We start from the raw sequence: 141,875 nt of genomic DNA on the forward strand, positions 1-141,875 counted from the left end.
ACTCAGCCCTATTACAAATTACTGCTAGGTCAAGTTCCAAGCTAGTAAACTTGGAGTTCTCCTTTATTCAAGTGAGTCCATGTTGATTCCCACCCTTTAAGAGCCATTCTCAGGACAGAGGCACAGAAGGGAAAGATGATATTCAATCCATCCCACTTCTGCTATGATTCCACTCTGACTCAATGAACAGCAGCTGATTATTTGACTGGATGAACTGGTAATGCTCTTACCCATACACTGGATCTACTAACAGGGGGTTTATAGATCTTTGCCACCAAGACCAGGATGCCCAGCAGCAGAGGCATCAGAAATCCATAACTGCAGTTAAGTCAGAGCAAATGAAATATCAGGAGCCAGTGTTAATCAGTGAAATAAATATGCTCTTTCTTTCAAAAGGTTACAAATATGGTAATAGCTAAGTATCCAAAATATTATGCTTTGCTCCACTGAGTCATTGTTGTCCCTTTTGTTCCTGCATGTTTATAATTTATTGACATTTGTATATTTTTATTGGCTTATAACATTGAGTTTTGCTTGTAACATATTATATTTAGATTTCTGTATACACTACCAAATGATCATTATCAAAGGTATGGTTTCCTTCACCATACATTTGCCCATCTTTACCCACTTTGACATCCTCCATAGCCTTTCTTTGAAACTGCAATTCAAAGAAAACTATTTCAGTTGTCAAATTAGCAGCTTTGAAACTTTTCCCTTTGCCGTTAAATGTATTAATAAAGATAGCGTCCCCAGGGTAAGTTGCTCAGTCGTGTCCGACTCTGACACCCCATGAACCACAGCACGCCAGGCTTCCCTGTCCATCACCAACTCCTAGAATTTACCCAAACTCATGTCCACTGAGTCGGTGATGCCATCCAACTATCTCATCCTCAGTAGTCCCCTTCTCCTTCTGCCCTCGATCTTTCCCAGCATCAGGGTCTTTTCAAGTGAGTCAGCTCTTTGCATCAGGTGGCCAAAGTATTGGAGTTTCAGCTTCAATATCAGTCCTTCCAATGAACACCCAGGACTGATCTCCTTTAGGATGGACTAGTTGGATCTCCTTGCAGTTCAAGGGACTCTCAAGAGTCTTCTCCAACACCACAGTTCAAAAGCATCAACTCTTCTGTGCTCAGTCCCTCGTTTTTAGGAAATGAGATACCAAGTGGAAAAGCTTCCTACTCACAGATTTATCTATCATTGAATTTTGTGTGGCATAGATGAAAGGCTTGTTAAAATGTAACTTTAATTCAGAATGTGTTAAAATATGAGTTGAATTCATCACTTTTGTTTCACCTGTCTTGAGGGGTGAATCCCAATATAAGTAGCTCCAAGAGGAAAATGTAGGTGGGGACAATGGCTCTGAAATCTTCTACAAATTATCCTAACTGACGGGTCACAAAAGGATGAAGTCTGTCTTGAGAAATGATGATTCATACTTAAATAAGGGTATGGATGTTGATGGTTTCTCCCGTTTCTGGAAATAAGTCCCTATGGTTTAATATTAACTAGGAGAATAATCCTATTTTCAGAATATTCATAATAGTTAGGGAACACTTCCTCCTTAAGCAATTTTCCATGGATCATGAAAAAAGTTATAAATAATAACAAGGAAATTTCTATTCATTGGTCCTAAATTTGGGAACCAGAGTATAAAAGGTCTGGTAGAGAAGAGGTATTCAGATTCTGAGAAATTCATCTCTGCTCAGAAGCCACCCCTCCACACCTGACACCATGAGCCATTCCTGCTGCTCCCCTTGCTGTCAACCTACCTGCTGCAGGACCACCTGCTGCAAACCTACTTGTGTGACCACCTGCTGCCAGCCCACCTGCTGTGAGTCCAGCTGCTGTCGGCCCTGCTGCCCCCCAACTTGCTATCAGACTAGTGAAAACACCTGCTGTAGGACCTCCTGCCGCAAACCTACCTGTGTGACCACCTGCTGTCAGCCCAACTGTGGTGGGTCCAGCTGCTGCCAGCCTTGCTGCCTCCCTATCCGCTGTCAGACCACCTGCTGCAGGACCACCTGCCTCAAGCCTATTTGTGTGACCACCTGCTGCCAGCCCACCTGCTGTGAGTCCAGCTGCTGTCAGCCCTCCTGCCCCCAAACTTGCTGTCAAATCACTGAAACCACCTGCTGCAAGCCTACCTGTGTGACCAGCTGCTGTCAGCCCTCCTGCTGTGGGTCCATCAGCGCTGGACAAACCTGCGGTGGTTCTAACTGCTGTCAGCCTTGCTGCCAGCCAGCCTCCTGTGCACCCGTGTACTGCCATAGGACCTGCTACCACCCCACGTGCCTCTGCCTGCCTGGGTGCCAAGACCAGAGCTGTGGATCCAGCTGCTGCCAGCCTTGCAGCCGCCCTGTCTGCTGTCAGACCACCTGCTGTAGGACCACCTGCTGCAAACCTACTTGTGTGACCACCTGCTGCCAGCCTACGTGCTGTGGGTCCATCAGTTGTGGACAAACCTGCAGCAGATCCAGCTGCTGCCAGCCTTGCTGCTGCCCCGTCTACTGTAGGACCACCTGCTGCCACCCCAGCTGTGTGTCCACCTGCTGCCAGCCTTCCTGCTGCTGAAAATCTCACCAAAGAACCACCATCTCACAAATCAACCTTGCTGTTCCTAGGACAAATTCACTTCCAAATGATGCTGAAAGCCAGCAGTCTATTACCAATTTTTTTTGTTATTCATCTGCCTATATAAAAGCTTATGAATCAGCTTGATGGAAGGTAGAGGACTTCACCCTGATTCTCCCCTTCCTATCTGTGTAGGTCATGTGCCAGCTTCCTGCATCATTATAATGGAGCATCTTGGCTTTGACTTTGAAATCTAGATCTTCACCTTCTCTCTACATGTATTTTAGGGAAAAAATCCTCATGACTTTTTCTTTAGTTTCTAATACTTATTTTCATAAAAGTCTTCATAATCATGTGTCTTTTCAATATACTGATTATTTTTGTATCTTACTTTCTTCTTTTCATAATCACTTTGAGTTGTCTCTCTAGATGCAGGGAATTTTACCTGGATTTCTAAATAAATCTTGTACCACTATTCATCGCATACTGTGTTTTTTGTTATTATACAGCACACACACATTAATCATAATTATAACTATAATGACTATAGTTTGGACAATCTATTAGATCAGTCTTTTCTCTGTGCAGGAATATCTAAAAGGAAAGTCAAATAGCAACTAGAAGTTTATTTTGTGAGACCAAAGAATCAAAATAAGTATTAGGAACAACAAAATGTGGAGATTAAATAAAATGCAACCGAACAACCAATGAATCAAAGAAGAAATCAAAAGAGAAAGTTGAAAATACCTTGAGACAAATGATAATGGAATTACACCATACCAAAATTTATGGGGTGCTGAAACAGAAGTTCTAAAAGATAAGCTCATAGCAATGAATGCTTGAGAAACAAAAAAATTTCAAATCAACTACCTAAGTTTACACTCAAGGACCTAGATAAAGAAGAACAAAGGAAGTGCAAAGTGAGTAGAAGCAAGGAAATAAAGATCATAGTGGAAATAAATGAAACAGAGACTAAAAAAGGAAAAAAATAAGAGAAAAGAACAATATTGTAAAGTAATTAGCCTCCAATTAAATAAATTTATGATAAAAGAAAGATCGACAAAACTAAAAGCTGTTTTTATTTTTAAAAGGTAAGCAAATTAAAAACTTTAGGTAGACTCACTAAGAAAAAGAGAAGTCTCAAATTTAATATCATAAATGAAAAAACATTGCAAACTAGAGTGTAAACACTGTCAACTATAATACATTGGTGAAAGAAATTGAAGAAAATACAAACAAATTTTTTGCTCAGGGATTAGAATAATTAATATTGTTGAAATATCCTTACTACCTAAAATAATTTACAGATTCAGTGCAATCCCTATTAAAGATCCAATGGCATTTTCACCAAAATAAGAAAAAAAAATTGTAATCTGTGTATGGAAGCATAGAAAACTCAGATAACCAAAGCAATCTTGATAAAAAAGAACAAAGCTGGAGACATAATGCTTGCTGATAGCAAAGTGTGTTACAAAACTATAGTAAATAACACTGTATGGTTTGGCATAAAAACACACATACATCATGGAACAAAATAGAGAGCCCATACATAAACCCATACATTCTACAGCCAATTAATTTATAGCAAAGGAACCAGGAATATACAATGGTGAAAATACAGTCTTTTCAATACATGGTATTGAAAAAACTTACTGCCACTTACAAAAGAATAAAACTGAACTACTATCTTACACCATACACAAAAATTAACTCGAAATGGACTTCTGGTGGTCTAGTGGTTAACAATCCACCTGCCAGTGCAGGGGACATGGGTTTGATCCCTGGTCTGGGAAGATTCCACATGCCTCAGAGCAAATATGCTCAGTTGCCACATCTACTGAACCCCACGCACTCTCGGGTCTGTGCTCCGCAACAAGATACCACCACAGCGAGAAGCCTGCACACCTCAACTAGAGAGCAGCTCTCACTTACCACAACTAGAGAAAGTCTGCACACAGCCATGAAGACCAACACAGGCAAAAAGAAAAGAAAACTCAAAATGGATTAAAGATGAATCTGAAACCATGCAATTTCTGGAGGAAACATAGACCTTAACATTGGTCTTGGTGCTTAAAAAAAAAAAAAATAGACACTAAAAACAAAAGTAAAAAGCAAAGTGGGACTACATCAAACCAAAAAGCGGGAATTCCCTGGTGGTCCACTGAGTGTGACTCTGTGCTTTCACAGCTGGGGACCTGGGTTGAATCCCTGGTCCAGGAATTAAGATCCCACAAGCCACACGGTATGGCCAAAAGAAAAAAGCTTCCACACAGTAAAGTGAACAGTGAACAAAATGAAAAGGCAGCCTACTGATTGTGGGAAAATACTTGCAAATCATATACATGATAAGGACTGGTATTAAAATATATAAAGAACTCACTTGACCCAACAGCAAAAAACAAAGCAAAACAAAAACAATCTGATTGAAAAAATGGGCAGACGTTCAGAATAGACATTTTTTTCTTATAAGACATACAGATGGCCAACAGGTACTAGAAAGGTGCTCAACATTACTAAGCATCAGGGAAATGCCAATCAAAACCGTGATGAACCTGGACTGGCGATTTGTTTCTTATATGATATTATACATGTTTTAATGCCATTCTCCCAAATCATCCACCCCCCCCCCCTACAGAGTCCAAAAGACTATTCTATACATCTGTGTTTCATTTGATGACCCAGAGGGATGGTATGGGGAGGGAGGTGGGAGGGGGGTTCGGGATGGGGAACACGTGTTCACCCGTGGCGGATGCATGTTGATGTATGGCAAAACCAATACAATATTGTAAAGTAAAAATAAAAATAATAATAATAATAAAGACAAATCAAAAATAAAAAACAAGCAAAAAAAAAAAAAAAAAAAACCCCGTGATGAGTTACCACCTCATAGTTTTGCATGACTATAATCAGAAGGATGAGCTACATCAGGTCTTGGTGAGAATGTGGAGAAAATAAGAACATCTGCGGGCTGTTTGTGGGAGCATAAATTGGTGCAGCCACTATGAGAAATATTATGCCTGTTCCTCAAAAATTAAAAGAAGAACTACCATGGCTAAAGGTTAAAGCGTCTGCCTGCAATGTGGGAGACCTGGGTTCGATCCCTGGATCGGGAAGATCCCCTGCAGAAGGAAATGGCAACCCACTCCAGTATTCTTGCCTGGAGAATCCCATGGATGGAGGAGCCTGGTGGGCTACAGTCCATGGGGTCCCAAAGAGTCGGACACAACTTCACTTTCACTTTCACTTTTCACCATCCAGTCCAGCAATTCCACTTCTGGGTATTTATCTGAAGAAAATAAAACACTAACTGGGAACAATATAAGCACCCACATGTTCACTGCAGCATTATTTACGATAGGCAAGATATGGAAACAACCAAAGTGTCCATCAATGGATCAATGAAGAATATATGTTATGTATTATGCAATGGAATACAATTCAGCAGTAAAATATAAGCTGTTTTCCCAATTTGTGACAAAATGGACCTGGAAGACTTTATGCTAAGTGAAACAAGTCAGGCAGAGAAAGACAAATGCTATATAATCTCACTTATATTTGGAATGCAAAAGAAACCCAAAAAACAAAAACCTGAGCTCATAGATGGAGACAACACATTAATGGTAGCCAGAGTTGGAGAGGGGAGGTGGAGGATGGGCAAAATAGGTAAAGTGAGTCAAAAGTACAAGCTTCCAGTTATAAATAAACTCACGAGGAAGGTAATGTACAGCGTAGTGACTATAGTTGATAATACTCTATTGCATATTTGAAAGTTGCTAGTAGAGTAAGTATTAAAAGTTCTCATCACTCCAAAAAAATTGTAACTGTAGTTGGTGATGGAGTTGAACTAGACTTATTGTGGTGATCATTGTGCAATATATACAAATATCAAATCATTATGTTTTACACTTGAAACTAATATAATGTATTATGACAATTATACCTCAATTTATGAACACAAGAGAGACACATACCAGTAGAATTCAGAAAGCTCACAATAGACAGCAGAGCATATAACACTGCTGGGAGTGAAATGTTGAAATACTGTTTTATTCATTTTTAATATTGTTGGCTATATTCTTTCCCTCTGTGTGTGAAAGTAGCGTAGTCATGTCTGACTCTTTGCCAACCCAGAGACTATACATACAGTCCATGGAGTTCTCCAGGCCAGGATACTGGAGTGGGTAGCCTTTCCCTTCTCCAGGGAATCTTCCCAACCCAGGGATTGAACCCAGGTCTCCTGCATTGCAGGCAGATTCTTTACCAGCTGAGCCACAAGGGAAGCCTAAGAATACTGGAGTGGGTAGTCTATCCCTTCTTCAGTGAATCTTCCCAACCCAGGAATTGAACCAGGGTCTCCTGCATTGCAGGCAGATTCTTTACCAACTGAGCTATCAGGGAAGCCCATATTCTTTCCCTATGACATGACAATTACACTCCTACATTTGTAACTAGAGGAGAGAGAGGGAGAGAATTGCACGGGAAAAAATTTAAGAAATTATGTCTCACACATTCAACATCTGTTAAAATTTATAAATCGCCAAATTCAAATATACCTTGTCTATCGTTGTATTTGCCTCAATTTTTAAAAATCTATGTATAAGTTGGAGGTCTCACCTCAGATCACTGACCGAGCTACAAAATAGGGATGGAATATTAATTGGTTGATGCTGTCTGAAACCCAGTGTACTGCTTCTATGCCTGCTTCTAGTCTCCTGCCTTGGTGCTGATTTTCACATAAAAAAACATTGTGCAAACTATCCTCTACCTGAATGTCTCTGATAAAACTGGGAAACATATTGAGTAAGTTGTCCAGATATGGACTGATGTGAAAGCCTTGAACCTGAGTTTCTAGGGATCAGAGTTGGACTCAAGCAGGCTTCATTCATCACAGAATGCATCAGCATCCTGATCCTTTCGAGGCACGTCCCAATCTAAGTAGAGCCAAAGGAACAAAGCTGAGAAGGGAGAACAGTTCTAACCTTCACAGAGCCAGCAGGAAGTACCCCATGACCAGATGATGTCACATGACCAGAAATGCTGCTGGTGATGATTCCTGACCTTTTCATTTCTAGGAAAGATTCTTAAGTACTAGATCCAATTAAGAAAAAGATCAAACACTAATTTACAGAGGCCTTTCTATAAAACACTAAGAAAGCAACTTCCTCCATGGCAATTACCCTAAACTACAACAATAACATAAATAACATCCAGGAAAGTCCTGCTTATTGGTCCCAACATTGGGGGTCCAGTGTGTAAAAAGCCCCACAACAGAAGGGCTCATCAGAATCTGAGAAACTCAGCTCTGAGCCGGAGTCCACCCTCCACCACAGACACAATGACCCACTCGTGCTGCTCCCCGTGCTGTCAGCCCACCTGCTGCAGGACCACTTGCTGTGAGTCCAGCTGCTGCAAGCCCTGCTGCCCCCCAACTTGCTGTCAAACCACCTGCTGCAGGACCACCTGCTGCAGACCTACCTGTGTGACCACCTGCTGCCAGCCCAGCTGTTGCAGCAAACCCTGCTGTCAGCCCACCTGCTGTGAGTCCATCCGCTGCCAGCCCTCCTGCCCCCCAACTTGCTATCAAACTAGTGAAACCACCTGCTGTAGGACCACCTGCCGCAAGCCTACTTGTGTGACCACCTGCTGTCAGCCCACCTGCTGTGTGTCCAGCAGCTGTGGACAAACCTTCAGTGGGTCCAGCTGCGGCCAGCCTTGCTGTCAGCCAGCTTGCTGTGCACCTGTGTACTGCCGAAGAATCTGCTACCACCCCACGTGCTGCTGCCTGCCTGGGTGCCAAGACCAGAGCTGTGGATCCAGCTGCTGCCAGCCTTCCTGTTGCTGATCACTTCACCAAAGTTTCCCCATCCCCACACAACCTCATTTGTTTACTAGCTCGCTATTGTGTGGACAAAATCACTTCTTAGACATTGCCAACAACTGCCATGTTCTACCAGAATTTCTGTTACTCATCTGCTGTTTAAAAGCTTGTGAGTCACCTGAATGGAGTGAAGAGGGCTTCCCCCATCTCTTCCTTCCCTGTATGGGGATAATGTATCAACTTCATGCATCCTTGATATGGAGTTTTTCTAGGTATTAACACTGATGTCAGGATCTACTTCCTAGTCATTCTAAATAATTCATGAAAACAAATCCTCATAACATTTTCATAGGTTTCTGCAACTGACCGTAATCTTCATAAACATATTTTCTCTATCGGTGTACTCATGGATCCTGTAACTTGCTTTCTTCCTTAAGACCATTTTGTGTTGTCTTCCTAGATGCAGGAGTCTTACATACGTGTTTCTTAATAAATTCTATTCCACAATTCACTCCATATTGCGTTTGATATATTGTACAGCACTGCTGATATATGAACATGTATCCATATTGCATACCATATGAGCCATACAACCTGAGGTGCAAACATCCTGCCATTAACTATTTCATACATTTTTAGATGAGAAATTTCACTGTGAAATATTATGTAACTAATAATGGACAAGCTGAGATCCCAGGCAACTTCTGTTTTTGCTTAAGGACACCTATATTTACATGAAAATGTAAGAAGAAATGATGTCCAGTACTGAGGTCTATTATGTTATGAAACTGAATTGCTACTTTAACAATGGAAGGAATGATAAATCCCTCACATTTAATAGCTGGGGCTTCCTAGGTGGCTCAGTGATAAAGAATTCACCTGCCAAAGCAGGAGATGTAGGAGATGCAGGTTCAATCCCTGGGACAAGTAGATCCTCTGCAAAGGAAATGGCAACCCACTCCAGTATTCTTGCCTAGAGAATCCCATGAATAGAGGATCATGGCAGGATCATATAGTCCATGGAGTTACAAAGAGTCGGACACAGCTGAGGGACTGAGAATGCACGCATACATGCATATATAATAGATAATGCCTGTTTACAAAGTCATTCCTATATTGGTTTCCTACAATGCAGCAGCAGCAGTTACATGTTAGGGCAGTAGGGAATGCATTTAGAGCTCTGGTGAAAGCGTGGAGCCTTTCCTGTCTCGGGGGCAATTCAACCACTAATGCAATTCAACTGAATCAAATATTTTTAGAATCTGTTGTGTCATCACAAGACAAAGTCCATATAAAGGGACTTCTTTCTTAATATCACACAAGTCAAATTCTGAATTGTCTCCTTCTCCTGAATTTCTACTGAAAGAGCAAGGAATTAAATAATTACCTGGAAAAAAAAAAAAGTGCTCTTTCAGTAGAAATTCAGGAGAAGGAGACAATTCATGCAATGTCATTGATGCTATCCAACCATCTCATCCTCTGTTGTCCCCTTCTCCTCCTGCCCTCAGTCTTTCCCAGCATCCGTGTCTTTTCCAATGAGTCAGTTCTTCACATCAAGTGGCCAAAGTATTGGGGTTTCAGCTTCAGCATCAGTCCTCCAAAGAATATTCAGGACTGATTTCCTTTAGGATTGATTGGTTGGATCTCCTTATAGTCCAAGGGACTCTCAAGAGTTTCCTCCAACACCACAGTTCAAAAGCATCAATTCTTTAGGGCTCAGCTCTTTTTATAGTCCAACTCTCATATCCATACATGACTACTGGAAAAATCATAGCTTTGACTAGACAGAGCTTTGTTGGCAAAGTAATGTCTCTGTTTTTTAATATGCTGTCTAGGTTGGTCATATCTTTTTTTCCAAGGAGCCAGCATCTTTTAATTTCATGGCTGCAGTCACCATCTGCAGTGATTTTGGAGCCCCCAAAATAAAGAGGTTAGACTGGTACAAAATGACTGATATCAAAATTGTGAGAAAACCAACACCTTGCATTTTTAAAGTCTTTGATGGAGCACTAAACTCTGCTGTTCTCCATGGATGTAGTATTTTTCTGGTTAATACTTTGGTCCAGAGGAGAGTGCTTAGGGACTCACACTGGACCTTTCTTTCTATCATGGTTCTCACTTTGCATGTCTGTAGATGCTTTTCTGCTGCAAGGGCTGCAGGCAACTGACAGCCTCCAACTGTTAGTGAGTTTAAGATCTGCATCAGATTTAGAGTTAAAGCCATGGTCTTCCTATCAACCCCTAGCTAACAGCTGGACATCATGGGGGAACTAAAGTTTGAACCTTTCTTCTTTAGTTTTATTCACTCATTTATTTTTGGCTGTGCTGGGTCTTGGTTGCTGTGCACAGCCTTTCTCTAGTTGCTGCAAGCAGGGGCTGCTCTCTAGTTGCCGTGTGTGGACTTCTCATTATGATGGCTTCTCTGGTGGTGTGTGGGCTTTAGGGTACGAGGCCTTCAGTAGTTGTGGCATTTGGGCTCTAGAGAACACACTCAGTAGTTGTGGCTCTCGGGCTTAGCTGCTCTGCAGCATGTGGCATCTTCCTTGGCCAGGGATCAAACCTATATGCCCGCCATTGGCAGGCAGATTCTTTACCCCTGGCTCACTAGGGAAGTCCAAAGCCTTGAACTTTTCTTACCAACATAGGACTTTTTAATCATAATCTTTGCTTTGATTATTTCCATTTGAATGACCACAGTGTTGTTCAATCTGCATGGCAAGTCTTATATCCTCCTTGTTTAATGCTGCCTCTTCACACTTTTCTTTGAAAGATGTTATATTTACTTTGCAATGTGTAGCCCTCAAATTGTGATATTTCTGTTATGTTAGTGTAAACTTCCTTTTGGCTCATTTCTGCAATAATATTTAAGAGCTAGTTGCATTCCAAGTCATAGAAATCTAAGTATATTTTACTTATTTATTGAGGAATAGTTACTTTACAACATCATGTTAGTCTCTGCTTTACAAAGAAGTGAATCAGCTATGTGTATACATATACTCCCTCTCTCTTGGACCTCCATTCCTCCCCACCCCCATCCCACACATTCTAGGTCACCACAGAGCACTGAGCTGAGCTCCCTGCGCTATATAACTGGCTCTCACTATCCAATCTTTTACTACACATGGCACTTTACATATGTCAATCCCAATCTCTCAATTCACCCCGCCCCCTCTTCCCTCCCAGTGTCCACATGTCTGTTCTCTGTCTGTGTCTCTATTCCTGCCCTGCAAAAAGGTCATCTCTACTGTATTTCTAGGTTGTGTGTGTGTGTGTGTGCGCATGCATGCACGCCCGTGCATACACATTAATATACAATATTTCTTTTTCTTTTTCTGACTCAACTTCACTCTCTATGAAGACTCTAGGTCCATCCATATCTCTGAAAATGACCAATTTCATTCTTTTTATGCCTGAGTAATAGTCTATTGTATATATGTACCACATCTTCTTTATTCATTCATCTGTTGATAGACATTTAGTTTGCTTCCATGTCCTGGCTATTGTAAATAATGCCACAATAAACACTGGAATGCATGCATCTTTTTGAATTATCATTTTCTCAGGGTATATGCTCAGTAGCAGAATTACTAGGTCATACGGCAGGTATATTTTAATTTTTTAGGAAATCTCATACTGTTCTCCATGGTGGCTGTATCAATTTACATTCTATTAATAGTACAAAAGGGTTCCCTCTTCCCCACACCTTCTCCAATATTTATAATTTGTAGATTTTTCAAATTATATTTTTAGTTGATAACACAGTCTCCAATCTTTTTCAAAATGCAAATGTAAAACTCAGTGGAATAGATTTGTCTTACAAAGTTGTCTGGGTTTTCACATTTGCATGACTATTGATCAGATGAAAACATTGAATTGTTTTCATAGTTACAAGGTTGGTTTAGCATTTGAACGTTAATTGATGTTTGAAAATAACACTAATTGAAAAACTACAGGAGAATAATCATAAGGGTATCTCAACAAGTAAAGAAAAAGCATTTTAGAAATTTCAACACATTTCCAGTATAGAATACCTTAGCAAGGAATAGGAAAACTCTAGTTACTCTGATGGAAACAACCTACCAAAAAAACCAGAAAGCTTCCTGTTGAATTACGAAATATTGAGAGTTGTCCCTTCTAAAGAGAATACACAAAGATATCTTCTTCACCATTCTGCTCAACTGTACCAGCGGACTAGGATAAGAAAAAATTTTATAAGATAAAAAGGCTGCTGACTTTAGACTATACTACAAAGCTACAGTCATCAACACAGTACAGTACTGACACAAAGACAGAAATATAGAGCAATGGAACAAAATAGAAAGCCCAGAGATAAATCCACACACCTATGGACACCTTATCTTTGACAAAGGAGGCAAGAATATACAATGGAGAAAAGATGATCTCTTTAACAAGTGGTGCTGGGAAAACTGGTCAACCACCTGTAAAAGAATGAAACTAGAACACTTTCTAACACCATACACAAAAATAAACTCAAAATGGATTAAACGTATACATGTAAGACCAGAAACTATAAAACTTCTCGAGGAAAACATAGGCAAAACACTCTCTGACATAAATCACAGCAGGATCCTCTATGACGCACATCCCAGAGTAATGGAAATAAAAGCAAAAATAAACAAATGGGACCTAATTAAACTTAAAAGCTTTTGCACAAACAAGGAAACTGTAAGCAAGGTGAAAAGACAACTTTCAGAATGGGAGAAAATAATAGCAAACAAAGCAACTGACAAAGAACTAATCTCAAAAATATACAAGCAGCTCATGCAGCTCAATACCAGATAATCAATAAACAATAATACCAGATAAACAATAAACAATCCAATCAAAAAATGGGCCAAAGAACTAAACAGACATTTCTCCAAAGAAGACATTGATGGCTAACAAACACATGAAAAGATGCTCAACATCACTCATTATCAGAGAAATGCAAAACCACCATGAAGTACCATCTCATGCCAGTCAGAATGGCTGCTATCAAAAAGTCTACAAACAATAAATGCTGGAGAGGGTATGGTGGGAATGCAAACTAGTACAGCCACTATGGAGAACAGTGTGGAGATTACTTAAAAAACTGAAAATAGAACTGCTATACAACCTAGCAATCCCACTGCTGGACATACACACCAAGGAAACCAGAATTGAAAGAGACACATGTACCCCACTGTTCATCACAGCACTGTTTACAATAGCTAGGACATGGAAGCAAGCTAGATGTCCATTGGCAGATGAATGGATAAGAAAGCTGTGGTATATATAAACAATGGAATATTACCTGACTATTAAAAAGAATACATTTGAATCAGTTCTAATGAGTTGGATGAAAAAGTAAGTCAGAAAGGAAAAAATACAGTATATTAATGCATATATATGGAATTTAGAAAGATTATAACAATGGCCCTATATTCAAGACAGCAAAAGAGAAACAGATATAAAGAACAGACTTTTAGACTCTGTGGGAGAAGGCGAGGGTGGGATGATTTGAAAGAATAGCATTGAAACATGTATATTACCATATATGATGAAACAGATCACCAGTACAAGTTCGATGCATGAAACAGGGCACTCAAAGTTGGTGCACTGGGACAACCCAGAGGGATGGGATGGGGAGGGAGGTGGGAGAGGGGTTCAGGATGGAGGATACATGTACACCCATGGCTAATTCATGTCAATGTATGGCAAAAACCCCTACAATCTTGTAAAGTAATTAACCTGCAATTAAAGTAAAGAAATTAATTTTTTAAAGATAAAAAGGCTGCTAACCTCATCATTCATCATTGTTCAGTTGCTCAGTCATGTCCAACTCTTTGTGACCCCATGAATGACAGCATGCCAGGCTTCCCTGTCCTTCACCATCTCCCAGATCTTGCTCAAACTCATCTCTATTGAGTCGGTGATGCCATCCAACCATCTTGTCCTCTGTTGTACCCTTCTTCTCCTGCCTCCATTCTTTTCCAGCATCAGAGTCTTTTCTAATGAGTTGGCTCATGACACTATTTAAATAGCTAACACATGGAAGCAACCTAGGTATCCATCAATAGATGAATGGTTAAAGAAGATATGGGGAGTGTGTGTGTGTGTGTGTGTGTGTGTGTATACACACCAAAGGAATATTACTCAACCATAAAAATGAATGAAATACTGCCATTTGTAGCAATGTGAATGGACCTAGGTAATGTCATACTAAGTGAATTAAGTCAGAGGAACAAAGATAAATATCATATGATATCACTTATGTTGTTCAGTCACTCAGTCATGCCTGGCTGTGACCCCATGGACTGCAATACTTATGTGTAGAATGAATCTATATAGAAAACAGAGACTCACAGATATAGAAAGCAAACTCATAGTTACCAAGGGAGAAAGATAAGGGGAGAGGAACAAATTAGAAGTATAGGATTAACAGGTACACACTACCACATATATATTGAATAAAATAGATAAGTAATAAGGATTTACTGCATAACACAGGATACAGTGGTCAATATCTTTTAATAACCTACAAGGGAAAATAATCTGAAATATATATATATATATACATATAACTGAATCACTTTACTGTACACCTGAAACTAACACAATATGTAAACCAACTATTCTTTAATTTTAAAATGGCTGCTATGCTATTTACTATAGCTAGAACATGGAAGCAACCTAGATGTCCATCAACAGATGAATGGATAAAGAAGTTGTGGTACATATACACAATGGAATATCAGCCAGAAAAAGGAATGCATTTGAGTCAGTTCTAATGAGGTGGATGAACCTAGAATCTACAGAGTGAAGTGAAAACACAGAGTGAAGTAAGTCAGAAAGAGAAAGGTAAATACCATATTCTAAAGCATATATACAGAATCTAGAAAAATGGTACTGAAGAATTTATTTACAGGGCAATAGTGGAGAAACAGACATAGAGAATAGACTTATGGACATGGGGAGAGGGGAGGAGAGGGTGAGATGTATGGAAAGAGCAACAAAGAAACTTATATTACCATATGTAAAATAGATAGCCAATGGGAATTTGCTGTATGGGTCAGGAAACTCAAACAGGGGCTCTGGATCAACCTAGAGGGGTGGGATGGGAAGGGAGATGGGAGAGAGGTTCAAAAGGGAGGGGATATATGTATACCTATGGCTGATTCATTTTGAGGTTTGACAGAAAACAGCAAAAATCTGTAAAGCAATTACCCTTCAATAAAAAATAAATTAATTAAAAAAAAATTTTAAAGGTTGCTATGAAATGGATAAAGCTATCATCATCTGTAGATGATATGATTGTGCAAGTAAAATTTCCCAAAAAATCTATTGCTAGATATTAAAAATAATAAGAGAGTTTAGTTACAACATCAACATATATGAATACATTTTTATATGTCAGAAGCAGTTGAAAAAATTCAATTGTAAAATAAAATTAGCATAAAAATTAGAATATCTAGGAATAAATCAAACGAAAGATGGGCAAGAATAGGATAAACATTTGACCAAGCAATTATATGAGCCATCTACTCCTAGGTTTACATCCAAAGAAATGTGTTTACCAAACAACTGGTACAAAAACATTTATAGAAGGACTCTTTTCAATACTAAACTTAAAAAAAAATGTATATCAGGAGGACCATCAACAAATAAATTGTGTCATATTCACACACAATCCAAGATTATACAGCAATGACAATAGATAAACTACAAATAATAACTTTGTTGAATCTCAGAGTCATAATGTAAAGGGAAGTCAATTCTATATTCTTTTATTACATAAAGGTTAAAAAAAAAAAGTTAAAACTGACCTACAGGATTGTAAGTCATCAATAGATTATTTAGCAACATTTGGGGATTAGTGAAGAGGGTATAATTGGAAAGCACCACTTTTAATTTCTATTTCTTAACCTGGTAATATTGACATGGGTTTGTTCATTGCATAATAATATATAAAGCTGGGAATTAATTATTTGCATTTACCATTCACTTTTTATCTTAAAAAGTTTAAAACCTAAAGATAAATTAGGAATTAACTAATTCAATTCTATCATTAAAATAAAGAAAGGAAGTAAAAGAGATAGGGGAAGAAAGGAGGAAAGATTGAAAGAAGAGAAGGAAGAAAGAAATAGAATAAGGAAAAGAAAGATTACAACGATAAACATGTTATCAGTAAGATGAGGTCATCGACTCCGCTGATACACAAGGATAGAAACAGAGTCACCAGCTCTTCCTGGTTTGCCTGGAATTGCCCCAGTTATTCAGCAGGTCACTGAATGACCCACGTCCAGGGCAACTCCACACTCCTGGCCAAATTAGGACTATTGGTCACCCAGAAGTAAATTGACTGAAGCTTTCTCAGTCCCAGCTTCTTCTCTTCACCTGCTTTGGTTCTGCTTTGCCATATGAAAGAGATTATGCCAAACAGCATCTTACCAAGAGCCATTGATAGAAGTGGGATAGAAGGCAGCGAGTGAGGGTAGGTTGCTACAGAGGAATGCCAGTAGTGGTCCTGAACCAGGCTTTTGTGGGTAAACAGATTTGGACTCGGGCATGGATTCAATTTGTCATTGTGAAAACATCAGCATCAGCCCCTCACCACAAGGGAACTTGCCAATTTCCATAGAGCAGAAGGACCAAAGCTAGGGAGATACAACTGCTGTGACCCTCCTCAGGCCAGTGAAAACTGTATCCCATGATCATATTATGACTGAAGCAGGGACGATGTTGATGATGTGATCGCCTTTCTTTTACCTGAAAAATGTTTCTATGAATTCTCAATCGGGAAACAGATTCAATCCTTATTTACCAAAGATTCATAACCCTTAGGGAACAACTTCCGCCTCTAAAATTCCATCAGTGACTGTGAAAACAATGTAAAGAACAGTAAGGAAAATCCTGTTTATTGGTTCACGTATTGAGAGCCCAGTGTATAAAAGTACTGGAATTGAAGAAGTGATCAGAATCTGAGAACTCACCTCTGTGTAGGAACCCACACACCACCCTGACACCATGACTCACTCCTGCTGCTCCCCTTGCTGCCAGCCTACCTGCGGTAGGATCACCTGCTGTAGGACCACATGCTTCCAGCCCACCTGTAGTGGATCCAGCTCTTGTGGGTCCAGCTGCTGCCAGGCCTGCTGCCCCTCAACTTGCTGGCAAATCACTTGCTGCAAACCTACCTGTGTGACCACTGGCTGTCAGCCCGCCTGCTGTGGATCCAGCAGCTGTGGACAAAACTGTGGTGGGTCTAACTGCTGTCAGCCTTGCTGCCAGCCAGCTTCCTGTGCACCCGTGTACTGACATAGAACCTGCTACCACCCCACCTATTGCTGCCTGCCTGGGTGCCAAGATCAGAGCTGTGGACCCAGCTGCTGCCAGCCTTGCTGCCGCCCTGTCTCCTGTCTGACCACCTGTTGTAGGACCACCTCCTGCCACCCCAGCTGTGTGTCCAGCTGCTGCCAGCCTTCCTGCTGCTGATCACTTTGCTAAAGAATCACTGTCTCTCAAACCAATCTTCTCATCACCTGATTTGGCATTCCAGAACAAGTTTTACTTCCAAAAGTTGCTAAAGCCAATGTCCTATCACCAAATTTTTGTTATTAATCTCCCGTTTAAAACGTTGAGAATCAGCTTGATAGAGTGTGGAGGACTTCCCCTTGATTCTCTTCTTCCTGTGTATATGAGTCATGTTCCACATTCCTGCATCCTTGATATGGAGTGTGGGTCTCTACTTTGACTCAGAAATCAGGATCTTCATCTTCTCTCTACATGTAACTTATGAAGACACATACTCATGACTTTCTTCAGTTTCTGCTACTATCTTCATAATAATCTTCATAATCATGTTTCTTTTCAATGTACTCATGATTCTTATGTCCTGCTTTCTTCTTTTTATAATCACTTCTAGTGTCTCCCAGAAGCAGGGAATCTTACCTGAATTTCTAAATAAATCTTGTGCCACTGTTCATTTCATATTGTGCTTTGTGTTATTATGCAATATTCAGGATGTGAGCATTTATACACATATGCATATACTGTGAATTGTTCATTCTGAGCTCATACAATGCTCCACATTTATTATTTCTATTTCACATGAGAAAATGACCAACTTGGTAGATTACCTCCAAGTGAACACACTCCTGTCACTCTTACCAGCTTAAGAAATAGAATTTGCTATCTTCAAATTCTCTCTCTCATTCCCAAACGTAGGCAAGTTCACGATTTTTCTAAACTTTATATAAATGAGATACTATATAGTTGGCCACTTGTTCTTTATATTAGGATTGTGACACTGATCCATGTAATTATCTGAAGTTCATTTATTCTCCTTACTGTATCATCTTTCACTGAATGAATATGACACCTTTCATTTGTTTACTACTGATATATGTGTGGACTGTTTGCAGTCTGGGGCTAATAAAATCATGCTGCTTTAAATGTTTTAGAACAGGTTCTTTGGTACATGTGTACAAACATTTCTATTGGATAAATATCTACAAGTAGAATTGCTTGGTAAAAGTATTTATACTGATCTCTGTAGAGGTTTTCCCCATTTTTATTAGGTTTATTTCTAGGTGTTTCATAATTTATGCTATTTTAGGGTACAATTTAAAATTCTAATTTTTAGTGTTTCTGACACGTGTGTGCATATGTGTGTTTTCATACATATGTGTGAAATGTGTGTATGTGTGTTTTCATAAATATGTGTATGTGTATTTTCATATGTAAGGGTATGTGTGTCTCACTCTTTGTGACCCCATAGACTGTAACCTACCAAGGTCTTCTGTCCATGAAATTCTCCAGGCACAAACACTGGGGTGGATTGCCATCTTCTCCAGGGGATCTTCCTGATCCAGGGATCGATCCCAGGTCTCCTACATTGCAGGCAGATTCTTTACCATCTGAGCTACTGGGAAAGTCCTGTTTCTAACATATAAAATAGCAATTAGTTCTTGTATGTTGATATTATAACCAAACTTCCTCATTATTTCTAATAGTTTATCAATAGATGGGTTTTCTTTTTAATTTTGCATGCATCAGATCAGATCAGATCAGTCACTCAGTCGTGTCCGACTCTTTGCAACCCCATGAATCGCAGCACGCCAGGCCTCCCTGTCCATCACCAACTCCCAGAGTTCACTCAGACTCATGTCCATCGAGTCAGTGATGCCATCCAGCCATCTCATCCTCTGTCATCCCCTTCTCCTCCTGCCCCCAATCCCTCCCAGCATCAGGGTCTTTTCCAATGAGTCAGCTCTTCGTACTGGAGTTTCAGCTTTAGCATCATTCCTTCCAAAGAAATCCCAGGGCTGATCTCCTTCAGAATGGACTGGTTGGATCTCCTTGCAGTCCAAGGGACTCTCAAGAGTCTTCTCCAACACCACAGTTCAAAAGCATCAATTCTTCGATGCTCAGCCTTCTTCACAGTCCAACTCTCACATCCATACATGACCACAGGAAAAACCATAGCCTTGACTAGACAGACCTTTGTTGGCAAAGTAATGTCTCTGCTTTTGAATATGCTATCTAGGTTGGTCATAACTTTCCTTCCAAGGAGTAAGCGTCTTTTAATTTCATGGCTGCAGTCACCATCTGTAGTGATTTTGGAGCCCAGAAAAATAAAGTCTGACACTGTTTCCACTGTTTCCCCATCTATTTCCCATGAAGTGGTGGGACCGGATGCCATGATCTTCATTTTCTGAATGTTGAGCTTTAAGCCAACTTTTTCACTCTCCACTTTCACTTTCATCAAGAGGCTTTTGAGTTCCTCTTCACTTTCTGCCATAAGGGTGGTGTCATCTGCATATCTGAGGTTATTGATATTTCTTCCGGCAATCTTGATTCCAGCTTATGTTTTTTCCATCCAGCGTTTCTCATGATGTACTCTGCATATAAGTTAAATAAGCAGGGTGACAATATACAGCCTTGACGAACTCCTTTTCCTATTTGGAACCAGTGTGTTGTTCCATGTCCAGTTCTAACTGTTGCTTCCTGACCTGCATACAAATTTCTCAAGAGGCAGATCAGGTGGTCTGGTTATTATAATTGTGATCAATAAATTTGCATATTGATAATGGGATAGATAAATTGTTATGCCTCAGGAGAGGAGTTCAACCTTTGTATGTAAATAAGAACAGATGTCTGAGTCTACAAGAATAATTTTGGACCCTGTGTATTTGTCAAAATAATAGCAATCAACTTGAAAGCACTTGGGGAGAGAGCTACATTTTGCCCAGGTGAATGAATGTCATAATTTCATGGCACCATGTAATATTTTAATGTTATGCCTTTGAGTGCTTGTGGATTTCAGAGAAGGACAGCAACGCCAGCAATCAATGTCAGTTACAGCGTTTGAATAAGACGGAGAATGTAGAGACTTCACAGAGACTCAGTAATGGAAGAAACCCTTATAGTTTCTTGCTAGAATTAACTCACAGAAGCTGCAAATCAAAGACACAATATTCCTACTGCCAACTATTTGTTTACTTGAGATATCTTGCCTCCATAATAGCCCATTCCTTTTTCAGACATCTCCTATCAAGAGTGATTATGTTATTTTTTTTTTCTTCCAATTTTATTTTATTTTTAAACTTTACATAATTGTATTAGTTTTGTCAAATATCAAAATGAATCCGCCACAGGTATACATGCGCTCCCCATCCCGAACCCTCCTCCCTCCTCCCTCCCCATACCATCCCTCTGGGCCGTCCCAGTGCACCAGCCCCAAGCATCCAGCATCATGCATCGAACCTGGACTGGCAACTCGTTTCCTACATGATATTTTATATGTTTCATTGCCATTCTCCCAAATCTTCCCACCCTCTCCCTCTCCCACAGAGTCCATAAGACTGTTCTATACATCAGTGTCTCTTTAGCTGTCTCGTACACCAGGTTATTGTTACCATCTTTCTAAATTCCATATATATGCGTTAGTATACTGTATTTATGTTTTTCCTTCTGGCTTACTTCACTCTGTACAATAGGCCCCAGTTTCATCCACCTCATTAGAACTGATTCAAATGTATTCTTTTTAATGGCTGAGTAATACTCCATTGTGTATATGTACCACAGCTTTCCTATCCATTCATCCGCTGATGGACATCTAGGTTGCTTCCATGTCTTGGCTATTATAAACAGTGCTGCAATGAACATTGGGGTACACGTGTCTCTTTCCCTTCTGGTTTCCTCAGTGTGTATGCCCAGCAGTGGGATTGCTGGATCATAAGGCAGTTCTATTTCCAGTTTTTTAAGGAATCTCCACACTGTTCTCCATAGTGGCTGTACTAGTTTGCATTCCCACCAACAGTGTAAGAGGGTTCCCTTTTCTCCACACCCTCTCCAGCATTTATTATTTGTAGACTTTTGGATCGCAGCCATTCTGACTGGTGTGAAATGGTACCTCATAGTGGTTTTGATTTGCATTTCTCTGATAATGAGTGATGTTGAGCATCTTTTCATGTGTTTGTTAGCCATCTGTATGTCTTTTTTGGAGAAATGTCTATTTAGTTCTTTGGCCCATTTTTTGATTGGGTCGTTTATTTTTCTGGAGTTGAGCTGTAGGAGTTGCTTGTATATTTTTGAGATTAGTTGTTTGTCGGTTGCTTCATTTGCTATTATTTTCTCCCATTCTGAAGGCTGTCTTTTCACCTTGCTAATAGTTTCCTTTGATGTGCAGAAGCTTTTAAGGTTAATTAGGTCCCATTTGTTTATTTTTGCTTTTATTTCCAATATTCTGGGAGGTGGGTCATAGAGGATCCTGCTGTGATGTATGTCGGAGAGTGTTTTGCCTATGTTCTCCTCTAGGAGTTTTATAGTTTCTGGTCTTATGTTGAGATCTTTAATCCATTTTGAGTTTATTTTTGTGTATGGTGTTAGAAAGTGGTCCAGTTTCATTCTTTTACAAGTGGTTGACCAGATTTCCCAGCACCACTTGTTAAAGAGGTTGTCTTTAATCCATTGTATATTCTTGCCTCCTTTGTCGAAGATAAGGTGTCCATATGTGCGTGGATTTATCTCTGGGCTTTCTATTTTATTCCATTGATCAATATTTCTGTCTTTGTGCCAGTACCATACTGTCTTGATAACTGTGGCTTTGTAGTAGAGCCTGAAGTCAGGTAGGTTGATTCCTCCAGTTCCATTCTTCTTTCTCAAGATCGCTTTGGCTATTCGAGGTTTTTTGTATTTCCATACAAATTGTGAAATTATTTGTTCTAGCTCTGTGAAGAATACTGTTGGTAGCTTGATAGGGATTGCGTTGAATCTATAAATTGCTTTGGGTAGTATACTCATTTTCACTATATTGATTCTTCCAATCCATGAACGTGGTATATTTCTCCATCTATTAGTGTCCTCTTTGATTTCTTTCACCAGTGTTTTATAGTTTTCTATATATAGGTCTTTAGTTTCTTTAGGTAGATATATTCCTAAGTATTTTATTCTTTCCGTTGCAATGGTGAATGGAATTGTTTCCTTAATTTCTCTTTCTGTTTTCTCATTATTAGTGTATAGGAATGCAAGGGATTTCTGTGTGTTGATTTTATATCCTGCAACTTTACTGTAGTCATTGATTATTTCTAGTAATTTTCTGGTGGACTCTTTAGGGTTTTCTATGTAGAGGATCATGTCATCTGCAAATAGTGAAAGTTTTACTTCTTCTTTTCCAATTTGGATTCCTTTTATTTCTTTTTCTGCTCTGATTGCTGTGGCCAAAACTTCCAAAACTATGTTGAATAGTAATGGTGAAAGTGGGCACCCTTGTCTTGTTCCTGACTTTAGAGGAAATGCTTTCAACTTTTCACCATTGAGAATAATGTTTGCTGTGGGTTTGTCATATATAGCTTTTATTATGTTGAGGTATGTTCCTTCTATTCCTGCTTTCTGGAGAGTTTTTATCATAAATGGATGTTGAATTTTGTCAAAGGCTTTCTCTGCATCTATTGAGATAATCATATGGTTTTTATTTTTCAATTTGTTAATGTGGTGTATTACATTGATTGATTTGCGGATATTGAAGAATCCTTGCATCCCTGGGATAAAGCCCACTTGATCATGGTGTATGATCTTTTTAATGTGTTGTTGGATTCTGATTGCTAGAATTTTGTTAAGGATTTTTGCATCTATGTTCATCAGTGATATTGGCCTGTAGTTTTCTTTTTTTGTGGCATCTTTGTCAGGTTTTGGTATTAGGGTGATGGTGGCCTCATAGAATGAGTTTGGAAGTTTACCTTCCTCTGCAATTTTCTGGAAGAGTTTGAGCAGGATAGGTGTTAACTCTTCTCTAAATTTTTGGTAGAATTCAGCTGTGAAGCCGTCTGGACCGGGGCTTTTGTTTGCTGGAAGATTTTTGATTACAGTTTCAATTTCCATGCTTGTGATGGGTCTGTTAAGATTTTCTATTTCTTCCTGGTCCAGTTTTGGAAAGTTGTACTTTTCTAAGAATTTGTCCATTTCTTCCACGTTGTCCATTTTATTGGCATATAATTGTTGATAGTAGTCTCTTATGATCCTTTGTATTTCTGTGTTGTCTGTTGTGATCTCTCCATTTTCGTTTCTAATTTTGTTGATTTGATTTTTCTCCCTTTGTTTCTTGATGAGTCTGGCTAATGGTTTGTCAATTTTATTTATTCTTTCAAAGAACCAGCTTTTGGTTTTGTTGATTTTTGCTATGGTCTCTTTTGTTTCTTTTGCATTTATTTCTGCTCTAATTTTTAAGATTTCTTTCCTTCTACTAACCCTGGGGTTCTTCATTTCTTCCTTTTCTAGTTGCTTTAGGTGTAGAGTTAGGTTATTTATTTGACTTTTTTCTTGCTTCTTGAGGTATGCCTGTATTGCTATGAACTTTCCCCTTAGGACTGCTTTTACCGTGTCCCACAGGTTTTGGGTTGTTGTGTTTTCATTTTCATTCGTTTCTATGCAAATTTTGATTTCTTTTTTGATTTCTTCTGTGATTTGTTGGTTATTCAGCAGCGTGTTGTTCAGCCTCCATATGTTGGCATTTTTAATAGTTTTTCTCCTGTAATTGAGATCTAATCTTACTGCATTGTGGTCAGAAAAAATGCTTGGAATGATTTCTATTTTTTTGAATTTACCAAGGCTAGCTTTATGGCCCAGGATGTGATCTATCCTGGAGAAGGTTCCATGTGCGCTTGAGAAAAAGGTGAAATTCATTGTTTTGGGATGAAATGACCTATAGATATCAATTAGGTCTAACTGGTCTATTGTATCGTTTAAAGTTTGTGTTTCCTTGTTAATTTTCTGTTTAGTTGATCTATCCATAGGTGTAAGTGGGGTATTAAAGTCTCCCACTATTATTGTGTTATTGTTAATTTCTCCTTTCATACTTGTTAGCATTTGTCTTACGTACTGTGGTGCTCCCGTGTTGGGTGCATATATATTTATAATTGTTATATCTTCTTCTTGGATTGATCCTTTGATCATTATGTAGTGACCTTCTTTGTCTCTTTTCACAGCCTTTGTTTTAAAGTCTATTTTATCTGATATGAGTATTGCTACTCCTGCTTTCTTTTGGTCCCTATTTGCATGGAAAATCTTTTTCCAGCCCTTCACTTTTAGTCTGTATGTGTCCCCTGTTTTGAGGTGGGTCTCTTGTAGACAACATATGTAGGGGTCTTGTTTTTGTATCCATTCAGCCAGTCTTTGTCTTTTGGTTGGGGCATTCAACCCATTTACATTTAAGGTAATTACTGATAAGTATGTTCCCGTTGCCATTTACTTTATTGTTTTGGGTTCAAGTTTATACACCGTTTTTGTGTTTCCTGTCTAGAGAATATCCTTAGTATTTGTTGGAGAGCTGGTTTGGTGGTGCAGAATTCTCTCAGCCTTTGCTTGTCTGAAAAGCTTTTGATTTCTCCTTCATACTTGAATGAGATCCTTGCTGGGTACAATAATCTGGGCTGTAGGTTATTTTCTTTCATCATTTTAAGTATGTCTTGCCATTCCCTCCTGGCTTGAAGAGTTTCTATTGAAAGATCAGCTGTTATCCTTATGGGAATTCCCTTGTGTGTTATTTGTTGTTTTTCCGTTGCTGCTTTTAATATTTGTTCTTTGTGTTTGATCTTTGTTAATTTGATTAATATGTGTCTTGGGGTGTTTCTCCTTGGGTTTATCCTGTTTGGTACTCTCTGGGTTTCTTGGACTTGGGTGATTATTTCCTTCCCCATTTTAGGGAAGTTTTCCACTATTATCTCCTCAAGTATTTTCTCATGGTCCTTCTTTTTGTCTTCTTCTTCTGGAACCCCTATGATTCGAATGTTGTAGCGTTTAATATTGTCCTGGAGGTCTCTGAGATTGTCCTCATTTCTTTTAATTCGTTTTTCTTTTATCCTCTCTGATTCATTTATTTCTATCATTCTATCTTCTAATTCACTAATCCTGTCTTCTGCCTCTGTTATTCTACTATTTGTTGCCTCCAGAGTGTTTTTAATTTCACTTATTGCATTATTCATTATATATTGACTCTTTTTTATTTCTTCTAGGTCCTTGTTAAACCTTTCTTGCATCTTCTCAATCCTTGTCTCCAGGCTATTTATCTGTGATTCCATTTTAGTTTCAAGATTTTGGATCAATTTCACTATCATTATTCGGAATTCTTTATCAGGTAGATTCCCTATCTCTTCCTCTTTTGTTTGGTTTGGTGGGCATTTATCCTGTTCCTTTATCTGCTGAGTATTCCTCTGTCTCTTCATCTTGTTTAAATTGCTGAGTTTGGGGTGTCCTTTCTGTATTCTGGCAGTTTGTGGAGTTCTCTTTATTATGGCGTTTCCTCACTGTGTGTGGGTTTGTACAGGTGGCTTGTCAAGGTTTCCTGGTTAGGGAAGCTTGTGTCGGTGTTCTGGTGGGTGGAGCTGTATTTCTTCTCTCTGGAGTGCAATGAAATGTCCAGTAATGAGTTATGAGATGTCTATAGTTTTGGGGTGACTTTGGGCAGCCTGTATCTTGAAGCTCAGGGCTGTGTTCCTTTGTTGCTGGAGAATTTGCTTGGTATGTCTTGCCCTGGAACTTATTGGCCCTTGTGTGGTGCTTGGTTTCAGTGTCGGTATGGAGGCAATTGATGAGCTCCTGTCAATGAATGTTCCTTGGAGTCAGGAGTTCCCTGGAGTCAGGGTTTGGACTTAAGTCTCCTGCTTCCGATTATCGGTCTTATTTTTACAGTAGTTTCAAAACTTCTCCTTCTATACAGCACCACTGATAAAACATCTACATTAAAGATGATAAGTTTCTCTACAGTGAGGGTCACTCAGAGAGGTTCACAGGGTTACATGGAGAAGAGAAGAAGGAGGAGGGAGTTAGAGGTGACCCAAATGAGATGAGGTGAATCAATAGTGGAGAGAGTGGGCTAGCCAGTAGTCACTTCCTTATGTGCACTCCACAACTGGACCACTCAGAGATGTTCACGGGGTTATACAGAGAAGAGAAGAAGGAGGAAGGTAACAGAGGTGGCCAGAAGGATAAAAGGGGGGAATGAAAAGGAGGGAGACAGATCCAGCCAGTAATCAGTTCCCTAAGTGTTCTCCACCGTCTGGAACACACAGAAATTCACAGAGTTGGGTAGAGTAGAGAGGGGTTAGGGAGGAGACACAGGCGACCTGGTGGAGAAAAAGGAGGGTCCAAAGGGAGAGAGAGCAGTCAAGCCAGTAATCTCACTCCCTAGTGAAAAATGGGTCCTGAAGATTGGGTCCTTAAAGGTACAAAATTGGTAACAAATACATAAAAGCAAAAATTAAAAATCTAGAGTAGAGTTTGGAATTTCAAAAATACGATGTTAAAGAAAAGAAGAAGGAAAAGAAAGAGAGAAAGAACGAACAAACAAAAACAAACAAGGTCGTGAAAATTATAAAGAAAGTACAGGTACAAAATTGATAACTAATACCAGAAAGCAAAAATTAAAAATCTAGAGTAGAGTTTGGAATTTCAAAAATACAATGTTAAAAAAAAAAAAAAAAAAAAACGAAGAAGAAAAATAAAGAGAGAAAACAAACAAACAAATACGAACAATGTCACAAAAATTATAAAGAAAATACAGGTACAAAATTGATATCAAATACCAAAAAGCATAAATTAAAAATCTAGAGTAAAGTTTGGAATTTCAGATATACAATGTTATATAAAAGAAGAAGAGAAAGAAACAGAGAAGAAGAAAAAAAAAAAAAAGTCACAGAAATTATATAAAAAAAAAACTATAGGTACAAAATTGATAACATATACCAAAAAGCGAAAATTAAAAATCTAGAGTAGAGTTTGGAATTTCAAAAATACAGTGTTAAAGAAAAGAAGAAAAAAACAAACAAACAGAAAAAAAAAAAACAAGGTCAAAAAATTATAAAATATATATATATGAAGTTTGCTGAAGAAGAAAAAAATAGGGTCTTTTTTTTTTTTTTTTTTTTGCAAAGTAATAGGTTTTAAAAGTGAAAATTAAAGGAACAATAGAGGACTTAAAATTTTTTTTTTTTTAATTAAAAAAAAAAAAGAAAGAATGATCGTAAAAATAATAAAAATATATCTAGGGCTTTTTTGGTTTTTTTTTTGTTTTTTTTGTTTTTTTTTTTTTGTGGGTGTTGTGGGTTCAGTTCATTTTTGGCTAGTTCCTTGGTCAGATTTATATTTCTCAAGATCTATAGGCCCCTTCCTATGTAGTCCGTAGTAACCACAGGGTTTTGATCTATTGCCTGTAGCTTCCAAGGCGTTTCCCTCTGTTATATCTTCTTCTGTTTGCTAGTCTCTTCAGTATCTGGTTTCCGCCCTGACTCAAAAGGCACGGTGGAGGACACTTTTTTTTTTTTTTTAGGCTTACTTGTTCAGTCGCGCTGTGGGGAGGGAGGGAGGGATGCTGCAAACAAATAACACTGGCGTGGGCTCGCAGTGCCTCAGCCACCCTGGGTCTGCCCCTGCTCACGGCGCGTGTAGCCTCCCTGTCCACACTGCTCGGACTCTAGGTTGTTCCGCCGGGAACAATCCGAGGCTGGCCCTGGGCTGCATGCACCTCCCAGGTCCAAGCCGCTCAGGTTCAGGCACTCGGGTAGTCCTCAGAGGCGCAGACTCAGTTGGGCCTGCGTTTTGTGCTCTTCCCAGGTCCGAGCGCCAATTTGCTCTTCCCAGGCGAGCGCCAATGCTGCGACTTATCGCCTCCCCGCCACTCGGATATCTGGATGTAAAACCGGCGCACCTTCTCAGGCAGATGTTGACCGTCCAGACCCCCAAGAAGTTTTAGTTAGCAAAGAAGCCTGCTTACAGTTTTATAGATAATGTCTCTCTGGGGCTGCGATTGCCCCCTTCCGGCTCTGGCTGCCTGTCTCCAGAGGGGGAAGGTCTGCAGCCGGCTATCTCTGTTCAGTCCTTTGTTCCGTGCGCGGGCCTGGCGGTCTTAGGTTAGGGCTGGCTTTTCGCGTGGTAGGTATCCCACAGTCTGGTTTGCTAGCCCAAATTATTTCGCTCAGATAGCGCTCAGGGTATTCAGGCCAGATTCTTACTCTCAGCGATGCAGCCCGCGCCGCGCCTCCCTGCCCAGCCCCGGCTTGCTAATGGCGGATGCAGGCGTCTGCGCTGCTTCTCTGCTGGGGGAGTTACCGTAGGGCTCGCAATCTGCGAGTTTTAAATTGTTTATTTATTTTTTCTCCCTGTTATATTGCCCTCTGTGCTTCCAAAGCTCGGCGCAGATTCGGCAGTGAGAAGGTTTCCTGATGTTTGGAAACTTCTCTCTTTTTAAGATTCCCTTCCCGGGACGGAACTCCGTCCCTCCCTCTTTTGTCTCTTTTTTTTTGTTTTTAATATTTTTTCCTACCTCCTTTCGAAGAGTTGGGTTGCTTTTCTGGGTGCCTGATGTCCTCTGCCGGCATTCAGAAGTTGTTTTGTGGAATTTACTCGACGTTTAAATGCTCTTTTGATGAATTTGTGGGGGAGAAAGTGTTCTCCCCGTCCTACTCCTCCGCCATCTTGGCTCCTCCCTTCAAGAGTGATTATGTTAACATCCATCCCCCCTCCCCCTCCCAGCCTGGTCTCCTGAATCTTTTGTTCATTGGGATCACTTGTTAGACAGTCAGAATGGCATTACTGCGCAGTTACTGAGCAGTACTCTCCCCAGCAGAAGATATGCACACTGAAAAATCACATTTGTTTCACATTAACCCCTGGCATGTACTTTCCCACCTCCCAGGGTGCCTTTTGGACAAGGCTCAGCATTTCCCTACTGACTGCAGATGTTCATTTTTCCCTGAGGCCCCAGTCACTGACCTTTCCAACTAGATCTATAGTGTTAAGATTAAGTCTAAATATTTTCTCTAAATATTCTAAATGTACTGGATTATGGTTTAGTGGAATGAAATACCGTTGAAATGCATGAACATATGTTATCATTCGTATGATTGTGTCTGTGCCTTTTTAAGATGTTTCTAATTTACAATATCTTCTTTCTGTACTGGACTTCCCAGGTGGCTCTAGTGATAAAGAACCTGCCTGCCAATGCAGGAGACATAAGAGATCCCTGGGGAGGGAAAATTCCCTTGAAAAAGGCATAAAAACCCACTCCAGTATTCCTGCCTGGAGAATCCCATGAACAGAGGCATCTGCCAGGCTACAGTACATGGGATCGCAAAGAGTCAGACACGACTGAAGCGACTTAACATGCATGCACGCACTTTCTTTACTAAACTCACTCTTAGACTGTGCTTTTATTTACTTCTGATTTTACCTTCAACCATAAAATCTCTATAAAGGAAGGAAAGACCACAGCTCTTAGTATTCTTGCCTGGAGAATTCCATGGACAGAGTAGCCTAACAGGCTACAGTCCATGGGGTCGCAAAGAGTTGGACATGACTGAGGAACTATCACTCACTTAGTTACAGGAATTAAAATCATATGGGAGAGTACTCAAATTCTTGTTCCGCCACTCACTAGTCTTATTGGGAGAATGTACAGAACATACTTTTCATATATATTATGTTATCATTTGTTATTTTTAACTTATTTTTATTTAATTATAGTTGATTTACAATGTTATGTTAATTTTCCACCACTTTCTGTCATATTATGTCCACTTATGTATTAGTCTACAAGTGTTTTCTTTCCCCCTTCTGTTATGGGTCAACCAGTCTATAAGCAGATGCCTTCGAAAAACCACAATTGTTATATTTTCAAGAATATCACAGAAAAACAAATCTATTCATCACTAGAGAATTGGTTTTTCCCTTACTTGTTCCATGATAATCTAAGCTTTTGTCTCTTTTGTTTAACACTGTATGCTTGCATGGGTGCATGCTAAGTTGCTTCAGTCATGTCCAACTCTTTGCAAACTTATGGACTATAGCCTAACAGGTTCCTCTGTAAATAGGATTCTCCAGGCAAGAATACTGGAGAGGGTTGCCATGCCTCCTCCAGGGGATCTTCCCAATCCAGGGATGAAACCTATGTCTCTTAAGTCTCCTGCATTGGCAGGTGGATTCTTTACCACTATCGCACCCTGGGAAGTACCTGTATGCCTGACTTTTTTTTTTTTTTTTTTGCTGTAACTACTGAATTCATTTTTTTAATATAAATTTATTTATTTTAATTGGAGGCTAATTGGTTTTGCCTGACTGAACACAGATTAGCTTCAAATTTGCTAATTATAAACTTCCAAGTCTTCAAGAGATAGGAATACCAGACCACCTTATCTGTCTCCTGAGCAACCTGTATGCAGGTCAAGAAGCAACAATTAGAATTGAACATGGAACAACAGACTGGTTCAAAATTGATAAAGGAGTGCATCAAGGCTGTATATTGTCACCATGTTTATTTAACTTATATGCAGAGTACATCATGTGAAATACCAGGCTGGATGAAGCACAAGCTGGAATCAAGATTACCAGGAGACATATCAATAACCTCAGATATGTAGATGACACCACCCTTGTGGCAGAAAGCAAAGAGGAACTAACGAGCTTCTTGATGAAGGTGAAAGAAGAGAGTGAAAATATGGCTTAAAACTCAACATTCAAAAAACTAAGATCATTGCATCCAGTCCCACCGCTAACGGCATACAGATGGGGAAACAATGAAAACAGTGACCGATTTTATTTTCTTGGGCTCCAAAATCACTGCACATGGTGACTGCAGCCATAAAATTAAAAGATGCTTGCTTCTTGGAAGAAAAGCTATGACCAACCTAGATAGCATATTAAGAACCAGAGACATTACCTTGCTTACAAAGCTCCCTATAGTCAAAGCTATGGTTTTTCCCATAGTCATGTATCAATGTGAGAGTTGGACCATAAAGAAGGCTGAGTGCCAAAGAATCGATGCTTTCAAACTGTGGTGTTGAGAATCCCTTGGACTGCAAGGAGATAAAGCCAGTCAATCCTAAAGAAAATTAACCCTGAATTTTCATTGGAAGAACTGATGCTGAAGCTGAAGCTCCAATATTTTTGCTACCTGATGCAAAGACCTGACTCATTAGAAAATACCCTGATGCTGGGAAAGATAGAAGGCAGGCGTGGGAGGGGATGACAGAGGATGAGATGGTTGGATGGCATCACCAGCTCAATGGACATGAGTTTGAGGAAGCTCCAGGATATGGTGAAGGACAGGGAAGCCTCATGTGCTGCAGTCCATAGGGTTGCAAAGAATTGGATACAGCAGAGAGACTGAACAGCAACAAAGTCAAGGTATTGGAAGGTATGAGAACTTGTACCACATCCAAGGAGAACAGTAGAGTTTTGCACTGTCCTCAATGACTAAAGAATACACAGATAATAATTGCATTTGATTCTTGAAAAATCCAATTGATCATAATACATAAACATGCAATACCTCAAGTTTCACCAGTCCATAGCCCCACAGAAGTTTTTATGCCAGGTGGAGAATTTTGAGTACCACAGATAACACTTTTGCTCTTCAAAGGCAATGGAAAGAGAAAATATTTACAGTAAACAATCAACAGTACACATGGGCATGACATATTTATTTTGAGGAAAAATAGCCTCACAATGATGTTTGTTGGCTGTTTGCAAGTGGTGAAAGGCCTGACTGGACTGAACTTGGGAGAAGCAAGACTGGAACATAAGGAGATTTGGAGAATAATTATTTACATAAAGATGGCTTGAGGACAGAAAGTGTTTCCCACTTGTGTCCCACATCAATGATCTTCAGAGTGTTCATGATAGAGAAGGCACTGCTGCTGCTGCTGCTGCTGCTGCTAAGTCACTTCAGTCGTGTCCAACTCTGTGCGACCCCAGAGATGGCAGCCCACCAGGCTCCCCCGTCCCTGGGATTCTCCAGGCAAGAACACTGGAGTGGGTTGCCATTTCCTTCTCCAATGCATGAAAGTGAAAAGTGAAAGTGAAGTCTCTCAGTCGTATCCACCTCCTAGCGACCCCCATGGACTGCAGCCTACCAGGCTCCTCTGTCCATGGGATTTTCCAGGGAAGAGTACTGGAGTGGGGTGCCATCGCCTTCTCCGAGAGAAGGCACTAGACAACTACAAATTTGGAATAACTCATCCCATCTCTGTCTTTGGGTGCATCAATATTTACCCAAGATAGCATGAACAAAGCATCCATGGTGGCAGTGATAGAGGATTTGTGTGAACCCAATAGCATAGGCTCCCTCTCACCATGGCTACCCCTGCTGTATGTGCTGCTAGTCAGAAGCAGAGAATGTTGTTGAGCACCGATGGGGTAGCATCATAACTTATTAACCATGCCGCACAAAGGCAAGTTATCCTCTCAGACTAGTAGGAAAAGAGAGAGGTTCTTCTTTCTAGGATTGCATATTCTAAACATGGATTTGTCATCCCTATCAGCTGTACTGTTGGCTTAGAGTATTATTGTCATAGGATTCTGAATAGCATCAATTTGGACCAAGAGACCCACTTTTTGAAGAACAAGATCAACAACAGCTACACAAACATGAGAGCTACTTGCTCTACCATATATCACATGACAGAGATGACTGGCCCCATGGAAAATTGGAACGGTCTTGCAAATGTGGAGCAAAGAACCAACTTAGAGGTGACAACACATGGTTTTGATATAGTGTCTTCTGGATGTGGTGTATATCTTGATCCAAAGACCATTACCTGGTTCCTATGTAGGTAGTACCAAATATATCCACAGAGGTAGTACACATGGTTTCAGAAATTGATGTAGGAGTGAATCCTCCCAGCTTAACTCAAGGTAACGTTCTTGGGAATCTGTGCTTCCCATCCTGGGTTGAAGTCTTTAACACTGTGAAAGTCACATCTCTTTGAAGGAATATCAGTTCAGTTCAGTTCAGTCACTCAGTCGTGTTCATCATCTGATCAGTTTGCATTCTTCATGTAGGTAGACCAGTGGGGAGCTCTTTGAACTCCATCAGGCTGATTCACAATTTTTTTTTTAAGAGAGATTTGTAACAAATTCTGGTGGAGCATACCAGTTGTCAGCAAAGTCTAAGAAGTTATTTTTTTGTCCTCAGTAGCAAGTCAGTTAACATAAGGTGTTGTGTGGGGACAGGCGTTCTTTTACAGTTACTAATTGCTGAGGGATGGTTATCAAGAAGAGGTAGAGAGTAGGGAGAAATAGTCTGAACATAATTTCTTTGGCATATCTTATGGTGTGTCCATGCCCAGCAATAGTACATAAACAAAGACAACAACTACAGCTTAGTCACTGAGGTTCAAGCATCTATTTCCTTGGGATGTAAAGGGAAATATCTGTGAGCAGGAACAGAAGACTCTATCCTTGATGAGTGTGTTCATTATTAGCTAAAGCATACTACACAATTTACTTAATGAGCTAATAATTGATTTTGAGAGCTAACATGATACTCATAATGGATAATGCATATAGTATGTAGTATGTACTTAAATCTCTATATCAGGAATGCCATGTAAAAATCAAACACAATATAGGAAGATTATGGCAAAGAATTTATTGAGAAACACACGGGCAAGACAACTGCATCTAGGAAGACAATTCAAAGGTATCATAAAAGGAAAATGCAGGGTACAAGAGTCATGCGGATATTGATAGAGAAACATAGGATTATATTAATTATGATAAGCTGCAGAAACCTATAGAAACATTATGAGGATTTGTTTTCCTATGTTACTTAGAAGTACAACATGGTCAGTCCTATTTTCAGAGTCAAAACCAAGACATAATTCCTTATCAAAGATGCCTGGCACATGATCCTCCTACACCAGAGAAAGGCAACTGGGGGAAACCCTCTGCACTCTATCAAGCTGATTTATAAGCTTTTAAAGAGGCAGATGGGTAACAAATTCTGGTAGAGCATACCAGTTGTCAGCAAAGTCTAAGAAGTAATTTTTTGTCCCCAAGAAGCAACTCAGTTGCTATAAAGTGTTGCTAGGAGACGGGTTCTTTGGTGAAGTGATCAGCAACAAGAAGGCGGACAGCAGCTGGACACACAGCTAGGGCGGCAGCAGGTGGTCCTGCAGCAGGTGGTCTGACAGCAGACAGGGCGGCTGCAAGGCTGGCAGCAGCTGGATCCACAGCTCTGGTCTTGGCACCCAGGCAGGCAGCAGCACGTGGGGTGGTAGCAGATTCTATGGCAGTACACAGGTGCACAGCAAGCTGGCTGACAGCAAGACTGGCCACAGCTAGACCCACTGAAGGTTTGTCCACAGCTGCTGGGCACACAGCAGGTGGGCTGACAGCAGGTGGTCACACAAGTAGGCTTGCGGCAGGTGGTCCTACAGCAGGTGGTTTCACTAGTTTGATAGCAAGTTGGGGGGCAGGAGGGCTGGCAGCAGATGGACTCACAGCAGGTGGGCTGACAGCAGGGTTTGCTGCAACAGCTGGGCTGGCAGCAGGTGGTCACACAGGTAGGTCTGCAGCAGGTGGTCCTGCAGCAGGTGGTTTGACAGCAAGTTGGGGGGCAGCAGGGCTTGCAGCAGCTGGACTCACAGCAAGTGGTCCTGCAGCAGGTGGGCTGACAGCACGGGGAGCAGCACGAGTGGGTCATTGTGTCTGTGATGGAGGGTGGACTCCGGCTCAGAGCTGAGTTTCTCAGATTCTGAGGACTCCTCCTGTTCTGGGGCTTTATATCCTGGACCCCCAATGTTGGGACCAATAAGCAGGACTTTCCTGGATGTTATTTATGTTATTGTTGTAGTTTAGGGTAATTGCCACGGAGGAAGTTGCTTTCTTAGTGTTTTATAGAGAGACCTCTGTAAATTAGTGTTTGATCTTTTCCTTAATCGGATCTAGTACTTAAGAATCTTTCCTAGAAATGAAAAGGTCAGGAATCATCACCAGCAGCATTTCTGGTCATGTGACATCATCTGGTCATGGGGTACTTCCTGCTGGCTCTATGAAAGTCAGAATAGTTCTCCTTTCTCAGCTTTGTTCCTTTGGCTCTACTTAGATTGAGACATGCCTCGAAAGGGTCGGGATGTTGATGCATTCTGTGATGAATGAAGCCTGCTTGAGTTCAAGCCTGATCTCTGACAAAGTCAAAGTTAAGGCTTCCACATGTATCTATATATATATCTTTATTTGGCAACTAGTTTGAAATGTTTCCCAGTTTTATCAGGGTCATCTGAGTAGAGGAGGGTTGCCACGTTGTTTTTCAAATGAAAATCAGCACCAAAACTGGAAGAGAGCCAAAGCTGAATCCTATTTTCAAACAGCATCCCTTCCTTACTGCTTCATTGCTATTTTCTAGTTAGGTTAATGACCTCTGGTGAGACATCCCAACTTGCATATACTTTCTTCTACAATTTGTGACAAGCAGGTTAGATAGGAGAATAACTAAGGTATGTTTCAATCTGTAAATTTACATATTCTGACAAATGTGGAATCTCAACCACAATTTCTTAAAGTTTTAGGCCTCATTTTCTCTCTTTTAGATACATAAGTTAGAGTATAATTGCCATGTAATGGGAAAACATATAGTCAACAGCAGTAGAAAGGATAAAATGATCATGTAGAAAGGATAAAATGATAATGTAATTCGAATGGCAGAAAAAAGGAAAAAAATTAAAATTTGTATGGAACCACAAAATAGCCAATGCAATATTGATAAAGAAGAACAAAGCTGGAAGCATCATTTTCCTTGATTCCAAACAGTAGTACAAAGCTATATTAGACAACACAGTATGGACTGGAAAAAACCAGCACCTAGATCAATGGAATAGAATAAAGAGGCCAGAAATGAGTCCACACATTATATGGCCTACTAATTTATTACAAAGGAGCCAAGAATATATTGATGCAATAAGGAGATTGCAATCTTTTAAATAAATGGTGGCGGGAAAACTGGGCAGCCATGTGCAAAACAATGAAACTGGACTCCTCAAACTCAAAATGATATTCCTGAGGGATATCTTCCCATTTATGACAATGTGAATGGACCTTGAGGACATTAAGCTAAATGAAAAAAGTTAGAGAGAGACAAATACCAGGTGATCTCACTTATATATGCAATCTTAAAAAATTTTTTTCTAAAACTGAGCTCATAGACAGAACAGATCAATGGTAGCCAGAGGTGGGAGGTGGGGTGGGTGAAATAGGTAAACGGGATCACAAGGTAGAGGCTTCCAGTTATAAAATAAATGCCTGGGGAATGTAATGTACAGCATAATGACCATAGTTAATAATACTGAAACCTTTGAAAGTGGCTAGAAAAGTAGATGTTAAAAGCTCTCATGCAAGAAAAAAGACTTTATAACTATCAGTTGTGACAGATGTTAACATTAACTAGACTTACTGCAGTGATAACTTTGCAACATCTACAAATATCAAATTATTGTGTTGAACACCTATAAACAATATAACGTCGTGTCAACTAAAGCTCAATTTACAACACACAAACAAGGATAGATACATACCAGTAGAGTTCAGAAGTCTCATATCAGGAGAGTACATGACACTACTGCAGTGAAATATTGAAACACTTTCATTGTTTCTACCGCTGTTGATGATATGCTTTCCCTATGACATGGCAATTACACTCTTACATATGAACCTAAAAGAGAGGGCAGAAAAACTCTAAGAAATTATGGCTGACACATTTCACATTTATGGAAATATATAAATCTATAACTGTATCATCCTATCTACCTATTTGTCACAAATTATAAAAGAAAGTATGTGCAAGTTGTGATGTCTCACCAGAGGTGATTGATCCAGCTAAAAGTAGTTATGGGACATTAATGAATTGAGGTTGTCTGAAAACAGGGTACAGCATTTGCCTCTATTCCAGCTTTGATGTCGAATTGCTAGTGAAGAACAATGTGCCAACATCTTCTACCTAAATGTACCTAATAAAGCTGGGAAATATTTTAGGTCAGTCACTACTGATTTGAAAGACATGTACACAGATACACGTGATCGTCTTGAATCTCAGACTTTGTCCGAGATCAGACTTGGACTTTAGCAGGCTTCATTCATCACAGAATGCATCAGCATCCAGCAAGTCTCAACCTAAGCATAGTCAAAGGAACACAGAAAAGGTGACTGTTCTGACCCTGGCCAAGGCAGGAAGAACTATCCCATGACCTGATGATGTCACATGACCAGAGATGCTGCTGGGATGATTCCTTATTCTTTTTCACTTCTGGAAAAGGTTCTTAAGTACTAGTCCTAATTAAAGAGAAGATCAAACACTAATTTATAGAGGCCTCAAAACACTAAAGAAATCATTTCCTCTTGGATAATTTCCCATTGACTACAAAAACAACACACATAACAAGGAAAGTCTTGCTTATTGGTCCCAACTTTGGGGGTCCAGTGTATAAAAAGCCCCAGAACAGAAGTAGTCATCAGAATCTGAGAAATTCACTTCTGAACAAGAGTCCACACTCCACCACTGACAAAATGACTCACTCTTGCTGCTCCCCGTGCTGCCAGCCCACCTGCTGTGAGCCCAGCTGCTGCCAGCCTTGCTGCCCTCCTGTCTGCTGTCAGACCACCTGCTGCAGGACCACCTGCCTCAAGCCTACTTGTGTGAGCAGCTGCTGCCAGCCCACCTGCTGTGAGTCCAGCTGCTGTCGGCCTTGCTGTCCCCCAACTTGCTATCAGTCTAGTGAAAACACCTGCTGTAGGACCACCTGCTGCAAACCTACCTGTGTGACCACCTGCTGTCAGCCCGCCTGTGGTGGGTCCAGCAGCTGCCAGCCTTGCTGCCCTCCTGCCTGCTGTCAGACCACCTGCTGCAGGACCACCTGCCTCAAGCCTACTTGTGTGACCACCTGCTGCCAGCCCACCTGCTGTGAGTCCAGCTGCTGTCGGCCCTGCTGCCCCCCAACTTGCTATCATTCTAGTGAAAACACTTGCTGTAGGACCTCCTGCTGCAAACCTACCTGTGTGACCACCTGCTGTCAGCCCGCCTGTGGTGGGTCCAGCTGCTGCCAGCCTTGCTGCCTCCCTATCCGCTGTCAGACCACCTGCTGCAGGACCACCTGCCTCAAGCCTATTTGTGTGACCACCTGCTGCCAGCCCACCTGCTGTGAGTCCAGCTGCTGTCAGCCCTCCTGCCCCCAAACTTGCTGTCAAATCACTGAAACCACCTGCTGCAAGCCTACCTGTGTGACCAGCTGCTGTCAGCCCTCCTGCTGTGCATCCAGCAGCGGTGGACAAACCTGCGGTGGTTCTAACTGCTGTCAGCCTTGCTGCCAGCCAGCCTCCTGTGCACCCGTGTACTGCCATAGGACCTGCTACCACCCCACGTGCCTCTGCCTGCCTGGGTGCCAAGACCAGAGCTGTGGATCCAGCTGCTGCCAGCCTTGCAGCCGCCCTGTTTGCTGTCAGACCACCTGCTGTAGGACCACCTGCTGCCGCCCCAGCTGTGTGTCCAGCTGCTGCCAGCCTTCCTGCTGCTGATCACCTTGCCAAGGATCCACTGTCCCTATACAACACCTTCTATTAATTGACTTGCTACCTGGGGACAAAACAAAATCACTTCCTAGACTTTGCTGACGACTGACATGCTCTACCAGAATTTCAGTTACTCATCTCCTTGCTTAAGAGCTTGTGAATTAGCTTGACAGAGTGCAGGGGGCTTCCTCCAATTGTCTTCCTCTGGTGTAGGAGGACCATGTGCCAATTCCTGCATCTGTGATAAGGAAGTATGTCTTGGTTTTGACTCTGAAAAAAGGATTGACCATCTAGTTCTTCTGAGTAACTTAACAAAACAAGCCCTCAGAATGTTTCTATAGGTTTTTACAGCCTATCATAATCTTTATAATCATATTTTCTCTTTTGCTATCCTCATAGTTCTTGTATCATGCTTTCTCCTTTTACGATCACTTTGAGTTTTACCTGTATGTTTCTCAATAAATGGTGTACCACAAGTCTTCTGTATGTGTTTGATTTATTGCACCACATTCCTCATATAGAAACTTATATATTATATGCCTTATCCAATATGAGCATCATATTAGCCCCCTTCCTAATTATTATCTCATTATTAAAAACCCATTTCATTGTGTAGTGTGATTTACCTAATAATAAACAGACTCATCCAGGATGAAGTCTTCTGTTCCTGCTCAAGGGCACTTACATTGACATCCCAAGGAAGTATTAATAGATGTCTGAACCTCAGTGACTATGTCCTTGGCAAGCTATACTTGCTGTCATTGTTCATGTGGTTATCTATTGCTGGGCCTGGACACACCATGAGATACTCCAAGGAAATTTTGTTCTCACTATTTCTCGCTGCCCTCAATCTTTTCATGATAATTATCCCTCAGCAACTAGTAACTCCTCTCTCTGCCCACTGTTCTTTCTAGATGAGGAGTCCAAAATGACCAGGTGACAATTTAAACATAGACTATATTCCCTAAAAAATATGACTTTTATACTATTAAAGCCTTCAATCCAGGAGAGTGTAGATCCATGGGTAGGGGAAGAACAGATTCCCATATATGTCACCCTGAGTTAAAGTGAGAGGGTTCACTGCTACTTCCCTTTCTGAAACCATGTATACTACCTTTGTGGATACACATGGTACTACCTATATGGGATCCACAGAGTGGCCATTAGGTCAAAGTATGTGCCATATTCAGAAACAACATATCAATCTTGAGTGGTGTCATCTCTAAGTTTGTTCTTTACTGCACATCTACAAGACCATTTTAATTTTCCATGGGTCAGCCATCTCTTGAGGAAACTAAAAGAGGCTTAATACTCTTGGCTTAAAACTCAACATTCAGAAAGCTAAGATCAATGCATCTGGTCCCATCACTTCATGGCAAATAGATGGGGAAACAATGGAAACATTGAGAGACTATTTTGGGGGGGCTCCAAAATCACTGCAGATGGTGACTACAGCCATGAAATTAAAAGACGCTTGCTCCTTGAACGAAAAGTTATGATCACCCTAGACAGCCTATTAAAAAGCAGAGAATTACTTTGCCTACAAAGGTCCATCTAGTCAAATCTATGGTTTTTCCAGTAGTCATGGATGGATATGAGAGTTGGACTATAAAGAAAGCTGGGCACCAAAGAATTGATGCTTTTGAACTGTGGTGTTGGAGAAGACTCTTGAGAGTCCCTTGGACTGCAAGGAGATCCAACCAATCCATCCTAAAGGAAATCAGTCCTGACTATTCATTGAAAGGACTGATGCTGAAGCTGAAACTCCAATACTTTGGCCACCTGATGTGAAGAACTGACTCATTTGAAAAGACCCTGAAGCTGGGAAAGATTGAAGGCAGGAGAAGGGGACGACAGAAGATTTGATCATTGGATGGCATCACCGACTCAATGGACATGAGTTTGAGTAAGCTCCAGGAGTTGGTGATGGGCAGGGAAGCCTGGTGTTCTGCAGTCCATGGGGTCGCAAAGAGTCGGACATGACTGAGTGATGGAACTGAACTGAACAAGATGATTCTAGTTTTCCATGGATCAGCCATCTCTGTCATGTGATGTATGGTAGAACAAGTAGATCCCATGTTCATTTGCCTCCTGTTGATCTTGTTCATCAAAAAGTGGGTTTGTGGGTCCAAAGTTTTACTATTCAGAATCCTATGACAATATTACTATAAGCTGGTGGATAGTACTGCTGATAAGGACAACAAATCCATGTTTACAACATGGAATCATAGTAAAGAAGAATTGCTGTCTTTTCTTTGCACATGTAATCTAAGAGGAAAACTAGCTCACCTTCAAGTTAGATGGCTAGGTTTCCTGAGGGATATTATTCTCTGCTTCTGACTAACAGCATATAGAGCAGGGCCAGCCACGGTCAGAGTGAGCTTGCGCTGTTGGTCTACACAAATCTTCCATCCCTGCCACCATGGATCTCCATTCATGCTCCCTTGTATAAGTATCGATGCACCTAAAGATAGAGATGGGATAAGATATCCCAAACTTGTAGCCGTCCAGTGTCTCCTTTGTGGTAAACACTCTGGAGGTCATTGATGTGGGACACAAGTGAGAAACACTTTCTGCCCTCACACCTACCTCCATCTAAATAATTCTCCAAATCCCTTTACTTTCCACTCTTGCTCCTCCCTTGGCTCAATCCAAACAGTCAGTCCTTTTACCTCATGCAAATAGGGAAAGAACATCATTTCGTCAGGGCACTTTTTCTCCAAAACAAAAACAAACAAAAAAAAAAAAAATATATATATGTAATGGACATGTGTACTGACTCACTGTTCACTGTGAGTATTTTCTCTGTCCACTGCCCTTGCACAGCAGAAGTGTTATCTGTCATAATCAAAATTCTCCATTTGGCTTCAAAGCTTCTACTGAAGTTAACAGTTGATGAAATTTAAGATATTGAATGCTTATATATTATGATCAGTTTGATTTTGTAGGAATCAAATGGAATTGGGTTGGTAATTATTTTCAATATTATTTTAAATTAGAGAATAGTTACAATATTGCAATGGTTTCCACCATACATCAACATGAATCAGCCATAGGTATATATATGAAGGAGGAAACAGACAGAACAGGCTCCATCTTGAAAGCAGGACTCCATCTTGGTCCGGACTCTGGACTTTGAGCTGTATGCCCAGTATCTATAGAAACGACATACCAAGTGGAAAACCAGACCCCCTGGATGGAAGAGCCCCAGGGCTCATACCTAGACTCTCCATCACCTAAAAGAATACCCTAATCATCTGTGTAACCGAATAGAATCATAAATTCTATTATGCTTATTGGAGTATGACCACAGGTCTGTTGATAATTGTCCACTGCTAACTACCTAGGCTTAAGGCATATGAATCACAAGTTAACTTTGATTGTGTCTTTCTTTTCCTTTGTTCAGACTAGTTTCAGAGAATTTCGGGAGGTTGGTTTGGGCAAGAACACTTAGGGTATGTACAGTTTTCACAAAAACTGGTCGGGGTCCTTGGCTAAGAGGAGACTCTACTTGGGCCCGCTGGTGTAATAAACTGCACTCCACTACCTGCATTGTCCTTCTGACTGAGTATGTTTCCCGGAACGCGTGGCTACAACACATACATCCCTTCCTCCTAAACCACCTTCCCACCTCCTTCTCCATCTCACCCTCTAGGTCAGCACAGAGCACCAGCTTTGGGTTCTGCATCACACTACCAATCTCCACTGGCTATCCACTTCGGGGCTTCCCTGGTGGCTCAGATGGTAAAGAATCTGCCTGCAATGCAGGAGACCTGGGTTCAAACCCAGGGTAGGAAGATTCCCCTGAAAAGGGAATGGCTCCAGTGTTCTTGCCTGGAGAATTCCATGATCAGAAGAGCCTGGCGGGCTACAGTTCATGGAGTCTCAAAGAGTCAGACATGGCCAAGTGACGAACACACACATACACACACATATACACACGTTCACTTCATATATGGTAATGTATATGTTTCGATGCTACTTTCTCAAGTCATGCTACCCTCTCCCTCCTGCACAGTGACCATACATCTGGTCTTTATGTCTGTATCTCCTTTGCTGCCCTGCAAATAGGATCATCAGTACCATCTTTCTAGATTCTATAGATATGCGTTAATTTGTGAATTTGTCTTTCTCTTTCTGACTTTCTTCATTCGTATAATAGGCTCTAAGTTCATCCACTGCATTAGGATTGATTCAAATGTGTTCCTTTCTATAGCTGAGTAATATTTCATTGTGTATGGAATGTACACAATTATCTACCACAATGTCTTTATCCATTCATCTGTTGATAGACAGCTAGGTTGCTTCCATGTCCTTGCAATTGTAAATTAGTGCTGCAATGAACACTGGGGCAGATGTGTTTTTTTCAATTAAAGTTTCCTGAGGGCATATGCCCAAGCAGCTCAATACCAAAAAACCAAACAACCCAATCAAAAAGTGGCCAGAAGAACTAAATAAGTGAAAGGTTGTTGCTAAACCATGAAAGACGACAGGATTCTTGACCTCTGGAGAAGAATTCAATCCAGGGCTAGTGACGAGCTTCTGAGCTTTGATTGCTCAGACCCTTTGTGTAATAAAGTTTTGTTAACGTATAAACGATATAGAGAAAGCTTCTGACATAGACATCAGAAAGGGGCGGAGAGAATGCCCCACTGCTAGTCTTTAGCCGGATGTTATATAGCTACTAAGCTAAGCTAAGTCGCTTCAGTCGTGTCCGACTCTGTGCGACCCCAGAGATGGCAGCCCACCAAGCTCCCCCGTCCCTGGGATTCTCCAGGCAAGAACACTGGAGTGGGTTGCCATTTCCTCCTCCAATGCATGAAAGTGAAAAGTGAAAGTGAAGTCACTCAGTCATGTCCGACTCTTCACGACCCCATGGACTGCAGCCCACCAGGCTCCTCCGTCCATGGGATTTTCCAGGCAAGAGTACTGGAGTGGGGTGCCATTGCCTTCTCCGTATATAGCTACTAGCAGTCTGCTAATCAGAGAAAGGAAATTTCTCAAAACTCAGAGAATGGCACCAGGCCCCTCACCCACAACATGCATTTTGAGATAACATTGGCAGCAGCTGAGTCATCCCAGGCCATAAAACGATTGACATGAATCTTGAAGAAAAGGCAGTTTACCAAGCAAATATATGATTTCATTAACATAGATTAGGAGAACACTGTATAAGTAAAACACACTCGTTTGTCAAGTGGGTTCTGAGTCTTGGTGGAACCGACTTGAAGACAGTCTAGGGTCCATACATAGCACATTAACACAGCTTAAGACAAACATTTCCATAGAAAACGCACTGATTAGCTCAAGGTCTGAGAACAGTTACGTTCAGGTGGAATCAGGGGCCTTCATGGCAACACAGGATTTTAAGAGAAACCTCTTTTTACATTTGTATAGAGAAGGGGAAAAAACTCTTAACACTTGTCATTTGTTTCCTCCTGCCACTTAAGAGAGAGAGAAAAAATGTCTGACACTTGCAGCTTACTTCCTCCATTTGGAGACCCCTGGCCTTCCTGCCTGTTACCCTCTCACAAGCATTTCGCCAAAGAAGACATAAAGATGGCTAATAAACACATGAAAAGATGCTCACCATCATTCTTTATTAGAGAAATGCAAATTAAAACTACAATGAGGTATCATCTCACACCAACCAAAATGGCCATCATCAAAAAGTCTACAAACCACAATGGGCTGGCAGTTATTACTCATGTATTCTTTAATCATTGAGGGTAGCACTAAACTCTGCTGTTCTCTACAGATGTGCTACAGGTTCTTATTAATTCTATGACTTGGAAGTTAAATAATTTATAAATTTGAGAATGGTTTATGTTAAGTCAGGCATACAGACTTAAATAAAGTAGATAAAATCTTACATTATCATGGAACAAGTAAGAGAAACAATGATTCTCTACTAATAATGGTGATGAATCAATTTGTTTTGAGATATCCCTGAAAATATAAGAATTGTTGGTTTTGCAAAAGGTGTCTATTTGCAGGCTGACTGAGCCAGTAAGAGACAGAAAGAGAAAGAAAATACTTCTAATCTATGGGTAGACATACTACATAGAAAGAGAGTAGTAGGAAGATAGATATAAACAATTCTTGAGGTGACTTATGTATATATTCCCCTAATCAAGTGTTAATGAGTAGCAGAACAGAAATTTGAACTCTCTTCTATCTGATATTAATTCCCATAACAGAGCTAATGTCTTTTTCCACCATGGAGAATTTATGGTTGAAGATAAGATAAACAGAAGCACAAATCTATGAGGGAACTTAGTACAGAAAGTGGATAGTGTACACTAGAAGCATCTTACAAAGGCACAAATAAAAGTCAAAAGAATGATCATGTACATCTATTTGTTTCAATGATATTTCATTTGACTAAACTAGAATCTGGAAACGTCTAGAATATTTACAGAAACTACTCTGACTTAACCTTAACACTACATATCTGATTGAAAAGGTCAGTGATAGAGGTCTTGGGGAAAAATGAGAATCTTCAGGTTCTGTAGTCAGTAGGCAAATACTGGGCATGCAGAAAAGCACATCCCAAGAGGTGGGAGAGTGAGCACATGCCGGGGATAAGGGAGAAATCACTGTGATTTTGCAGTACAGGCATCTTCTCCTGGGAAGAGTAACAGCTCAGCAACACCATTCTGTCTAACAAGTGATCCCAGTGAGCAAAAGATTCAGGAGACTGGATTGGGGGAAGGAGAAATTCTAAAGCAATCAATTTCTATTTATAAGAGATGCTTAAAAATGGAATGGGTTACCACGGCAGTAGGAAGTCACACCACTGGAGGTATGGAAGTGTTCAACTAAACACTCAAACAGTTGGAATATTGTATCTTTGTTTGTAGCCTCTGTGAGTGAATTCTATCAGGGGACTGCAAGTTCAGTTCAGTTCAGTCGCTCAGCCGTGTCTGACTCTTTGCGACCCCATGAATCGCAGCATGCCATACCTCCCTGTCCATCATCAACACCCGGAGTTCACTCGAACTCATGTCTGTTGAGTCGGTGATGCCATCCAACCATCTCATCCTCTGGCGTCCCCTTCTCCTCCTGCCCCCAATCCCTCCCAGCATCAGAGTCTTTTCCAATGAGACAACTCTTCCCATGAGGTGGCCAAAGTACTGGAGTTTCAGCTTTAGCATCATTCCTTCCAAAGAACACCCAGGCTGATTTCCCTTAGAATGGACTGGTTGGATCTCCTTGCAGTCCAGGGGACTCTCAAGAGTCTTCTCCAACACCACAGTTCAAAGCATCAATTCTTTGGCACTCAGCTTTCTTCACAGTCCAACTCTGACATCCATACATGACCACAGGAAAAACCATATCCTTGACTAGACGGACCTTTGTTGGCAAAGTCATGTCTTTGCTTTTCAATATGGTATCTAGGTTGGTCATAACTTTCCTTCCAAGGAGTAAGCATCTTTTAATTTCATGGCTGTAATCACCATCTGCAGTGATTTTGGAGCCCCCCAAAATAAATTCTGACACTGTTTCCACAGTTTCCCCATCTACTTGCCATGAAGTGATGGAACCAGATGCCATGATCTTTATTTTCTGAATGTTGAGCTTGAAGCCAACTTTTTCACTCTCCTCTTTCACTTTCATCAAGAGGCTCTTTAGTTCCTCTTCACTTTCTGCCATAAGGGTGGTGTCATCTGCATATCTGAGGTTATTGATATTTCTCCTGGGAATCTTGATTCCAGCTTGTGCTTCTTCCAGCCCAGTATTTCTCATGATGTACTCTGCATATAAGTTAAATAAGCAGGGTGACAATATACAGCCTTGACGAACTCCTTTTCCTATTTGAAACCAGTGTGTTGTTCCATGTCCAGTTCTAACTGTTGCTTCCTGACCTGCATATAGGTTTCTCAAGAGGCAGATCAGGAGGTCTGGTATTCCCATCTCTTGAAGAATTTTCCACAGTTTATTGTGATCCACACAGTCAAAGGCTTTGGCATAGTCAATAAAGCAGAAATAGATGTTTTTCTGGAACTCTCTTGCTTTTTCAATGATCCAGCAGATGCTGGCAATTTGAACTCTGGTTCCTCTGCCTTTTCTAAAACCAGCTTGAACATCTGGAAGTTCGCGGTTCACGTATTGCTGAAGTCTGGCCTGGAGAATTTTGAGCATTACTTTACTAGCTTGTGAGATGAGTGCAATTTGTGGTAGTTTGAGCATTCTTTGGCATTGTCTTTCTTTGGGATTGGAATGAAAACTGACCTTTTCCTGTCCTGTGGCCACTGCTGAGTTTTCCAAATTTGCTGGCATATTGAGTGCAGCACTTTCACAGCATCATCTTTCAGGATTTGGAATAGCTCAACTGGAATTCCATCACCTCCACTAGCTTTGTTCGTAGGGATGCTTTCTAAGGCCCACTTGACTTCACATTCCAGGATGTCTGGCTCTAGGTCAGTGATCACACCATCGTGATTATCTGGGTCATGAAGATCTTTTTTGTACAGTTCTTCTGTGTATTCTTGCCACCTGTTCTTAATATCTTCTGCTTCTGTTAGGTCCATACAATTTCTGTCCTTATCGAGCCAATCTTTGCATGAAATGTTCCCTTGGCATCTCTAATTTTCTTGAAGAGATCTCTAGTCTTTCCCATTCTGTTGTTTTCCTCTATTTCTTTGCACTGATCGCTGAGGAAGGCTTTCTTATCTCTTCTTGCTATTCTTTGGAACTCTGCATTCAGATGCTTATATCTTTCCTTTTCTCCTTTGCTTTTCACTTCTCTTCTTTTCACAGCTATTTGCAAGGCTTCCTCAGACAGCCATTTTGCTTTTTTGCATTTCTTTTCCATGGGGATGGTCTTGATCCCTGTCTCCTGTACAGTGTCACGACCTCCGTCCCTAGTTCATCAGGCACTCTATCTATCAGGTCTAGACCCTTAAAATTATTTCTCACTTCCACTGTATGATAATAAGGGATTTGATTTAGGTCATACCTGAATGGTCTAGTGGTTTTCCCTAATAGATCTGTGGTCATACCCCAATAAGCATAATAGAATTATGATTCTACTCAGTTACACAGATGATTAGGGTATTCTTTTAGGTGACGGAGGGTCTAGGTACAAGCAGTGGGGCTCTTCCATCTAGGGGGTCTGGTTTTCCAGTTGATATGTCATTTCTATAGATACTGGGCATATAGCTCAAAATCCACAGTCTGGCCCAAAGATGGAGTCCTGCTTTCAACATGGAGCCTGTACTGTCTGTTTCCGCCTTCATACATATACTTATGGCTGATTCATGTTGATGTATGGTGGAAACAATTGCAATATTGTAATTATCCTCTAATTAAAAATAATATTGAAAATAATTACCAACCCAATTCCATTTGATTCCTACAAAATCAAACTGATCTTAATATATGAGCATTCAATATCTTAAATTTCATCAATGTTAACTTCAGTAGAAGCTTTGAAGCCAAATGGAGAATTTTGATTACGACAGATAACACTTCTGCTGTGCAAGGGCAGTGGAAAGAGAAAATATTCACAGTGAACAGTGAGTCTGTACACATGTCCATTATATATATATATATATATATATATATATATATATATTTTTTTTTTTTTTTTTGGAGAAAATGTATGGATTGAGCCAAGGGAGGAGCAAGAGTGGAAAGTAAAGGGATTTGGAGAATTATTTAGATGGAGGTAGGTGTGAGGGCAGAAAGTGTTTCCCGCTTGTGTCTCACATCAATGACCTCCAGAGTGTTTACCACAAAGGAGACACTGGATGGCTACAAGTTTGGGATATCTTATCCCATCTCTATCTTTAGGTGCATCGATACTTACACAAGGGAGCATGAACGGAGTAGCCATGGTGGCAGGGATGGAAGATTTGTGTGGACCAACAGCGCAAGCTCACTCTGACCGTGGCTGGCCCTGCTGTATATGCTGTTAGTCAGAAGCAGAGAATAATATCGCTCAGGAAACCTAGCCATCTAACTTCAAGGCAAGCTAGTTTTCCTCTTAGATTACATGTGCAAAGAAAAGACAGCAATTCTTCTTTACTATGATTCCATGTTGTAAACATGGATTTGTTGTCCTTATCAGCAGTGCTATCCACCAGCTTATAGTAATATTGTCATAGGATTCTGAAGAGTAAAACTTTGGACCCACTTTTTGATGAACAAGATCAATAAGAGGCAAATGAACATGGGATCTACTTGTTCTACCATACATCACATGACAGAAATGGCTGACCCATGGAAAATTAGAATCGTCTGGTTCAGTTCAGTTCTGTCACTCAGTCATGTTTGCCTATTTGCGACCCCATGGACTGCAGCACACCAGGCTTCCCTGCCCATCACCAATTCCTGGAGCTTACTCAAACTCATGTCCATTGAGTCGGTGATGCCATCCAATGATCAAATCTTCTGTCATCCCCTTCTCCTGCCTTCAATCTTTCCCAGCTTCAGGGTCTTTTCAAATGAGTCAGTTCTTCACATCAGGTGGCCAAAGCATTGGAGTTTCAGCTTCAGCATCAGTCCTTTCAATGAATAGTCAGGACTGATTTCCTTTAGGACGGATTGGTTGGATCACTTTGTAGTCCAAGGGACTCTCAAGGGTCTTCTCCAACACCACAGTTCAAAAGCATCCATTCTTCGGTGCTCAGCTTTCTTTATAGTCCAACTCTCACCTTCATCCATAACTACTGGAAAAACCATAGCTTTGACTAGATGGACCTTTGTAGGCAAAGTAATTCTCTGCTTTTTAATAGGCTGTCTAGGTTGGTCATAACTTTTCTTTCAAGAGCAAGCATCTTTTAATTTCATGGCTGCTGTCACCATCTGCAGTGATTTTGGAGCCCCTCAAAATAGTCTCTGTGTTTCCATGGTTTCCCCATCTATTTGCCATGAAGGGATGGGACCAGATGCCATGATCTTAGTTTTCTGAATGTTGAGTTTTAAGCCAAGAGTATTAAGCCTCTTTCAGTTTCATCCAGAGATGGCCGACCCATGGAAAATTTGAATGGTCTTGTAGATGTGCAGTAAAGAACCAAAAAAGAGATGACAGCACTCGAGATTGATATGTTGTTTCTGAATATGGCACATGCTTTGACCTAATGGCCACCCTGTGGTTCCCATATAGGTAGTACCATGTATATCCACAAAGGTGGTATACATGGTTTCAGAAAGGGAAGTAGCAGTGAACCCTCTCACTTTAACTCAGGGTGACATATATGGGAATCTGTTCTTCCCCTCCCCATGGATCTACACTGTCCTGGATTGAAGGTTTAAATACTATAAAAGTCACATATTTTAGGAAATATAATCTATGTATAAACTATCACCTGGTCATTTTGGACTCCTCATCTCGATAGACCAGTGGGCAGACAGGAGTTACTAATTGCTGACGGATGAAAATATATCATGAAAAGATATCATGCAAAGATAGAGGGCAGGGAGAAATAGTCTGAACATAATTTCCCTGGAGTATCTCATGGTGTGTCCAGGCCCAGCAATAGATAACCACATGAACAATGACAGCAAGTATAGATTGCCAAGGACATAGTCACTGAGGTTCAGACATCTATTAATACTTCCTTAGGATGTAAATGTAAGTGCCCTTGAGCAGGAACAGAAGACTTCATCCTGGATGAGTCTGTTTATTATTAGGTAAATCACACTACACAATGAAATGGGTTTTTAATAATGAGATAATAATTAGGAAGGGGGTAATATGATGCTCATATTGGATAAGACATATAATATATAAATTTCTATATGAGGAATGTGATGAAATAAATCAAACACATGCAGAAGAATTTTGATACACCATTTATTGAGAAACATACAGGTAAAACTCAAAGTGAGCATAAAAGGAGAAAGCATGATACAAGAACTATGAGGATAGCAAAAGAGAACATATGATTATAAAGGTTATGATAGGCTGCAGAGGCCTATAGAAACATTCTGAGAGCTTGTTTTCTTAAGTTACTCAGAAGAACTAGATGGTCAATCCTATTTTCAGAGTCAAAACCAAGACATACTTCCTTATCACAGATGCAGAGTGTTGGCACATGGTCCTCTACACCAGAGGAAGACAATTGGAGGAAGCCCCCTGCACTCTGTCAAGCTAATTCACAAGCTCTTAAGCAAGGAGATGAGTAACTGAAATTCTGGTAGATCATGTCAGTTGTCAGCAAAGTCTAGGAAGTGATTTTGTTTTGTCCCCAGGTAGCAAGGCAATTAATAGAAGGTGTTGTATAGGGACAGTGGATCCTTGGCAAGGTGATCAGCAGCAGGAAGGCTGGCAGCAGCTGGACACACAGCTAGGGCGGCAGCAGGTGGTCCTACAGCAGGTGGTCTGACAGCAGACAGGGCGGCTGCAAGGCTGGCAGCAGCTGGATCCACAGCTCTGGTCTTGGCACCCAGGCAGGCAGCAGCACGTGGGGTGGTAGCAGATTCTATGGCAGTACACAGGTGCACAGCAAGCTGGCTGACAGCAAGACTGGCTGCAGCTGGACCCACTGAAGGTTTGTCCACAGTTGCTGGGCACACAGCAGGTGGGCTGACAGCAGGTGGTCACACAAGTAGGCTTGCGGCAGGTGGTCCTACAGCAGGTGGTTTCACTAGCTTGATAGCAAGTTGGAGGGCAGGAGGGCTGGCAGCAGATGGACTCACAGCAGGTGGGCTGACAGCAGGGTTTGCTGCAACAGCTGGGCTGGCAGCAGGTGGTCACACAAGTAGGTTTGCAGCAGGTGGTCCTGCAGCAGGTGGTTTGACAGCAAGTTGGGGGGCAGCAGGGCTTGCAGCAGCTGGACTCACAGCAAGTGGTCCTGCAGCAGGTGGGCTGACAGCACGGGGAGCAGCACGAGTGGGTCATTGTGTCTGTGGTGGAGGGTAGACTCTGGCTCAGAGCTGAGTTTCTCAGATTCTGAGGACTCCTCCTGTTCTGGGACTTTTATACCCTGGACCCCCAATGTTGGGACCAATAAGCAGGACTTTCCTGGATGTTATTTATGTTCCTGTTGTAGTTTTGGATAATTGTCATGGAGGAAGTTGCTTTCTTAGTGTTTTATCAGAGGCCTCTGTAAATTAGTGTTTGATCTTTTCCTTAATTGGGTTGGTACTTAAGAATCTTTCCTAGAAATGTAAATGTCAGGAATCATCACCAGCAGCATTTCTGGTCATGTGACATCATCTGGTCATGGGGTACTTCCTGCTGGCTCTGTGAAAGTCAGAATAGTTCTCCTTTCTGAGCTTTGTTCCTTTGGCTCTACTTAGATTGAGATGTGCCTCCAAAGGGTCGGGATGCTGATGCATTCTGTGATGAATGAAGCCTGCTTGAGTTCAAGCCTGATCTCTGACAAAGTCAGAGTTAAGACTTCCACATGTATCTATATATATCTTTATTTGGCAACTAGTTTGAAATGTTTCCCAGTTTTATCAGGGTCATCTGAGTAGAGGATGGTTGCCACATTATTTTTCAAATGAAAATCAGCACCAAAACTGGAAGAGAGCCAAAGCTGAATCCTATTTTCAAACAGCATCCCTTCCTTACTGCTTCATTGCTATTTTCTAGTTAGGTTAATGACCTCTGGTGAGACATCCCAACTTGCATATACTTTCTTCTACAATTTGTGACAAGCAGGTTAGATAGGAGAATAACTAAGGTATGTTTCAATCTGTAAATTTACATATTCTGACAAGTGTGGAATCTCAGCCACAATTTCTTAAAGATTTTAGGCCTCATTTTCTCTCTTTCAGATATATATGTTAGAGTATAATTGCCATGTAATGGGAAAACATATAGTCAACAGCAGTAGAAAGGATAAAATGATCATGTAGAAAGGATAAAATGATAATGTAATTCCAATGGCAGAAAAAAGGAAAAAAATTAAAATTTGTATGGAACCACAAAATAGCCAATGCAATATTGATAAAGAAGAACAAAGCTGGAAGCATCATTTTCCTTGATTCCAAACAGTAGTACAAAGCTATATTAAACAAAACAGTATGGACTGGAAAAAACCGGCACCTAAATCAATGGAATAGAATAAAGAGGCCAGAAATGAGTCCACACATTATATGGCCTACTAATTTATTACAAAGGGGCCAAGAATATATTGATGCAATAAGGAGATTGCAATCTTTTAAATAAATGGTGGCGGGAAAACTGGGCAGCCATGTGGAAAACAATGAAACTGGACTCCTCAAACTCAAAATGATATTCCTGAGGGGTATCTTCCCATTTATGACAATATAAGAACATTAAGCTAAATGAAAAAAGTTAGAGAGAGACAAATACCATGTGATTTCACTTATATATGGAATCTTAAAAATTTTTTTTCTAAAACTGAGCTCATAGACAGAACAGATCAATGGTAGCCAGAGGTGGGAGGTGGGGTGGGTGAAACAGGTAAACGGGATCACAAGGTAGAGGCTTCCAGTTATAAAATAAATGCCTGGGGAATGTAATGCACAGCATAATGACCATAGTTAATAATACTGAAACCTTTGAGGTGGCTAGAAAAGTGGATTTTAAAAGCTCTCATGCAAGAAAAAAGACTTTGTAACTATCAATTGTGACAGATGATAACATTAACTAGACTTACTGCAGTGATAACTTTGCAACATCTACGAATATCAAATTATTATGTTGAACACCTATAAACAATATAACGTCGTGTCAACTAAAGCTCAATTTAAAACACACAAACAAGGATAGATACATACCAGTAGAGTTCAGAAGTCGCATATCAGGAGAGTACATGACACTACTGCAGTGAAATATTGAAACATTTTCATTGTTTCTACCGCTGTTGATGATATGCTTTCCCTATGACATGGCAATTACACTCTTACATATGTACCTAAAAGAGAGGGCAGAAAAACTCTAAGAAATTATGGCTGACACATTTATCATTTATGGAAATATATAAATCTATAACTGTATCATCCTATCTACCTATTTGTCACAAATTATAAAAGAAAGTATGTGAAAGTTGCGATGTCTCACCAGAGGTGATTGATCCAGCTAAAAGTAGTTATGGGACATTAATGAATTGAGGTTGTCTGAAAACAGGGTACAGCATTTGCCTCTATTCCAGCTTTGATGCCGAATTGCTAGTGAAGAACAATGTGCCAACATCTTCTACCTAAATGTACCTAATAAAGCTGGGAAATATTTTAGGTCAGTCACTACTGATTTGAAAGACATGTACACAGATACACATGATCGTCTTGAATCTCAGACTTTGTCCGAGATCAGACTTAGACTTTAGCAGGCTTCATTCATCACAGAATGCATCAGCATCCAGCAAGTCTCAACCTAAGCATAGTCAAAGGAACACAGAAAAGGTGACTGTTCTGACCCTGGCCAAGGCAGGAAGAACTATCCCATGACCTGATGATGTCACATGACCAGAGATGCTGCTGGGATGATTCCTTATTCTTTTTCACTTCTGGAAAAGGTTCTTAAGTACTAGTCCTAATTAGAGAGAAGATCAAACACTAATTTACAGAGGCCTCAAAACACTAAAGAAATTATTTCCTCTTGGATAATTTCCCACTGACTACAAATACAACATACACAACAAGGAAAGTCTTGCTTATTGGTCCCAAGATCGGAGGTCCAGTGTATTAAAAGCCCCAGAGCAGAAGTAGTCTTCAGAATCTGAGAAACTCACTTCTGAACAGGAGTCCATACTCGACCACTGACAAAATGACTCACTCCTGCTGCTCCCCGTGCTGCCAGCCCACCTGCTGTGAGTCCAGCTGCTGTCGGCCTTGCTGCCCCCCAACTTGCTACCAGACTAGTGAAAACACCTGCTGTAGGACCACCTGCTGCAAACCTACCTGTGTGACCACCTGCTGTCAGCCCAACTGTGGTAGGTCCAGCTGCTGCCAGCCTTGCTGCCTCCCTATCCGCTGTCAGACCACCTGCTGCAGGACCACCTGCCTCAAGCCTACTTGTGTGAGCAGCTGCTGCCAGCCCACCTGCTGTGAGTCCAGCTGCTGTCGGCCCTGCTGCCCCCCAACTTGCTACCAGACTAGTGAAAACACCTGCTGTAGGACCACCTGCTGCAAACCTACCTGTGTGACCACCTGCTGTCAGCCCAACTGTGGTGGGTCCAGCTGCTGCCAGCCTTGCTGCCTCCCTATCCGCTGTCAGACCACCTGCTGCAGGACCACCTGCCTCAAGCCTACTTGTGTGACCACCTGCTGCCAGCCCACCTGCTGTGAGTCCAGCTGCTGTCAGCCCTCCTGCCCCCAAACTTGCTGTCAAATCACTGAAACCACCTGCTGCAAACCTACCTGTGTGACCAGCTGCTGTCAGCCCACCTGCTGTGGGTCCATCAGCCCTGGACAAACCTGCGGTGGTTCTAACTGCTGTCAGCCTTGCTGCCAGCCAGCCTCCTGTGCACCTGTGTACTGCCACAGAACCTGCTACCACCCCACGTGCCTCTGCCTGCCTGGGTGCCGAGAACAGAGCTGTGGATCCAGCTGCTGCCAGCCTTGCAGCCGCCCTGTCTGCTGTCAGACCACCTGCTGTAGGACCACCTGCTGCCGCCCCAGCTGTGTGTCCAGCTGCTGCCAGCCTTCCTGCTGCTGATCACCTTGCCAAGGATCCACTGTCCCTATACAACACCTTCTATTAATTGCCTTGCTACCTGGGGACAAAACAAAGTCACTTCCTAGACTTTGCTGACAACTGACATGATCTACCAGAATTTCAGTTACTCATCTCCTTGCTTAAGAGCTTGTGAATTAGGTTGATGGAGTGTACGGGCTTCCTCCAATTGTCTTCCTGGTGTAGGAGAACCATGTGCCAACATCCTGCATCTGTGATAAGGAAGTATGTCTTGGTATTGACTCTGAAAATAGGATTGACCATCTAGTTCTTCTGAGTAACTTAAGAAAACAAGCTCTCAGAATGTTTCTATAGGTTTTTACAGCCTGTCATAATCTTTATAATCATGTTTTCTCTTTTGCTATCCTCATAGTTCTTGTATCATGCTTTCTCCTTTTACGATCACTTTGAGTTTTACCTGTATGTTTCTCAATAAATGGTGTATCACAATTCTTCTGTATGTGTTTGATTTATTTCATCACATTCCTCATATAGAAATTTATATATTATATGTCTTATCCAATATGAGCATCATATTACCCCCTTCCTAATTATTATCTCATTACTAAAAACCCATTTCATTGTGTAGTGTGATTTACCTAATAATAAACAGACACATCCAGGATGAAGTTTTCTGTTCCTGCTCAAGGGCACTTACATATACCTCCCAAGGAAGTATTAATAGATGTCTGAACCTCAGTGACTATGTCCTTGGCAAGCTATACTTGCTGTCATTGTTCATGTGGTTATCTATTGCTGGGCCTGGACACACCATGAGATACTCCAAGGAAATTTTGTTCTCACTATTTCTCGCTGCCCTCAATCTTTTCATGATAATTATCCCTCAGCAACTAGTAACTCCTCTCTCTGCCCACTGGTCTATCTAGATGAGGAGTCCAAAATAACCAGGTGACAATTTAAACATAGACTATATTCCCTAAAAAATGTGACTTTTATACTATTAAAACCTTCAATCCAGGAGAGTGTAGATCCATTGGGAGGGGAAGAACAGATTCCCATATATGTCACCCTGAGTTAAAGTAAGAGGGTTCACTGCTACTTCCCTTTCTGAAACCATGTATACTACCTTTGTGGATACACATGGTACTACCGATATGGGATCCACAGAGTGGCCATTAGGTCAAAGTATGTGCCATATTCAGAAACAACATATCAATCTTGTGTGGTGTCGTCTCTAAGTTGGTTCTTACTGCACATCTACAAGACCATTTTAATTTTCCATGGGTCAGCCATCTCTTGATGAAACTGAAAGAGGCTTAATACTCTTGGCTTAAAACTCAACATCCAGAAAACTAAGATAATGGCATCTGGTCCCATCACTTCATGCAAATAGATGGGGAAACCATGGAAACATTGAGACTATTTTTGGGGGGGGGGGGGCTCCAAAATCACCACAGATGGTGACAGCAGCCATGAAATTAAAAGATGCTTGCTCTTGAAAGGAAAGTTATGACCAACCTAGACAGCCTATTAAAAAGCAGAGAAATACTTTGCCTACAAAGGTCCATCTAGTCAAAGCTATGGTTTTTCCAGTAGTCATGGATAGATGTGAAAGTCGGACTATAAAGAAAGCTGAGCACCGAAGAATGGATGCTTTTGAACTGTGGTGTTGGAGAAGACTCCTGAGAGTCCCTTGGACTGCAAGGAGATCCAACCAATCCATCCTAAAGGAAATCAGTCCTGACTATTCATTGAAAGGACTGATGCTGAAGCTGAAACTCCAATGCTTTGGCCACCTGATGTGAAGAACTGACTCATTTGAAAAGACCCTGAAGCTGGGAAAGATTGAAGGCAGGAGAAGGGGATGACAGAAGATTTGATCATTGGATGGCATCACCGACTCAATGGACATGAGTTTGAGTAAGCTCCAGGAGTTGGTGATGGACAGGGAAGCCTGGTGTGCTGCAGTCCATGGGGTCACAAAGAGTTGAACATGACTGAGTGACGGAACTGAACTGAACAAGACGATTCTAGTTTTCCATGGGTCAGCCATTTCTGTCATGTGATGTATGGTAGAACAAGTAGATCCCATTTTCATTTGCCTCTTGTTGATCTTGTTCATCAAAAAGTGGGTTTGAGGCTCCAAAGTTTTACAATTCAGAATCCTATAACAATATTACTATAAGCTGATAGATAGCACTGCTGATAAGGACAACAAATCCATGTTTACAACATGGAATCGTAGTAAAGAAGAATTGCTGTCTTTTCCACACACATGTAATCTAAGAGGAAAACTAGCTTGCCTTGAAGTTAGATGGCTAGGTTTCCTGAGGGATATTATTCTCTGCTTCTGACTAACAGCATATACAGCAGGGCCAGCCACGGTCAGAGTGAGCTTGCGCTGTTGGTCCACACAAATCTTCCATCCCTGCCACCATGGCTACTCCGTTCATGCTCCCTTGTATAAGTATCGATGCACCTAAAGATAGAGATGGGATAAGAGAGCCAAACTTGTAGCCGTCCAGTGTCTCCTTTGTGGTAAACACTCTGGAGGTCATTGATGTGAGACACAAGCGGGAAACACTTTCTGCCCTCACACCTACCTCCATCTAAATAATTCTCCAAATCCCTTTACTTTCCACTCTTGCTCCTCCCTTGGCTCAATCCATATAGTCAGTCCTTTTACCTCATGCAAATAGGGAAAGAACTTCATTTCCTCAGGGCATAATTTCTCAAAAAAAAAAAAAAATATATATATATATACATATATAATGGACATGTGTACAGACTCACTGTTCACTGTGAGTATTTTCTCTGTCCACTGCTCTTGCACAGCAGAAGTGTTATCTGTCATAATCAAAATTCTCCATTTGGCTTCAAAGCTTCTACTGAAGTTAACAGTTGATGAAATTTAAGATATTGAATGCTTATATATTATGATCAGTTTGATTTTGTAGGAATCAAATGGAATTCGGTTGGTAATTATTTTCAATATTATTTTTAATTGGAGGATAGTTACAATATTGCAATGGTTTCCACCATACATCAACATGAATCAGCCATAGGTATATATATGAAGGAGGAAACAGACAGAACAGGCTCCATCTTGAAAGCAGGACTCCATCTTGGTCCGGACTCTGGACTTTGAGCTGTATGCCCAGTATCTATAGAAACGACATACCAAGTGGAAAACCAGACCCCCTGGATGGAAGAGCCCCAGGGCTCGTACCTAGACTCTCCATCACCTAAAAGAATACCCTAATTGTCTGTGGAACCAAATAGAATCATAAATTCTATTATGTGTATTCAGGTATGACCACAGGTCTGTTGATAATTGTCCACTGCTAACTACCTGGGCTTAAGGCATATGAATCACAACTTAACTTTTATTGTCTCTTTCTTTTCCTTTGTTCAGACTAGTTTCAGAGAATTTCGGGAGGTTGGTTTGGGCAAGAACACTTAGGGTATGTATGGTTTTCACAAAAACTGGTCAGGGTCCTTGGCTAAGAGGAGACTCTACTTGGGCCCGCTGGTGTAATAAACTGCACTCCACTACCTGCATTGTCCTTCTGACTGAGTATGTTTCCCGGAACGCGTGGCTACAACACATACATCCCTTCCTCCTAAACCACCTTCCCACCTCCTTCTCCATCTCACCCTCTAGGTCAGCACAGAGCACCAGCTTTGGGTTCTGCATCACACTACAAACCTACACTGGCTATCCACTTATGGCCTCCCTGGTGGCTCCGATGGTAAAGAATCTGCCTGCGATGCAGGAGACCTGGGTTCAAACCCTGGGTAGGAAGATTCCCCTGAAAAGGGAATGGCTCCAGTGTTCTTTCCTGGAGAATTCCATGAACAGAAGAGCCTGGAGGGCTACAGTTCATGGGGTCTCAAAGAGTCAGACATGGCCGAGTGACGAACACACACATACACACACATATACACATGTCCACGTCATATATGGTAATGTATATGTTTCGATGCTACTTTCTCAAGTCATGCCACCCTCTCCCTCCTGCACTGTGACCATACATCTGGTCTTTATGTCTGTATCTCCTTTGCTGCCCTGCAAATAGGATCATCAGTACCATCTTTCTAGATTCTATAGATATGCATTAATTTGTGAATTTGTCTTTCTCTTTCTGACTTACTTCATTCGTATAATAGGCTCTATTATATCCACTGCATTAGGATTGATTCAAATGTGTTCCTTTCTATAGCTGAGTAATATTTCATTGTGTATGGAATGTACACAATTATCTACCACAATGTCTTTATCCATTCATCTGTTGATAGACAGCTAGGTTGCTTCCATGTCCTTGCAATTGTAAATTAGTGCTGCAATGAACATTGGGGCAGATGTGTTTTTTTCAATTAAAGTTTCCTGAGGGCATATGCCCAAGCAGCTCAATACCAAAAAAACAAACAACCCAATCAAAAAGTGGCCAGAAGAACTAAATAAGTGAAAGGTTGTTGCTAAACCATGAAAGACGACAGGATTCTTGGCCTCTGGAGAAGAATTCAATCCAGGGCTAGTAACGAGCTTCTGAGATTTGATTGCTCAGAGCTTTCGTGTAATAAAGTTTTGTTAACATATAAACGAGATAGAGAAAGCTTCTGACATAGACATCAGAAAGGGGCAGAGAGAATGCCCCACTGCTAGTCTTTAGCCGGATGTTATATAGCTACTAAGCTAAGCTAAGTCGCTTCAGTCGTGTCCGACTCTGTGCGACCCCAGAGATGGCAGCCCACCAAGCTCCCCCGTCCCTGGGATTCTCCAGGCAAGAACACTGGAGTGGGTTGCCATTTCCTCCTCCAATGCATGAAAGTGAAAAGTAAAAGTGAAGTCACTCAGTCATGTCCGACTCTTCACGACCCCATGGACTGCAGCCCACCAGGCTCCTCCGTCCATGGGATTTTCCAGGCAAGAGTACTGGAGTGGGGTGCCATTGCCTTCTCCGTATATAGCTACTAGCAGTCTGCTAATCAGAGAAAGGAAATTTCTCAAAATTCAGAGAATGGCACCAGGCCCCTCACCCACAACATGCATTTTGAGATAACATTGGCAGCAGCTGAGTCATCCCAGGCCATAAAACGATTGACATGAATCTTGAAGAAAAGGCAGTTTACCAAGCAAATATATGATTTCATTAACGTAGATTAGGAGAACACTGTATAAGTAAAACACACTCGTTTGTCAAGTGTGTTCTGAGTCTTGGTGGAACCGACTTGAAGACAGTCTAGGGTCCATACATAGCACATTAACACAGCTTAAGACAAACATTTCCATAGAAAATGCACTGATTAGCTCAAGGTCTGAGAACAGTTACGTTCAGGTGGAATCAGGTGCCTTCATGGCAACACAGGATTTTAAGAGAAACCTCTTTTTACATTTGTATAGAGAAGGGGAAAAAACTCTTAACACTTGTCATTTGTTTCCTCCTGCCACTTAAGAGAGAGAGAAAAAATGTCTGACACTTGCAGCTTACTTCCTCCATTTGGAGACCCCTGGCCTTCCTGCCTGTTACCCTCTCACAAGCATTTCGCCAAAGAAGACATAAAGATGGCTAATAAACACATGAAAAGATGCTCACCATCATTCTTTATTAGAGAAATGCAAATTAAAACTACAATGAGGTATCATCTCACACCAACCAAAATGGCCATCATCAAAAAGTCTACAAACCACAAATGGGCTGGCAGTCATTACTCATGTATTCTTTAATCATTGAGGGTAGCACTAAACTCTGCTGTTCTCTACAGATGTGCTACAGGTTCTTATTAATTCTATGACTTGGAAGTTAAATAATTTATAAATTTGAGAATGGTTTATGTTAAGTCAGGCATACAGACTTAAATAAAGTAGATAAAATCTTACATTATCATGGAACAAGTAAGAGAAACAATGATTCTCTACTAATAATGGTGATGAATCAATTTGTTTTGAGATATCCCTGAAAATATAAGAATTATTGTTTTTGCAAAAGGTGTCTACTTGCAGACTGACTGACCCAGTGAGAGACAGAAAGAGAAAGAAAATACTTCTAATCTATGGGTAGACATACTACATAGAAAGAGAGTAGTAGGAAAATAGATATAAACAATTCTTGAGGTGACTTATGTATATATTCCCCTAATCAAGTGTTAATGAGTAGCAGAACAGAAATTTGAACTCTCTTCCATATGATATTAATTCCCATAACAGAGCTATTTTCTTTTTCCACCATGGAGAATTTATGGTTGAAGATAAGATAAATAGAAGCACAAATCTATGAGGGAATTTAGTACAGAAAGTGGATAGTGTACACTAGAAGCATCTTACAAAGGCACAAAATAAAAGTCAAAAGAATGATCATGTACATCTATTTGTTTCAATGATATTTCATTCGACTAAACTAGAATCTGGTAACGTCTAGACTATTTACGGAAACTACCCTGACTTAACCTTAACACTACATATCTGATTGAAAATGTCAGTGATAGAGGTCTTGGGGAAAAATGAGAATCTTAAGGTTCTGTAGTCAGTAGGCAAATACTGGGCATACAGAAAAGCACATCCCAAGAAGTGGGAGAGCGAGCACATGCCAGGGATAAGGGAGAAATCACTGTGATTTTGCAGTACAGGTATCTTCTCCTGGGAAGAGTAACAGCTCAGCAACGCCATTCTGTCTAACAAGTGATCCCAGTGAGCAAAAGATTCAGGAGACTGGATTGGGGGAAGGAGAAATGCTAAAGTAATCAATTTCTTTTTATGAGAGATGCTTGAAAATGGAATGGGTTACCACGGCAGTAGGAAGTCACACCACTGGAAGTATGGAAGCATCAACTAAACACCCAAACAGTTGGAATATTGTATCTTTGTTTGTAGCCTCTGTGAGTGAATTCTATCAGGGGACTGCAAGTTCAGTTCAGTTCAGTCGCTCAGTTGTGTCCGACTCTTTGCGACCCCATGAATCGGAGCACGCCATACCTCCCTGTCCATCACCAACTCCCAGAGTTCACTGAGACTCACGTCCATTGAGTCAGTGATGCCATCCAGCCATCTCATCCTCTGGCGTCCCCTTCTCCTCCTGCCCCCAATCCCTCCCAGCATCAGAGTCTTTTACAATGAGTCAACTCTTCGCATGAGGTGGCCAAAGTACTAGAGTTTCAGCTTTAGCATCATTCCTTCCAAAGAAATCCCAGGGCTGATCTCCTTCAGAATGGACTGGTTGGATCTCCTTGCAGTCCAAGGGACTCTCAAGAGTCTTCTCCAACACCACAGTTCAAAAGCATCAATTCTTCGGTCCTCAGCCTTCTTCACAGTCCAACTCTCACATCCATACATGACCACTGGAAAAACCATAGCCTTGACTAGACGGACTTTTGTTGGCAAAGGAATGTCTGTGCTTTTGAATATGCTATCTAGGTTGGTCATAACTTTCCTTCCAAGGAGTAAGCGTCTTTTAATTTCATGGCTGCAGTCACCATCTGTAGTGATTTTGGAGCCCAGAAAAATAAAGTCTGACACTGTTTCCACTGTTTCCTCATCTATTTCCCATGAAATAATGGGCCTGGATGCCATGATCTTCATTTTCTGAATGTTGAGCTTTAAGCCAACTTTTTCACTCTCCTCTTTCACTTTCATCAAGAGGCTTTTGAGTTCCTCTTCACTTTCTGCCATAAGGGTGGTGTCATCTGCATATCTGAGGTTATTGATATTTCTCCCGGCAATCTTGATTCCAGTTTGTGTTTCTTCCAGTCCAGCATTTCTCATGATGTACTCTGCATATAAGTTAAATAAACAGGGTGACAATATACAGCCTTGATGAACTCCTTTTCCTATTTGGAACCCGTCTGTTGTTCCATGTCCAGTTCTAACTGTTGCTTCCTGACCTGCATACAGATTTCTCAAGAGGCAGGTCAGGTGGTCTAGTATTCCCATCTCTTTCAGAATTTTCCACAGTTTATTGTGATCCACACAGTAAAAAGCTTTGGCATAGTCAATAAAGCAGAAAGATATGTTTTTCTGGAACTCTCTTGCTTTTTCCATGATCCAGCAGATGTTGGCAATTTGATCTCTGGTTCCTCTGCCTTTTCTAAAACCACCTTGAACATCAGGAAGTTCACCGTTCACATATTGTTGAAGCCTGGCTTGGAGAATTTTGAGCATTACTTTACTAGCATGTGAGATGAGTGCAATCGTGCGGTAGTTTGAGCGTTCTTTGACATTGCCTTTTTTGGGGATTGGAATGAAAACTGACCTTTTCCAGTCCTGTGGCCACTGCTGAGTTTTCCAAATTTGCTGGCATATTGAGTGCAGCACTTTCACAGCATCGTCTTTCAGGATTTGGAATAGCTCAACTGGAATTCCATCACCTCCACTAGCTTTGTTCATAGTGATGCTTTCTAAGGCCCACTTGACTTCACATTCCAGGATGTTTGGCTCTAGGTCAGTGGTCACACCATCGTGATTATCTGGGTCATGAAGATCTTTTTTGTACAGTTCTTCTGTGTATTCTTGCCATCTCTTCTTAGTATCTTCTGCTTCTGTTAGGTCCCTACCATTTCTGTCCTTTATCGAGCCCATCTTTGCATGAAATGTTCCTTTGGTATCTCTGATTTTCTTGAAGAGATTCCTAGTCTTTCCCATTCTGTTGTTTTCCTCTATTTCTTTGCATTGATCGCTGAAGAAGGCTTTCTTATCTCTCCTTGCTATTCTTTGGAACTCTGCATTCAGATGTTTATATTTTTCCGTTTCTCCTTTGTTTTCGCTTCTCTTCTTTTCACAGCTATTTGTAAGGTCTCCCCAGACAGCCATTTTGCTTTTTTGCATTTCTTTTCCATGGGGATGGTCTTGATCCCTGTCTCCTGTACAATATCATGAACCTCATTCCATAGTTCATCAGGCACTCTATCAGATCTAGGCCCTTAAATCTATTTCTCACTTCCACTGTATAATCATAAGGGATTTGATTTAGGTCATACCTGAATGGTCTAGTGGTTTTCCCTACTTTCTTCAATTTAAGTCTGAATTTGGCAATAAGGAGTTCATGGTCTGAGCCACAGTCAGCTCCTGCTCTTGTTTTTGCTGACTGTATAGAGCTTCTCCATCTTTGACTGCAAAGAACATAATCAATCTGATTTCGGTGTTGACCATCTGGTGATGTCATGTATAGAGTCTTCTCTTGTGTTGTTGGAAGAGGGTGTTTGCTATGACCAGTGCATTTTCTTGGCAAAACTCTATTAGTCTTTGCCCTGCTTCATTCCGTATTCCAAGGCCAAATTTGCCTGTTACTCCAGGTGTTTCTTGACTTCCTACTTTTGCATTCCAGTCCCCTATAATGAAAAGGACATCTTTTTTGGGTGTTAGTTCTAAAAGGTCTTGTAGGTCTTCATAGAACCATTCAACTTCAGCTTCTTCAGCGTTACTGGTTGGGGCATAGACTTGGATTACTGTGATATTGAATGTTTGCCTTGGAAACGAACAGATTCAGACATCTATTAATAGTTCCTTGGGATGTAAATGTACCTGCCCTTGAGCAGGAACAGAAGACTTCATCCTGGATGAGTCTGTTTATTATTAGGTAAATCACACTACACAATGAAATGGGTTTTTAATAATGAGATAATAATTAGGAAGGGGGCTAATATGATGCTCATAATGGGTAAGACATATAATATATAAATTTCTATATGAGGAATGTGGTGCAATAAATCAAACACATACTGAAGAATTGTGGTACACCATTTATTGAGAAACATACAGAAAAACTCAAAGTGAGCGTAAAAGGAGAAAGCATGATACAAGAACTATGAGGATAGCAAAAGAGAACATATGATTATAAAGATTATGATAGGCTATAGAAACCCACAGAAACATTCTGAGAGCTTGTTTTCTTAAGTTACTCAGAAGAACTAGATGGTCAATCCTATTTTCAGAGTTAAAACCAAGACATACTTCCTTATCACAGATGCAGAAAGTTGGCACATGGTCCTCCTACACCAGAGGAAGACAATTGGAGGAAGCCCCCTGCACTCCGTCAACCTAATTCACAAGCTCTTAAGCAAGGAGATGAGTAACTGAAATTCTGGTAGAGCATGTCAGTCGTCAGCAAAGTCTAGGAAGTGACTTTGTTTTGTCCCCAGGTAGCAAGTCAATTAATAGAAGGTGTTGTATAGGGACAGTGGATCCTTGGCAAGGTGATCAGCAGCAGGAAGGCTGGCAGCAGCTGGACACACAGCTGGGGCGGCAGCAGGTGGTCCTACAGCAGGTGGTCTGACAGCAGACAGGGCGGCTGCAAGGCTGGCAGCAGCTGGATCCACAGCTCTGTTCTCGGCACCCAGGCAGGCAGAGGCACGTGGGGTGGTAGCAGGTTCTGTGGCAGTACACAGGTGCACAGGAGGCTGGCTGGCAGCAAGGCTGACAGCAGTTAGAACCACCGCAGGTTTGTCCAGCGCTGATGGACCCACAGCAGGTGGGCTGACAGCAGCTGGTCACACAGGTAGGCTTGCAGCAGGTGGTTTCAGTGATTTGACAGCAAGTTTGGGGGCAGGAGGGCTGACAGCAGCTGGACTCACAGCAGGTGGGCTGGCAGCAGCTGCTCACACAAGTAGGCTTGAGGCAGGTGGTCCTGCAGCAGGTGGTCTGACAGCGGACAGGGCGGCAGCAAGGCTGGCAGCAGCTGGACCCACCACAGTTGTGCTGACAGCAGGTGGTCACACAGGTAGGTTTGTAGCAGGTGGTCCTACAGCAGATGTTTTCACTAGTCTGGTAGCAAGTTGGGGGGCAGCAAGGCCGACAGCAGCTGGACTCACAGCAGGTGGGCTGGCAGCACAGGGAGCAGCAGGAGTGAGTCATTTTGTCAGTGGTGGAGTGTGGACTCCTGTTCAGAAGTGAGTTTCTCAGATTCTGAAGACTACTTCTGCTCTGGGGCTTTTTATACACTGGATCCCCAAAGTTGGGACCAATAAGCAAGACTTTCTTGTTGTGTATGTTGTTTTTATAGTCAGTGGGAAATTATCCAAGAGGAAATGATTTCTTTAGTGTTTTGAGGCCTCTGTAAATTAGTGTTTGATCTTCTTTTTAATTAGGACTAGTACTTAGGAACCTTTTCCAGAAGTGAAACAGAATAAGGAATCATCCCAGCAGCATCTCTGGTCATGTGACATCATCAGGTCATGGGATAGTTCTTCCTGCCTTGGCCAGGGTCAGAACAGTCACCTTTTCTGTGTTCCTTTGACTATGCTTAGGTTGAGACTTGCTGGATGCTGATGCATTCTGTGATGAATGAAGCCTGCTAAAGTCTAAGTCTGATCTCCGACAAAGTCTGAGATTCAAGACGATCACGTGTATCTATACACATGTCTTTCAAATCAGTAGTGACTGACCTAAAATATTTCCCAGCTTTATTAGGTACATTTAGGTAGAAGATGTTGGCACATTGTTCTTCACTAGCAATTCGGCACCAAAGCTGGAATAGAGGCAAAAGCTGTACCCTGTTTTCAGACAACCTCAATTCATTAATGTCGCATAACTACTTTTAGCTGGATCAATCACCTCTGGTGAGACATCACAACTTTCACATACTTTCTTTTATAATTTGTGACAAATAGGTAGATAGGATGATACAGTTATAGATTTATATATTTCCATAAATGTGAAATGTGTCAGCCATAATTTCTTAGAATTTTTCTGCCCTCTCTTTTAGGTTCATATGTAAGAGTGTAATTGCCATGTCATAGGGAAAGCATATCATCAACAGCGGTAGAAACAATGAAAGTGTTTCAATATTTCACTGCAGTAGTGTCATGTACTCTCCTGATATGCGACTTCTGAATTCTATTGGTATGTATCTATCCTTGTTTGTTTGTTTTAAATTGAGCTTTAGTTGACACAGCATTATATTATTTATACGTGTTCAACACAGTAATTTGATATTCGTAGATGTTGCAAGGTTATCACTGCAGTCAGTCTAGTTAACGTTAACATCTGTCACAACTGATAGTTACAAAGTCTTTTTTCTTGCATGAGAGCTTTTAAAATCTACTTTTCTAGCCACTTTCAAAGGTTTCAGTATTATTAACTATGGTCATTATGCTGTACGTTACATTCCCCAGGCATTTATTTTATAACTGGAAGCCTCTACCTTGTGATCCCGTTTACCTACTTCACCCACCCCACCTCCCACCTCTGGCTACCATTGATCTGTTCTGTCTATGAGCTCAGTTTTAGAAAAAATTTTTAAGATTCCATATATGAGTGAGATCACATGGTATTTGTCTCTCTAACTTTTTTCATTTAGCTTAATGTCCTCAAGGTCCATTCACATTGTCATAAATGGGAAGATACCCCTCAGGAATATCATTTTGAGTTTGAGGAGTCCAGTTTCATTGTTTTCCACATGGCTGCCCAGTTTTCCCGCCACCATTTATTTAAAAGATTGCAATCTCCTTATTGCATCAATATATTCTTGGCTCCTTTGTAATAAATTAGTAGGCCATATAATGTGTGGACTCATTTCTGGCCTCTTTATTCTATTCCATTGATTTAGGTGCCGGTTTTTTCCAGTCCATACTGTTTTGTTTAATATAGCTTTGTACTACTGTTTGGAATCAAGGAAAATGATGCTTCCAGCTTTGTTCTTCTTTAGCAATATTGCATTGGCTATTTTGTGGTTCCATACAAATTTTAATTTTTTTCCTTTTTTCTGCCATTGGAATTACATTATCATTTTATCCTTTCTACATGATCATTTATCCTTTCTACTGCTGTTGACTATATGTTCTCCCATTACATGGCAATTATACTCTAACATATATATCTAAAAGAGAGAAAATGAGGCCTAAAATCTTTAAGAAATTGTGGCTGAGATTCCACACTTGTCAGAATATGTAAATTTACAGATTGAAACATATCTTAGTTATTCTCCTATCTAACCTGCTTGTCACAAATTGTAGAAGAAAGTATATGCAAGTTGGGATGTCTCACCAGAGGTCATTAACCTAACTAGAAAATAGCAATGAAGCAGTAAGGAAGGGATGCTGTTTGAAAATAGGATTCAGCTTTGCCTCTCTTCCAGTTTTGGTGCTGATTTTCATTTGAAAAATAATGTGGCAACCATCCTCTATTCAGATGACCCTGATAAAACTGGGAAACATTTCAAACTAGTTGCCAAATAAAGATATATATAGATACATGTGGAAGTCTTAACTCTGACTTTGTCAGAGATCAGGCTTGAACTCAAGCAGGCTTCATTCATCACAGAATGTATCAGCATCCCGACCCTTTGGAGGCACGTCTCAATCTAAGTAGAGCCAAAGGAACAAAGCTGAGGAAGGAGAACTATTCTGACTTTCATAGAGCCAGCAGGAAGTACCTCATGACCAGATGATGTCACATGACCAGAAATGCTGCTGGTGATGATTCCTGACCTTTTCATTCCTAGGAAAGATTCTTAAGTACCAGACCCAATTAAGGAAAAGATCAAACACTAATTTACAGAGGTCTCTCTGTAAAACACTAAGAAAGCAACTTCCTCCATGACAATTATCCAAAACTACAACAGGAACATAAATAACATCCAGGAAAGTCCTGCTTATTGGTCCCAACATTGGGGGTCTAGGGTATAAAAGCCCCAGAACAGGAGGAGTCCTCAGAATCTGAGAAACTCAGCTCTGAGCCGGAGTCCACCCTCCATCACAGACACAATGACCCACTCGTGCTGCTCCCCGTGCTGTCAGCCCACCTGCTGCAGGAACACTTGCTGTGAGTCCAGCTGCTGCAAGCCCTGCTGCCCCCCAACTTGCTGTCAAACCACCTGCTGCAGGACCACCTGCTGCAGACCTACCTGTGTGACCACCTGCTGCCAGCCCAGCTGTTGCAGCAAACCCTGCTGTCAGCCCACCTGCTGTGAGTCCATCTGCTGCCAGCCCTCCTGCCCTCCGACTTGCTATCAAGCTAGTGAAACCACCTGCTGTAGGACCACCTGCCGCAAGCCTACTTGTGTGACCACCTGCTGTCAGCCCACCTGCTGTGGGTCCAGCAGCTGTGGACAAACCTTCAGTGGGTCCAGCTGCAGCCAGCCTTGCTGCCAGCCGGTTTGCTGTGCACCTGTGTACTGCCACAGAATCTGCTACCACCCCACGTGCTGCTGCCTGCCTGGGTGCCAAGACCAGAGCTGTGGATCCAGCTGCTGCCAGCCTTGCAGCGGCCCTGTGTGCTGTCAGACCACCTGCTGCAGGACCACCTGCTGCCGCCCCAGCTGTGTGTCCAGCTGCTGCCCTTCCTCCTGCTGATCCTCCCGTCATGGAATCATGTGAGACACATCAATCTTCTGACAGCTAACCTATGAGTTCTCCAGTTACTGCCACAAGCCCCACTGCCAGGCTTCACTAGCATCCAGCGTGCAGCCACCATCTTTCTATGAGTCATATTCCTGATTAAGAGGCTCTGTGAGGTGGTATGGTAGCGTGCAGTTGACTGCAGTCTGCCTTTCTTCATCTTCCTTTTCTATTAAACTCTGTGATACCTACAAGTTTTAGGTCTCCTTGCCTTGCAGTCATTGTGTCAGCCTTGCAAAAATGATCACCACTTTTCTTAAGTAACCTAAAGCACAAATCATTGTGCTGGGTTTCTTAGGTTTCTTTCATGTTTACTACTTTAGCATTTTTTTGTCTGATGGACTCATTAAGAGAAAATGATTCATTCTATTTTACTTCCTCCTCCTTAGGATTACCCTGTGTTGTCTTCTCAACTGTGAGAAAGCTTGTCTGATTCCTTCTGCATAAAGTCTTTGCTGTCTTCTAGCCTATATTCCGATTTGACTTTTTATACAGCATTTTCTTTTAAGTCCTCTCATTAATACTGTATTTCTGAGCCTGACAATGACCCCTAAACTGGCAGTACCAAGATGATTGCCTCCCTCTTATGGATGAATAAAAGCCACTCAACTATTCATAGGTAGAATTTGATTGAGATCTAGGGTCTCTGGTTTGTGCTCCAGGGTCTTACAATAAGATCTTACTACAAGCACAAAGTGATCTGAGCACTGGGAATATGTGTGCTTTGGATTGCCTGTGTACCACTGAATATAAACCTTTCCCTGTGCAGATAATTTTCCTGTCTACAAATGTATTCTCTCAGCTATTTCCCAAACTTCAGTGACCATTTGCCCACATAAGGCCAATAGGCTGGTTTTAAAAGCCAACTACTAGGTTTAAGAATCTTTGTATTCCTGGCACTCTGCTGGCACATTCAACCCAGAAGCTCGTCTAAAAACACCTGCTTTTTTATGTCAGAATGTGTCATTCTGGGATGGTCTGGTTAGATAAATCTGGGGTTTCTGAAGGCCACACATAGTATGGAATATTAACAAGAAATCTGGTGAAGCATATACACTCAGCCATATTTCCTAGACTTCTAAATTCTAAGTTCATTTTTTCTCCAAATTAAAATATTATCAAGACAATTATGTATGTATGCAGAACTGGGAAACGAGCTAACCACACCATGGAAATTTTACCTTAGAGCTATCCACAGTCTCTACAAAACATCCTGAGGTTTATGACATGAAACTGAAACATGAATCAAATCCAGACGTGTCTGGGATTCTCTGAAGACACTGCTTAGTTTATAATAGGGGAAGGAGATAAGGTGGGGTAATAATATGCTAATTATATTTAGATAGTAGTCTAAATTAGCGTTCTGCAACTTAGAACTGTTAATATTTGGATTGGTGGACTGGGGACAATGTTGTGAACATGGAGAAAGGTTAACAGCATCCTGCCTCTACCCACTAAATGCCACCAGCATCCCGTTCTAGCTTGTGTCACACAGAGCTAAGACGGAGGGAGAAGGTGGATGAAGGGTAAAAACGCAAGTGTGCAATCTACAGAGGAACTGCATAGATATATAAAATTGGATAATAATAAAATGTGACATCAAAACTCATAGGATGTTACAATAGCAATCTTTTAAGGGTAATTTATATGTTTCAATCTTCATATTAGAAGAGAAGAAGACCTCAAAATTAAGGTGTTAGATGTCTCATCTTAAGAAATTAAGGGAAAACGACACCACTGCCCACAAACCACATAAAAGAAAACAAATACTCAGAAGAGTGGAGATGAGTAAAACAGAAAATAAAGGAAAAATAGTGAAGCTTGACAAAGCCAAAATTTGGTCTTTTAAAAAAGTGAACAAAATAGAAAAAAACTCTGGGAAGATTGAGCGGCTAAAAAGAAACAAGACAAAATTAATATTATAAAAGAAAAATTAGGCATAAAATATAGATTAAACAGAGACTTAAAATAGCAAACATGATTTTAATTATCTGTTGCTGTGTAACTATTGATTACTAAAGAACAGCTGTTTACTATGTCTCATGATCTCTTTGGCCGACTAAGCTCGGTTCTTTTGTACCACACAGCATTGACTTAGAGAAGATGCTCACAGTACATACAAGGGGCAAAGGATTGGCCTCAAGAACATACAAACTCCTGAAGATGAGTGAGCATAAACCACCGAATGGAAAATTGGGTAAAAGATGTGGATAGTAATGCTACCTTAGACAATGATCATGTGAAAAAATACTCAAAATCCTAAGTGTATTGAGAAAATAAAACTTCAACTAGATTGTAGTTTACACCACTGTATTGGAAAACTATTTTGAAATCTGAAAGATCATTTAAAAGTTTGACAATTAGAGAAGACGTAAATCCACAGAATCCCTTACATCTTGGAGTTGGGTGGAGGGGGGTACATAAATTTGCACAGCCACTTTAGGAAACAAACCGGAAACAAGATCTCCTAAATGACAGGCCCGTCAATCAAACTTGCCAGTAAACTCCACTTCCCCAACTTTGTTGACAGTCAAACATTCTGCTAATTATCTTGTTAATTTGTGAGGCTTCTCAGTAGAGTGGAACCTGCTTTGATTTTTGTCTTCTTGATTTCCTGTAGATCATTGTGCCAGCTCCTTGTGGTCTCTTTCATTTGTCCTCAACACAAAATCATGATCTCAGTCTTAGAAAAACGTTTATATCCTTTCTCTTTAAGAGGGAGGGGATATATGTATACATATAGCAGAATTACTTCATTGTACAGCAGAAACTAACACAACATTATAAAGCAGGTATACTCAAATTTTTTAAAAGTTTAAAAAAAATAGACAAACAATAAGAATATATACCACAAGGAATTACATTATCTTGTAATAATAATCATTATCTTGTAATAATCTACAATGGAGTATAATCTGCAAACATCCTGAATCACTCTGCTGTATACCTGAAACTAGCACAATATTGTAAATCAACTTAAAAAAACAAACAAAATAAGTATATCAGAGAATATGTGCAGGTTAAAAAAGAATCTTAGAAAGCAAATTCTTAGGCTTATTCCCTTAAGGATCTGCAAATGATCAGTATATGTGCAAATGATCAGTATCAACCACATTATATCAATGTGCTCATTACCCCCGTGTCCTGCTCCTCACTTTTATGAGCACTTAGAATTACCTTCCAAAAGAAAAAGAAAGTGAAATTAGCTCAGTCGTGTCCAACTCTTTGCAACCCCATGGACAGTCCACTGAATTCTCTAGCCAGAATACTGGAGTGGGTAGCCTTTCCCTTCTCCAGGGGATCTTCCCAACCCAGGGATCGAACCCAGGTCTCCCGCATTGCAGCAGATTCTTTGCCAGCTGAGCCACAAGGGAAGTGAACCATACACTGGGATTTTGTTTTGCATGGCTATTCCTTTCAAAGTCCTTACACATTTATTGCATCTCATTTATCTCTTCTAGTCTCATAGGGAGTCTCATAGGAACCCCACAAATCAAACAGAGCAAGGATGATCATTTCCACAAATGAAAAAGTCACTTGCCTCATGTGAAACAGTTAATAACTGATAGAATTGAGTCTGATAGCCCAAACCAGATGGTCTGACTCCTGATCCAGGGCTTTTTCATTTAGATTTTACTGTAAATGAAAATAATTCTGGTAACTGAGTTTGGAGAAGTTTTGCAATTTGAGTTGCTTGTCTGCCAGTGGGAGTAATAATACCTTGCACATGCAGGTCACTTCTCTACCTAAAATGGCAGTTTCCAACTCCATTTCCCACATATCTACAAAAAATAGCAACTGGTTTTGATGACTCAAGAAAGTGAAAAGAGACTCTCATTGCCTGAGGGCTCTGGTCTGCAGCTGAGTAGTTCATTCCACTGTGTTTCCTGACTATCAGAGGGCATTGAAAAGGAAACTCACCTACAGTACTTTTTCCTCCATAGCATGGAAATGGAAGTCTTGCTAGGTCTCATTCATCTGGTGTCAGACACTATTTCCCCCACCCTCTTCCACACCCCCTCCCCCGTCCCCGCAAAAAAAATGGCCACAGCAGTAGGTATAGTCCTGTTTACTCTCCAGAGACTTGCTAAATTGTTTCAGTCATGTCCGACTCTTTGCAACCCCATGGACTGTAGCCCGCCAGGCTTCTCTGTCCATGAGATTCTCCAGGCAAGAATACTGGAGTGGGTTGCCATGCCTTTCACCAGAGGATCTTCCCAACCCAGGGACTGAACTCAAGTCTGTTCCATCTCCAGCATTAGCAGGCATATTCTTTACCACTAGCACCACCTGGGAAACCCTAGAGTCCTAGGGATAGGAGTAATTGAGCAATGATATGTAACCCTCTGATCCAACCAGTCTAGGTTTTGTAAGGCAAAAATGGAGCTTAAAAGATTCAATATCAAAGTGCTAGCTGAATATGGAAGGATTCAATAAAGAAAAGAAACCGGGTACTCCTAGAAGCCATGGCGGTGTAGTCCTGCAAGGTGGGAGACGTATTTTCTGAAGAAGAACTGAACAATAAAGACCTCCAGATATTTACTAGAAAAAAGACCTGATGTTGGCTCTGGAAGGAAAAGAATATTTTGTGACCAGAGCTGTCTTCTTGTGTTAGATCCCAGAAGATCTTACAGGGACGGGGATTCTGTGAAGAGACTGCCAGGCTTTCTTCATAATGCGGAGGGTAAGCTGAGGGACTGTCATTTACTGAGTTAATACAAGTATTAAGCTCGATATTTTCTCATCATTTGTAATTCATAATCTTGCCATACTAAAAGGTTTTATTTTCCCCATTTTACAGAGGAGGAGATATAGGCTAAGGGACTTGCTTCAGGTTGCACCATTAGCCAACAGTTTACTTGGCTTCAAGCACCAGGCTGTTTGCATCATACTCGTTGGGTGCCCTGTGCTCCCTGCTCCCAGCAGGCTGGGGAGAGAACTTGGTCTATGAAGCCTTGAACATGAAGGCAAATTACTTGGTGCTTTCACACATTTTCATCTCACGTTCTTATCAGTAGTTATGCGTTTGCAAGAGAGAATAAAAACTAAGAGTTACATCTGGAAGTGAAAGTGGTTGTTTTTTTTTTTTATTTCAACAAGCTTTACTTTTTTAATTTATTTATTTTTAATTGGAGGATAATTGCTTTGCAATGTTCTGTTGGTTTCTGCCATATATCAACATAAATCACCTGTAGATATACATATGTCCCCTCCCTCCTGAACCTCCCTCCTACCTCCTACTTCATCCTTTCCCTCTAGGTTGTCACAGAGTACCACATTGAGCTCCCTGTGTTATACAGCAACTTCCCATTAGCCATCTATTTTATATATGGTAATGTATATATTTCAATGCTACTTTCTCGAGTTGTCCCACCCTTTCCTTCCCCTGCTGTGCCCATAAGTCCTCAACAAGCTTCACTGAGTACTTAGCTGTGTGTTAAATACCATGCCAGGTGATTGGCACTATAGAAATAAACACGAAATTCAAATTCCCAATCCTCACTGTACTTAGTGGAATACAAAGAAATAAAATTTATACACCAGAAGTAGGAATTATGAGTATATATCACTAATGATATGGAAAAAGTGGTTTGAGAGGACTATATGTAAGCAGGATTGTATATGGCTGACCCAAACAGAGGGAAAGAAAGAAAGGGGGGTAGGAAGGAGATGGAGAGAAGGATGAAGGGAAAGAGTGAGAGAAGGGAGGAGGAAGAAAGGAAGAAGGAAAATTCATATTGATTCCATGAATCAACTTACCACATGAAAAATATTAAAGGGTGATAGATATTTTTTTTTTAATGGGTGCAGAAGTTCCCCAACAATTTATATGCAGAAACAGTGAACACTGACTGGTTGGAATATATAGAGTAATTCTTTCCAAAGCCTGCAGTTAGTAGGTAACAGAACATGCATGATGTAGATACTCATCTCTCTGATTTCAATCTCCATGGCCCCACCTCTCCTGTCTTCTTCTGCGATTGAAAACACATGGATGAGCATAGGAGTAATGCATAAATGACCTCTCATTAAGTGGGCATGATCTATAGCCTTCCTGACCAGATGCAGAGAATTGATGATGCATTGAAAATACAAACCAAAAATGGGCACGTATGAATGGAAAAGTGATGAAGGGACATCCAAATCTCTGGGTATTGCATGTAAGACCTCAGGCTAAAGCAGAGTAGAAAGTTCTTTTCTTTAATTAATCTTTATTGAAGTATAGTTGCCTTACAAGGTTGTGATAGTTTCTCAGTTCAGTTCGGTTCAGTCGCTCAGTCATGTCCAACTCTTTGCAACCCCATAGACTGCAGTACACCAGGCTTCCCTGTCCATCACCAACTCCTTGAGCTTGCTCAAACTCATGTACATCGAGTCGGTGGTGCCATCCAGCCATCTTATCCTCTATTGGCCCCTTCTCCTCCCGCCTTCAATCTTTCCCAGCATCGGGGTCTTTTCCAATGAGTCAGTTCTTTGCATCAGGTGACCAAAGTGTTGGAGCTTCAGCTTCAGCATCAGTCCTTCCAATGAATATTCAGGGTTAATTTCCTTTAGGATTGATTGGTTTTATTTCCTTGAGGCCAAGGGACTCTCAAGAGTCTTATCCAACACCACAGTTTGAAAGTATTAGTTCTTCGGCACTCAGTTTTCTTTATGGTCCAACTGTCACATCCATCAGTTCAGTCAGTTCAGTTCAATCGCTGAGTCGTGTCCGACTCTTTGCGACCTCATGAATCGCAGCACGCCAGGCCTCCCTGTCCATCACCAACTCCCGGAGTTCACTCAGACTCACGTCCATTGAGTCAGTGATGCCATCCAGCCATCTCATCCTCTGTCGTCCCCTTCTCCTCCTGCCCCCAATCCCTCCCAGCATCAGAGTCTTTTCCAATGGTGGCCAAAGTACTGGAGTTTCAGCTTCAGCATCATTCCTTCCAAAGAAATCCCAGGGCTGATCTCCTTCAGAATGGACTGGTTGGATCTCCTTGCAGTCCAAGGGACTCTCAAGAGTCTCCTCCAACACCACAGTTCAAAAGCATCAATTCTTCAGCGCTCAGCTTTCTTCACAGTCCAACTCTCACATCCATACATGACCACAGGAAAAACCATAGCCTTGACTAGACGGACCTTTGTTGGCAAAGTAATGTCTTTGCTTTTCAATATGCTATCTAGGTTGGTCATAACTTTCCTTCCAAAAAGTAAGCATCTTTTAATTTCATGGCTGCAATCACCATCTGCAGTGATTTTGGAGCCCAGAAAAATAAAGTCTGACACTGTTTCCACTGTTTCCCCATCTACTTGCCATGAAGTGATGGGACCGGATGCCATGATCTTTGTTTTCTGAATGTTGAGCTTGAAGCCAACTTTTTCACTCTCCACTTTCACTTTCATCAAGAGGCTTTTGAGTTCCTCTTCACTTTCTGCCATAAGGGTGGTGTCATCTGCATATCTGAGGTTATTGATATTTCTCCTGGGAATCTTGATTCCAACTTGTGTTTCTTCCAGTCCAGCATTTCTTATGATGTACTCTGCAATAAGTTAAGTAAGCAGGTTGACAATATACAACCTTGACATACTCCTTTTCCTATTTGGAATCAGTCTGTTGTTCCATGTTCAGTTCTAACTGTTGCTTCCTGACCTGCATACAGATTCCTCAAGAGGCAGATCACGTGGTCTGGTATTCCCATCTCTTGAAGAATTTTCCACAGTTTATTGTGATCCACACAATCAAAGGCTTTGGCATAGTCAATAAAGCAGAAATAGATGTTTTTCTGGAACTCTCTTGCCTTTTCCATGATCCAGCGGATGTTGGCAATTTGATCTCTAGTTCTTCTGCCTTTTCTAAAACCAGCTTGAACATCAGGAAGTTCACGGTTCACGTATTGCTGAAGCCTGGCTTGGAGAATTTTGAGCATTACTTTACTAGCATGTGAGATGAGTGCAATCGTGCAGGAGTTTGAGCATTCTTTGGCATTGCCTTTCTTTGGGATTGGAATGAAAACTGACCTTTTCCAGTCCTGTGGCCACTGCTGAGTTTTCCAAATTTGCTGGCATATTGAGTGCAGCACTTTCACAGCATTGTCTTTCAGGATTTGAAATAGCTCAACTGGAATTCCATCACCTCCACTAGCTTTGTTGGTAGGGATGCTTTCTAAGGCCCACCTGACTTCACATTCCAGGATGTCTGGCTCTATGTCAGTGATCACACCATGGTGATTATCTGGGTCGTGAAGATCTTTTCTGTACAGTTCTTCTGTGTATTCTTGCCACCTGTTCTTAATATCTTCTGCTTCTGTTAGGTCCATACCATTCCTGTCCTTTATCGAGCCCATCTTTGCATGAAATGTTCCTTTGGTATCCCTGATTTTCTTGAAGAGATTCCTAGTCTTTCCCATTCTGTTGTTTTCTTCTATTTCTTTGCATTGATCACTGAGGAAGGCTTTCTTAGCTCTTCTTGCTATTCTTTGGAACTCTGCATTCAGATGTTTATATCTTTCCTTTTCTCCTTTGCTTTTCACTTCTCTTATTTTCACAGCTATTTGTAAGGCCTCCACAGACAGCCATTTTGCTTTTTTGCATTTCTTTTCCATGGGGATGGTCTTGATCCCTGTCTCCTGTACAATGTCACGAACCTCATTCCATAGTTCATCAGGCACTCTATCTATCAGATCTAGGCCCTTAAATCTATTTCTCACTTCCACTGTATAATCATAAGGGATTTGATTTAGGTCATACCTGAATGGTCTAGTGGTTTTCCCTACTTTCTTCAATTTAAGTCTGAATTTGGCAATAAGGAGTTCATGGTCTGAGCCACAATCAGCTCCTGGTCTTGTTTTTGCTGACTGTATAGAGCTTCTCCATCTTTGGCTGCAAAGAACATAATCAATCTGATTTCGGTGTTGACCATCTGGTGATGTCCATGTGTAGAGTCTTCTCTTGTGTTGTTGGAAGAGGGTGTTTGCTATGACCAGTGCATTTTCTTGGCAAAACTCTATTAGTCTTTGCCCTGCTTCATTCCATAGTCCAAGGCCAAATTTGCCTGTTACTCCAGGTGTTTCTTGACTTCCTACTTTTGCATTCCAGTCCCCTGTAATGAAAAGGACATCTTTTTGGGATGTTAGTTCTAAAAGGTCTTGTGGGTCTTCATAGAACCATTCAACTTCAGCTTCTTCAGCTTTACTGGTTGGGGCATAGACTTGGATTACTGTGATTTTGAATGGTTTGCCTTGGAAACAAACAGAGATCATTCTGTCATTTTTGAGATTGTATCCAAGTACTGCATTTCAGACTCTTTTGTTGACCATGATGGCTACTCCATTTCTTATGAGGGATTCCTGCCCATAGTAGTAGGTATAATAGTCATCTGAGTTAAATTCACCCATTCCAGTCCATTTTAGTTAGCTGATTCCTAGAATGTCGACTTTCACTCTTGCCATCTCTTGTTTGACCACTTCCAATTTGCCTTGATTCATGGACCTGACATTCCAGGTACCTATGTAATATTGCTCTTTACAGCATCGGACCTTGCTTCTATCACCAATCACATCCACAGCTGGGTATTGTTTTTGCTTTGGCTCCATCCCTTCATTCTTTCTGGAGTTATTTCTCCACTGATCTCCAGTAGCATATTGGGCACCTACTGACCTGGGGAGTTCCTCTTTCAGTATCCTATCATTTTGCCTTTTAATACTGTTCGTGGGGTTCTGAAGGCAAGAATACTGAAGTGGTTTGCCATTCCCTTCTCCAGTGGACCACATTCTGTCAGATCTCTCCACCGTGACCCACCCATCTCACATCCATACATACTGGAAAAACCATAACTTTGGCTAGATGGACCTTTGTTGGCAAATTAATGTCTTTGCTTTTTAGTACATTGTCTAGGTTTGTCATAGCTTTTCTTCCAAGGAGCAAGTGTCTTTTAATTTAGTGGCTGCAGTCACCATCTGCGCTGATTTTGGAGCCCAAGAAAATAAAGTCTCTCACTGTTTTCATTGTTTCCCCATCTATTTGCCATAAAGTGATGGGACCAGATACCATTATCTTTGTTTTTTGAATACTGAGTTTTAAGCCAGCTTTTTCACTCTCCTCTTTCACTTTCATCAAGAGGCTCTTAGTTCCTTCCTCTCTGTCTGCCATGAGGGTGATATCATCTGCATATCTGAGATTATTGATATTTCTCCTGGCAATCTTGATTCCAGCTTGTGCTTCATCCAGCCCGGCCTTGACAACATACAGCTTTGATGTACTCCTTTCCCAATTTGGAACCAGTCCATTGTTCCATGTCTGTTTCTAACTGTTGCTTCTTGACCTGCATACAGATTTCTCAGGAAGCAGGTCGTGGTCTGGTATTCCTATTTCTTTAAGAATTTTCCAGTTTGTTGTGATCCACACAGTCAAAGGCTTTGGCATAGCCAATAAAGCAGAAATAAATGTTTTTCTGAAATTCTCTTGCTTTTTCCATGATCTAACAAATTGGCAATTTGATCTCTGGTTCTTCTGCCTTTTCTAAATCCAGCTTGAACATCTGGAAGTTGTTGATTCATGTACTGTTGAAGCCTTGCTTGGAGAACTTTAAGCATTTCTTTGCTAGCATGTGAGATGAGTGCAACTGCGCAGTAGTTTGAACATTCTTTGTTATTACCTTTCTTTGGGATTAATTTCTACTAGTGTTAGTTTCTACTGTACAGCAAAGTGAATCAGCTGTATGTATATACACATATATCCCCTCTGTCTTTGGCTTTCCTTCCCATTTAGGTCACCACAGAAAGCTCTAAACATTCAGGTAAACCACATTAAACTTGATATTAACAATGAGAAGGCCTTGCTAAGTAAAGTTAATGAGGGTAATTTTACTACAGACAGACTATCTTAAAGTTTTTGATAATCAGTCAAGAAAATTGCTTGCTTGACTGGAACTGAGCAGAAAGATAATTGCCACATTTTTAGGAAAAGGAATGTGATTTCCTGGCAAAGAGTGCAGAAATAAAAGGCAGAGCTAATAATGCTAGGGAAATGCTCAGAAATGCCATTCTGATTGTACATCACAGATGCTTCCAATAGACAAAATGTCCATGAGCTTTGGTGAGTGTAACCTGAAAGATGGAGAAACGCTTTAAAAGAGCTTCTTAAGGATGGAACAGACCAACATAGGAGAAAATAGCTGAGCCAGGTTTTATGTGTTCATGTCTCTCGTCAATTGCAGATTTTAATCAGAACTCTTCTTTCATTCCTATTTAGTAGCTCTCCACCCACCCACTCCATTAGATTTGGGCAATATTGGGGGGCTTATGGTAAGAAGGTTTTTGGTTCTTTCTGTCATGGAGCTGAGCACCCAGTAATTCATTTATAAGAAGGGACTACATTAAGTGTCATTTAAAAGACTGATTTATTACTCTGACACAGTTGCAAACATGGGCATGTTTTATAGCACATATCATGGTTTAAACAAAAGTCTTTTGCCTTTGATCTTCACATTCCTTGAACATTTGGTATTTGTGCCATCAGTTCACTCCTCTCCCTCTTCTTGGACATTTAGTACCTTGGATCCCCAACCTCTTATCTGAGCTTCCCAAGGCTTCAGTGCTCTTTAACTTCTGCCAGTTCTGCCAGACTCATCAGTCAAACCCACGATTCAGGTCACTCTCATCTTTTTTCTTCCAGCTACTCCATTACCTTGCATAAATGGAAAGATCTAAAGAGCATGTTTTTAAATGTCTATTTACAACTGTTAATGGAAGCAGGGCCCTGACACATCCTGCCCAGTCTCAAAATTGACACAACAAACTCTTCCCAGCCTCTCCTGACACCACAAAAACATCTCAGTTAGAGGCCTTCATAGGAGGAGTAGAATCCTGTGTTATCTCTTCCCAGGCCTTCTTGTTTTAAGACTCTTGATTTACAACACAAACATGGACCTTTATCAGACTCTTCCTCCATGCCCAAATCATAAATCAGAAGTCTGGTTTGTGTAAACTTGATAAGGAAAGTATGACTGCTTCACCTCTCCTTTATGATGATTGTGTTCATAACTGTCTCTGGCCAGAAAGCCATTGACCATCCTTCTAAACAAAAGAATTCCTTACCTAAGATAAGGGTATAATGAAAAACCAAGCTCTTGAGCCTCATTCAGATTCTTGCTTGAAACAATGATTAAGACAGAAAGGGACACATTTCAAATGATCTTCTACTTCTTAAGATTGGGATCTATTAATAGCAAAGTTAACCCAGTTTTCCCTGAGCATTCCCTTTTACCTGCTGACAGTAGCAAATATAGCAAAGCATAAATATACTTAATATATAAAACAAACAACTAAGACCCCTTCCCCAGCAAAGAGTTTTTCACCACACAAAAAGGTGATTTTAAGAAGGGATAAATTTTCATTTAAGATCCACTGGTAGAATTATGACTATAACTTAAGAAAAGAGGACTTCTCAATATTGCTTATATATTAATATATAAAGGAAAATACTTGAACATGAGTGTAGAAAGAAAATTAGAAAGAGGAATCCATAGCTCCATGTGGGTGTAAACAGTTTGGAGAAAATTTGGTTTCTCTAAATGAGTTCTAGTTTGCTATCCTTAGATAAATTATTCCTCAAATACTAAGATACTTTCTAAGTTAGAACACTTGTTGTTGAAACTTTGAAAACTCATGGATAATGTAAGGCAAAAAAAGACTAGATGGATATCTGCATCAGATAATTTTCATACCATCTGAGTTAACTATAACAAGAAACAGACTCTCTCAGAAGTAGTGAGTGTCCCAGAGTTTACAATGTACCAGGATTTGCATTATATGAGCTGTTTTTGCTTGCTGACCCTTAATATCCTACAATGTCCATGAAGACTTTAAACAATCTCTGTCTCTCATCAAGTGGGTAGCCATTCTCTTCTCCAGGGGATCTTCCAGTCCCAGGGACAGAACCTGGGGTCTCCACATTGCAGGCAGATTCTTTACCATCTGAGCCACCAGGGAAGCCCATTTCCCAAATACCTACTATATAATAAGAAGTTTGTCATTACTATTGTCGCTCTTTTGTAATAGCATCTATAGCATTTTCTGTGTTTCAGATTATTAGTGCCTGAATTGCTGCTTTCTCCTGTTTCTCTTTGCTCTAAATATTAACTTGCTTTGTCCAGATCTGTCCTATGAAATGTGCACCAGGTACAGCCGTGCCAGCTCAACCTGCTTGCACTGAGGACATACTCTTTTTTCCCCTCCTTTCCTGATAGTTTAGTTCAGTGGTATCAGCTGCTTTTCTGATGCTCTGAGATACATGTAAAACAGGCTACTTGCATTTATTCAAGTAGCCTGAAATAATACATTATCAGGGAAATAACTTGATTTAATATAATAAAACATGTCTTATTCTTCATCGCCCTTCTTCGAGGGTTGGGCTTTATGGCCACAAGTAATAATTTGGGTTTAACTAATGAGTGTTATTAGGAATCAGATAGGAATAAGATCTCCCACCTACTTTATCCATCCCAGCCGATGGTCTTAATAGTTGGTTAATTTTTCCATCTCTAAAATGTCTTTCTTTTACATTTCTTCGTTGTGCTTATAATTTGTTTTTCTAACCTCTACTGTCATCTGAATTTTCTTTGCAACTAAGGCATTTCCTGATTTATCACCCAATAAACGCTACTCATTTGCATGTCCTTTAATGACCTAGATTATGTGTACAGTGTGTCTTTCATAAGCCCTTATTTAGAGGATATGTTGTGTTTATACAAAATTCTTCTACTCTACTCCTTCACAAACAAGCAAGGGGCCAAATTCAAAGACGTTTGGCTAGGATTATGGATGCCACTCTGAGCTGGCTTGGAGTATAAGTCAGAAGACTATCTGAGGGGCACCTATATGATTTTGTTTGTAACAACTCTTTACTGTGTATCATAAAGTCACTATCATCAAATATTTATCCGGTTCCAGCTAAGTTCTGGGCATTGCCCGGAAGTTTCTGAGAAAGTGGATTATAAGAGGAAATTTACTTCCTGATATCATCAGACTATTGTTATAAGATGAAGCCATTTATATGAGCAAACTGATGAGACCAACGAAAATAACACCCAGCACCATACATCACATAGACGGGGAAATTATCCATGTTGTGTTTGGGACTCATCTTTTAGGCTTCTTACATGTATCTTTGGGGCCATTTGTGTGTCTCAGACATTGTTTTCCATTCTATTTTCTTTATTCATAGTCACTGGGATGACTCCCTGTGGATCTTTGGTTTCAAAATTGACCTTTATGAAGTTGCCTCAGTCATCACACAGATTCTTTTGCCCCCTGTCTTTATCAAAGTCCATTATGGCAGTCCACATTTGGGATTATGAAGATAAGATAAATGTTTTTGTTCAGTTGTGTCTGACTCTTTGCGACCCCACGGAATGCAGCACACCAGGCTTCTCTGTCCTTCACTATCTCCCAGAGTTTGCTCAAAATTATGTCCATTGAGTACATGGTGTCATCCAACCATCTCATCCTTTGTCTTCCCCTTCTCCTCCTGCTCTTAATCCAATGAGTCAGCTCTTCACATGAGGTGGCTAAAGCATTGGAGGTTTAGCTTCAGCATCAGTCCTTCCAATAAATAGTCAGAGTTGATTTCCTTTAGGATTGACTGATTTGATCACCTTGCTGTCCAAGGGACTCTCAAGAGTCTTCTCTAGCACCACAGTTCAAAAGCATCAATTCTTCAGTGCTCAGCATTCTTTGTGGTCGAGCTCTCCATCTATACATGACTGCTGGAAAAACCATAATTTTGACTATATGGACCTTTGTTGGCAAAGTGATGTCTCTGCTTTTTAATATGGTGTCTAGGTTTTTCATAGCTCTCCTTCCAAGGAACATCTTTTATTTTCATAGCTACAATCATAAGATAAATAATAAATAGTTTTTGCTCTTCAAGAATGGAATTTCTCAGGACAAGTCTGATGTTCACCCTTTTTATTAAATAGATACCAAAAGAATCAGAAAAATGACAGGCAAAATTTTGCTCTAAAGGACACTGGTAGAATGAATGGATTAAGTTGTCTTAATTCTTTGAAAAATGTTTTCCTTAGTGTGATTATTGTCCTAGCACCTTCTAAAATACTTTTCAGTATACAAAGATATCAGAGAGAGTTATAAGTAGCTGTATACAAGGACTTGACTGAAAAAGCCAAGTAAAGAATATGTTGGCTTGAACCATACAAAATTTTCATTTTTGTTGGTCAAAAATAATTGATAATCTGCAGTTAAATAACTCAGGAGTGACAGAAGTGGCTCCTATAGAAGAACAGATGCCATCACATTCAAATCCCATCAAATTTCCTGGTGGGAGCTAACTTAAAGCATAGCAATTTAATTCAACAAAAGGTTCATGAACTAGGCATTAAATAGGGATGGTACACACCGATGGGGCTTCTCTGGTGGCTCAGTGGTGAAGAAGCGACCTACCAAGCAGGAGACACAGGTTTGATCCTTGGATCAGAAAGATCCCCTGGAGAAGGAAATGGCAACCCACTCCAGTATTCTTGCCTGGGAAATCCAATGGACAGCAGAGCCTATTGGGCTACGGTCCATAGGGTTGCAAGAGTCAGACATGACTTAGCAACTAAACACACACACACACACACACACACACACACAAGAAAAATGAATGAAGCTTCAGATGCTCACAAAGGGAAAAAAAAAGAAAACACATCAAAATATGTTTTTTATTAAGTGAATATAAATACATTAAGGATGCCCTTAAGCAAGACGAAAATCTGTTACTTTGTGTAGTAATCTGGTGTTTGTGCTTGAGATATAGAAATCAACGCTCCTTTTTTGTTTTTCTTCCATCTTTCAAATAGAGAAGATAACCAGCCATCTGTAAAATATTAGGGCATAATAAGAATCCCACGGTCTGAGGAGCTTGGTGGGCTACAGTCCATGGAGTCGCAAAGTCAGACACGACCGAAGTGACTAAGCATACAAAATGGAAACCAATAGTTTGTCCCAGGGCAGCAGGATTTTCAGGGGGTTTTGGTGAGCCAAGGCGTTCCATTTTCTGTTCATACATTTTTTCCTACCTCAAGCGTGAGTCTATCTGTTTGTTTGCTTGCCTCTGCCATGCCATGCCACTTGTGGGATCTCAGTTCTCTGACCAGGGATTGAATCCAGTGCAGAGCAGTGGGTTCAGTCCTAACCACTGAATCCTAACCACTAGGCAACCAGGGAACTCTTAAGCTATTTTTACAGTAAAATAAAAATGAAGATTGTAAAATATCCTTCTGAACTAAATGGGGAAATTTGTAACAGTGAGAGGGAGAAAGAAGAGAAAAAGAGAGTTTAACTTTTTTTGATTTAAATAATGGAATCAAATTTTATTTCAAAATACTTTAAGACTCTTAATATGAAGTAAACTTCTCAGTGTGATCCTGAAAAAAAATGTTTTACATGCTGCATCCACTCTCACCCCTCACTCAACTCATGATCCATGAGCTGTCAAACATGTCAGCATCTGGCAGTGAAAACCCAGGCTTGTAAAAGGTGTCTGTTCTCCTTAGCTCATGCTGAGACCTGCAATGAGATAAGATCTGAGATCTCCCCATGGAATGTAGCACAAAGAACGTGAAACTTATGCTAGACAGGCTCTTACTTGGTGTCAGTCTATTTAGACAGTGGGGAATAATCAAATTGGAAAAATAAATATTTACAAAGGCAAATAAATTTTACAAATGCCGAGATTCTCAAAATAAATTCATGTCATTGTATGTCCTAGAGCACTCAGAGATTTGAAGTAAACCATACACTGATTTTTTTTTTTTAAGCAGGAGAAGGAAGAATGTATTATTTGCAGCAAATAAGGAAAATACAGGGACTCTTTCCCCAAACAGTCTTCGCAAACATTGATTTTGAGGAATCTTAGAGAGCAAGAGACACTAAAGGTGTTGAGATAAGCAAATGCCATTCCATTTTCAAGTCTCTACAAATCACAGAATGAGTTGTTTAGAAGACCCTTTGTGGACCTCTAGAAAAAGAACATGGGACCATTTAGGCCAAATCTTGTCAAATAATTTAACTTATTTTTGCCTTATTAGTTGATCAATGAAATTCAGTAGAAAATGAACCTGAATTTCATCAGGACAATTAAAAAGGACTGTCATAATAGCTTATGAAGAGAATGCAGAAATATAGACAGAATTCAGTAACTGCCAAGACATGTCTCATTTCCAATGATAGCATCTCACATCATTCAATAATAATAAACACTTGATCCCATCTCAAGCTGAGACTCTGGATAAACAATATACTAGAAAGGCAGTTAGACAGCTTGGAGCGGACTCACTGGGGTAGTCTTTTCTGCTGATACTCAAAGCACCTGGAGTTTGCTAAGAAGGAGGCACTATGGCTAAATTGGACTCAAACTAAAGAGTGATATGTCTGAAGCTGATGTTAAATCTGAACCTGAAGAAACTCCCTCTTCCAAATGATGACAATAAGGATATTAGTATGACTGGAGTGGGATTATGAACTTAATATTAGGCATGCAAAGACAGGAACAGAGAATATCAACACAAGGACCAGGAAACCATCTGAGAAGTGATGGAAATGACCCCTTCAGGAAGTCACATGCCACTTCACTAAACAGGGATTTAGCCATTCAGATCCCAGCATATTTCCTAATGGAGTTGAGATGACTAACTTAAAGAATAGTACCTAATTATATCATCAGGCAGACATGACCTAGGGGAAAATATGGGCTATACTCAAAAAAGGATAACTGTTTTACATCCTGGGCTGTTAAAGAGCAGCTAGATCTTGAATTAGGCTCTGATGATGTACCTTCTAAAAGAATATTGAGTAATTGGAAAGTGCTTTGAGGAGAGAAGATATCCTAGGGATGGTAGCAAAATTCAAATCACATGATGAAGAATGTCAATTCTGAGTGGTGAATTCAGTTCCAGACCAGCACAATAAAGCAAATATTGCAATAAAGTGAGCCACACAAACTTTGGTTTCCCAGTGCACATAAAAGTTATGCTAATACCATACTGTAGTCTATTAAGTATACAATAGCATTATGTATAAAAATGCAAATATCTTAATTTTAAAATATTTTATTACTAAGAAATGTTAACCATCATCTAAGCCTTCAGCTAAGAGTTGTAATCTTTTTGCTAGTGTAGGGTCTTTCCTTGATACCGATGGCTGCTGACTTATCAGCATGGTGATTGTTCAGAGCTTGGGGTAGCTGCAGTAATTTCTCAAAATAAGACAACAATGATGTTTGCCATGGGCTTCCCAGGTGGCGCTAATGGTAAAGAACCCTCCTGCCAATGTAGGAGACATAGGAGACCTGGGTTCGATCCTTTGGTTGGGAAGATCCTCTGGAGGAGGGCCTGGCAACCCACTCCAGTACTCTTGCCTGGAGAATCCCATGGACAGAGGAGCCTGGTTGGCTACAGTCCATAGGGTCACGAAGAATCAGACACAACTGAAGTGACTTAGCACGCGTGCACCCACAATGTTTGCCGTATCAATTGACTCTTCCTTTCGTGAACGATTTCTCTACAGCAGTCAATGCTATTTACAGCATTTTACCCACCAAGAACTTCTTTCAAAATTGGAGTCAATCCTCTCAAAACTGCTGCTGCTTTATCAACTAAGTTTATGTAATGTTTTAAATCCTTTGTTGTCATGTCAACAGTCTTCACAGCATCTTCATTAGGAACAGTTTCCATCTCAAGAAACCACTTTCTTTCCTCATCAATAAGAAGCAACTCCACATCTATTGAAGTTTTATCATGAGATTGCACCAGTTCAGTCCAATCTTTAGGCTCCACTTCTAATTTTGGTACTCTTGCTATTTCCACCACATCTGCAGTTATTTCTTATAATGAAGTCTTGAACCCCTCAGTCATCCATGAACATTGGAATCAACTTCTTCCAAAGTCCTGCCGATGTCGATAATTTGACCTCATACAACGAATCACAAATGTTCTTAATGGCATCCAGAATGAGAAATCCTTTCCAGACGGTTTTCTGTTTACTTTGCCCAGGTCCATCAGAGGAATCGCTATCTATGACAACCATAGCCTTACAAAATATATTTCTTAAATTATCAGACTTGAAAGTCAAAATTAGCCCTTTATTCATGGGCTGCAGAATGAATGTTATGTTAGCAGGCATGAAAACATCATTAATCTTAGATACCTCCATCAGAGCTTTGGGGTGACCAGGTGCATTGCCAATGAGCAATAACATTTTGAAAGGAATCTTTTTTATTCTGAGCAGCAAGTCTCAACAGTGGGCTTGAGTTTCATCCACCTCATTAGAACTGATTCAAATGTATTCTTTTTAATGGCTGAGTAATACTCCATTGTGTATATGTACCACAGCTTTCTTATCCATTCATCTGCTGATGGACATCTAGGTTGCTTCCATGTCCTGGCTATTATAAACAGTGCTGCGATGAACATTGGGGTACACGTATCTCTTTCCCTTCTGGTTTCCTCAGTGTGTATGCCCAGCAGTGGGATTGCTGGATCATAAGGCAGTTCTATTTCCAGTTTTTTAAGGAATCTCCACACTGTTCTCCATAGTGGCTGTACTAGTTTGCATTCCCACCAACAGTGTAAGAGGGTTCCCTTTTCTCCACACCCTCTCCAGCATTTATTTCTTGTAGACTTTTGGATCGCAGCCATTCTGACTGGCGTGAAATGGTACCTCATAGTGGTTTTGATTTGCATTTCTCTGATAATGAGTGATGTTGAGCATCTTTTCATGTGTTTGTTAGCCATCTGTATGGAGCCTATTATACAAAGTGAAGTAAGCCAGAAAGAAAAACACCAATACAGTATACTAATGCATATATATGGAATTTAGAAAGTTGGTAACAATAACCCTGTGTATGAGACAGCAAAAGAGACACTGATGTATAGAACAGTCTTATGGACTCTGTTGGAGAGGGAGAGGGTGGGAAGATTTGGGAGAATGGCATTGAAACATGTATAATATCATGTATGAAACGAGTTGCCAGTCCAGGTTCAATGCAGGATACTGGATGCTTGGGGCTGGTGCACTGGAACGACCCAGAGAGATGGTATGGGGAGGAAGGAGGGAGGAGGGTTCAGGATGGGGAACACATGTATACCTGTGGCGGATTCATTTCAATATTTGGCAAAACTAATACAATATTGTAAAGTTTAAAAATAAAATAAAATTTTTAAAAAAAACATTAAAAAAAAAAAACAGTGGGCTTGAGATATTCAGTTAAACCATGTTGTAAACAGAGATGCTGTACTCCAGACTTTGTTGTTCCATTTATACATAGCAAACAGAGTAGATTTAGCATAGTTTTTAAGGGCTCTAGGATTCTCAGAATAGTCAATGAGCACTGACTCCAATTTGGAGTCACCAGCTGAAGTGAAGTCGCTCAGTCATGTCCGACTCTTTGCAACCCCATGGACTGTAGCCTACCAGGCTCCTCCGTCCATGGAATTTTCCAGGCAAGAACACTGGAGTGGGTTGCCATGTCCTTCTCCAGGGGATCTTCCCAACCAAGAAATCGAACTCAGGTCTCCTGCGTTATAGGTAGACGCTTTTACCATCTGAGCCACCAGGGAATCACTAACTCCAATTTAAAGTCACCAGCTGAAGTATCCCCTAAAAAGAGAGTCATCCTGTCCTCTGAAGCTTTAAAGTCAGCCTTGATTTTTCTCTAGTTATGTAAGTCCCAGGTGGAATCGTCTTCCAATAGAAGGCTGCTTCATCTACATTTAAAATCTGATGTTTAGTGTGGCCAGCTTTGTTAATTACCTTAGCTAGATCTTCTGGATAACTTGCTATAGGTCCTACATCAGCGCTTTCTGCTTTACCTCATACTCTCATGTTACGGAAATTGCTTCTTTCCTAAACTTCACGAACAGACTTCTGCTGGCTTCAAACTTTCCTCTGTAGTTTCCTCACCTCTCTCAGCCTTTGCAGAATTGAAGAGATTTAGGGCCTTGCTCTCAATTAGGCTTTGGCATCAGGGAATATTGTCGCTGGTTTAATCTTCTTTCCAGACCAGTAAAACTCTCTCCATATCACCAACAAGGCTGTTTCACCTTCTTATCATTCATGTGTTCACTGGAGTGGCATTTTTCATTTTTTTCAAGAACTTTCCTTCACATCCACAACTTAGCTAACTTTTTGGTGCAAGAGGCCTAGTATTTGACCTCTTAGCTTTTGACATGCCTTCCTCATTAAGCTTAATCATTTCTAGCTTTTGACTTAAAGTGAGAAACTTAGAGAATCTCCATTTCACTTGAGCACTTATACTGTACGGTTATTATTTGGCCTAATATCAATATTGAGGCTTCCTAGGTAGCGCTAGTGATAAAGAACCCGCCTACCAATTGCAGGATACATAAGAGAGGTGGGTTTGATCTCTGGGTCAAGGAGATCCCCTAGAGGAGGGCATGGCAACCCACTCCAGTATTCTCCATGGAGAATCCCATGGACAGAGGAGCCTTGCAGGCTGCACTCCATGGGGTCTCAAAGAGTCAGACACAACTGAAGCAACTAGCGATGGGTTAGAGAATAGGGAAGTCTATGAAGAAGGAGAGAGATGGGGGAATGACTGGTTGGTGGCAGTCAAAACAACCACATTTTTTTAATTGAAGTATAGCTGATTTAACAATATTGTGTTAGTTATTGGCATACAGCAAAGTGACATATATATATTTCATATTCTTTTTCATTATAATTTATTATAAGATATTGAATATAGCTCCCTGTGCTTTACAGTAGGACCTTGTTGTTTACGTATTTTTTTTAACTTTCATTTCTTTTATTTATTTATTTTACTTTACAATATTGTATTGGTTTTGCCATACATTGACGTGAATTCGCCATGGGTGTACATGTGTTCCCCATCCTGAACCTCCCTCCCACCTCCCTCCCCATCCCATCCCTCTGGGTCATCCCAGTATACCAGCCCCAAGCACCCTTCATCATGCATTGAACCTGGACTGGCGATTCGTTTCACATATGATAATATACATGTTTCAATGCCATTCTTCCACATCATCCCACCATCACCCTCTCTCACAGAGTCCAGAAGACTGTTTCATACATCTGTGTCTCTTTTGCTGTCTCCCATACAGGGTTATCATTACCATCTTTCTAAATTCCATATATATGCATTAGTATACTGTATTGATGTTTTTCTTTCTGGATTACTTCACTCTGTATAATAGGCTCCAGTTTCATCCACCTCATTAGAACTGATTCAAATGTATTCTTTTTAATGGCTGAGTAAGATTCCATTGTGTATATGTACCACAGCTTTCTTATCCATTCGTCTGCTGATGGACATCTAGGTTGCTTCCATGTCCTGGCTATTATAAACAGTGCTGCGATGAACATTGGGGTACATGTGTCTCTTTCAATTCTGGTTTCCTTGGTGTGTATGCCCAGCAGTGGGATTGCTGGGTCATATGGCAGTTCTATTTTCAGTTTTTTAAGGAATCTCTACACTGTTCTCCATAGTGGCTGTACTAGTTTGCATTCCCACCAACAGTGTAAGAGGGTTCCCTTTTCTCCACACCCTCTCCAGCATCTATCGCTTGTAGACTTTTGGATAGCGGCCATTCTGACTGGAGTGAAATGGTACCTCATTGTGGTTTTGATTTGCATTTCTCTGATAATGAGTGATGTTGAGCATCTCTTCGTGTTTGTTAGCCATCTGTATATCTTCTTTGGAGAAATGGCTGTTTAGTTCTTTGGCCCATTTTTTGATTGGGTCATTTATTTTCCTGGAATTGAGCTGTAGGAGTTGCTTGTATATTTTTGAGATTAATTCTTTGTCCATTGCTTCATTTGCTATTATTTTCTCCCATTCTGAAGGCTGTCTTTTCACCTTTCTTATAGTTTCCTTTGTTGTGCAGAAGCATTTAATTTTAATTAGGTCCCATTTGTTTATTTTTGCTTTTATTTCCATTACTCTAGGAGGTGGGTCACAGAGGATCGTGCTGTGATTTATGTCAGAGAGTGTTTTGCCTATGTTTTCCTCTAGGAGTTTTGTAGTTTCTGGTCTTAGGTTTAGATCTTTAACCCATTTTGAGTTTATTTTTGTGTATGGTGTTAGAAGGCAATGGCACCCCACTCCAGTGCTCTTGCCTGGAAAATCCCATGGACGGAGGAGCCTGGTGGGCTGCAGTCCATGGGGTCGCTAAGAGTCGGGCACGACTAAGCGACTTCACTTTCACTTTTCACTTTCATGCATTGGAGAAGGAAATGGCAACCCACTCCAGTGTTCTTGCCTGGAGAATCTCAGGGACGGCGGAGCCTGGTGGGCTGCCGTCTATGGGGTCACACAGAGTCGGACACGACTGAAGCAACTTAGCAGCAGCAGCAGCATGGTGTTAGAAAGTGTTCTAGTTTCATTCTGTTATAAGTGGTTGACCAGTTTTCCCGGCACCACTTGTTAAAAAGATTGTCTTTTCTCCATTTTATATTCTTGCCTCCTTTGTCAAAGATAAAGTGTCCATAGATGCGTGGATTTATCTCTGGGCTTTCTATTCTGTTCCATTGATCTATATTTCTGTCTTTGTGCCAGTACCATACTGTCTTGATGACTGTGGCTTTGTAGTAGAGCCTGAAGTCAGGCAGGTTGATTCCTCCAGGTCCATTCTTCTTTCTCAAGACTGCTTTGGCTATTCGAGGTTTTTTGTATTTCCATACAAATTGTGAAATTATTTGTTCTAGGTCTCTGAAAAATACCATTGGTATCTTGATAGGTATGTATTTTATAATTAGTACTTTGTATCTGCTAATCCAAAACTCCTAATTTATCCCCGCCCTCTCTTTCTCCTTTGGGAACCACATATTTGTTTTCTATGCCCATGAGTCTGTGTCTGTTTTGTAAGTTCATTTGTGTCGTATTCTAGATCCCATATATAAGATATATCACAAGATATTTATCTTTCTCTTCCTGACTTATTTCACTTAGTATGACAATCTCTAGATCTATCTATGTTGCTACGAAAGTCATTGTTTCATTTCTTTTTATGATTGAGTATGTATATATACCACATCTTCTTTATCCATTCATTAGAACACACACATCTTAAGTTCACCATCTTATATGGGAGAGGTTGATGGTGCACTGAAACAATTACAATAGTATCAAAAATCACTGATCACAGATCACCACAACAAATACAACATTAATGAACAAGTTTGAAATATTGCAAGAATTACAGAATGTGACACAGAGACACAAAGTGAGCAAATGCTGTTGGCAAAATGGCACCTTTTTGACTTGCTCGACACAGGGTTGCCACAAACCTTCAGCTTTTACAAAAAATATATTTGCAAAGCACAATAAAAAAACAAGGTATGCCTGTCTTTCTCAAAACGTCCCTATATTTTTAAAACTGCTCTCCTACCCAGGACATAAATGTAAATAAAGATTTAGTTGTAAGCATGGCTCAGCAGGCTCAGTAGAGCAATATTTATAATTGGAGGTTTGTATGTTTAAGGAACAAGTTCCAGCAAACCTAAAAGGAGCTAATAAATGCCTTGATATTTAAACTGTTGCCAGCCATAGGAGATACAAGGCTTCCCAACACACCTTTTACCCTTGACATGTTTAAAACACGCAGTTTTGTATGTTGGCAAGTGGCCAGCGAAAAACACTTACTTGTACAACAGAAATTCATAACAGGAAAGTCTTAGAATAAGATAGACTTAGATGGGTCAGAAAACCATTGCAAGATAAAATTTGAAATTTTGGATATGTCAAGGATTCTGGTATTAATACTCAAATTATTTAAGGAGATGTGATTCCTTAAACTTACAGTGTAAGAAACATTGTTGAAAACTCTGTTCAGGACTGAGCTAAGATGCATTCCACTTACCTCATCCCTCCTCCAGCATGACCGAGGAATTTACATGGACGATGTGGGAGAGAGGCTTTAGATAGAGCATCCATCAATATTTCATTTCTAAAAGACATTCCATCCATGGTAATTATTTTGCTCTATCAAGGTCCCTCTCGCCCGTTTTTTCTTCTTTTTTAATTTTCTGTTTGAATTTCAGTTGCAAATAATTGAATTATTTGTATTCCTTATGAGGCATATTATCACTTTTGTCCTTGCAAGTTCCTTCTTAATTTTTTCTCTATATACTTATATATCAGTTAATTTAATTCCTGCTTTCCTTATGCCTCATTCTCTTCCAATAGATAGCTATCTTATTCTGTTTAATGCATATTCCCCAGCAGACAGCCTTCAGACTTCATCTTCACCATGAGCTCTCCTTGATCTCTGCCTGTCAGTCCACATTTCAGGCTCACACTACAGATTTGGGCTTGCCCTCCTCCTTAATTGTATGAGTTAATCCCTTTTAATAAGTATATGTATGTGTGTGTGTGTGTGTGTATGTGTATATATATATCTTCTACTGGGTCTGTTTTTCTGGAGAACCAGCCTAACACAATACTGCATGGAAGGAATCACCACATGTTGCCTACCCACTCTTTGTTCTCCTTTAAAATTTATGTCATCACAGAAATGCCACAGTGAACATTCTCCTATATGTCCCTTTATGATTCTGTGTAAGAGTTTGGGGGGGTTGGTTCTTAAAATGCTTTGCACACCCAGAGCCACTTGTTTAAAGGGGAGGTCAGATCCTCTTCAGGAAGGACTCTGTTCCACTGCTACAAGTATGCACTGTGAATCTTCCTCTAAACTTTCCCCCAAAGAAAACCAACCCAAAGAACGAGTATTTGAATTCAGTAATTACATGCTAGAAATAACAAAACTCAGTCAAAATTTCCCTTAGACTAATTGTCTTTAAAACTGTCTCTTAAAATGTCAAAAACATAGCAAATATCTGCTAAAATTTTCTAAGCAGTTTTAAATTTCATTTAAATTTGCCATTAGGTGTACTAATGGCTAAAACCAGTTTTAAGTGACTTAACCCTTAATTATTTTCCATAGCTGAAACCTCATATTTATTTTAATCTATGGCTTCCTTGGACCATTTCTGTCTTTGCCTTCCCCAATCTATTCACTGTGGGGAAACTGAGGTGACCCAACTCAGAAGAGCTCTTGGTGGTGTCAAGGTTGTATATCCTTGCTCCTTTCCAGCTTGAGCATCTATAATCCTAGACACAAACAACCCTTGCAGACCAAGGCAGACACAGTGATTTGGGGGGCCCAAAGTCATTGTGTTCAAATGGGACCTGAAGGAAATCTACATATAATATATTGAAAGGAATAAAAGCATATGAGAGTCTTACTCGTTATGCTTAACCAGACACATTTTTATTAGCAGTTGTCAGCAAAAGAGTCTCCTTAAAGACTTGGCAGCATCCAAAGCGGGGGAAAAGAACTGGGAGGAAAGGCTTTGCTGAAGTGAAATGAAATGATAACACCAGGAAAGGCAAGCTACAGCATGGGCCATGCTGGCTGAAAGGTTATCCTCTATGAGAAAGGACCTCAGGATAAATTTCCTCACCAATACCTGGAGGAAATGTGGGACTGGACTCAGAAAAGTTAGCAAGCCAGCAGTGTTTGTGCTCAGCCAGAGTCAGGCACCACGGCTATGCATTTGTAGAAAGCAGCAGACTTTAGAGGAGGTGCTCCCTCAATGAAATGTTGCCTTGCAGAAGCTGGACTCATAACTGGGTTGGAAGGAAGTCGGCAAGTAGGTGCCAGCTTTGCAGACACTTGGGGTATTTGGTCGGAAGCAACTGGAGCCACCACTGGCTGATTTGCTGAAACCCGTCACACAGCAAGCTGGCTGGCAGGAAGGGGATTGGCAGCCACTTTGATTGCAGAAAGTGAGTTCACCACCAGTTGGTTGGCCAGAAAGCACGGTGCCACAGCAATCTGGTTCACAAGAGTTGTTTACAGAACAAGGAGGCTGTCTGTTAGCAGCTGGCTGGCAGATGAAGGATGTGCATAGTGCAGATTGGTAGTGAAGTGTCTGGCAAGGGAAGGTCACACAGCATGCAGGACTGCAAGAGCGGAACACACAAGTAGATAGCTGGCAGGGAACCGGTATACAGGGAACCGTTTGGCAAGGCTTCAAAATGTAGCAGATCGGTTGGTAACAAAATGATTTGCAGGGCTGATCTTCACCATGAATGGGCTGACATGAACCCCCATGGCAGCAAGTTGGCTGGCACAGATTAGCGGCACAGACAGTTGGTAGGCAAGAAGTTTCAGGACAGGAAGTGACTTCAGGGGAGGCTGGCTGACAGGACCCAGCATCACAGCAGACTGATTGGTCACAAGCTGCCTGGCACGACTCAGATGTGTAGACACATTCCTGGCAGGAGCTTTGTTGGCAGGGGCCGGGTTCACAGCACTTTACCGAACTGCCGGTGGATTCCAAACAGGAGGGCTGGCATGAGCTAACTGGACCAGGAGACTGACCAGTGCCAGTTTCATAGCAGGCTGTGTAGGAGCAAATGGGTTGGCAAACAAAACCCACACAAGAAGTTGCTGGAAGGCAGGTAGGTTGGCAAGAAGCAGGTTCACAGCCACTTGGGGCACTGCCATATGGCTGACAGTTTTCTTGGCATGTAACCAGCTGCCATGTTCTGCTCCGACAGGAACTAGGCAAATGGATACCATGTTGGAAACTGCCACGACTGGAGCATACGGAGGTGGCAGGCACAGCTGGGATGGCAGTGGCGTCTCCAAGGCAACAGCTGTCCCCCATGGTGCCAGTGCTAACCTTCTCAGGAGGCTGCAACCTCAGTATACCTGAGTTTGAAAAACATCTAATACATAAGGGCTTTTATAGTCCTTTGCTAGGGGTGTTGGCACAGCAGAGCATCTTTCCTTGTTATTGTTTCCACCCATTTGCATATAAACATCTGATTAGCAGGCTTCAGGAGCCTGGGAGACATCGTTCCCAGTTTAAGAATTCATCTGTTCAGAGAAAAAACCCATAATTCAAAAAGAAACATGCACCCCAGTGTTCATTGCAGCACTATTTACAATAGCCAGGTCATGGAAGCAGTCTAAATGTCCATCAGTAGAGGAATGGATAGAGAAGATGTACATATATACAGTGGAATACTGCTCAGCCATAAAAGGAATGAAATTGTGCCACTTGCAGAGATGTAGATGGACTTAGAGACTGTCATTATAGAGTGAAGTAAGTCAGAAAGAGAAAAATATTGTATATTAACACATATATGTTGAATCTAGAAAATGATATGTACTTAGTCGTTCAGTCATGTCTGACTCTGTGACTCCATGGACTGTAGCCCGCCAGGCTCCTCTGACCATAGAGACTCTCCAGGCAAGAATACTGGAGTGGGTTGCCGTGCCCTCCTCCAGGGGATCTTCCCAACCCAGGGATCAAACCCAGGTCTCCCGCATTGCAGGCAGCTTCTTTACCACCTGAGCCACGAGGGAAGGCCAGAAAATGGTATAGGTGAATTTATTTGCAAAGCAGAAATAGAGACACAGACGTAGAAAATAAACATATGGATACCAAAGGGAAAGGAGTAGGTGGGATGCATTGAGAGACTGGGATTGATATATATGCAGTACTACATATAAAATGAGCTTCTCTAGTGGCTCAGAGGGTAAAGCGTCTGCCTGCAGTGCAGGTAGACCTGGGTTTGATCCCCGGGTCAGGAAGACCCTCTGGAGAAGGAAACGGCAACCCACTCCAGTACCTTTGTCCAGAAAATCCTGTGGATGGAGAAGCCCGGTAGGCTACATACAGTCCATGGGGTCGCAAAGAGTCGGACATTACTGAGAGATTTCACTTCACTTCACATTTAAATAGATAACTAATGAGAACCTAACTATATAGCACTGGGAACTGTACTCAATGCTCTGTGGTGACCAAATGGGAAGGAAATCCAAGGAAGAGGGGCTACATATATATATACCTGTGGCTGATTTACTTTGCTGTACAGCAGAAACTAACACAACATTGTAAAGCAACTATACTATAATTAAAAAAAAAAAAACTCATCTGTTGAGTTGGGGGGTTTTCACAGCCGAGTTTGGGTTCCTTGCCACTGTGTCTGCTGCTCTGAGCTAAGCTGTCTCTTTTATAGCTTGTTCTCCAGCCTCTCTGAAGCAGAACTCTTCCCGGGTTAACCTCTCATCAAGAGGCCACAGCCCACTCTTCCACCAGCAATGCAGTTCCACACCATTTAGACGATCAGGAAGTGAAGCCCTGACCCAGTTGAGGGATGATAGTAGAGATGGCAAACAGAAAATCAAGGGGTGCCTCCCAAGCGATACTTCAGTGTCTCCACCTCTTTCTAGAATCTTCCTGTTTGGTTTCCTGAAACTCGGCTTTACTGGTACCACTAATAATCAGAACACTAGTGCTGGCTTCCATTTATAGTGTTGACCGAAAAAATAAACGCACAACCTAAAAGTTAAGAGTCATGTTTTATTTGGTGAGCATTCTGAAGACTTCACACCTGGGACACGGCATCTCAGACAACACTGAACAACTGTTCCGAAGAGGCGAGGGAGGAGTCGAGATACATAGCAGCTTTTGCAACAAAAGGCCAGATAGTCAGAACGTGAGATCGTTATTGTTAATTAAAAAAAAAAAACAGACATATCAGATTAATGAAATTAGAGCTTTTCTATATATGGGAAGACGCAAAGTCTGGACTTACTGAAATCATTCCTTTGAAATGCACCCCAGCTATCTGGGGCCGGTACCCTGTGTTTTCCTTAGCCTGTGTCTCCTCAGGATGCACTGTTAAGGCTGGCGGCAGCATATCAGGGCAGCTGTAATGTGGTGGTCTGATGGCTGCAACATCCTTTGTTTATTGACATGGCAGGCAATATTTTTTATTCATAATAGCATACTTACTATGTACCAAGCTCTTGGCTGCATTTTTCATTGAATCTTTGCAGTGATCCTACTTAGCAGATACGATTGTCACCATTATGTTAGAGGTAGCAAAACTAACTCAGAGAGTTTAAATCATGTTCCCAAACTTATGCCAGTAATAAGCGGCAGAAACCCCTAGATTCAAACCTAGGTTGGGCTGATCCCCAAACCTTTTATCTTAACCACCTGTTTAGACCTCCCAACTTTGGAGGTGGCGAGGAAGACTCTAAAACAATGACTGAAGGCTGACCAGCTGCGCTGGTTCAAGCACAGGTGGTCTAGGTCCCATGCTGGGGATCCTCTGCCCACTCCAGTGACTGTAACCATCAGCTAGATCAAACGGGTATCAATATGCCCAAAGACAATCTTTTAATCTGTAAATTTAAAACTACAAAATGTTTCATTAAGAAAGATTAAACTCATACTATGGAGTCGACAGCATGTCAATTCTATAAATATGAAACACAATAACTAGAAGTTATATAAGGACATCTCTGCAAAGAGGCTTTTGTGTTAAATCGACCTTATCCAAAAGAGATTCATGAGTGACTTTCCCCTTCTCCTTTGGGCTGGTCCAGGCTCTGCATCACTGACCAACTTCAGCATCCCACACTCATCCAAGTCCTGCCCTGGTTCACACTGAAGATACAAGATGGGATAGAGATCGTGGGTTTGGGGTGCAGATTGGGCTTGTCTTGATTTCTGGCTCTGCTGCAAACTCAGTCTGCTGGACATGTTAGCTCATTACCCATGAGTTCAAAGTACTGAGAGTTAATCAACTGCATGGCTACTGCTCAGGTTATTTTTATTATTATAGTCTGCCTCACAATTTTCAAAGTACCCATTACAAAATGGCTTCTCTTCATTCTTGCTTTAAAACAATGAGAAATTTTTCTGATCACTATGCCTGAAAAATCCTCACCCTTGTCGTAAAAATGTGTTTCTTCAACAATTGCTTTTCATGCTATGGCATCAGTCACTTCTTTTGCCCTCCATCTCATTTCTACTCATTTTAGCATCTTGCAGACTTCAGAGATCACTGCCCTATGTTTTATTTCTGAAAGTCTACATCCCAAAACTCTCATCTGTCAAGGAGAACTACTTTTGGTCTTACCAAACAGGTCAATCAAAATGAGAACATGAACATATTTGAGAAAGCATGAAAATTTCAATCTGAAAAACTGTAATACCCTATACCCATATATACCACGTTTACTGTTTCAAAGTAATCCATTTTTACATCAATTTTTCTCTGATTCTGCTCTTACCTCCCTTCTTGGTAAAGAAACATCTCAATAGGTTCAAAAAAGGGCACAAACTTTCAGCTCTAAAATGAATAAAGTCTGAAGATCTAATGGAAAGCATGGAGACTATAGTTGATAACTCTGCATCATATAATAGAAATTTGCCAAAAGAACTTAAGTGTTCTCACCAAAAAAAAAAAGGTAAATATGTGAGGTGATGAATGTGTTAGCTAGATGGGAGGAATCCTTCCACAATATATATGTATATCAGATCACCACAGTGTACACTTTAAATTATCTCAAAATTTTGTCAGTTCTTTGTGAATAAACTGAAGGGAAAAAAAAAAGCTCTCAATAGAAACAACTTTGGTTTTGCTATGGTTCAAGGCACTAAAGACATCTATAACAAAGGACTGTTGTGGTCACATCAAGAAATATGCTGATGCATTAAAAACACAAGCTTGGACAGAACTGGATTTTAATCATTTATGTTACTTACCAGCTGTGAATATTCTGAATTTTGTGTTTGTCATTTCCTTGTGAATAGATAGATTGAGATAAAATTGTATATATAGATATGTAATATATTTTATAATATATATTTTTGTAAATATATGTATATACATGTGTATATACATATATGTATTTGTCAGTATATTGTTATTGAACTTTAAATATACATATGGCCTCTGCAGGGGCTTCCCAAGTAGCTCAGGTGGTAAAGAATCCACCTGCAATGCAGAAGATCCTGGTTTGATTCCTGGGTTGGGAAGTTCCCCTGGAGAAGGGATAGGCTACCCACCCTAGTATTCTTAGGGTTCACTGGTGGCTCAGACAGTAAAGGGTCTGCCTGTGATGTGGGAGACCTGGGTTTGATCCCTGGGTTGGGAAGATCCCTTGGAAGAGGGAATGGCAACCCACTCCAGTATTCTTTCCTGGAGAAACCCCATGGACAGAGAAGCCTGGTGAGCTACAGTCTATGGGGTCGCAAAGAGTTGGACATGACTGAGTGACTAAGCACAGCACACAGCATGGCCTCTGGAGCTTTTTCTATCAGTCAACATTGCAGTGCTAAGGTTCACTCATTTTGTGGCACGTAGCCTTTGTCCAGCTGTTCTCACTACAGCATGATATTCTATTGTGTGAATGAATATACCACAATTTTCTTATCTGTGTTAACAGGCATTTGGATTGCTTGTCCTTCATATTCTTCACCTGTAAAATAGGGGAAAAGAAATCTTACCTCACAGAATTTCTATGATTTACATGAAACACTGGGTCTATGTTAGGCAGAGAGATTTAAAAATCTGGACAACTCATCTCTTGACTCTGGAAGGAGATAAAGATAGATCCCAATGGCTGAATGAGACAGTAACTTGAATCCCAAAGTGCAGGACAAGTTTCACTTTTGAGTTTCTCCCTCTGTCCTTGTCTAACCCAATGGCTCTCAAACAGGGATGATTTTTGCCCCTCCCCTCTGGAGGTGGGCAGTTTTTGCCAATGTCTGGAGCCATTTTCAGTCACCACACTCAGAGGATGTTACTAGCATCTTGTTGGTGAAGCCAGGGATACCACTTAATATCTTACGATACAAAGAACAGTCTCCACAACAAAGAATTATCCAGCCCCAAATGTAAATGGTACCAAAGTTGAGAAGCCCTGAGCTATTTCCTCTTGTAATTAGGATAGCCAAAGCTGCACCTTGAGGACAAGGGATAGACCTTTGACCCATGCACTAAGTACAAGGGGTTTAAAGAGACTACTTTAAATAGACTCTGTCCCTGCAGATTGAAAGAAACATATGGAGTCTACATAAAGAGTGTGTCCTATAGAGACTGAGATAACATATCAAAGCTCTTGTATAAGAAATCTAGGTTCCTTTCTTTATTGTAAGTATGACCTCCCCACTTGTTTTCATCCTATTGTGGACCCCAAAGCCCTTGGTTTCCCCCTCGTTTTCCCTATATCCAAGTCCATGTTTCACCATTCGGGTCTCCACACCGAGGCCAGAGGGACATTCCAAAACCCAGTAGTCTTCATGTCACTGCCCTGCATATGATCCCTCAATACCTTCTCATCAGCCCTGCACCAAACTCAGATGACTCTGTCTAGCACACAAGGCTGATGAGGGCAGGCCACTGTTTACTTATCTGACCTCAGAGTTCACTGCTCTTCTAAGCACACCTCTGCCCACACTTTGCTTAATGAGTAGTGTGCTTACAAGCTCCATCCAGTTGTATATGTTTCCTCTGCCTAGGAAGCTCTTCCTTCCTAGGTTCTAACTGGTTAATTCCTACTTGTGCTAAAAGATTCAGCTTCATTCAGTATTATCTCTCCCAAGAGTAATTCCCTGTTTCTCTCCATGCCCTGCCGAGTTCACAGTACCGTATGCTTGCCTCTACCCCAGGACTTAGCACAGTGGACGAAGTAATTGCCTCTCTGCCTATCTCCCCATCAGAGAACAAGCTTCCTGAGAGTGGACTGAAGTGTCTATCTTTTCATTCCCAGAACTCATCTCAGTCCCTGGCACCTAACAGCTATCTAGCAAAGCTTCTTGGATGGAGGGAGTGGGGGATGGATGGATGGATGGATGGACAGACGGATGAATAGATGAATAAAGCTGCTCTCAAAAATGAAGCAAGTCAGCTGATGAGAATATGACATGAACAAGACATAAATGAGAAGTGTCTGTTACTTCAACTTTAACCATGTTTATTGGACAGTTAAATATCTTTACATCATGGAAAATGTCTCCAAGGAAGAGGAGCCCACACAGCAAGGGAGCACATGCATGAGGACAGAAAAATATTTATTCCAGGAAAGAGACTTGAGATGAAACAGCAAAGAAGACTTTCTCAGCTCAATGGCAGTAGCAGAAAGGGACCCAGAATGTCCCCATCTCGTGCGCAGGAATCGCCATTTGGGCCATTAGGAGACTGACATTTCTGATGAGTTCTTTGAAGCATAAGCAAATGGCAAGTGATGGTGCAGAAAGAAAAAGATTTTAAGTTAGAATGAGCTTTGGGGAAAGCAGACAAATTTTCTATCTAGCCGGAGGCATGCGTTGCAGGAACTGGTTGGCCAGGGCTGGTTCAGCAGTTGGTAGGCTTGGTGGCAGCAGGCTGGCTGACTGCAGCCTCGTGGGTGGTGGGGCTGGTGGGCTTGGCCTCAGTGGGCTGGCAGGGACTGGCCTCTGAGACCTCCGTCTTGCAGGGAGTTGAGTCAGCACAATCCGGTTGGCTGGAAGTGGACTTTTTGCAATCCCGTTTGCAGGAGTCAGCATAAGGCAAGTGGGAGCAGACCGAGCGGTAAGGGACAGAAGTGATGCAGGCTGGACGGCGCAGGATGGAGCAATATGGGCGGTAGCAGGCCGGGCGGTAGGAGATGGATGTCAAATATGGCTGCCTATAGGTGATGGGTCCAGAGCAGATTGGGCGGCAAATCGGGCGGTAGGAGATTGAAGTAGTACAGGGTTGTTTGCAAGAGCTGGGTATGTAGAAAGTTCGCGAGCAAGTTGGCTGGCAGACGGCAGATGCAGAAGACCCCGGGCGGCAGGAGAGAGGTCGGCAGGACGGAGGCTCACAGGAGATGGACCGACTGCGCTTGACTACGTAGCAGGTAGGTTGACATGGCCTGGGCACACAGACACTTGGTAAGCAGGGGCTGGGCTCAGAGCAGATGGGTTGGCAGATGCTGGAGACACAGCAAGAGGGCTCTTGGCAAGTGCTGGAGACACAAGGTGGCTCACAAGGGCTTGAAACACAGCAGACCGGACGGACACAGATGGGCTCACAGACCAGAGACACACGTGTGGCTGACTGGCAGATGCTGGGCTCTGAGCAAGATGGTTCACAAGGACTGGAGTCACAGCAGGCAGACTGGCAGCTATTGGCCACAGAGCAGATAGATGGACAGCATCTGACACCAGAGGACACAGGCTGATAGCAACTGGGCTCACAGACCACTGGCTGGCAGCAGCTGGGTTTGCAGAGGATGGGCTGGCAGGAAGTGGGTATGCAGAAGACTCGTTGGCCAGGAGGGACCTCACAGCACACAGGCTGGGCACAGCTGCTCACAGAGCAAGAGGGCTCACAGATGGTGGCTTCACAGCTCACAGGCTGGGTACACCTGCTCACAGGACAGGCAGGCTCACAGATGGTGGCCTCACAGCTCACGGGGTTGGCACAGCTGCTCACGGGACAGGCAGGCTCACAAATGGTGGCCTTGTAGTACACAGGCTGGGCACAGCTGCTCACAGAGCAAGAGGGCTCACAGATGGTGGCTTCACAGCTCACAGGCTGGGCACAGCTGCTCACAGGACAGGCAGGCTCACAGATGGTGGCCTCACAGCTCACGGGCTTGGCACAGCTGCTCACGGGACAGGCAGGTTCACAGATGGTGGCCTTGTAGTACACAGGCTGGGCACAGCTGCTCACAGAGCAAGAGGGCTCACAGATGGTGGCTTCACAGCTCACAGGCTGGGTACACCTGCTCACAGGACAGGCAGGCTCACAGATGGTGGCCTCACAGCTCACGGGCTTGGCACAGCTGCTCACGGGACAGGCAGGTTCACAGATGGTGGCCTTGTAGTACACAGGCTGGGCACAGCTGCTCACAGAGCAAGAGGGCTCACAGATGGTGGCCTCACAGCACACAGGCTGGGCACAGCTGCTCACAGGACAGGCAGGCTCACAGATGGTGGCCTCACAGCTCACGGGGTTGGCACAGCTGCTCACGGGGCAAGAGGGCTCGCAGATGGTGGCCTTGTAGCACACAGGCTGGGCACAGCTGATTACGGGACAGGCAGGCTCACAGATGGTGGCCTCACAGTACACAGGCTGGGCACAGCTGCTTACCGGACAGGCAGGCTCACAGATGGTGGTCTCATAGCACACAGGCTGGGCACAGCCGATTACGGGACAGACAGGCTCACAGATGGTGGCCTCACAGCTCACAGGCTGGGCACAGCTGACTACGGGACAGGCAGGCTCACAGATGGTGGCTTCACAGCTCACAGGCTGGGCACAGCTGCTCGCAGAACAGGAGGGCTGACAGCATTGTGGGTCACAGCTGGATGATCCGCAGCTATCTTGACAAGTCACCAGTTGCCACGTCTGGCTCCGGCAGGAACTGGGCAAGCAAACAGGCCCTCTGTAGCTCACCTCAGTGGAGCAAAGGGAGATGGCTGGCACCGAGGGGCATTTCCTAGAGCAGCAGTTTCCAGACATGGTGGAGTTGCCTCTGCTCCCTTGCCAGTGCTGAGAGGTTGCTGCCTGACTGGGGCAGCTCTCCAGAGCCCTCACTTTTATACCCCCAACCCTGGCACGTGCTGTTTTGAGCCCCCACATCTTTTCCTCGTTGCTGTTTGGGCCAGTTTTCAGAGAAACATCTTATTATGCCACGGTTTGTTGATCTGGAAGCTGTTTACCTACCCATAAAGAAGCTATTTGTTTATTGACTTGCTAACTTTGGAATCCTTGGAGCTACGGGTCATCTTGAAATAAGCATCATCGCCTCCAAGCTGAATGATGTGCATTTCTGAGCATCATGAACAAAGGAAGAAGAAAGGAACTTATAATTTAACCATCTTCTAGTCCTTTGCACAGGCCCTGGGCAGAACACAGAGGGTGTCCACATGAATAAGACCTACTCACCCACTGTCATGGATCTCACTGTCTGATGGGCAAGCATACAAGTAAACTCACTACAATGCAACAATAAACTCACCAATAGACATAAAGGGATTAGCAGAGAAGAGCAGCGGTGAGCTCTGTGGGAGAGGGAATATCTGAGCTGCACTTTTAAATGCTGCACTTCACAACGAAGATCTCATTTAAAATCATCAGAAATCCCATGAGGCAAGGATTCACCTCCATCCTCATCCCCCTGATTATAGGTGAAGGAAAAGAAAGGGAGTTAGAATCAGAAGGTTTGTCATTTGCTAAAGATCACACACAGTTTGCCCACTAATCTAGGGCTACTCTTCTTCCCCTTCACCATCCTGTCTGGACAGACCTTTCTCAGGAGCCTCAGCCCACGACGCTGTCCTCCATCCTGTTTTTTGAGCAGCTCTCTCCTAGAACACTGGCTCGCCCTACCCTTGGAAAGCAGTTGACCTAGCCTCTCTGCTTCTCCTCCCTCCTTTCCTTCCACCCGCCCCCACCTCAAGCATTCGGTAGACCTCCAGAATCTTCTTGCCTTTGGTGATTTTAGCAGCTACTAAAACAACTCCTCTAAGATGTAAAGAGGAAAGGCAAGAGGTCTTTTGAGAAGACATTGTGAACAAAAACAAAGAACACAAATGCTTTCTCAAAGCATTTTGTCAGTGCTACCACTTGAGACGGACACCAGGTAAAAAATGAAGCCTAGGCTTCTAAACACCAAGGCCTGACACCCTTGCTGAATGAAGGACCTGCATTGTTCCCACCACATGCTTTCAATATCAGTGTAAGGCAGGCTCTCCTTTGGAAAAGTTGGACTATTATGGCAACTATTCATCATCCCTTCCTTCATTCATTAATTAATGTAGCCATTCAGACTGCAAATTTCTCTTTTATTCATCCATTCAACTCAGTCATCACTGGGTTCTGTATGAGGCATACAAAAAAAAATGACTTTCAATTCCTCCACAAGGAGTCCAAGTTTAGAAGAAAGACAGATACATACATAAGTAATTATGGGACAATACATGTATAAGTGCGACAGTACATGGATGCACTAAGAGTTACAGGGGGCACCCAGGAGAAATACAAACATGCTTTTGGGGAGAAGTTAGGGAAGATTTCTCAAGTAATAGGATGACCAAATTGAATCCTCAAGGAATAAGGCTAAAAAAGGGATGGGAAAGGTAGAGAAAGAATCTGCTCTGGAAAACAAAGGCAAGAGCATGATACATTTGGGAGCAACAAATGGTTCTATAGCCAGGATGAAAAGTACACGGAGACAGAATAGGACAGCGACCAGACTAGAGTGGTTACTAGGCATTCATGAGAGACCTTGTGGACCATAATCAGAACTTGGGTTTTATACTGACACTTGGGAATTTGAAGCAACAGAGTAACTTGACCAGGTTTGACCTTCAGAAGGTCTCTCTGCCCCTGGAGAAAGGATTGGTGAAGGAAGGCAAGTCTGAAGGTAAGGAGATCATTATGGATGGGTCTGGAGTGTTTTAGTCGCTAAGTCGTGTCCAACTCTTGCAACCCCATGGACTGTAGCCCATCAGGCTCCTCTGTCCATGGGATTTTCCAGGCAAGAATGGAAGTGGGTTTCCATTTCCTTCTCTAGGGCATCATCCCAACCCAGAGATCAAACCCAGGTCTCCTGCACTGAAGGCAGGTTCTTTACCAACCAAGCTACTAGGGAATTCCGTGGATCTGGGGCAATTACCCTAAAGTTTCATGTTATCAACCTGAACTGAACAGTGCCTTGGGACTACAGTAATAAGAGGAAGAATCTACAGAACTTAGTGGTTGAAAATGGAAGAGTAGAAATATGAACTGCCATCCTTTGAGATGTGGCTCTCAGGCAGTAAGGAAAGAAGACTTTGGGACAGCTTTGCAGAAGGTAAGGCAGAAGAGACATTCCCAAGATCCTGGTCCCCACCTTTCTAGTTCTCTCCATGCACATTCTCCTCAGCTAAGTCAGCAATGAAAATCCAAATGGAAATGGCCCTGCTCCCAACAAATCCTTTATAGACTCTCTTAGCAGAGAAACATATAGCATCATCTGTTTGGCCAGAATATCATCTCTCTAAGGAATTTTTGCCTTGGAAATGAACAGAGATCATTCTGTCATTTTTGAGATTGCATCCAGGTACTACATTTCAGACTCTTTTGTTGACCATGATGGCTATTCCGTTTCTTCTGAGGGATTCCTGCCCACAGTAGTAGATATAATAGTCATCTGAGTTAAATTCACCCATTCCAGTCTATTTTCAGAGAAGGCAATGGCACCCCACTCCAGAATTTTGCCTAGAAAATCCCATGGATGGAGGAGCCTGGTAGGCTGCAGTCCATGGGGTTGTGAAGAGTTGGACATGACTGAGCAACTTCACTTTCACTTTTCACTTTCATGCATTGGAGAAGAAAATAGCAACCCCCTCCAGTGTTCTTGCCTGGAGAATCCCAGGGACCAGGTTAGTTCGCTGATTCTTAAAATGTTGACGTTCACTCTTGCCATCTCCTGTTTGACCACTTCCAATTTGCCTTGATTCATGGACCTGATATTCCAGGTTCCTATGCAATATTGCTCTTTACAGCATCGGACCTTGCTTCTATCACCAGTCACATCCACAACTGGGTATTGTTTTTGCTTTGGCTCCATCCCTTCATTCTTCCTGGAGTTATTTCTCCACTGATCTCCAGTAGCATATTGGGCACCTACCGACTTGGGGAGTTCCTCTTTCAGTATCCTACCGTTTTGCCTTTTCATATTGTCCATGGGGTTCTCATGGAGAAGGCAATGGCACCCCACTCCAGTACTCTTGCCTGGAAAATACCATGGATGGAGGAGCCTGGTAGGCTGCAGTCCATGGGATCTCGAAGAGTCGGACACAACTGAGGGACTTCACTTTCACTTTTCACTTTCATGCATTGGAGAAGGAAATGGCAACCCACTCCAGTGTTCTTGCCTGGAGAATCCCAGGGACAGGGAAGCCTGGTGGGCTGCCATCTATGGGGTCACACAGAGTCGGACACGACTGAAGCGACTTAGCAGCAGCAGCAGCAGCATGGGGTTCTCAAGGCAAGAATACTGAAGTGGTTTGCCATTCCCTTCTCCAGTGGACCACATTCTGTCAGACCTCTCCACCATGACCCACCCGTCTTGGGTGGCCCCACATGGCATGGCTTAGTTTCATCGAGTTAGACAAGGCTGTGGTCCATGTGATTAGATTGACTAGTGTTCTGTGATTATGGTTTCAGTGTGTCTGCCCTCTGATGCCCTCTCGCAACACCTACTGTCTTACTTAGGTTTCTCTTACCTTGGATGTGGGGTATCTCTTCACGGCTGCTCCAGCAAAGTGCAGCCACTGCTCCTTACCTTGGATGAGGGGTATCTCCTCACTGCCGCCCCTCCTGACCTTGAACATGGAGTAGCTCCTCTCGGCCCGGCGCCTCATGTGAAGAGTTGACTCATTGGAAAAGACTCTGATGCTGGGAGGGATTGGGGGCAGGAGAAGAAGGGGATGATAAAGGATGAGATGGCTGGATGGCATCACTGACTTGATGGACGTGAGTTTGAGTGAACTCCGGGAATTGGTGATGGACAGGGAGGCCTGGCGTGCTGCAATTCATGAGGTCACAAAGAGTCGGACACGACTGGGTGACTGAACTGAACTGAACTGAAGGAATTTTTCCCTGCTAAATGATATAAACCACTCTTTTAACTATCTAGCACATTTCTACTTTGTCATTTTTAATAGCTCTTTTCCCCTTTGATGTTATCCAAGCACGAAAATGTCAATGATTTTGTTTATTTGCTAATATATATCCAGCACCTGGGCTTCCCAGGTGGCTCAGTGGGTAAAGAATCCACTTGCAAAGAAAGAGATGCAGGCAGACACAGGTTCAATCCCTGGGTCGGGAAGATCCCCTGAAGGAGGGCATGGAAACCCATTCCAGTATTCTTGCCTGGATAATCCCATAGACAGAGGAGGCTGGTGGGCTACAGTCATAGGGTTGCAAAGAGTCGGACATGACTGAAGCAACCAAGCACACATGCATCCAGCACCCAGAGCAGTGTTTGATACATAGGAGGGTCACAATTAATATTTATTGAATGAATGAATGAAGACCTCTGTGAACAGCTATAAAGGGCAATTATCAGTAACTCAAAGAAATTACTACCCTCTACTCACCCATCTGGGAGACCATGGCCATGAACAAGGGAACAATCAGCCACTCAACACTCAGCGCAGACTCAGTGAACTCTTGGCAACTTGGTCCCATTAACCCACTCCTCTGGCTGTGACTCTGTTTTGGAGGTTAAAGAGCCAGTTTTTAGGTTGCTGATTCCAGCCAGATCCAAAATGACCTGAATAATAAAGCCTGAAACTCAACTAGAGAAGAGCCAAATCTCAAATTCTCTCCAAATGCAAGATGCTACTAATCCAGCTGGGTTTTTGAGTGAAACTTTAAAGGGAAGAAACATAATGAGTTTCCACCATACACTTGCTACAATGGTTAAAAACAATTTTTTTAATGACAATATCAAATTTTAGCGAAGACATAAAGCAACTGGATCTTCTAGACATTGTTGATGGGAATACAAAATGGTATAGCCACTTTGCAAAAATAGTTAGGCAGTTTCTTAAAATGTTAAACATTTTCTTAGTGTTTATTCAGCAGTCCAGCTCCCTGGTATTTATGCAAAATAAATGAAAATGTATGTTCACATCAAAATGTGTACATGAATGTTCCCTGAAGTTTTATTCATAATAGCAAAAAAAAAAAAAAAAACAGGTAACAACTCAAATGCCCATCAGTAGATGAATATTTTTAATTTAGTTTGAGCTTCCCTGGTGGCTCAGTGGTAAAAAAAAAAAAAATCCGCCTGCAATGCAGGAGCCATGGGTTCAATCCCTGGGTCAGGAAGATCTCCTGGAAAAGGAAATGGCAACCCACTCCAGTATTCTTTCCTGGGAAATCCCATGGACAGAGGAGCCTGGTGGGCTACAGTCCATGAGGTCACAAAGATTTGGATATAACTGAGCAACAAGTAGACACACATAGAAATACAAAGCTTATAGTGCTATAAAGCAGACTGATGGTTGCCTAAGGCTGAGGTGGGTAGTGAGGAGTATTCCCTGCAAAGGGGCACTATGAAATTTGAGGGTTGATGGAAAGTTCTGTATCTTGAATCCTGTGGTGGTTATTTAAGTATACATAACTGTCAAATCTCACTGAACAGTACATTGAAAAAGGGAGTCCTTTATTATATTAATATGTATATTATACATCAATAAAGTTGGCTTATAAATATGAAAGAAAAAAATTTTAAGTAAAAACAGCATAATCCAAGTTTTATTTTTAAACATGCTTAGAAGGAGTCTGGAAAGATACATGCTGCTGCTGCTGCTAAGTCACTTCAGTTGTGTCCAACTCTGTGTGACCCCATAGATGGCAGCCCACCAGGCTCCCCTGTCCCTGGGATTCTCCAGGCAAGAACACTGGAATGGGTTGCCATTTCCTTCTCCAATGCATGAAAGTGAAAAGTGAAAGGGAAGTCGCTCAGTCATGTCTGAGTCTTCACGACCCCATGGACTGCAGCCTACCAGGCTTCTCCATCCATGGGATTTTCCAGGCAAGAGTACTGGAGTGGGATGCCATCGCCTTCTCCGGGAAAGATACATATCAGTAATAAACTCTAAATGGTGATAATTCAGGTAGCTATTATCCTTTCTTCATATTTTTCTGCATTTTTTCATATTTTTAGGGATCATCGCTTTGCATATATTCAGAAAATTGTTTGTTGAATGAAACTGCCTTGTGGGATTGAAAATAAATGTTCTCCCAGGGCAAGAGCTGAATTAGTTTTATTCTGCATGCAGTTTAAGATCATGTTCAGCAGAAAAGAGTTGAATTAACTATCCTCTGAATTTTAATCTTCCAAATGGACTCTCACACACCTGAGTCTGGCTCTACCTAGCAGATGTACGCTCACCCTTCTATCCCTGGGACTGGAGCAGAAGAATTACAGCACTATCCTGGGCGTGAAAAACTAACCCAGAAAAGGGAGACTTCGCCAAATCATGAGGCTGGAGGAAGAAACTGGACTTCCCAGAACATCCTTAGAAACTGTGCTCATAAGGTTTTGCCACAGGAATCCCTTCCACTCAGAACCAAGCTTGTTTTACCAAGCCTCCTCTCCCGACTTTGCAAGAAAGTTCTAACCAATCCAGAAGCCTACCTGCAGAACTATATTGCAGAAGGAAGACGTGCCCTCCCTCAAGATTAAACTTGACCAGTATCAGCAGTTACCTGCGAGCTTTTAAAATGCAGGTCCCAGGGCCCCCACTCTAGAGCTAAAGGATCAAATGTCTGGCCCAAATTTTTAAATCCTTCCCAGGTGAATCTCACGCAGTACCAAGAAGCTTTAATATATATCTGGGGTTTTGTTAAAAACAGATTGCAAGACGACACCCCTGTGGATTCTAATCCTGCTTGTCTCAAAGAGCTCCAGAATCTCCATTTTTAACTAGCCCCCAGGTGATTCTGATGCAGGTGGTCTAGAAGCCACATTTCAAAACACTGATTGTGGATGCCAGAGTAAATTTTCCTGGCCCAGTGCCCAAGAGGGAGCCAAGGAAGAGGCGGGAGAACTACTTTGGTTATGCCAGCGCTCTTGAATTTATTAAGTTAACTGAAGAGAAGTTTTCGCACCTCACAGCAGCAGAAAAGCCAGCCGAGGAGGAGGGGTCAGTCCCAAAGCCACCTTGAATAAGATGCTCTTTCAACTTCATGAAAAAAAAAGTCATAGATAGGGCTTCACCCTCTGAGCTTCGGGTACCACTGTGGGTGGGACCCGGGTTTCACTTCTCATCAGCATGTGGCTCTTGTTCTCAGCGCCTTGAAAAGCCAGGGCAGGCTTTGGAGAACAAGCCTTCAGCTACAGGTTAACAGGAGAGGCAGGACACCGTTTCGGTGGGTGGGAAGGTCCTGGACACAAGGGGGTCTCCACCTGGAGCAGGTGGAGGTTCTCCACTGCGCTGCCTCAGTGGCGGGAGGAAAGGTCTTCATTTGGTCTCGCAGACAGGCGTGGGCTGGCAGCACACGGGGCCGCAGCACCCAGAGGAGCCGCAGCAACCGGATCCACAGCAGCTCCCGCAGCAGCTCCCGCAACTTCCGCAGCCCCCGCAGCCCCCGCAGCCCCCGCCGCCCCCGCAGCCAGATCCGCAGCAGGAGGACCCGCAGCAGCTGCCCCCGCAGCCTCCGCAACCCGAGCCACAGCCACAGCAGGAACCGCAGCAGGAACCGCAGCAGCCGCAGCAGGAGGGCTGGCAGCAACACACTTCACAGCAGTCTTGCTCTTCACCACAGCAGCCGAAGCAGTCCCCTGGGCAGCACCCCATGGTCCCCGCCGGTCAGGTCGCAGGTCAGGAACGCGACCAGAGTTCCCCAAGTATGATGGTCACCACCCCGAGAGCAGCTTTTATATCCCCTCCTGGAGGGTGTTGGCAGGAGGGACAGGATGTTGTCTTTGTTATTATTTATGCCAGTTCTCATAAGAACGTCTCATTAGCTGCCTGTTTATTTTCCAGCCCCGAGTGCCTCAACTCATAAAATAGCCCCACTCGTCCCAACTGCTGTTTGTCCAAAGGGTAAAAATACATCTTGGAAAAGACCTGTGATCATGCCAAAGCAGGGGCCAGCTGTCATTAGCCCAGGTTGGAGAGAGGAGGGGAAGCCTGCTCCAGACTCTCGTTCTGGAACGCGTGCTACCCTTCCACATTGGCTCTAGAGGCAAGTTGGCAGTGAACCTTCTTGTCATGGATGCCGGTCCTGGAAAACCAGAACTAAAAGTTCTATGTCCTCTGCCTTCTGCTGTAGGCAGAGGCTGATAGGGTGGTCTGTCATGTGGCTCCTCGCAGGTACAAAGGGCATCCTCATCCTGGTCCCTGTGACCAAGGCAAATATTTGTGTCTGCGTGTGGTATGTGGCATGTGCCACAGATTTGTTTGGGCTTGGTGAGTGAGCATCAATCACCAGTCATGACTTCCCTATCAAACGGAGAGACACTCATGATAAAACTGTAAAAGGTTGGGAGCCACATTCTCTCTGAACCGAACATTCACACTTCTCTCTAAATGGGCTGGAAGAGCAGTGATCAGAGCCTGCAGCCCTCCTGCTCCAGCCCTTTCCTTGATAGAAGCAGGTGGTGGTGGTGAAGATGGAGGAGGAGGAAGAGGTGGGGAGAAAGAGGAAGGGAGGAAGGAAGGAAAGGAAGGAGGGAGGGAGGCAGGGAAAGAGGAAGGAGGGGAAAAGGAAGCAGCTCATTGAATATCCAAAACATTCCATTAAAATTCAAGTGTTGCACACTTAAGAGCACCAACTTTATCAACCATCTGGCAGAATGAGGGATTAGCACACAAAACATCAAGAGTATCATCCCAGGCAATAAAATTCCTTTAGAAAGCAACTAGAATCCACAGAGGATTCTGGTCCATGTGTTAAATTCTGAGATGAGTCGAAATTCCTGTCTTGGGCTTTGGTTCCTTGTCATCCTCTGGGAATGATAAAGACAGTCTGGTGCCTGAAGATTCTGTGTGGCAACTGGTTCACGGTGGGCATCCTCAGAAAGGCACGTGGTCCTCTCTTATTCTCAGCCACAATCCTCCCTCTGATGGCACAGCTGAAATATTTGAGTTCTCCCTGTTCTGCATGAATTCTGCACCCACCACCCCTTTCAGGAGGCCCAAGATCTTCTCTGTCTGAAGACCACCCAATTTACTCCACCTCCAAAAGTCTATCTTGAATTGCATAGGCTAAGCATTGACTTGAGTCATTCTCTCTGCCTTCGCACAGTAAGAACCCTGCTCCACTAATGCCCAAGTGAAGAGGAACGAGCAGTGTTGAAAGAAATTGCAGAAGAAAGATAAGACCAGTGAATACCTCAAGGTTTCCTCCTAACACATATTTTTTTAAAATTGAACTCATACTGTGTAAATTGATTTTTATACTAAATATTGTGCTTAACCTGTGAAAATGCTCATGAATATGTAAATTATTAAGTATTATGAAAATTTGAAAATTTACATCTTCAGGTTGATGTAAACCTTCCCTATTGTTGAATATCTAAACTATTTACAACTTTCCAATGTTAAAAGCAGAACACTGAGGTGAATTTCTTTAAATGTGAGTCTTTATGCATTTTCCTATTATCTTTCTATAGTAAATTACTAGAAATAAAATTACTAAATCTTCAGCATGTTAATAATATGAAGGCTATTAATATATATTAAAAATTATTTATTTTCTGAAAAATTATCTCCATTTGCACCCATTTCACAGTGCATTCACCAATGCCAGCTATTTTTTTAGTCTCTGACAATTTGATAGACCAATCATGACATCTCATTGCTATATTTTTGTACTTATTGTCACTGAGTTTATTTAATAGATCACTTTTTCTTCTTTAAGAAATTATTTGCTCATGCCAATTTTCCGATTAAGCTATAATCTTTCCTAACAAACTTATAAGAGCTTGTTTTATGCTAAGTATACAATTTTCCTTTCTGTCACTCACACATGTTGTAAAATTAGACCAAGGCCATCATTTCCTTTTAATTCTATGGTTCTTTTATGCACCAGATTTTCTTTTTACATAGGCACACTGTCAATCTTTTCTACTGCTTTTATGGCTTTGAAAGTTCTTCCTTATCTCCAAAGTATACAATTATTAACTTTATTTTCTCCTAGTTTTCATAGTTTTTTTTTTAATGTGTGTATATGTTATCCACTCAGTTGTGTCTGACTCTGCAACCCCGTGGACTACAGCATGCCAGGTTTCCCTGTCCTTCACTATCTCCCTGAGTTTGCTCAAATTCATGTCCGTTGGGTCAGTGATGCTATCTAACCATCCCATCCTCTGCCACCCCCTTCTCCTTTTGCCTTCAATCTTTCCTGGCATCAGGGTCTTTTCCAGTGAGTTGGCTCTTCACACCAGGTGGCCTAAGTGTGGAGTTTCAGCTTCAGCATCAGTCCTCCCAATGAATGGGCCTTTCCTTTTCTTTGGTATGGTTTTGGTCGCTGCCTCCTGTACAATGTTACGAATCTCTGTCCATAGTTCTTCAGGCACTCTGTCTACCAGATCTAATCCCTTGAATCTATTCATCACCTCCACTGTATAATCATAAGAGATTTTATTTAGGTCATACCTGAATGGCCTAGTGGTTTTCTCTACTTTCTTCAGTTTGAGCCTGAATTTTGCAATAAGGAGCTCATGATCTGAGCCACAGTCAGTTTCTTGTTTTTGCTGACTGTATAGAACTTCTCCATCTTTGGCTGCAAAGAACATAATCGATCTGATTTTGGTACTAACCAACCATCACATTGGTGATGTCTGTGTGTAGAGTCGTCTCTTGGGTTGTTGGAAAAGCATGCTTGCTATGACCAGCATGTTCTCTTGACAAAACGCTTTGCCCTTCTTCATTTTATACTCCAAGGCCAAACCTGCTTCTTATTCTGGGTATCTCTTGACTTCCTACTTTTGCGTTTCAATACTCTATGATGAAAAGGATGTTTTTTTGGTGTTAGTTCTAGAAGGTGTTATAGGTCTTCATAGAACCAGTCGACTTCAACTTCTTAGGCATCAGTGGCTGGGGCATATACTTGGTTTACTATGATGTTGAATGGTTTGCCTTGGAAATAAACTGAGATCATTCTATTGCTTTTGAGATTGCACCCAAGTACTGCATTTCAGACTCTTTTGTTGACTATGAGAGCTACTCCATTTCTTCTGAGGGATTCTTGCCCACATTAGTAGATATAATGGTCATCTGAATTAAATTCATCCATTTTAGTTTACTGATTCCCAAGACGTTGATGTTCATCTTGCCATCTCTTGCTTGACCATGTCCAATTTACCTTGATTCATGGACCTAACGTTCCAGGTTCCTATGCAACATTGTTCTTTGTAGCACTGGGCTTTACTTTCACCACTAGACACGTCCACAACTGAGCATCATTTCCACTTTGGCGGAGCTGCTTCATTTTTTTCTGGAGGTGTTAGGAATTACCCTCCACCCTTCCCCAGTAGCATATCGGACACCTTCCAACCTGGGGGTCTCATCTTCCAGTGTCCTATCTTTTTGCCTTTTCATGCTGTCCATGGGGTTCTCCGGGCAAGAATACTGGAATGGGTTGCCATTTCCTCTTCCAATGGGCCACATTTTGTCAGAACTCTTCGTTATGACCTGCCCATCTTGGGTGGCCCTGCACAGCATGGCTCATAGCTTCACTGAGTTATGCAAGCCCCTTGCGTAATCACCACAAGGCTGTGATCCAGGAAGGGAGAGTTGCAGCAGGAGTTATTAAAAACCTGTGCATGGTGTCTCTTCTGCTGGCCTCTAGTGTTTGCCAAGTGACATTACACATGCAGCTTCTGGTGTTTCTTTTACAGACAAACACAAGCTATGCTCCAATTCTGACCTCACCAGTAGCAACTCAACAGAAACATGGTTTGATGTAGAAGCTGATTACTGCTACTGCTAAGTCACTTCAGTCATGTCCGACTCTGTGTGACCCCACAGACGGCAGCCTATCAGGCTCCTCTGTCCCTGGGATTCTCCAGGCAAGAACACTGGAGTGGGTTGCCATTTCCTTCTCCAATGCATGAAAGTGAAAAGTGAAAGTGAAGTCATTCAGTCGTGTCCGACTCTTAGCGACCCCATGGACTGCAGCCTACCAGGCTCCTCCATCCATGGGATTTTTCAGGCAAGAGAACTGGAGTGGGGTGCTGATTACATAGCACTTATTTAAATCATGTGTCCAATTAGCCATCACTGGCACATTATCAGCCCTTCCCCTATGTGCCATGTACTGCACTATACACTTTATATGTGTTTTCTTGGTTAATTCAAGATGTGTGCTTAGTCACTTCAGTCATGTCCAACTCTTTGTGACCCCATGGACTGTAGCCCACCAGGCTCCTCTGCCCATGGGACTTTCCTGACAAGAATACTGCAGTGGGTTGCCATGCCCTCCTCCAGGAAATCTTCCTAACAGGGGGATCAAACTGCATCTCCTGCGTCTCTTGCATTGCAAGCAATTCTTTACTGACTGAGCCACGGGAGATGCCCCTTAACTCAAGATAACCATATACAATAAGTAGTATTATCTTTATTTTGTACATGAGGAAACTGAGGCTTGTGAAAGTCAAAAACTTTCACTGGAAGATGCAGGGCTTGAATTTGAACCCAGATCTGTCTGCTTCTGAAGTCCATCCCCTCTTCTATGTCAGGCTTTCTTATAGATACCACAGAAAATTGCCTCTTTGTCTTAAGGTAAGTCTCAAGTAAGAATATCTTAAAGTAACTGTAAGCTGCACAACCACAGAGATTATAGCTTTATGCACCAGTTTACATCCAGTGGCTACTCTATGGTGAGCGTGTACAATATTCCTTAAAGAATTAAATGAGATCATAAATGAATGTGAGATCACTCCCTGCAGTGCGATACAATCAAAGCATTCAACTAGAAGAGAATGAGGTCTCTGTCACCTTTCTTCACTCATCTTTTCTTTAACTGAAGTATAGTTGCTTATAATATCGTATTAGTTTCTAGTGTACAATGTGATTCAATATTTTATACATTATACATTATACAAAATTATTATAAAACATTGACTATGTCCCTTGTTTAGTTCAGTTGCTCAGTCGTGTCCAACTCTTTGCGACCCCACATATACCAGGCCTGTGTGTTATATACCTGTGACTTATTTATTTTATAACTGCTAGTTTGTACCTCTTAATCTCCTTCATCTATTTTGCTCCTCTCCCAACCCTCTCTGCTGTTGTAAGCACTAGTTTGTTCTTTGTATCTGTGAATCTGTTTCTGTTTATTCATTTCCTTTTTTTTTTTTTTTTAAGATTCCACATATAAGTGAAATATGCACACTATTTGCCTTTGTCTGACTTAGTTCATTGAGCTTACCCTCCAGGTCCATTCGTGTTGCTGCAATAGGCAAAAGTTCATTCTCCTTTAAGTAAGACTGATATTCTATCGTGTTTGTGTATAGATAGATATACTACATTTTCTTTATGTATTAATTCATCTGTTGATGGACACAGGTTACTTCCATATCTTGGCTATTGTAATTAATGCTGCAATGAATTTTGGGGGTGCATATATCTTTTGAATTCATGTTTTTATTTTCTTTGGATAAATGCCCAGGAGTGGAATGGCTGGATTATAAAGCAGTTCTATGTTTTATTTTTTGAGGAACCTCCATTCTATTTTCCATAGGGGCTGCATAAATTTGTTTCCACCAAGAGTATACTAGGGTTCCATTTCCTCCACATCTCACCAACACTTGCTGTTTGTTATCTTTTTGATGATAGCCATTCTGACAGTTGTGAGGTGATATCACATTGTGGTTTTTGACTTGCTTTTCCCTGATGATTAGTGGTGTAGAGTGTCTTTCCACCTGCTTCTTGCATGTGGCCACCTGCATGTCTTTTTTGGGAAAATGCCTATTTAGGTCCTCTACCTGTTTTGAAATCTGGCCTTTTTTTTTTTTTTGAGTTGTATACATTCCTTGTATGTTTTGGATATTAACTTCTTTTTGGGCATTCTGTTTGCAAATATCTTCTCCCATTCAGTGGGTTGTCTGCCTTTTGTCTCATTGGTTTCCTTCACTGTGCAAAAACTTCCTAGCCACAGCAATCAGACAAATAAAAGACTTGTAAAAGGCCAAATTGGAAGGGAAGAAGTAAAATTCTCACTATTTGCAGGTGCTATGACACTACATATAGAAAAGCTTAAAGACTCCACCAAACAGCTCTTAGAACTAATGAATGAATTCAGGTGCAGAATACAGAATTATATACATAAATCTGTTGTTTTTCTATATACTAATAATGAACTATTACAAATAGAAATCAAGAAAACAATTCCATTTACAGTCAAATGAAAAAGAATAAAATACCAGGGAATAAATTTAACCAAGAAGGGGAAAGACCGGTAGTCTGAAAATAAGACATTGGTGAAAAATTGAAAACACAAAAAATGAAAACATATCCTGTGGGAATTAATATTGTTAAAATGTCCATACTACCCTAAGATATCTACAGATTCAATGCAATCTCTATCAAAATACTCATGGCATTTTTCACAGAACTAGAACAAATAACCTAAAATTTGCATGGAGCCACCAAAGACCCCAAAGAGTTAGAGCAATCTTGAGAAAGAAGAACAAAGCTGGAGGTATCACACTCCCTGACTTCAAAGTATACTACAATGCTATAGTAATCAAAACAGTATGGTAGTGGCACAAGACTGGAGACATAGATGAGTAGAACAGAATAGAGAGCCCGGAAATAAAACCAAACACATAAAGTCAATTAATCTACAGCAAAGTTAGCAAGAGTATCCAATGGAGGAAAAGACTGTCTCTTCAATAAGTGGTATTGGAAAAGTTGGATGAATAAATGTAAAAGTGAAAAGACTGGCTTAAAATTCAACATTCAAAAATCTAAGATCATGGCATCTGGTCCCATCTCATCATGGCAAATAGATGAGGAAACAATGGAAACAGTGACAGGCTTTGTTTTCTTGGGCTCCAGAATCACTGCAGATGGGTTAGGGTTAGGTTAGGGTTTAATTTCAAATATTATAAAATTTGTCTTATATATTACCTTAATAATTATAAAGACAGCCATGAACTTAAAAGACGCTTGCTCCTTGGAAGAAAAGCTTTGGAAAACCTAGACAGTATATTAAAAAGCAGAAACATTACCTTGCCAACAATGGTCTATACAGTCAAAACTATGGTTTTTCCAGTAATCATGCATGGATATGAGAGTTGGACCATAAGGAAGGCTGAAGAGTTGATGCTTTTGAACTGTGACATTGGGGAAGACTCTTGAGAGTCCCTTGGACTGCAAAGAGATCAATCCTAAAGGAAATCAATCCTGAATATGCTTTGGAAGGACGGATGCTGAAGCTGAAGCTCCAGTACTTTGGCCACCTGGTGTGAAAAGCCAACTCATTAGAAAAGACTCTGACGCTGGGAAAGATTGAAGGCTGGAGAAGAAGGAGACAACAGAGGATGAGATGGTTGGATGGCATCACTGACTCAATGGACATGAGCTTGAGCAAGCTCCGACAGATGATAAGGACAGGGAAGCCTGGTGTGCTGCAGTCCATGGGATCACAGAGAGTTGGACACAACTGAGCAACTGAACAACAACAAGAAAATGTAAATGAAACAAACTAGAACATTTTCCCACATAATACATGAAAATAAATTCAAAATAGACTAAAGACCTAAATGTAGGACCTGAAATCATAAAATTGCTAAGAAAAAAAATAAGCAACAAACTTTTTGATATCAGTCTTAGGAATACTTTTTTGAATCTGTCTCTCAGGCAAGGGCAACAGGAGTGGAAATAAACAAATGGGATCTCACTCGCCTTTCATCATTTTCAATCAATGCTTCACTCAATCCTGGATCCAGAAACAGTACTGAACTCTCTGTAATAATAGAAATGCCCATCTCCTTTGTCCAATATGGAACACCACTGGACACTTACAGCCACTGAGCACTTGAACTGTGGCTTTTGTGATGGAGAAACTGAATTTTTAATATTATCTATTGCTAATACATTTATATTGAAATAATTGCATGTGCCAGTGGCTTCTATATTACACAGTAAAGCCCCAAAGGGTCTGTTTCAGATGGTATGTCAGGTTAGGTTACTTGGATTAACCTGCATCATGAAAACAACTAAACATGCCATATTTTTTTAGGTTTGAGTCTTCTTAAAAGCATCAAGTTCTGACAAGATAGTACAAAGTGCCAAGTGATTATCAAAGAACAAGTAAAGCAGGTACTCAGAGAGGTGAATTGAGCACTAAAAATGCTTCTCTCTCAAAAACTTTGCTAAAGTTGGAAAACTTGAACTGCAATTTTCATGACCTCTCAGACAGAAACAGAAGATCCAGAATCTACCCAAGGTGGAGATGCCTCTAGGAGAACCTCTCCTCCATAAAGCTGGGACCCTCAAAGGGCCACACCCTTGGTGCAATGGTGACCCAGACACAGGCTCAACCCAGACACAGGCTCCACCCACACACTCCTACCACCAAGGCACTTAAGGAAATTTGTCTTATATATTACCTGGATGATTATAAAAACTTCAGGCCATGAACTGAAAGAAGGCTTTGGCTGATAGTGTCCCAGTGCACTGGCAGAAACAAAAGCAAATCTTTTCTGGAGGAACATACCATCCTCCTACCTCAATAAAGTCCCACAAATGATGTTCCAGAGAAAATTAATGTGGCAATCATTATTTCTATCACCAAGTATTTTCCTCTCTCTCTGCCTTTCAGGATCATTGCAGTAATGCACTTCTCTGTCTCCTTGGAAGTTAGGCATGACTAAGGGACTTGCTCTGTCTAATAATGTGTAAATGTGTTTATGAAGCAGGTATGCAATTTGCCACTTTTTCTTCAGCCTCTCAGGCTGATCTGTGGAAGCATATCTAGAATTGGAGCTACTGTCAGTCTGAGTTCTTGAGTAAGTAGAGCCTCCTAATCGCTTGTGTTGGACATGGAGCATGAGCACGAAATAAGCTCTCATTGTGATAAGATTTGGGAAATTTGAGAGTTGTTTATTACTGCAATAACTGCAATGTAGCCTACTCTCACAGATACAAGACTGTGACCAGCTCACAGTCAAACATATGACTAAGCACACCATGAGTGAGAACCAGTAGCAGCGATAGATCATAAATAGACTACGGTTCAGACACTGAGATGATCAAACACAAATTATAATCAAGTACAGTGCTATCTTTAAAGAAAGAAAAGACAAGCTAGAAAATACCTACAGGCACAGGTATGGTCTTTGGAGGAGAAGGCAATGGCACCCCACTCCAGTACTCTTGTCTGGAAAATCCCATGGACATAGGAGCCTGGTAGGCTGCAGTCCATGGAGTCACTAGGAGTCAGACACGACTGAACGACATCACTTTCACTTTTCATGCATTGGAGAAGGAAATGGCAACCCACTCCAGTGTTCTTGCCTGGAGAATCCCAGGGATGGTGGAGCCTGGTGGGCTGCCGTCTATGGGGTCGCACAGAGTCGGACATGACTGAAGTGACTTAGCAGCAGCAGCAGCATGGTCTTTGGAAATACAACTGACAAAAGAAAGCCAGCCCCTAGAATTTCTTGGGAAGTCATGATGTAACTGATGCTTTCTTTTGGTTCCCTCTTAAAGTGAAGACAGACCAGAAGCTCTAGAGAAAGTCTTTGTTCCAATCTCTACTGCTGCAAAATACACAATTCAAAAAGAGTGATATAAATCAACAAACATTTTATCATGCTCATGGATTCTATGGGCCAGGAACTCTGAAAAGCCACAGTAGGATGGCTTGTCTCTGCTCCATGATGTCTGGAGCCTTACTTGGAAAGATTTTAAGCTGGGGATTACTTGAATGCTGCTTGGGTCTCCTCATAGCAGTCCAGGAGAACCAGGTGGAAGCTGAATTGCCCTTTTGGGAGGGAGGTGGGAGGGGGTTCAGAAGAAAGAGGATACACATATGCCTGCTGCTGCTGCAAAGTCACTTTAGTGGTGTCCGACTCTGTGCAACCCCATAGACGGCAGCCCACCAGGCTCTGCCGTCCCTGGGATTCTCTAGGCAAGAACACTGGAGTGGGTTGCCATTTCCTTCTCCAATGCATGAAAGTGAAGAGTGAAAGTGAAGTCGCTCAGTCATGTCCGACTCTTATCGACCCCATGGACTGCAGCCTACCAGGCTCCTATGTCCATGGGATTTTCCAGGCAAGAGTACTGGAGTGGGGTGCCATTGCCTTCTCCGACATGTATGCTTATGGCTGATTAATGTTGATGTATGGCAGAGGCTGTCACAATATTATAGAGTAATTATCCTCCAATTAAAATAAATACTTTTTTAAAAAATGTGCTTGTCGACTACACAGTAGAATAATGTCTTCCTTAAATAGCAGAGGTAACCATTATTGTAGACATTGAAATTAATATTTAACCTAATGGCTTGCATTTTTTAAAAATTTTATTGAAGTAGCATTTTCTTGCTTTACCTTTAACAAATAAATGGTTCATATTTTATCAAAAAAAGTCACATAGTGTCACTTCCTCTACAGTCAGAAACTCACCTTGATTTGTAGAGAGGGTTTATGTCAACAGGAAAACCAGCAAAGTCTGCTGTAAGAAGACAGGGGATAAGAGACATTGTTGTGGTTCTCTCCTCATACAGTCTCTCTCCCCTCCCAAGCAATCCTCTCCCCAACCACCTGTCGAATGCTAATGACCTACTGTCATTATTTTTCGCTTGTTCTCCCTTCTTTCTCCCCCAAAACAAAACCAAAGCCAAAGGTGTCTGATACTAGCCATTTCTTCAGCTTGGCTAATAACTCTTTAACAGAACCATACTTCGCATCTCAGTCTATTTCTTCTCTCTCTCCCTCCATTAGCAAGAAATTATGGGAAGGACATTGGGAAAAAAAAAAAAAAAAGGAAGAGAACCCCTTTCATCCAGCTCTGAAGGCAAATTCAATATCTACGTGCTCACCAATGTCAGAGAACTCTGAGGATCACAAAAGATGGTTGATGTTGAATGCACATGCATCTCCATTCCCAGTCTCCTATTCCCAGGAAAAGCTTCCCAATCCTGTGCTTTGTGTTTGGGGCATATTCATGCCACCACAAACTTTAGTACCTTCCATCTTGGAACCCTGCCTCCATGTATTAGTCAGGGATCTTCAGAGAAACAGAACTAAAAGGATAGATATAAGTATAAGTGGGAATTTATTATAGAAATTAGCTCACGTGATTATGGAAGCTGAGTCCCATGATCTGTGATCTGCAAGCCAGAGACCCAGGAGACCTGGGGGGGTAACTTCAGTCCGAGTCTGAAATTCTAAGAATCAGGAGTGCCAGTGTCCAAGGGGGAGAGAGGATGGATCTCCCAGCGGAGGCAGTGATCAGTCAGAGTCTGAAATTCTAAGAATCAGGAGTGCCAGTGTCCAAGGGGGAGAGGGGATGGATCTCCCAGCGGAGGCAGTGATCAGTCAGAGTCTGAAATTCTAAGAATCAGGAGTGCCAGTGTCCAAGGGGGAGAGGGGATGGATCTCCCAGCGGAGGCAGTGATCAGTCAGAGTCTGAAATTCTAAGAATCAGGAGTGCCAGTGTCCAAGGGGGAGAGGGGATGGATCTCCCAGTGGAAGCAGTGATCAGTCAGAGTCTGAAATTCTAAGAATCAGGAGTGCCAGTGTCCAAGGGGGAGAGGGGATGGATCTCCCAGCGGAGGCAGTGAGAGCAAACTCACTCATCCTCTACCTTTTTGTTCTATTCAAACCCTCAATGGATCAGCTAATGCTCACCTCCATTGGGGAGGGTGATCTTTACTCAGACTACTGCCTAAAATGCTAATCTCTTCCAGAAACATCCTCTCAGACACACCCAGAAATCATGTATACCAGCTATCTGGTCATCCCTTTGCCCAATCAAGTTGATACATAACATTAATCATCTGTTGTAAAAATTCTCACAAAGAAGCATACTGTTGGAAGATATTTTTAGTAAAAATCAGGGAATTGTATTTGAAAAAGGAAACTCATTCTGAACAAAAAATTTTCTCTGATCTGAACAAGAAGGATAATGAGTCCACAAGACAGATGTCTTAGAGAAACTTGATTGCCCACATGTAGTCACCTTTGGTAACCATACATTTATTTACTGATGCTTCTTTGCTTGAGAACATTTCCATATTCATCTTGAATATGGTGTTTCCCAGTCTATCATGGAGCGAGGGATGCTCATTATGTACAAACTTTACAGTGCTTCCAGGAGAACCCCAGACTTCTTGAGAATGGAGATTCAACAATTCACCATGGACTATCTTTTCTGCTCCTCACATTTCTCTAATTTCAATAAACTTTGAGATATTAAATACTTCCAATATTGCACATAAAGAAAAAGCAGTTAGATTAAAAGCATAAAACAGCTAGATCTTTTATAATGAGGCCTTTATCTCACTTACCCTCCTTTACCCTTATTATAATAAGAATGAAAATCATAGATATCTTTACAGGACTACCTAATTGCAAGGATCTGGCCAAATGTCATTTGCCATTACTTTGTGGCTGTTGGGAGTCCAGGACCTAGCACAAGAATGTGTATCCCCTTGGTTACTCAGCTTATTCTACCAAAAGTTTCCATCAGGTAAACAATTGCACCATTAAGATTTGAAGGTCTAATGCCCAGGATTACCACAGCCAGCACTGGCTGAAATAAAGAGACTGGCTTGCTTTTCTACTCAGTTCTGTGTCTGGTTTGTTTTGACAAGAATTTTAAAAAGGTCATTGGAAAAGACCCTGATGCTGGGAAAGATTGAGGGCAGAAGAAAGAGATGACAGAGGATGAGACAGTTGGATAGTATCACCGCCTCAATGGACATGAGTTTGAGCAAATTCCAGGAGATTGTGAAGGACAGGGAAGCCTGGCATGCTGCAGTCCATGGGATCACAATGAGTCAGACATGACTTAGTTACTGAACAACAACATCAACAAAACTTAAAGACCCTGACATTAAAACCAAAAAAAAGAAGAAGAAGGAAAGAGCAGAGGAAATTTATCTTAAGGTCTATGCTTCTCTACTTAGGATACTGATCGTAAGGTGTCAATATTTTTTTTTCTTATTTGCTCTATGTTAAGAATTCAAGTAAATTCAGCATCAGAGATAACAGAGAGAACTTCTTTGACTTTCATAGCCATTTGAATTCCAATCCCTTCTTCCCAGAGACAAACACAATCATGAATTTAATTGTATGTCCTTCTAGCATTTCATGCTTTTATAAAGATATATACAAGTCCAAGATTTTTAAATTACAGACATAAACATTAACTAGCATTTTTCAGTCAACTTAGTTAATTGGATATGCAATTAGTGTGAGTTTGAAAGAACTCTTTGTTTCAAACAAAAGGTTCATTTTTCACCAGGTCTTCCTTAATTATCAGTCACAGCTTAACTAAAGAAGAAACAAGTTTCTTTAGACACACCCTGCCCCTCTCAACTAAAATTCAAACCTTTCTAGAATGTGTACCTTTCTTTGTCACTGTTGATCAGCTTTTTGTTTAGCAGAATGTGCCCTGCCCTCTGTAAAAAAAGCAACAGGGAGAAACCAAAGCTTTCAAGTCTTGGCTCACCAGGCAGCACTGTGTTACGCGCATCACAGATAACTTTCTGGGTCTACTTAAGCACCTCCAAGAAGAACAAGAAAAACTCTTGGCATTAATCCCATCTTTGTTTAGTCAAACTACTTTAGTTCTTTACTTGATGTCTCTTTTATATTGGGCTTATTTCAAATATTACTCTCTGTACCCCGTTCTTGTCATCAAAATTCTTTCACAATGAAGTTTCATGTCTAATCCTATAAGTGTCGTGTTTGTTAATGTAGAAATGACATACCGCCTTCAAAGAACACAGTGCCAAGGTTAAAAGAAACGGGAATTACTCCCTTCTCATTAGAAAAAAATAACCGTGTACCTACATGTTTCTTGTTCTTCTCAGAGATACCCAAGAGCATCTCCTCTTAATGAGTAAAAAGTATTTTCTTGCTGTGTGACATTGCTCAGGCAACCTCTCTGGGCTCATTGCCTCATCTGCCCTAAATGAGTTAGCAATTTCAGGCAGGCAGGTTGTTACTTACTGAGCACCTGTTGTGTGTCTTCTATGTGTCTGCCATACAAAGCACCATGAGGATTAGTTAGGAAATGTGAAAATTCTTCAAAGTTTTTAAGCTATCTGACTCAAGGGCCTATTTAGACACAAAGCCCTGTATGGAGTCCAGGGGTCGGACTTGGAGCAAGTTGTATCTCATGGTTGCCACACACAGTTGTAAGAGTCATGCCAGGCACAAGAGCACCCAGCTGTGGGGTTGCATAGAACCTGAAGGCCAGTTTATGTCCTGTTTGCCAAACCAGACACCTGTGGACTGTGTCCAGCCAGAAAGAGAGCCTTTATCCACTTCACCAATGGCACACGTGGGTTATTGTAGACCTGAGTGGGGAGGACAAAAGCAGCGTGAGCTGGAGGATGGGGGCAGACAGTGTCCCTGGGCACCAAAGTTGAGGATTAGAAAAACCGGATTTCCCATTAAATATAAAGGGCAAAGAGGCGAAGGCAGCAGGAGTTTCAGCAAACTCCAGGAGATAGTGAAGGACAGGGAAGCCTGGCGTGCTGCAGTTCACGCGGTCACAAAGAGACGGACATGGACATGACTTAGTGACTACATGACAACAAATAAAGGGCAAGCCTGAGACTAGAACTGGGAGATTAGGCCAAGATAGAGCAGAAACAGGGTCACAAAGACCAAAGTGGTAAAGTTCACTGAGAGGGGCTAAGATGCTGTAGTAGAGTCAGTCGGGTTGCCTGGCCCTTTGCTTGCTTCCTTTCCTCCTCCCTCTCCTCCTCCTCCTCTTTCCTCTTCTTCTTCTTCTCTCTTTTTCTAACTCTGTCTTCCTCTCTCTGTCTCTCTGTCTTTCTCTGTCTCTCTCTCTCTCAATACCAGCCTCAGAGCAGAAAGGTGAACCCTCAGTTAAACACGAGGAACAAAACAGACATTCTTTTTTCTAAAATCCTTGAGGTCCAAATGTCAAGCCTCAGGAGCCAGTCCTGCCAGCATGGGGCTCACCATATCTCAGTTGTGTGATTCTGGAGACTTCCCCACCCATCCTCCCACCAGCCTACCTGTGCTTCTGCATCTCAGGACAAGGTACACTGCCTTGGAGAACTGACCTCATTAAGACTCTAACAAGAACAGAGGTGAAACTCTCCCACCAATGCTCTCTCCCCGCCCCCAGAGCACACCCTCCTCAGACCCGATCTCCGTGGTGGTGTGTACTTGCACTTACTGCACATGGCCCGAGTGTGCCCTTGCAGGATGGACCACACATGGCTCCATCCCCCAGTGTCCAGGTTGCTGATAATCAATATTTCTGCACAAACTTGTCTCCATGGTCAACAGCCAGCCAGGCTCCACAAACAATGATAAAGGTAGCATATGCCAGTATGAAATTGTTATTAAAATGTTAAATTTTATCCAGGTCTTTCACAATAAACTTAAACGTTGCTTCCGTATGTAGAAGATAGATATAAGTGAAAACCAATTTCCATGCATGACTTAAATGACCATGACCTTGACACCAAACGTCTGCTTTATTTTTATCTTTCAGTTTGGAAATCCTGATTGCCGGAATTGGTGAAAGTTCCACTAGTTTGATATTTTAATCCTCCTCTTCCCTCCCAACACTACACACACACACACACACACACACACACACACACACACACACACACCTGAATTCACTTATTTCTCAGTCTCTGCTCTCCAGCTCAGATTCCTCAGCCTGTTACCCTCATCTTGTCAGTTTCCTACAGCCCTGAACTTGAGCGAACTTAAAGCAAGCTTCCTAACCTGGGCATCAAAGGATCTGAGTCAGCAAAACCTTTGAATTTCAAGGCTGTGCCTTGGGCCTGGTCAATAGAACTGGGGATCACAGCACAGGGATAGGACCCTAAGGACATGAATGTTTACTAGGAATTTACTCCCTTTCAGGGGCTTCCTAAGTGGCACTAGTGGTAAAAGACCTGCCTGCCCATGCAGGAGACACAAGAGAATTTCTATCCCTGGGTCAGGAAGATCCCCTGTTGGAGGGCATGGCAATCCACTCCAGTATTCTTGCCTGGAGAATCCTGTGGACAAAGAAGCCTGATGGGCTACAGTCCAAAGGGTTGCAAAGAGTTGGAATGACTGAAGCGACTGAGCACATACTGTGTATCAGGCATTGGGTTAAGCACCTTTACCAGCATCATCTCATCCTTATTTAAAAAGCTCTGAGGTGGGTCTTATTCTCCCCACTTTAAAGATTAAGAGTCTGAAGCTCAGACAGGTCAAGCCACACACTGAGGGCTGAGGTTCAGATAGAGGCTGCCATTCAGATAGAAAACTGCTGCTGTTGTCGTTCAGTCACTAAGTTGTGTCTCATCTGTATATGACTACTGGAAAAATCAGAGCTTTGATTACATGGACTTTTGTTAGCAAAGTGATGTCTCTGCTCTTTAATATGCTAAGTTTGTCATAGCTTTCCTTCCAAGGACCAAGCATCTTTTAAATTTTATGGCTGTAGTCATCATCCACAGTGACTTTGGAGCCCAAGAAACTAAAATCTGTCACTGTTTCCACTTTTCCCCATCTATTTTCCATGAAGTGATAGGACTGGATGCCATGATCTTAATTTTTTGAATGTTGAATTTTAAGTGAGCTTTTTCACTCTCCTCTTTCACCCTCATCAAGAGGCTCTTTAGTTCCTCTTCACTTTCTGCCATTAGAGTAGTATCATCTGCATATCTGAGGTTGTTGATACTTCTCCCAGCAATCCTGATTCCAGATTGGGATTCATCCAGCAGCCTCTATCTGAATCTCAGTCCTCAATGTGTGATGGTAAACAGAAGTAAACTTTTTCAAAGCCAAGATTTTTCTGGGACTTGCTTCATATTCTCTCTCTTTTGGTCTTTGAACCATTTTAAAAACTTTAAATACATGCACCCTCCAGCGTGTCATGTTCCAAGCTTTAGTTCATCAGGGCCACCACAAATTTCATTTCTGCTGCTACATGAAATCATCTCATGTAGACGCCAACATTTCTTGCCGCTGCTGAGCACATGGTTTAATGTCTTATAAATCTGTCTTTGACCAAGAGAGCAGCAAATCTGTCCTGACTTCCCTTAAATTTCAGACCCGTGCTTGTCCCTGCACGTCAAAAAGTGAGAGTAAGAGACCAATACCATCCAGCACACCTGCCATGGGCTCCGGTAAGAGCCCATCTCTCTACCTGGGACACACCCTCATCAAGGTGTCTGTGAGTTTCACAGTAACAAGGGACAGGTCTCATCACGATCACATCTTCTTTTTATCAGTTCTTTTAACTTTGGGCACTTCTTATCTGACTTTCCTGTTTTGGATGAGGACTGTGAGATGTTGTAAGCGCAGTGACACTCTTTGAAACAAAACAAAACAAAACAGAACAAAGCATTTGACTAGAACTGCCATCCTCTGTGCTGGCGGTAAAGAATCCACCTGCCAAGGCAGGAGACATGAGACGTGGCTTTGATCCCTAGGTGAGGAAGATCTCCTGGAGAAGGGCCTGGCAACCCACTCCAGTATTCTTGCCTGGAGAATCCCATAGAGGAGCCTGGTGGTCTACGGTCTGTAGGGTCACAAAGAGTCGGACATGACTGAAGCAACTTACACACACACACACACACACACACACACATCATCTGCTGTGCTCTGTGCTCAGTCATGTCCAACTCTCTGCAGCCCCAGGAAATGTAGCCTGCCAGGCTCCTCTGTCCATGAAATTTTCCAGGCAAGAATACTGGAGTGGGTTGCCATTTCCTACTCCAGGAGATCTTCCTGAGCCAGGGATTGAACCCATGTTTCTTGAGTCTCCTGCATTGGCAGGTGGATTCTTAACCACCAGCGCCACCTGGGAAGTCATCCACTACCCTCTAGTTTTAAATGTTAGTGTCAGCTGATCTATTTCCCACTCAGCCACTAATTGCTCCTTTTAACATCAATGTCAATCAAATCCGTCATTTTAGCCTGTTTTTTCCCCCAGATTTCCAAGTTTTCTTGTGAAATCACTTGCCAAACATGGGACTGTATTTGAAAGATTATTGTCTTATTTTTACAAGGGAAGGGGGTGAAAATTTGATCATTATTTAGTCAATTCCTATCCTGTGCTCTGTGTGAAAAATCAGAGATATGTAATTCTTTTTATCAATGTTTCTAAGCATCAGTGGATCTCAGGGGATTAAAATAGTGAGTATCTTCAGCTTAGATCATTTCCCTGGCTGATGACTTAGTGATTAGCCCCCAGAAGCCTCCTTGAGACAACCCCAAAATAAACATTTTTCAGTGTTATAATTTTACCATTTTATTTCTTTTCCATTTGATCAGATACTCCTTTAGCCACTACAAGAGTTCCTGGATATCTCTGTGAAAAATTATTATTTGGGCTCCAAACTCTTTTCAGAGAAGGTAAACACTTTATAAAGAGCTGAAATGAGAAGAAAGTCCAAACTAGATAAATGCCCCCAAGATGCCAATTGAAGGTAAATACTGGGAATCAATCTCTAAATGGTAATACAGTTCTCAATTCAGCCAAGAATCTTCTCTATGTTTGATTTAGGCAGAATCTTCTTACCTAAATGAGTATTTTAAAATAGCATTATATTGCCAAGTCTCTGGTGCTAGGAGCACCATTTTAGCCTTTCTAAGGCTTTCCTCTTTACTTAAAAATGCAATCAGATGTTCCCAGAGCTGGGGAGGCTACTGCTAGCCCCAGGTCCTATGGCTCCTCCCTGGCTTGTCACTCCATCACTGGCCCTCCTTCCTCCTTCAAAGGCACCAGCCTCATTCCTCCCTTGATGTCCTTCTGTCTGGAATGCCCTTTTCCTCTGGTCTCCAGCTTCTCACTTTCCAGGGTTAGCTCAGATACCACCTCTTGGAAAGCCCAGCCCTGACCATGGTAACTACTATTGCCCAGACCCCATCCATCACCTTGGTTTCCTTTCTTCTTGGTGCTTTCCATTGTTTAAAAGCCTCTTCTTAAATAAATAAAGAAAAGAAAATCCTCTTCCTGCTGGACTGGTTTACTCAGTGCATCTTATTTACTGCCTGTGTCCTCCACTGTTCTGTGAACTCTCAGTGAGCATGATCCTTCCTATCTTCTCCACTGAGACACTCTGGTGCTGAGAACAACAACAGGCCCAGGGTAAGTGCTTAATAAGCATTCACTGAACAAACAAATGAATCCAAACTTCCTCAGTGCTCCCACTGATTGAACTTCTAAGTAATGTTGTTGATGTTGTTTGGTCTCTAAGTTGTGTCTGACCCTTTTGCAACCCCATGGACTGTAGCCCTGGAGAAGGCAATGGCACCCCATTCCAGTACTCTTGCCTGGAAAATCCCATGGACGGAGGAGACTGGAAGGCTGCAGTCCATGGGGTCGTGAAGAATCGGACACGACTGAGCGACTTCACTTTCACTTTTCACTTTCATGCATTGGAGAAGGAAATGGCAACCCACTCCAGTGTTCTTTCCTGGAGAATCCCAGGGACAGGGGAGCCTTGTGGGCTGCCATCTGTGGGGTCTCATAGAGTTGGACACGACTGATGCAACTTAGCAGCAGCAGCAGCAGGATTGTAGCCCACTAGGCTCCTTTGTCCATGGGGATTTCCCAGGCAAGAATACTGGAGTGGATAGAGAGATCAAACCCACATCTCCTGCATTAGCAAGCAGATTCCTTACAGTTAAGGCACCAGGGAAGCCCAAGTAATGTAGATATGTCTCTTCTATGAACCTGGCCTAGAAGAAGTCCATTTCCCATTTCATTCATCTCTAAGTTCCAGAATCTCTCAACCATCTCCAAAGTGTCATCTGGCATTCTGTTTCAAAGGAAGGAAGACTCAGGTTGCAGGGGTACTTTAAATGCATATACCTGAGAGGCCTGGCACAGTGGGACAGGTGTCAGTCTAGGAAAAATCATGATTTCAGCTCCCCTGTGAATGGAGGGAGAAATCAAAGCACCATTGGAGGGACTTCCCTAGTGGTCCAGTAGTTAAGAATCTGCCTTGCAATGCTGGAGATGCGGGTTCAATCCCTGGTCAGGGAACTAAGATCCCTCATGCTGTGGAGCAACTAAGCCCACTCTCTACAACTGCGGAGCTCAGGCACCACAACTAGAGAGTCCATGGACTGCAACAAAATATCCTCATGATGCAGTGAAGATCCTGTGTGCTGCCACTAAGACCCAACACAGTCAAATAAATAAACAATTTTTTAAAAACAGCTCCATTGAATGCATGGAAGTGAAGGCAACCATACCAGATCCAAGCTGGAATGGGGAGAAAAAGCCAGATTCACGGATAGGAAGATGAGAACCTGGTTCCACCGCTGACCTGCAGGTTTTGGCCAAGTTTCCTTAATCTACTCTCAGCTTTCCATCTACGGAGTGACCATAATTCCCCGTTCTCCCTGGTTTAAAGCAAAAAGTAGGCAGTAAATAGATATAAGCTCCTCTCTTATCAAGCATTGGAAGCCCTATACTGCTGCTACTGGCCACCTTGCTGACCTTATGAGCCACATATGCAGGAAGAAGGGAAGAGCCAGGCGGTCTGTGTTCTTGCTCCAGATGTTCAGAAAACTCAATTTGCCTATTTGTAGAATGGAGAAGGGGCTGGTGAAGGAGTGGGAGTGGGAGGATTGTAAAGCAGCACAAGGAAACTTTGGGGGATGGTGGATATGTGTGGCGATGCTTCTCTGGTGTGTACAGTTGTCAAAACTTACCAAACTGCATGCTTTACATGCTACTGCTGCTGCTGCTAAGTCGCTTCAGTCCTGTCTGACTCTGTGCGACCCCATAGACAGCAGCCCACCAGGCTCCCGCATCCCTGGGATTCTCCAGGCAAGAACACTGGAGTGGGTTGCCATTTCCTTCTCCAATGCATGAAAGTGAAGAGTGAAAGTGAAGTCACTCAGTCGTGTCCGACTCTCAGCGACCCCATGGACTGCAGTCCACCAGGCTCCTCCACCCATGGGATTTTCCAGGCAAGAGTACTGGAGTGGGGTGCCATTGCCTTCTCCATGCTTTACATATGTGAGGTTTATTGTATGTCAGTTATCCATCAATGAAGCTTTATTTTAATGGAGATAGTGATGCCTATGTATCCCGGGCTGGCACATAGAACAAGCCCAGATGTGGCTGTGGATAAGAGGACATTTGAGAAGGAAGTACCAATACCCACAGCAGTTCTGCTATTCTGGGCCCTCACCAGCACAAGACCCACAGGCTGGGAGTGCAGCTGGGAGCAGGTGTTCTGGAACCAGACCACCCCACCCGTGAGCAAGTTCCTCTTCTGCAAGTTGGATAATCAAGGTTGTCCCACCCACCAGGCATGGACATGGGGTAAATCCTCAAAATGGGCAGATGAGTAACAAACAGTGGCCTGAGGCAGGGGTTGGGATTGAGTCTTTTTCAACATCAACAGTATTTTGTATTCTAGGACTTCATGGAGTAGATCCCACCTTCAGATCAGATCAGCCGCTCAGTCGTGTCCGACTCTTTGTGACCCCATGAATCGCAGCACGCCAGGCCTCCCTGTCCATCACCAAGGTGCACCCAAAACCATGCAAAATTGGCTTCTTGAAAATGATTTGACTATTCTAGAAAAAGTCAAGGACTTGGATGAAAAATGAAGGCTCCTGAGAGGAAATGAAGGCTCCTGACAGACTTTATTTTCTGGGCTTCAAAATCACTGCAGATGGTAACTGTAGCCATGAAATTAAAAGACACTTGCTCCTTGGAAGAAAAGCTATGACAAACCTAGACAGCATATTAAAAAGCAGAGACATTACTTTGACAACAAAAGTCTGTCTAGTTAAAGCTATGGATTTTCCAGTAGTCATGTATGGATGTGAGAGTTGGATCATAAAGAAAGCTGAGCACCGAAGAATTGATGCTTTTGAACTGTGGTGTTGAAGAAGACTCTGGAGAGTCCCTTGGACTGCAAGGAGATTCAACCAGTCCATCCTAAAGGAAATCAGTCCTGAATATTCCTTGGAAGGACTGATGCTGAAGCTGAAGCTCCAATACTTTTGCCACCTGGTGCGAAGACCTAACTCGTTGGGAAAGACCCTGATATTGGGAAAGATTGAAGGCAAGAGAAGGGGATGACAGAGGATGGGATGGTTGGATGGCATCACCGACTCAATGGACATGAGTTTGAGCAGGTTCCAGGAGTTGGTGATGGACAGGGAAGCCTGGTGTGCTGCTGTCCATGGGGTCACAAAAAGTTGAACATGACTGAGTGACTGAACTGACTGAGAACAATTCTGTTAATTTCTTCAACAGAACAATGGAACAAGACTTCTGGACCTTAGCAGCTATAGGATTTTCCAGAGCAAACGGCAATCCCCACAGGTGGATATTCCACATCTTCTTGGCCAAATGGAGGTCCTAGGTGTTTCCAGGTTGCTTCTGCTCAAGGTCCTCCCTTGAGCCTCTTAATAATCCATCCTGTGAGTGACTCCTTCTCAGAGCCACCCATATATAGCTACCCTCAAAAGGGAACTAATGCAGGTGCCTGTAAGGGACAAGAGGTTAAAACAGGCATCCAGGAGAGATGTGGCAGACCATCCCACATTCCTCACCCCACATCTTCCCACATTTCCCCACAGACAATATTCTTTTCATTGCTCACCACAAGGCTCCCCATCACATTCCAGTCTCTATGATTCCTCCTCTCATGTCAAACTCATGCTACTCTGGGTCCTAGAATTCCATGAGCAAGCAGGGAAGAGGGACACCAGGAATAACGGGAGAGATTTGTCATCTCTACAGAAGGGGAGGTTAGTCTTGTATGACCCCCAGCTCCACATTGAAAAACAGGAGTCCAGGTTACACCAGTTAAAGGGAGGGAAAGAGGACCTAAGAGGAAGCTGGGAATATACAATCTTAAAATTAGACTCAGAGCCCAAGAATTAGTATTCAAGGTTAAAAGGGTCAATGGCAATAATACTAAGGCTTGTTACATGTACGGGGCTTCTCTGGTGACTTTTTTTTCTTTTATTATGTGTATGTATGCCACGCCTCCAAGTACAGGGATCATCATAGCATGAGACACCAGCCCCAGGTGCTCTCTCAAAGGAACAGGCTGAAATTTAAGGAAGTAAACAACATCTGACGCTGTCATCTGGTGAGTAAGACTCGTCCCAGCCTTGTGTTGCATGTTTCACGTGGAGGGAAGAGAGGGGTTGGGAGGCAGTTCCCAGGTTCTAGTACTCTTGCTTCTGGGCTATGACAGCACTGTGTCTAGGAACTGACGACCTTGGTGATGGTGGGCTGAGGCCCCCATGGAAGAAAGAAATTGATCTTAAGCCTGGAGTGCCCAGAGTTGAATGGAAGGACCTTACCTGTGAGAGAGCTCTCTTTTTCTCTTCCTGCCTCTTTGTTGCTGCTGAAAGACAATTTAAAAAACTAGAGAGTTTTTTAACTAGAACTAGAGAGTTTCAGACCCATTTATTTCTCTTCTTATTCTAAACAAGCAACATTTATTAATAATGATGATGTGACTTTCTATGTGGATTTGAGACCTATCTTGTATCCATGTTAATCATTTTGGAAGTTGATTTTTTTAAATATTTTCTACTGATTCTTCTCTACCAAACTCTAAAGAATTGTTTTGTGCATGTGGTCCTCTGCCGATATTTCAGACAGTGATCCTCTCTGCTGAAAAGAGCTGATTCTCAAATCTTGGAGTAGATTAGAAACATCTGTTCTCCGTCCTACAGGACTCTGCTCCTTGAGGGCAGAGTGGTACCTGATGCTGATGTTCCCTTCCTGTGGTTCTCTCAGATTCCCTTTAAAGAACTTGACAGAAAATGCTTGCAGATACTCTCTGGTGGATTTGTCATCCCTTTCCTATCATCTTCCTCCAAAACACAAAATCCATGGCAGAGGGAGATATCTTTGAGGGTAGTTTGGACAGTAAGGAGATTAAACCAGTCAATCCTAAAGGAAACTAACCCTGAATATTCATTGGAAGGACTTATGCTGAAGCTGAAGCCCCAGTACTTTGGTCACCTGATGTGAAGAGCTGACTCATTGGAAAAGACCTTGATGCTGGGAAAAATTGAAGGCAGGAGAAGGGGATGACAAAGGATGGGATGGTTGGATGGCATCACGGACTCAATGGGCATGAGTTTGAACAAACTCCAAGAGATAGTGAAGGACAGGGAAGCCTGGCATTCTGCAGTCCATGGGGTCACAAAGAGTCAGACACAACTTAGTGACTGAACAACAGACCATCTATTGGGGTGATGACTCCTTCATCTGATGGGAAGAACACTGATTCTGTTTTATCTACAGAAGACACCCAATTTTGAAATGAATGAATGAAAAGGACAATTACTATTTTTGTGCCAGAATAAGAATTTATTAAGAGATTAACAAGGGATATTTATCACTTCTCCAAAGACCAAAAGAGTGACAAGGAAGATTTATTCCAATTATGTTCAGTTTCACAGCTTGCCTACCAGCTCAATCATACTTAATGTAATTATTTAAAATCACAGATAAGTATTTGCTAGAGCATAACACATTAAGCAAATATATCATTGTAAGCATAGACATTACTTGATTCAGCTGTAGATTTCTTCGTGGGACTCAGAAGACAGACTGAGCCATTGGTGGACTTTGCAGCCTCTTGTGTTAAAGGATCTAGCTGGGAATTCAGTGGAAGCTGATGCTGGTTGAAGGCTGCTCCCAGAAGTGGAACTGAGATGTGACTTTGGAGCCCTTGACCTCCTGCTGGCACTGAGGCCTCTAGTGCACAAAGGTGTTGCAAGGTCCACACCGAGCACGTGAGACACAAGGATTGGAGATGCAGGGCCTTTCACAAGCGTTGGTTGTGGCACATGGGTTGCAGGGGAGCCTGAAGGCAGAACACCATTACAGCATGTTACAGGAAAGTGAAATGAAGAGTTAGAAAGATACGAAACACACTTTGTATAAGAGTATTGTATTGCTACGTCCTGAGTGCCTCCAGTCAAAAGCTTGAAACTATAAGTTAATTTCCATCAAGAAGATCTTTCATCCTCATAGCCACCTCACGAGCCCCCAAGGAGACCATTACTAGCCTCCTACTCACTTGCAGTCCTCACTGTCCAGCAGCCCCCGGTACGTGTTGATCTCACACTCCAGCCGGGCCCGCACGTCCAGCAGCACCTGGTACTCCTGGTTCTGCCGCTCCAGGTCACTCCTGATCTCCGCCAGCTGTGACTCCACGTTGCCGATCAGGCCCTGCACCTGGGCCAGCTGGCAGCTGTAGCGGGCCTCCGTCTCCGTCAGGGTGTTCTCCAGGGAGTCTCTCTGTCAGAGGGAAGGGGAGGAAAGTCACAGAGCTGCTCCTTCAGGGGCTTCTCCATCGCTTCCAAACAAGTCACCAGATCCAAGGGTTCAGGAGAGGGTGGTCCGGAGGGCATCCCAGTGCCCCTGACTCCCCAACCTCACCTCCTCACCAGGAGTCTCATCAATACCCACCAGGTTGTGCTGGGCCTGAAGCTCCACCTCCAGGGCGTTGACCGTGCGTCTCAGCTCGATGATCTCTGCCTGGTAGGACTGCAGCTGCTCTGAGCTGGACACCACCTGCTTGTTCAGCTCCTCAGTCTGAAACACCAAAGGGCAGAAGAGACAATCAGACCCCACCTGAAGGGCCCCAAGGGGCTGAGGGTCCTGAGAGACCACGTGCCGAGATGCTCACCTGCCTGATGTACCATTCCTCCACGTCCCTGCGGTTGGTCTCCACCAAGGCCTCGTACTGAGCCCTGGTCTCGTTGAGCACACGGTTGAGGTCCACAGTGGGGGCGGCGTCCACCTCCACGTTGAGGCGGTCTCCCAGCTGGCTCCGCAGGGTGTTGACTTCCTGGTGGAGGAAGGGGACAATTCAAAGTATCTCAGAAGATCCTGATGCTCTCTTCTGGGAGAGTGCAATTCCATTGGTGATTATTCTTAAGCTTTCAGAAGCCCCATTCCCTCTGATCCTCTCATTAACTGGGTTCTATATTCAGTGAGTAACCTGTGTCTTCTACTTTACAGAGTGCTTTCAAGTCCATGGCCTCTTTCCACCCTTGTACTCAGTATACCACTTCTTACTTGGAGGTGCAGTGGTTTGGACTGAGTTGAGATGCACTAGACCATAATTTTAAAAGCCCAAACACCCAGTCTAGTGTTCTTGCCAGTATACCATATAGCCTATGGTTTGAATCTTAGCTGTGAGTTAAAAAAAAATAAAGGATACAACCCAGCTAAAGAGGAAGCAAAGAATGCGTACTTCATAATCTGCCATCCTGGCAGAGAATAGACCTAACTGGTCATTTCTTGATTTCACCAGTTTAGCTTTTGATAAAGGAAATAGTTATCTGCTCATTTCAAGGCTAATGAATTGGATCTCATGCCTACCACTTTCTAGACTAGAAGCTTTTAGAAACCTCAAGTGCTTCATCTGTAAGATGAGAACTATCTCTGGAGTTCTAAAGCACTTAGCACAGTGTTTGGCACACAACAAGCACTCAATTAATATTAACTATCACCATTTACATTGTTCTGGATTTTAAAATTTGCACAAAATATCTGTCTTCTTTATCATGCAACTAATGAAGCAATGATGTGAGTGCTTTTCCTCGAATAACAGAAGGAGCTCTGAATGAGTAGAGTGGGGTTGTTTTTCCAGCTCAGCCCTCTCTACAGGGTGGTCTTGCTGGTGTCCCCAGTGACTAATTGAAGAATTGGGGTAAAAGATTTCTGTGGCCCCATGTGCTCCACCGTGGGAATGGAAGAGGCTGTGGGTGCTGCCTGGCTGTTGACCTTTCCTTATTACTGAGCTTGCCAACTTCCTTCACCCTCATTCTCGCCACCAGCAGAAAAACCCTTGCTTCCTATCAGATGACTCATTCTCTACAAATCCCTTTTTGTTTGGAAAACAGATTCCTCAGCTAGTTGAGCCTCTCCCGCACCCCACTGTGGTTGGAAACAGGCCTCAGCAAGTTTGGTCCTGTTAGGGAGCTTCACCTGCTCATGGTTCTGCTTGAGGCAGATCAGCTCCTCCTTCAGGGACTCCACCCGGGCCTCCAGGTCAGACTTGCACAGGGTCAGCTCATCCAGGATCCTACGCAGGCCATTCAGGTCTGCCTCCACCAGCTGCCTCAAGGACACCTCTGTCTCGTACCTGTGATGCAGAGAATCAGGGTCAGGCCTGGCCTTGACTCTAGTTTGGTTTGATTTGTCAGACATCTGGGAGTTGGGGCTTGTGGTTTTTACAGCCATCTCGTTGACTCAAGTTTTCAACATGGAGCCAAAGTGC

The 141,875-nt window shown here is 42.0% G+C and overlaps 11 protein-coding genes and 1 pseudogene across 28 annotated transcripts in view; 6 read left to right on the forward strand and 6 right to left on the reverse strand.

Annotated features, from left to right (window-relative positions):
* Positions 1-1,734: 1,734 nt before the first annotated feature.
* LOC113878330 (keratin-associated protein 9-2-like) lies at positions 1,735-2,831 on the forward strand. Its single transcript, XM_027519345.1, has 3 exons — positions 1,735-1,955; positions 2,148-2,440; positions 2,770-2,831. The coding sequence occupies exons 1-3, from the start codon at positions 1,735-1,737 to the stop codon at positions 2,829-2,831; spliced, it is 576 nt and encodes a 191-aa protein (XP_027375146.1).
* A 5,078-nt stretch (positions 2,832-7,909) lies between these two features.
* On the forward strand, positions 7,910-8,416 carry LOC113878135 (keratin-associated protein 9-1-like). Its single transcript, XM_027519018.1, has one exon. It carries the CDS (start codon positions 7,910-7,912, stop codon positions 8,414-8,416), a length of 507 nt encoding a protein of 168 aa, XP_027374819.1.
* Positions 8,417-17,398: 8,982 nt separating this feature from the next.
* LOC113878136 lies at positions 17,399-17,866 on the forward strand (annotated as a pseudogene).
* A 16,891-nt stretch (positions 17,867-34,757) lies between these two features.
* Positions 34,758-52,052, reverse strand: LOC113878126 (keratin-associated protein 9-3-like). Of its 9 annotated transcripts, XM_027518988.1 has the most exons (4): positions 51,991-52,052; positions 51,646-51,933; positions 51,500-51,582; positions 34,758-35,338 (listed from the first exon to the last, which is right to left on the reverse strand). In XM_027518988.1, the coding sequence occupies exons 1-4, from the start codon at positions 52,050-52,052 to the stop codon at positions 34,758-34,760; spliced, it is 1,014 nt and encodes a 337-aa protein (XP_027374789.1). The 9 variants fall into 9 exon arrangements, with proteins under 9 accessions (XP_027374789.1, XP_027374792.1, XP_027374791.1 ...); XM_027518991.1 differs by lacking the exons at positions 51,500-51,582; positions 51,646-51,933; positions 51,991-52,052 and having other exon boundaries at positions 34,758-35,214; positions 35,287-35,348; XM_027518990.1 differs by lacking the exons at positions 51,500-51,582; positions 51,646-51,933; positions 51,991-52,052 and having other exon boundaries at positions 34,758-35,229; positions 35,287-35,348.
* Positions 38,204-39,208, forward strand: LOC113878134 (keratin-associated protein 9-2-like). Of its 2 annotated transcripts, none has more exons than XM_027519016.1 (3): positions 38,204-38,476; positions 38,561-38,621; positions 39,009-39,208. In XM_027519016.1, exons 1-3 carry the CDS (start codon positions 38,204-38,206, stop codon positions 39,206-39,208), a joined length of 534 nt encoding a protein of 177 aa, XP_027374817.1. The 2 variants fall into 2 exon arrangements, with proteins under 2 accessions (XP_027374817.1, XP_027374818.1); XM_027519017.1 differs by having other exon boundaries at positions 38,204-38,250; positions 38,545-38,713; positions 38,906-39,208.
* A 2,744-nt stretch (positions 52,053-54,796) lies between the features above and the next one.
* LOC113878128 (keratin-associated protein 9-7-like) lies at positions 54,797-56,252 on the forward strand. 4 transcript variants are annotated; one of them, XM_027518999.1, is made up of 4 exons: positions 54,894-54,955; positions 55,007-55,063; positions 55,151-55,294; positions 55,487-55,784. In XM_027518999.1, the coding sequence occupies exons 1-4, from the start codon at positions 54,894-54,896 to the stop codon at positions 55,782-55,784; spliced, it is 561 nt and encodes a 186-aa protein (XP_027374800.1). The 4 variants fall into 4 exon arrangements, with proteins under 4 accessions (XP_027374798.1, XP_027374800.1, XP_027374801.1 ...); XM_027519000.1 differs by having other exon boundaries at positions 54,894-54,940; XM_027518998.1 differs by having other exon boundaries at positions 55,154-55,784.
* Positions 56,253-65,952: 9,700 nt separating this feature from the next.
* Positions 65,953-66,606, reverse strand: LOC113878133 (keratin-associated protein 9-3-like). 6 transcript variants are annotated; one of them, XM_027519015.1, is made up of 4 exons: positions 66,560-66,606; positions 66,323-66,493; positions 66,192-66,238; positions 65,953-66,152 (listed from the first exon to the last, which is right to left on the reverse strand). In XM_027519015.1, exons 1-4 carry the CDS (start codon positions 66,604-66,606, stop codon positions 65,953-65,955), a joined length of 465 nt encoding a protein of 154 aa, XP_027374816.1. The 6 variants fall into 6 exon arrangements, with proteins under 6 accessions (XP_027374816.1, XP_027374815.1, XP_027374814.1 ...); XM_027519014.1 differs by having other exon boundaries at positions 65,953-66,346; positions 66,411-66,420; positions 66,456-66,493; positions 66,545-66,606; XM_027519013.1 differs by having other exon boundaries at positions 65,953-66,238.
* A 2,849-nt stretch (positions 66,607-69,455) lies between these two features.
* LOC113878132 (keratin-associated protein 9-9-like) lies at positions 69,456-70,043 on the forward strand. The gene has a single exon (XM_027519008.1). The coding sequence runs from the start codon at positions 69,456-69,458 to the stop codon at positions 70,041-70,043; it is 588 nt and encodes a 195-aa protein (XP_027374809.1).
* A 26,657-nt stretch (positions 70,044-96,700) lies between these two features.
* On the reverse strand, positions 96,701-97,816 carry KRTAP29-1 (keratin associated like protein 29-1). Its single transcript, XM_027519346.1, has one exon. It carries the CDS (start codon positions 97,781-97,783, stop codon positions 96,701-96,703), a length of 1,083 nt encoding a protein of 360 aa, XP_027375147.1. The 5' UTR covers positions 97,784-97,816.
* Positions 97,817-104,279: 6,463 nt separating this feature from the next.
* LOC113878332 (keratin-associated protein 16-1) lies at positions 104,280-106,451 on the reverse strand. Its single transcript, XM_027519347.1, has 4 exons — positions 105,316-106,451; positions 105,146-105,255; positions 104,799-104,913; positions 104,280-104,592 (listed from the first exon to the last, which is right to left on the reverse strand). Exons 1-4 carry the CDS (start codon positions 106,413-106,415, stop codon positions 104,280-104,282), a joined length of 1,638 nt encoding a protein of 545 aa, XP_027375148.1. The 5' UTR covers positions 106,416-106,451.
* A 7,469-nt stretch (positions 106,452-113,920) lies between these two features.
* Positions 113,921-114,256, reverse strand: LOC113878367 (keratin-associated protein 17-1). Its single transcript, XM_027519380.1, has one exon. It carries the CDS (start codon positions 114,254-114,256, stop codon positions 113,921-113,923), a length of 336 nt encoding a protein of 111 aa, XP_027375181.1.
* A 24,672-nt stretch (positions 114,257-138,928) lies between these two features.
* Positions 138,929-141,875, reverse strand: part of LOC113877487 (keratin, type I microfibrillar, 47.6 kDa) — a 5,331-nt gene continuing 2,384 nt past the window's right edge. Inside the window, exons 3-7 of the mRNA XM_027517635.1 lie at positions 141,584-141,740; positions 140,277-140,438; positions 140,057-140,182; positions 139,665-139,885; positions 138,929-139,448 (exon numbers count right to left, since the gene is read on the reverse strand). Of these exons, the coding sequence (XP_027373436.1) occupies positions 139,340-139,448; positions 139,665-139,885; positions 140,057-140,182; positions 140,277-140,438; positions 141,584-141,740 (775 nt within the window). The 3' untranslated portion in view covers positions 138,929-139,339. The remainder of the gene's footprint in view (positions 139,449-139,664; positions 139,886-140,056; positions 140,183-140,276; positions 140,439-141,583; positions 141,741-141,875) is intronic.

This window comes from Bos indicus x Bos taurus, chromosome 19 (genome assembly GCF_003369695.1).
Source record: "Bos indicus x Bos taurus breed Angus x Brahman F1 hybrid chromosome 19, Bos_hybrid_MaternalHap_v2.0, whole genome shotgun sequence".
Classification (NCBI taxonomy): domain Eukaryota; kingdom Metazoa; phylum Chordata; class Mammalia; order Artiodactyla; family Bovidae; genus Bos; species Bos indicus x Bos taurus.

What these genes read in the sequence shown, in the direction of transcription:
- LOC113878330 (XM_027519345.1), top strand. Translation starts at nt 1,735, where the DNA reads ATGAGCCATTCCTGCTGCTCCCCTTGCTGTCAACCTACCTGCTGCAGG. An exon ending in ACCTGCTGTCAGCCCAACTG is followed by an intron (nt 1,956 to 2,147) that starts TGGTGGGTCCAG and finishes CTGCAAGCCTAC; the next exon opens with CTGTGTGACCAGCTGCTGTC. An exon ending in CTGCTGCCAGCCTACGTGCT is followed by an intron (nt 2,441 to 2,769) that starts GTGGGTCCATCA and finishes CTATCTGTGTAG; the next exon opens with GTCATGTGCCAGCTTCCTGC.
- LOC113878135 (XM_027519018.1), top strand. Translation starts at nt 7,910, where the DNA reads ATGACCCACTCGTGCTGCTCCCCGTGCTGTCAGCCCACCTGCTGCAGG.
- LOC113878134 (XM_027519016.1), top strand. Translation starts at nt 38,204, where the DNA reads ATGACTCACTCTTGCTGCTCCCCGTGCTGCCAGCCCACCTGCTGTGAG. An exon ending in TGACCACCTGCTGTCAGCCC is followed by an intron (nt 38,477 to 38,560) that starts GCCTGTGGTGGG and finishes ACCTGCCTCAAG; the next exon opens with CCTACTTGTGTGACCACCTG. An exon ending in GTCCAGCTGCTGTCGGCCCT is followed by an intron (nt 38,622 to 39,008) that starts GCTGCCCCCCAA and finishes GCTGCCAGCCAG; the next exon opens with CCTCCTGTGCACCCGTGTAC.
- LOC113878126 (XM_027518988.1), bottom strand. Translation starts at nt 52,052, where the DNA reads ATGACCCACTCGTGCTGCTCCCCGTGCTGTCAGCCCACCTGCTGCAGG. An exon ending in CCAGCTTGCTGTGCACCTGT is followed by an intron (nt 51,583 to 51,645) that starts GTACTGCCATAG and finishes CCAAGACCAGAG; the next exon opens with CTGTGGATCCAGCTGCTGCC. An exon ending in GACCACCTGCTGCCGCCCTA is followed by an intron (nt 35,339 to 51,499) that starts GCTGTGTGTCCA and finishes CAATGACCCACT; the next exon opens with CGTGCTGCTCCCCGTGCTGT.
- LOC113878128 (XM_027518997.1), top strand. Translation starts at nt 54,894, where the DNA reads ATGACTCACTCCTGCTGCTCCCCGTGCTGCCAGCCCACCTGCTGTGAG.
- LOC113878133 (XM_027519009.1), bottom strand. Translation starts at nt 66,606, where the DNA reads ATGACTCACTCCTGCTGCTCCCTGTGCTGCCAGCCCACCTGCTGTGAG. An exon ending in TGTGAGTCCAGCTGCTGTCG is followed by an intron (nt 66,494 to 66,544) that starts GCCTTGCTGCCC and finishes CATCTGCTGTAG; the next exon opens with GACCACCTGCTACAAACCTA. An exon ending in CATCAGCGCTGGACAAACCT is followed by an intron (nt 66,153 to 66,191) that starts GCGGTGGTTCTA and finishes GCTGCCAGCCAG; the next exon opens with CCTCCTGTGCACCTGTGTAC.
- LOC113878132 (XM_027519008.1), top strand. Translation starts at nt 69,456, where the DNA reads ATGACCCACTCGTGCTGCTCCCCGTGCTGTCAGCCCACCTGCTGCAGG.
- KRTAP29-1 (XM_027519346.1), bottom strand. Translation starts at nt 97,783, where the DNA reads ATGGGGGACAGCTGTTGCCTTGGAGACGCCACTGCCATCCCAGCTGTG.
- LOC113878332 (XM_027519347.1), bottom strand. Translation starts at nt 106,415, where the DNA reads ATGTCTGGAAACTGCTGCTCTAGGAAATGCCCCTCGGTGCCAGCCATC. An exon ending in CCTGCCTGTCCTGTGAGCAG is followed by an intron (nt 105,256 to 105,315) that starts GTGTACCCAGCC and finishes CTCTGTGAGCAG; the next exon opens with CTGTGCCCAGCCTGTGTGCT. An exon ending in CTGCTGCCAGCCAGTGGTCT is followed by an intron (nt 104,914 to 105,145) that starts GTGAGCCCAGTT and finishes TTGTGTCTCCAG; the next exon opens with CACTTGCCAAGAGCCCTCTT.
- LOC113878367 (XM_027519380.1), bottom strand. Translation starts at nt 114,256, where the DNA reads ATGGGGTGCTGCCCAGGGGACTGCTTCGGCTGCTGTGGTGAAGAGCAA.